Here is a 144,179-nt window from a genome sequence, read left to right as displayed (position 1 = left end):
ACATTCCACCAGGAACATCACTGGAAACAAGAATTTGTGCTTAATGACCTGGTTAAATAAAGGTTCAATGAATGAAACTAAAACTTCACACACACACAGTTATATCAGGATGTTCTGCTTTAGTCCACAGTGAATTCTAATCTTTATAACCACAGCACAAGCACAAAAGCAGGAGTCTGAGAGCAGTTTATTCCCTTTCTTATTCCAACCCACTGATGATGAACGATTGTGTGCAGCTTCTGTAAAGTTCAGACGGGATTTTTGTCATTGTGCTTTTCGTGCTGCACAGTAGTAAACTGCAGTCTGTGCTTGTTGTGCAGCTTTGATGATAAGAGAGACGTTCTCTGCTGTGTTCCCACTCAAATCTCCAGAGATGTTAGATGTTTCATTGAGCATAAGAGCTCAGAGGGAGACTGATGGACCTCAAGACCCTGATAAAAACCTAGACAACAGAAAAAAGGGAAATTGTACTGAATAAACATTTCAACACTTTTTCAAAACATTACCTGGCAGGCAACAGAGGGCAGATGATTTTGTCTTTTAACAACAACAGGCACATATGTCTAAAAGGATTTGAATTACATATTAAATAATATAGAGTTAAACTGATGTTACTTAAGACACTCAGTGTCAATGAGAATAAACAAATGGCTCAACTTAAATGAGTGAAGTCTAAAAAAGAAAAGGAATTGATGAAGAAACTACTAAATATCGCTGTACAGCTAAAAATGAAGCTTACTGGGAGGAGTTTATTGGGGCTCTCTACAGTGTAACAGATAAACAAGATGTTATTGTGTTGTGTAAGGAAGGGAGGATCCGACTTATTTTTGCTCATTTACGTTGCCTTTCTGTTTATATAAGAGAGAGACTTTCTTTTATTGTCATTGCACAAAAAACACAGGTGAGTCTTGACAACTAAATGCCGTTACTTGACTTCCAGTCAACAGCGCTAAAATTTTGAAGCTATACAGTACTATACAATATAAAATCGGTATGGAAGTGCTATGTTCCAGCACTCAGCCTAAGGGAAATTGCACAAACAGAAGTGTGTAAAATACAGATGTGCGAGTGATAGTTAAGTAAGATTCCCCCCCAAAAAAGAAAAAGAAAATCTGATTAATTTATTTTAATATGAATGCTTTCAACTAAAATAGAACCAGAAAAGCAGCTGCATGGGAGCCTGTCTGCAAAGCATTGATGGCAACATGTAACGTTCTCTACGAGCTGTACAGAAGTAACCTGCACTGTGTTTGATCAGAGGAGAGCTGTTCTTTGTATTTACACTCAAATCTCCACAGATGTTAAGATCTGACTGGGATTTGGGATTCTGACTGATCACTTAAGAGGAAACGAGTTGACATGAGCTGACAAGGTCAGATGCTTCAAAGACATTTCGGCTGGCCGGGAGCTGTTTGTTCAAAGTCCAGATTAAATTCCTAAATGCCAGTGAGGTTAGTAGTTTTTCTTTAAACAGCTGGCTGTGCAGTAGAAGGCAGCATTCAGTTCCAAGTTATCCAACTGTGAAAGAGACATTTTCACCCAAAGTAAGGATGTGTAAATATTTATGTGGTGCTTACTTTAAGACAAACTGAGCCACACATTTGATAGCCGGGTTAACAAATGCATATTTGTGAGTAAATGTATTCATAATCTATCATCTGCCACCAGGATTTGTCAATCAGTGTGAAACTATAGGTCAGGTGATTTTCTCTGTTTGCTTCAGACTCTGTCAGTGTCTTTGATTCATCTCCACCAGTCACTATATATTTCATAGTGCTCCATTTTACAAAGTTGAAGCATTCCTTGAACCCCAGTGCCACCTACTGGACAGATGTAAAAGTCCAGATTTGGCTGCAAATTGACATCCATCCCATTTTATCTGCAACCCGTTTGTTCAGCTCTTCCCATTCCTCCTCGGCTTTGAGAGCTCCCTCCATAGTCTGGCTGCCTTCCTGAAGCTGTGAACACAATGAGCGTCATGGCCTCTCCTGGGCGCTGTCTGTACCAGTACATCTGGGGATGAGAAATATCTTTGTTGTGGCTGCAACTGCAGCTGAGGACTCACAGCTCCAGCTGACGGTGGGGTACTGTGTTACATCCTGGCAGTGAACTGTGTGGAGAGAACACAATGCTGACATAAAAAATAAAAAAAAAAGAATTGTGAATACAAAAGTGAACTGAGGCACATTTCGCAAAATCCCACTTGTTCACTTAACCGCAATCTTTACACAATAGTTTTTGCATGAGTGGTGATTTTGAAGGGAGTTTATAGTTGGTCTGCTCTTTATTGAAAACTTGATGTCTATAGATTAGCTTTGTTGCTTTACAGACTTCTGTATGCCCCTGATGGAGGCAATTTCTAAAGTAAATCCTCCCCTTTGAAAGGACAGAAATCTGTTGATTAGAGAGAGTGAATACAGGTGCAAAAGCTTGCAAGCTGTAACACACAGAGAGAAAACACAGATGTCGAGGTTTTTGTATTGAGGAACAGAGATAAGTAGCATTGTGCTAACCTGCAGCACAGAAGTAAACTGCACGGCTGTTTGGGTCCAGAGCTTCAGTTGTTAATGTGCAGGTCTGGCCTTTATCTGCATTCCCATTCGCCTTCACGATCACTCCAGCTTCAGGATTTGTTATGTATTGAAAAAACAGTTCAATATAATACAATATGTTTAGGAAGTACAGCTTTACTTTCAATAGAAAAAACGGCACTACTTTTGTAAATGTGATAAATGTAGTTACAGGTTAATTGCACCTTTGGCGGATTGATATGTATGATTGAATTTGCACTTGAATAGTAAAGAAGTTGTTCACTGTTTATTGGGATTCAAGTCATCATTTATTGCTGTTAATGTATGTGAAGAAACATAACAGGATTCCACAGGTTTATATAGACGTATCCCAGAAACTGTAGCTGTCCATGTCTTATTTGTTTGTGGCAGAGCCTCCGGTTATAGTTCTGAATCCCGTGTGAACAGTTTATGGTGGCAGATTCTCCGGGGTTTTTCAAGATGTGGACGGGAGTCTGGCACATCCTTCTCACAAATCGTCAATGCATTTAAAGAGCAATCTGTGGAAAAGGCAACTTAAGCCCCGTTTCCACTATGCAGTCCGGTCAGGTCGGTTCAGAACGGTTCGCTTATTTCAGTGTTTCAACTACCACGAAAGCGTACCGGTCCCATGGTACCTGTTACCATTTTTGTAACCCTTCTGCTTGGGGTACCTAGCACACAGGACCGGTTCCAGGCTCTGCTCTCCGTTGTTGGTGAGGAAGCTGTGCAGCGGGAGCTCGATGGCGCTGTGCGAAACCAAAAAGTTTTCCAGCTGATTGCCGCAAAAATGGCATTGACTGGTTTCAACCGGACCGCGAGCCAGTGTCGCATTAAGCTGAAGAAGCTTGGAGCGATTGACGTAGTAACGCTTCGGCACGCACTCGGCCCACCCCTGAGGGTCCCCTTTGTACAGTGGGAACGCAAGCTGACCCCAAAGCGACCCGACCCGTACCGTACCGATACGAAGTGACCCGAACCGTACTGACAGTAGAAACGAGGCTAAAGACAATGAATTCTGTAATATATGAGTGAGTGAAAGGCATCATTTTTGACATTTCAGGTGAAGTTTGATGGACTAGCAACAGCGCAGCAGAGAAACTGAAAACAAGTGCTGATAATTAAAACAATAAATGAGATATAATTGAAGGGAATGAATTCACAACCTATGACTACAGAAACGCTTCTGCTCATATGAAATATCCTTTACGAAGAGCATATACTGCAAGAAACATTTTTTTATTTTACCTGAAAAGAGAAAAAGATTAAAGCTGAAGCACAAGAAAAGGATCATTTTGCTGTATTCTCAGACCAAATCTTTGAATCTGGTGTTTTCCTCGCAGAATATGCTCGTGTACAGCTCACTTTCATCGTCTTGCTCTTTGAGAAAACCCATCTGAGCAGAAGGGAAAAAACTCTTTCAGGTGGGTGGTGTCATGCTGTTCCTACCTCTACCGAACAACTAAACGATCCTATTAACAGCAGCCCCACGCACAACATCTTCTGTAAACATATGCTGTGTCCCTTATGAGAAAAAATCTAAACAAAGCTGTAATAAACTCAGCAAAGAATTAAAGAAACCGATTTGTGAAAATTTACATTTAATCAATGATTAAATTATTATTATTGGTTTCATACAGCGTTGATTCTGAATTGTGGTTAAAGAAGTCCCCATGTGCTGACATGATAACTGATATTTCAACTCAGCAGTACTATGAACCTTTGATGAGTTTTTTAGTCAAATCTGAATAATCTTGCAACTCAAACACCCTCCAGTCAGAGGGGACGTTCTGTTAGATTGATTCTTTCAATGGCAGCTCAAGAACAAGCCAGAGGTTAAGCCTCAAGTTAAACAAAGTGTTTATTGGAAGTCACATGTCAAAGCATATCAGTGCTGGGCACAGTGGAACAGAGCTCCCGCAGGAAATCCGTCAGACTGAGCCTCGATTTCCGGGTTTCATTTGCATTTATAGCCTCATAGGTTGGACTCACACTCGACCGAGTCTGATTGGACATGAGTAGGTTCAACATGCTTCGTCATATTCTCTGGATCAGCCAAACAATGTGTGTGTGTGAATCTGTCCTTGCTTTCCCAGGCTTTCCCAATTGTTTTGTCTTCCCATTCCTGCATGGAAAAGTACAGAGTACAGAGACTATTTCATTTATAATGTCTAAGAACAAAGACAATTTTAACAGTTCCCTGTGTGCAAACATTGCAAACCCGAGACTGTTTATGCAGCGCGTTGCACTGAAATCACAGACTTGTCTTATTGTTGTCTTATACAGCAAACCTTGGTTCACTCCTAATCTTAGGAAGCTACGCCAAGCCAAAGAGGAGGCCTACAGGAACCGGTAAAAGTAAAGAGAGTAGAAAAAACACCACCAAGAAGCTAATATGGAGAGCGGGGAGGCCACCGTGTTTATGGTCTGCATGATGGTGATATTAATCATGGACGATCACATCAGGCGCTAATATCGAGGCTGGAAGAGCACACAGACAGAGTGAGGAGACGATACTTTTTCATTTAATGAAGGAAGAAAGGAGAGCAGAGTGCTGCAGACAAAGGAGACAAAGTGTAAGTTTAACTTATTAAACACCCGCCGGTTGTGTGTGTGTCTGAGGAAACATTTCAGCCGCGATAGCATGACATGGGGCGTAGCTATCGACCACCACACACCTCCCTCAGATCGTTCTATAGAACCATGAAAAGACCCGACCTCGGAGAAGGAGCTAAATAGTTATAGGAACTGAGGGAGATAGCCACGAGTTCCTGTATGTCCGAACACGGGAGAAAACGGCCCCGCGGATTAAAAGGTTATTAGAACTACCAAAGGTTCCTACAGTCCGAAAGCGGCTATTATCACACCCATCACGTACAATAGGTTTCCTCTCAACACCCAACTCCCTCCCCCCACCTGCATTGACGATTTGTGAGAAGGATGTGCGCAGTCTCTTTCAGAAACAAAAGATCAAGAAGGCTCCAGGACCTGATGGCGTATCACCCTCTTGTCTGCGCGTCTGTGCTGAACAGCTGGCGCCAATCTTCACGCAGATCTTCAACTGGTCCCTCGAACTATGTGAAGTGCCCTCTTGCTTCAAAAGCCCCACCATCTTCCCAGTCCCCAAAAAATCCTCCATTTCAGGTTTGAATGACTACAGGCCTGTCGCCCTGACGTCTGTGGTCATGAAATCCTTTGAAAGATGCCATCTGATGCTGTGCCATCTGAAGGACATAACAGGACCCATGCTGGACCCCCTGCAGTTTGCCTACAGGGCAAACAGGTCGGCGGATGATGCCGTCAACATGGGACTGCAATTCATCCTGCAACATTTTGACTCCCCAGGGACGTACGCCAGGATCCTGTTTGTGGACTTCAGCTCGGCGTTCAACACCGTCATGCCTGAACTCCTACACCAAGTTATCAGTGCCTGCCTCTACCTGTCAGTGGATCATCAGCTTCCTGTCAGACAGGCAGCAACATGTCAGACTGGGGAGTACCTCATCAAAGACCCGGTCTATCATTACAGGTGCCCCACAGGGGTGTGTCCTCTCCCCACTGCTCTCACAAATGACTGCACCTCAAAGAGCCCATCTGTAAAACTCCTTAAGTTTGTGGATGACACCACTGTCATTGGTTTGATCCAGGATGTTGATGAGTCTGACTACAAACAGGAGGTGGAGCAGCTGGTCCAGTGGTGCAGTCAGAACCACCTGGAGCTTAACCCCAAGAAGACTGTGGAGATGAAAATGGACTTTAGGAGAATTTTGTTCGGACCTGAAAGAAAACGTAAAATACGAAAAGATTGGTGAATGCGCAAATTCTCTTAAATCCCTCGTACGCACGATTTAAGAACAAATCTGTGCGTACGAACGGTTCTTGCATGAGGCCCATTGTTCTATTTCATCCCTACTGACCGCCAGAGGGCGGTGCTGAAAGCACTGAATGTCCCCCATGCGCCGTTCGAGTAGTAATACCAACGGTCACACCTGTGACATATCGGATGATCAATCAGAGGCTATAAAGCTTGACGTCATCCGTCGCTCTGTTCCTTTTTCTTCTCGCTTACGGTTCGCTTTGCATGGCATCAGCCTTTCATGATCTTGTATCATTTCACCACCGAGGAGAAGCTTATTTTTTACAGTGGAACAGCACTCAATGGTGTATTAACCCAAACACCCAACAGGAGGGAGGCCACATGGGCGGCAATCGCCAGAGAAATCGGTGTTTCAAGTGAGTACTGTAAACGTTTATAACTCCATTTGCTAGGCTAACTATAATTTTCCACATGGTCCCCTGTCCCGTATCTATGCTGTTTGAGTATTGCCAGGTAAATTTACCAGACCTCCGCTATTTGTGATTATTTATGTTTTATTATTATGGCAGAATGAACATTGAATGTGTATGTGTGCACAGAGGTGGAACTCAAAATTTTTCACTTCAGTAACACATCATCCCTTCATAACAGTATTTATAACAGTAAAGTAAATTTAAATTAATGTAACAGATATGAATTAACCACCCCAAAATGTACAATTTATCTAAAAAATGTACTCAAGTAAATGAGTAAATGTAAGTTGTTACTATCCACCTCTGTGTATACATGGATTTGACAGTTTATATATGTTGGTTATGGACGAAAAAAAGCAATTCAACAGCACGTTATACTGTGATTTTATGACTAATAAACCATGACAAAAATACAATCACAATTTCAATGCCACAATATAGCCATTAGCCAAATTCATTTCACCTTTAAGGCACCATTTTGTCCTGGTAACCCAGCCTGCCTGCTGCAGAAATAAAGTACTCAGCAAATTTCTCCCTCACTGCCAATCCCCCCTGACCTGCTCGGTTGGGGTAATTTCCAAGTTCCTCCCTCATTCCACCTTGGTTTTCAGCAGCTTCCCCCAACCAGCACTCGCCATCCATTGGATTACTGAGCATGTTGTGCAAAGTGCACGCTGCTATCAACAGGGTGTGCACCCCCTCCGGTTCCATTTGGATGCAGCAGTAGAAAATCCTCCATCTAGAGGAAAGAATACCATTTTTTTTTAAACATCATTATAAAAATTGTCACATTTTTTTAATCAGTACAGTATTGTAAAATACAATTTATAATAATATATCATATTGAAATGTTATTTGCCATGCTTCTCTTTCTGATTGCCTGCCAGTCAAAACATCGTAGACCTGGCGGTTTGCGCCTATTCTGAAGCTGCTCTGCTCCTCAAGCTAGCGTGTAGGTAGCTAGCCAAAATTGACAGATTTGGAAGAGACTGAAAGAACTGGCCGACTAAAATCAGAAAGTATGAGGCAGCATACATTAAGTTTGGCTTTACAGCCATACAGAAAAATGGCCACGATTGCCCGAAATGTGTCCTCTGTCTGGAAACCTTCTCAAATGAGTGTTCAAAACCTTTGAAACTTCAGCGTCATGCAATACAATACAAAAACATCCGGCAGAGTCTGACTTCTTCAGACGTAAAGAAGCCAAGAAGTCAGGCTGCATTCACACGGCAAGCTACTGGCCGTGAATAAAACAAAGAAAATACGTTCTTAAAGTTGATGTTTCTTCACATATTTTTTCTGTGGTTTGCAAAGGGGGTCCCCGACCAGAAGCTAATACTGTTTGGGGGGCCTTGGCATGGAAAAGTTTGGGAACCCCCGGTGTAAGGCATTCTTCCCAAATCCTCCGCACCAGGTAGGAAGGCATCATCTGGGATCTGCAGGGTTTTTTCTGTCATCCCTCTTCCCAGTGCAGAGCTGGCGTAAACCCCACCATTGCTAGCTCTTCCAAAATCACCCACAGTACAGCCGTAAAGCGGTAGTTGGCGTCAACAAAGGCCACAAGCACAATTGAAAAATGCTTCTTGTAGTTAAAGAAGATACTTCCTGATCTTGGAGGTGCATTGATGGCAATGTGCTTCCCATCAATTGATCCTAAGCAGTTAGGGAAATCCCATTTCTCCTTAAACAGCTTGGTGATCGTGTTCCATGTTTCTGGCAGGGATTTGGCAGGTACATAGATGCCATTTGTTGCTCTATTGCGGAACAGGTTTCCACAATGCAGGTGGAGATGGTCTCAAGCCCGAGTCGATAGCTGTAAGCCATGCTGTGCATGGAGTCCCCTGATGCCATGTCTCTGTAAATAAGGAAAAACACTTATTTACAGAGTGTTTTTCCCGACATGGAAGCAGTGAAGGCGAAATGGAAAAATATACGGAACACCTATGTCCGAAAACTCCGTCTCAGGGCATGTGCTCCAAGTGGATCAGGAGGAGAGACCACACCCAAAAAGTACAAGTATCACCAAATACTGGGGTTCCTGCTGCCAGTATTTGTTCCACAAGTAACAGAATTGTATTTCTATATGAGTAGAATAGTTTTTTACTTTTCCATGTTTGCTTTAATTTTTTCATTCATATTTTCTGTAAATGTTTTGTCAATATAAAAGAGTTTTCCATTAACACCACAACACATGCATCACCATCTATAACACCTCCCCTCTGGCTGGAAGAGAACTTCAAGCGCAATAGGCTTGAAGTCTCTCCTAAAAAACAATAACAAAAAAAAACAACTCTTCATACTGTAGATTTGTACATAGCGAATTCACTATTTTTATTTTATTTTATATTTATTTTATTCTATTCTATTTGCTTGTTTTGACTTTAATTGTTTTCATAACTTGAACTGTATGCTGCTGCAACAAAACAATTTCCCAAATTGGGATGAATAAAGTATCTATCTATCTATCTATCTATCTATCTATCTATCTATCTATCTATCTATCTATCTATCTATCTATCTATCGCCAGGTGGAAAAAGGGGACTATACATTTAAGCCACCAGATGGCGCTGTCTCAATTAGGGAGTCACACCTTTGGGTGTGGTGCTTAGTTAGTGGTCCAAGAATAAGAATACCCGGATGTGAGACGCCATATAGCTTACAGCCACACGGACATGTGGGTTTGACTCAGGATAATGTCGACTGTTTAAGGTAAAATGTGTTTCAAAGTGCAATAAGTGGCATGAAATAATAACTGTAAGACTGTTAGAAATAACTCATGACCATGTTTTGTTAAGTAATTTGTACTGATGCCTCTGTATTTTGCTGGTACATAGCAGATTCATGGGACCGAGTCTGTTTCCCGTAATGGCGTAGAGCCTCGTGTCTGCTGTGTCTTGTGTTGTGGACGGATAACCACGTCAGTATATTCACTCATTCCATGAGGGTTTGTTAATGTCTGTGAATGTAAGATGTTTAACTGTGAATTTGTGCGCTGTTCATTTTACAGTGATTAGTCATTGTAGTCATTCTGCACTCTTATTACATTTTGTTTACTTGTATAACTTCTGTTGTCAGAACATGTGTTCTGGGAAACCTTTGCTTTGCCAAAAAGCAAGTGTATAGAGGAGAGCCCTCTGAACGTGGTTTATTTTGTTTTGCATCTTTTGGAAGGATTGTACCAGAGATACTTGTAAACAACTTTGAGTTGTATTTTTATTCTTTCTTTTTCACGTAAACTGAACACCAATTTTTCTGTTCAGAATAAAGACCCCGAAATAAGATTTTTGTGTCCTGAGCCCATTTAGCCAGGCTACATATTTTGGTACCAGGAGTGGGGTTCTGCAAAATTGGTGGTTCTGAATTTTTTTTACATTTTTTTGTTACATAGACAGAAAAAGGTTACCTGAGTGCAGAATAACTATAGTGGCAGGGACTTTTGGTGCCTGGTGTTGGAGGAGATCGACGACGTGGCTTTCCTGGAGGTGCAGGCAGGGACTGCAGACCAGTGAACGAGAGCTCCGTGGGTGGAAGACTGGAAAGGAGGCTATCAGCGCACCCCAACTCGAGAGGCTTCTAAGAGACTTTATGTATCCTGGCTTTGAATAACAACTGCGTAGACATCATGTTGCAGGATAAAGGATGATGAACAGGGCTCAGAGGGAGACCCAGAGATGGATCCTGTAGCAGAGCTTCAAGCCAAATTTACAGAACTGAGCAATAAGCATGAAGAAGCTGTGGCCAAAATAACTGCTCTAAGTGGTGGGGCTAACCGTTCATATGTGTACTTACCAAGGGAACGTCCTATACAACCTTTTAGTGGGGATACTATTGTGGATGGTCGTTCTATTGATGAGTTTCTTGATGAAGTACAGCGGGCGGTCAGAGCTCGGGGTTTGGGAAAAGAGGATCAGGCTGACTTCATTGTTTCTCTCCTTAGAGGCTCAGCACTTGAAGAGGTAAAGTTATGGACAGATGATGAAGTAAAGGAACCTGATGAAATCTTCACAGATCTCAGAGAGGCTTATAGAGAGAAGTGTAGTGTGGCCCAGCTACTACAGACCTTCTACGGTCGTCACCAGCTGGAGGGTGAAGATTTTTTTGAGTACTCACACGCCCTATCTCAGATCCTTCGCTCTGTCCTTAAGCAAAGGCCAGATGCAGTATCTGACTCGAAAATGGCTGTCAGAGACCAGTTTGTGGAGAGGGTGAAAGATCGATTTATGGTCGGAAACCAGGTCGTCTGCGTGTGTGTCGCAGTTAACGCAGACATGGCCCCCCCCCCCCCCCCCCCCCCTTACGCAGACACTCTGGTGCACCTCCCTAAAATTGTAACTCACCGCAGACAGTGCCGCAGACATCGCCGCAGGGAGGAGAGAAAGAAGGCCTCTGATTGGTCAACTCTACATCCGCTCTACACTATGCGTATTTCCGGTTTGCTAACCGGCTAATGGTGACGCTAACCGTGACGATTCTTTCGCCTCTCTGCCAGCTCCAGTAGTAGCAATATTTCTTCTATTTCTAGATCGATCAGCTGCATCTCAATCAAAGTGCACATTCGTCCAGTCGCCATTGTTGTTGAATGACCTCCGTAACCGGAAAAGAAACACGCCACCCACCACACCCACAATCCTAGCTTGTTCGTGATTGTCCCTCTTGCGTTGTGGCGTGGAATTAACATAGCGCAGACCGCACTTCAAAAGTAGGCATGAATCAAAAATAACTGCGTCGTGTCTGCGACAAGCTCACTGCGACACACTGCTGCGAAGTATACACGAGCCTTTAGGAGGGAGCTTCGCAAAATGGTTAGGGAAAATACAGAGTCCTCACTTTTTGATGTGCGTCAGGAGGCAGTTGCTTGGTCTCAGGAAGACGGACCCAATAACATTAAAGTTGTGAAGAGCAGGAACATTTCAAGTGATAGGGATATTAGATGCCAGTCTTCTGGTAGTGCACAAGAGAAGTCATCTGCCACACTAGAAGAAATCCTCAAAGTAGTTTCTGAGCAAGGAAAAGTTATTGGGGAGCTAGTCAGTGTGATGAAGGAAGGAGTGGCTTTCCAGGGAAAGTCATACACAGGTGGGAAACCTAGACCGAAGCTCCAGTTCACAGATGATGGAAAGCCTGTCTGTCATAAGTGCAAAGGAGTTGGACACATTGCGAGGGAATGCAGACAACGCCAACAGGAGGGTGAGTCTGCTGCCTGTAATTCACCTTCTCAGGGAAACTAGCTCCCTCGGTTGCCAAGAGCCGGGCAATCCGAGGTGAGATCAAAGGCTCCCAAACCCTTACACGTGAGAGATTTTTTTTGAGCGAGCGGTAGGTGTGTGTCCGGAAGTTGATATTGAGGTGGGCGGAGTTTTGGCCAGGTCCCTTTTGGATACTGGGAGTCAGGTTAGCACCATCTCTGAGACATTTTTCCGACAGCATTTACTAGGCAGAAATGAAGACATAACCTCTACAGCCAACTGGCTCAAGCTTACTGCGGCTAACTCACTGCCAATACCTTACATAGGTTACATTGAGTTGGACGTGCAAGCAATGGGGTTAACTGTACCTGAGTGGGTTTTTGGTAGTCAAGGATCCTGTTAGAAAACAGAGAGGATCTGAAGATCTAGAGCTAGATTCAAATCAATCTAAAGCCCTATTCGGACGGGACTAGTTCAATGGGGGGACGTATGGTAATGTTGGTTAACCAGACGACGCCAGGGAGAAGAAATGACCAATTCGGACAGGACAAGAAATCCCTGTAATATTCATCTAACATGGGAGGAGTTTTCTTGAATATAAAGCATTCTGCTCCAAAATTATTGTATACAAACGCAGAAGACTTTTTTGTTTGTTTACCTGAATGATAAGTATTACTAAAACGTATTGTACAGTATAACAGAACAGAAGATTTATTCATTTTTGACCTTAATGTAAAGTACTGTTCACCAAAAGTTTTGCTCAGGATACTTATTTTACCTGAATGTAAAGTATAGTTTAAAAAAAGGATTGCACAACGAAACTTAAGTGTCATTTTCTATTTTACACCTAATTGTTTCTCTCTTTAAAAGGATGTGACGACATATTCCGTACTTATTACCGAAGGTCGCATTCGCACGGGATTAGTGTTACCAATGGTAGATACTCTGGACCGTTTCACAGGAGGTAGAATTCTCGGCAAAGTTTTCCGACATACTCCGCTATCTTTACTGACATGGCGCGTTCGGACGGGACTAGATTTCCCGGTTATTATTACTTTACCCCAGGTACCCCCATTAAACTAGTCCCGTCCGAATAGGGCTTAAGACAGAAGTGAAAGAAACAGGACAGCAGAGCAAGGATAACAGTCTTGACCACTGAAGGGTCTCTCCCAGTACTCGTTGGAATGAATGTGATAAAACGATGCAGGGAGTTGGCTATTGCCAGTTATCATTCAACCCTTGGAGAACAGTTAGACACAGCCTGGAGGGAAGCCTTTCAGAGAGTGCAAACATGTGAAGCTTTGGTGAGGACATCTACAGCCAGGATAGCAGGCAGGGACACTGTGCATGTGCCAGCAGCTTCAGTTGCCACAGTGTATGCGAGAGGGCTCAAGCAGCTCCCCCCAGGTGAGACCTTAATGCTAGAGCCTATGAACTCTCCCCTGCCAAATGGCCTTGTTGTGGTCCCCACCCTAGTGGATTCTAGCAAGCATGTTTTTCCAGTTAGAGTGGTGAACTTCTCACAGGAAGATATCTGGCTGGCAGCCAGGACCAGGCTTGGTGTGCTCAGTGAGGTTCAGTGTGTTGAGGAGGCAACAGAGGTGCATTTTAATCGTGTCTCTGCTGACCATGAGGAAGTTTCAGTGAACAGCAAAGAAGCTAAGGCTTCAGACAAAGAACTGCAATCGATGTTGGGACGCCTGAAAATACACTGAAAAAAAAATTCTGTTGGATTTACTTAATAAAATCATGGAAAGTATTTCCACATGATTACCTTTCTTATTTTTAACATAACGCAACTTTGTTGGTTTAACAGGATTACCTTCCGTTCATGTAACCTTACTTAGTTGAGTTGATCCAACATTAAAGAGTCATAGTATCCAAACCTGATTCAATTAAGTTAATCCAACAGGATCTGATCATGTTCATCCAACATGTTTGATTCTGGTTTGATTATCCCAATTCTCTCAAGTTGATCCAACAAGAGCTCATAATGTTGAAAATATGCTATTGATTCATGTGGAAATACTTTCCATGTTTTTATTAGGTAATTTCAAAGCATTTCACTTAAGCTTACACTGAAAATGCTATAAATCTAGGTAAAAAACATCACAAAAACAAGATGTTCGAAATTGAACTTTATTTTCTTTTGAACACATACCCAAAGGCTATTAATTTAAACAAAAAATTGTCTTGAGAGCAATATATAAAATGTTATTTTCTATTTTTTAACACATTCCCAAAGGCCATTCATTTAAACAAAATTGTCTTAAGAGCAATATATAAAATAAAAAGTAATAACTTAAATTAAAAACACAGTATAAAACTATAAAGTATTAGAGTATAAAAGTGCGTTTTAAGGCCAAAAACCCCCCACTTAGTGTGACCAGGGAGATGGTAGTGCCACATACACTCCATCTCTTCTCTCACTCCCCAACTCCAACACTCCAGCTCATCTCTTTCTCTTCCTCTCCCACACTGAACACACACACTCCAACACTCCATCTTCTGTCTCTCTCTCTCTCTCCCACTCCCACACTCGCGCGCACAAATATGGGCACACGCAAACAAGCTAAGAGTGGTGGAGTGGGCTTTACAGCCTCTCATGATCTGCTCAGTGCACTGACTTTGAGTGATGGGGAGAAAAAAATATACATAAACAAATATACATTCCTGCATTATTACTCAAAAGAGAACTTTTGGTAAAACATTAACAGAATGCTTAACACTTAACACATGTATGCATCTCCAACACTCCATTCCCCCCCCACTCCATCTTTTCTCTCTCTTTCCCCCACTCCAACACTCCATCTCTTCTCTCTCTTTCCCCCACTCTTATCTCTCTTTCCAACACTCCATCTCTTCTCTCTCTTTCCCCCACTCCAACACTCTTTCCAACACTCCAGCTCTTCTCTCTCTTTCCCCCACTCCATCTCTTATCTCTCTTTCCCCCACTCCATCTCTTATCTCTCTTTCCAACACTCCATCTCTTATCTCTCTTTCCCGCACTCCATCTCTTCTCTCTCTTTTCCCCACTCCATCTCTTATCTCTCTTTCCAACACTCCATCTCTTCTCTCTCTTTCCCCCACTCCAACACTCTTTCCAACACTCCAGCTCTTCTCTCTCTTTCCCCCACTCCATCTCTTCTCCCCCCCCACTCCAACACTCCATTTCTCTTCTCTCTCACACACACTCTCTCTCTCACACTACAACCCTTCTCTCTCTCCATCTCTCTCTCCATCCCGACTCTCTCTCCCCCACTTTAACACTCCATCTCTTCTCTGTCTCCAAAACAGACATGGGCACACACACACAAGCTAAGAGTGGTGGAGTGGGCTTTACAGCCTCTCAATGATCTGCTCAATGCACTGACTTGGAGTGATGGGGAGAAAAAAATATACATAAACAAATATACATTCCTGCATTATTACTCAAGAGAGAACTTTTGGTAAAACACTTAAACACTGGCAAAACATTTAACACATGTATGCACCTCCAACACTCCCATCTCTTTTCTTTCTCTCCCACACTCCAACAATCCACCACACGTGCAACAAGGACATCGGAATAATTTTCGAAGGAGTGATTGTAATTGACAGCGAGCGTGTGGTAAAACATTACCTGAATGCCTCAACGGGAAAGAATCGTTTTCAGCACCTGCACTTTTCTTCCCATCCTATTCCCATCCAATTCTAGGATAATTTTCTGCAAGGCTGCAAATGTGTTCTTGTGTTCAGGAGGGTAACACATGTTCATTGCGTAAACGAGGCCGAGAAATATGGCCACGGCAAGAGGTATGTTTGGCAAGCCGTCAATAACAGTCACCCCTTCGAAAATGATCCCGATGTCCTCAGGACGGTCACCAGCTTCTGCCCCTTCATGGCGGATCACATAGATGGCATGAACGTTTTCCGCCAAAGCTGCTTCACTGCCAGCATCTTCTGCCTGAAAAGAAAGTAACAAGACAAAATACTGTATGTAAGTATTAAACTGATGTCCATGACATATATTTAACTATTCATTTCACCATCCATTTCAAACATGCTACTGCAATACCAAATACACCAGGTGAAAAGTTCTAGACAAGCTAACATCAATTGTTCCAACTTAATGTTTATACATATCGGCTGTCAACTATTCTAACTTTATCTTTTGAATACTTTGATATGTACAATGCACTTTTTGTCTGTGTGTAAAAAAAAAAAAAGACAAGACATGTTTAACTTTTTGAATCAAATTCTGCATCTCAGATGGTGTACTTGTGCACTTCAGTGTTCATGTTTTAGTCCGTATGGCGTATTAATTACGCACTAAAACATGGTGCCCGAAGTGCACAAGTGCATCATCTGAGACACAGCAAAAGACTTCAATCAGTTCTGGCATGATGTAAAGCAATCTGGAGTTATATCTTTGCATTGTTGGAGATATGACAAATCTGTTGTCACATGACAAAGTGTCACATTACAAGGTATAAATTGACCTTTGGCAATGGTCCGCCCTTAAATGTTAATTCACAGCGTGGCAAGGGTCTGACACAGGGCCATGGAAGTACAAGTTAGGCTAATCCCACTGACCTCTGTAGCCCTTTTTCCATCAACGACATGATTCGCTTTAATTTGATGCGCATCAAGAAGTTAGTGCGATACATGTGATGGAAAAACGGTTAAATCGCTAGAACGCCTGTTTTGTCGCATTAAATCAATTCGCTCGAAATAGGTGGTTCAGGGCTAAGTTGTATCGCTACAGAAGTGATGGAAAAGGTTAATGCGATTCAGACTAGCCACGCATGCGCAGATGGTATTGGTAAAGCGCGAGGATTCGAATGTTGTTGTTGAGCCGCTCATCCGCCCCATTTCACCTATCCTGTCGGTATCAAAACAGCAGCAACAACTAGTAACAACAATGTCCGATGATAAAAGAAACAACTGGTCGAGAGCAGAGACTCTGCTTTTTTTAAACACAATTCGGGAGGTCCTGAAGCGGCGAGAAATAATTATGCTGCGGATCCTGCGGATGAAGAATCCTCCTTAAATTTCTGACGGCTATTATAAGCAGACATAGCAGCACTAGCAGCATGTTTAGTCCTATCCTACGGTCCATAACTCTAAATAAGTAACTAGCCTAATAAATAAAACGAAAGCCGGTGGTGAAAAGGTACGTAGCCTTGAAAGTTATAGCAACTGTTATAACAGGAGGCTGACAATAACAGCGCGAGCAATTAAATTCCCGCTACCGAGCATTCTAATTCGCTACAATTCGCCACTTTTGTAATGGAAAATCATCTGGTCGAGTCAGAATAATGCGCATCAGCACGTTCCGGTGATGTCATTTTATTTCGCTAGAATCGTCCTGTTTGATGGAAAACCAACCGAACGCATCTTATATCGCAACAAAGTAATGCGATATAACTTTTAATTCGCTACAGAATCTGATGGAAAAAGGGCTTGTGTAGCATTTTTAACACAAAGATGCCAACTAATGGAGCCTTTGACAAACAGATCGCCGTTGCGGAGATAACAAGTGCTAAGGGAGGAACCTTTGTCTAATGCTTTGAATATAGGGTTTGAAGCATTCAGAGAACTAGCTATATCAAGGACAGCAGATTTATCTGTTGCAATGCCATGTTTCTGAAACAGTTCTTCAAGGACCTCAGCTGAAAGTGATAATGTACATGAGTGCAAGTAATGTAGCTCTTCTAAGAACTCATCAAGTTTTGTGCCTGCCACGTGTGCAAAATGCTCCAACTTCAGCAATGATCCAGCAAACTTCTGTTTAATTACTTCAGACAAGTTCTTAGGTCCACTCACACAACTATCAGAAAATTCAGAGTTTCCATCAAAATCATCATCATTCTGCAAACAGTCTTCCGTGACGTCACGTCTCTCTTGAAGATTGAGTGGTTCTAACTATGCCAGGCTTGAAATCTTTTAATGTGTGTGGGTTGTGTTTCCGGTTCTTGTGAGAGTGAAATGTTCCATATATGTTGGTTTGAAAACTGCAATCTGAAAACATGCAATTAACAGTCTCATTACCCCTCAGATGAGTCCCAATGTGTACAAAATAATCCCCCTCTGTATGTAGATCACAACAAGCACACACATGACAACTGAAAGTTGACAGCTCACTTGACTCTTGACAGCCGTCTTTGTGATGAAATCTACTCAAATGTATGTGTAAAGCGTTCCATGTTTTAAAAGAACAGGGGCAGTCTGTGTATACAAGCGTAACGTTGCCTGTGATTGTGCTCTAACCTTGTGTTTCAGCAACTCAAATCTAGTGGCTACAGATATACTGCATTCCTTACATCTCCACATAATGACCACATCAATGCTGACTGTTGCAGACCACTAAAAATACTTCGTACCTACTGAAGTAGTCCACGACACTTATTCCGTCTGTGGTCACCGATTCCGTTAGGCCACACACAGCCACTGACAGGAAGATCCCCCTGTTTGAATAACACAACAAAGACACAAAATACAAGACATATTACAGAAGGAAAGACAAGTTAGTCTTCACACTTCACAGCTGAGTAACTATAAACAATTGATTAGATTATCACACATTACTATGTTACATAGTTTTAAGTTCAATATAATGACTCATTTTTAAACATTGTTTAACAGACCACTCCCTTGTTTCCTTGGGCAGGTGAGCCAACATGGAGTGTAAAAGTAAGCTTTGAGCCCCATTCATTTAAATTTACCATAATCATTACTAAGGTGTGCAACTTTCAAAATAGTTGGGGAAAGAGGAGTAATGTGAGACATTTTTTACATGATCCCCCTCTAGCCAAGCTAAAATTATAGATCTGTACAATTTCCGCATTTTCCACCAATTTAGGATGTTACCCAACTATGGAAATGATCAGAATATATTCATGACAAAGGACCATAAAAATATAATGATTCCATCAATAATGTTAAACTTTCATGGTTTATAGATTCATTGCCCACATTTTGAACTATTCCAATCATTAATTTGTTTATTCTTACATATTTTGGCCTTTTAGCTCAACAAAACCATGAATTGAGGTGGTCACAAAATTAGAATATTAAAATGAAATCACCATTTTCTTCAGAAAAAAAGAAAAAAGTTCGGGTCACATCAAAGCAGATGAAATTTGGTACTTCCCAAGTGATATGTCAATGTTCAATACTTGGTTAGGAATCTCTGACGTAATCACCGCCATGATGTGTTTAACATTAAAGTCAATGGCAGGGGCATTGCATGGGAGTCATGGAAGCCCAGATGTCCGTGATACTTTGCTTTCCGCTGTTTTTTCTAATTTGATCTGGTGACCCACACTTCGCTCTTCATTATACCCTGTAGATTTCCATGCCATGTTTTGGTGCTTTCAGAGGGTACCTGTTGGGGTCAAAATTCACTGTGATAACCGATAACAACCCTCTGTGTCATTTGAACTCAGCAAAGCTAGGAGCTATTGAACAACGTTGGGTAGCCCAATTGGCTCCTTTCGATTTTGAAGTCCAGTACAGACCCGGTAGGTGTAACACGGCAGCAGACACCCTGTCTAGGCAGCCGTTAGCAGGGGAGCCCCAGCCTAATGGCGATGAGGAGTTTGATGAGTGTGTATCCATCTGCAATGTGATCTGGAAAGGAACAGCCTTACAACCAGATTTGGTCAGTGCAGGTGTGAAGTGTTGTCAGGTTAGGCAGGTTAGGTGTGTTACTGTGGTGAAGCAGGATACGGAGGTCACTGATTCTCAGGGTAATATACCAACTCTGCATGGTTACTCTAAGGATGAGTTGAGACAGTTTCAGAATACTGATCCTATTCTGAAGTCTTTTTGGCATTTCTGGGATCAGGGGAAGAGACCCACTTTTCAGCAGAGGAAAAGTTTGATCAAGCCTGTAATCTCCCTTCTCAGACAGTGGCCTAGGGTTAAGGAAGTTGATGGATTGCTTTACCGTGTCATTGATGAAGGACACCTGGGGGAGTGCCAGCAGCTCATTTTGCCGGCATGTTTAAAAGAAGCTGTTCTTGAAAGTGTTCATGATCAGATGGGGCATCAGGGCATAGAACGCACACAGAAGTTGTTGAGACAAAGATGCTTCTGGGTTGGGATGCATGAAGATGTCGAACAGTGGGTAAAACAGTGTCAGAGATGTGTACTCACCAAGTTGCCGCAACCCAAGATACGAACCCCTATGAAACCCTTTCTAGCCTCACGGCCTCTTGAAGTAGTTGCAGTTGATTTCACTGTGTTAGAGACCGCCTCTGATGGCAGAGAGAATGTGTTGGTTGTTACAGATGTGTCCACTAAATTTACACAGGCATTTCCAACACGTGACCAAAAAGCTGATGCGACTGCCAAGGTACTTCTCAGGGAGTGGTTTATGAAATATGGTGTGCCAGAGAGATTACATTCTGACCAGGGGAGAAATTTTGAGAGTGAGGTCATTCAGGAGCTGTGCAAGTTGTACGAAGTAAAGAAAACCCGCACCACACCTCATCATCCCCAGGGTAATGCACAGTGCGAGCGGTTTAACCGCACACTTCATGATCTTTTGCACAGCCTGCCAGCAGAGAAGAAACGTCGGTGGCCTGAGTTTTTGCCAGAGTTGGTTTATGCATATAATGTAACTCCGCATGCCACTACAGGTCACTCACCATACTACCTCATGTTTGGGGTGCACACCTTCCTGTGGATGCTTTGCTGGGTCAGGAACAGCTAGTTGATAAGAGACACAACTGGCTTGTGGTTCACCAGGAGCGCTTGAACGAGGCGCACCGCAGAACAAGGCAGTATGTTGAACAAAAAGCTGCGGAGAGACTTGAACTTGAGAAGGACAAAGTGTACTGTCCTCCTGTGGAAGTAGGTCAGCTAGTTTACTTGCGCCACTGGCCCAAGGGAAGAAACAAAATTCAAGATGCTTTTAGTCCTATCATCTAAAGAGTTGTTGAGGTTCAAGGCAGCACACATACAGTAGAACCAGTGGAGGGTGGCCCGACCAAAAGGGTTCACAGAGCTAACCTTAGGCCTTGTATGGGTCCAGTTCCTGCACCCAGGAAACAGAAGGGTAGTGTCCCCCTGGTTGTGGTAGCCCCTTCTACTGAAGTGGAGAAAGAACATGCAGAGGAGGAGCCTGAATACGTGGTACTGGAAGAGACCACATATACAAGCTTGGACCAGAGACAAGGGAGTGAGTGAGGTGAAGTAATTGTCAGAGACAGTGTGGTTTCAGAGCCTGTGGGTATTGATGACGCTGTGCCGCCTGTCAGTGTACCAGAGCCACAGCCAGAGCTGCCTGGCCCTGTGACTCGCAGCAGATCTGCTATGGATGTTCAGGTTCCAGCACCCATCCCAGCTCCTCGTCGGAGCCTGAGAACAAATGTGGGGGTGCATTCAAACCCACAGCACCTACCCAGGTCAGCTTGTAATGCAATCACACTGAGTCCTGATGCACTGTCACAGTTGTTGACTAGTATGGGTGCTGTGTTCTTTAGAGAGGCAGTAAATGAAGTTAAGTGTGGGAATTAAGTCACCGAGGACGGTGCCTTTTTTTTTTTTTTTGCAGGGGAGAATGTAGCCAGGTGGAAAAAGGGGGCTATACGTTTAAGCCACCAGATGGCGCTGTCTCAATTAGGGAGTCACACCTTTGGGTGTGGTGTTTGGTTAGTGGTCCAAGAATAAGAATACCCGGATGTGAGACGCCATATTGTTTACAGCCACACGGACATGTGGGTTTGACTCAGGACAAAGTCAACTGTTTAAGGTAAAATGTGTTTCAAAGTGCAATAAGTGGCATGAAATAATAACTGTAAGACTGTTAGAAATAACTCATGACCATGTTTTGTTAAGTAATTTGTACTGATGCCTCTGTATTTTGCTGATGCATAGCAGATTCATGGGACCGAGTCTGTTTCCCGTAATGTGTTGTGGACGGATAACCACGTCAGTATATTCACACATTCAATGAGGGTTTGTTAATGTCTGTGAATGTAAGATATTTAACTGTGAATTTGTGCGCTGTTCATTTTACAGTGATTAGTCATTGTAGTTATTTTGCACTCTTATTATATTTTGTTTATACTTGTATACTGACTTCTGTTGTCAGAACATGTGTTCTGAGAAACCTTTGCTTTGCCAAAAAGCAAGTGTATAGAGGAGAGCCCTCTGAACGTGGTTTATTATGGAAATTTGGATGACTGTCTCGAGTCCGTCCCACAGCCTCTGTCCCCTGCTGAGTCTGTCACCACACGACCTCCGTCTTCAGGATCGGAAGAGAAGGAAGGAGAGTGCAGTCAGGAGCCAGTAGAAGCATATACAGGCCCCCACGCTAGCACATTCAGGAGGAAGAAGACCACACACACCTCCACCCCCCATGATGAGCTGCTCTCTGTGCTGAGGAGCCCCATGCCAAAGGATGACGAAGATGAGAGCTACACCCTGAGTCTAGTTCCTGAGCTGAAGAAGGTTGTCACCAATAAAGGACTTAAACTCAAGGTGTTGTCAATTATTGTCAACTGGGAGCAGCAACTACAAGGGGCTCCATCCACTCCACGGCCCCCTTCCTGGACCAGATTTCCACCCTCCACCTGCTTCCTTCCACCCTACCTCACCCTCTCTCTATTCTATGCCACATGACCTCCCTCATGGTGCATCAGCCTCATCTACCTCTGCAGCACAGAGTGAGGGTGCTTGGTTTTCTTCCTTCTCACAATCTTCACCCAGATCCCTTGAATAGAACAAGTTTTTCAAGCTGCTTTTTTTTTTTTTTGCCAGTGCAATAATGTTCTCGTTTCAAAGCACTACATTCCAATATACTTGAAAAAGAATCTGAAAGTGTCACGTACTAAGTGTCTAATGTTTACATTTCTATGTGAATAAAAAAACTGCATTTCACATGAGTATTTGTGTTCCTTAAAGGCCTACAGAAAGGGGATTTTTTTTTTTTTTTTTTTTTTTTTTTTTTTTTTTTTTTTTTTTTTTTTTGCACAAAACTGAAATAGCAGATCGATTCCTTATATACCATGGAATTTTTTTATGATTTTAAAATAATTTTAGGCCCCTGGATAGTCCTGATTAGGCCCAATAAACTATCACCACATTTGACTCGAATTTGGCAAACTGGAACGACAGTTGCGTGACGTCGCGAGTGCCAGCTGCTGGAACAACCCCCAGTAGTTCTAGTAGCGAAGCCAGCAGTTTGCCAGACCTGGACAGCTTCTTCACGGCAAATTTCGATGTGTGCCGTGGGACGTCGCTTGGAAATATAAAACGTTGGGTTCAGTGCAATTTTTATTGCGAGTAGATGTACGAAGTGCTGTGGGTGCGTGTGTTGCCCTCAGCAGCTCACACCACCGGGGACAGAGGAAGCAGAGAGACCCGCAGTCTTGTGTCTGTGTCTCCCTGTCCGCCTGCCTCCTCTCTGGTGAAATCAGCCGGAGCCATCCCGCCGTGTTCAGCTCCCTGCGGTGCGGACACTCAGGGGGAATGCACCTGGCGGAGCGCAGACACACTCTCCGCCAGGTGGAGAATGGAAATCTCGGCAGAGCGATCATCAAGAGCCCCGACGTGGACACACGTCTGATTTCAGGGCAACCATCCCGCGGTGTTTCCGTAGCGGCCCGGGAGCTGAGCGGAAGTACTTCGACTTGCTTTCACAAGTGGCACACCTACCGCAAAAACAAATAGACCCCTCTCACGCTCCCAGGTACATTTGATTACTCTTACCTTCTCGGTCGACATAGCTTGCACCTTCTGACTCCTCGCCGGTTCGTCAACAAACATGAAACGTGAAAGCGAAAGGGTGTTGTATTCACGACAGTGTAACCGTACATTACCTCCAAGCCTGTAGGGGGAGCTCCAGAGTGGGCTTTTTGAGAAGTTACATTGTATTGCTTTAACCGACAAACGGGCTCGTGACAAACGGGGCAGGAGACTGTGTGTTCGTGACTGAACACCATGCCAGAGAATGACTGTAGCCTAGTAGGCAACTTAAGGGCCGTGTATACTCTCGCAGCAGTGTGTCGCAGTGAGCTTGTCGCAGACATGACGCAGTTATTTTTGATTTAAGCCCACTTTTGAAGCGCGGTCTGCGCTATGTTAATTCCACGCCACAACGCAAGAGGGACAATCACGAACAAGCTAGGATTGTGGGTGTGGTGGGTGGCGTGTTTCTTTTCCGGTGATGGAGGTCATTCAACAACAATGGCGACTGGACGAATGCGCACTTTGATTGAGATGCAGCTGATCGATCTAGAAATAGAAGAAATATTGCTACTACTGGAGCTGGCAGAGAGGCGAAAGAATCGTCACGGTTAGCACGGTTAGCGTCACCATTAGCCGGTTAGCAAACCGGAAATACGCATAGTGTAGAGCGGAATTAGAGTTGACCAATCAGAGGCCTCCTTTCTCTCCTCCCTGCGGCGATATCTACGGCACTGTCCGCGGTGAGTTACAATTTTGGGGAGGTGCACCAGAGTGTCTGCGTAAGGGGGGGGGGGCATGTCTGCGTTAACTGCGACACACACGCAGACAACCTGGTTTCCGACCATAACCCGCCCTTAAAGAGGGATATATATTCCGGTTTCATCATTTCTCTCACGACTAAGGTGCAAGAGCGCTGTAACTGCCATTTGTTGACATAATGAAATGCCGTCTGGCTCGACTTGGGCGGATCATTTTATTTTTTCTTTTTTTTTTCTTTTTTAAGGCGGATCAAATGCATGCCACCATCCGGTCTGCCCGGGTGACGTATTTATCCGGGTTGAAAACCGGATAACCCGGATTTTACAGCTCTAAACTGCAGTCCAGTCCTCGCTCCGACCGAGCTTCCAACCGAGCAAAAAACCTGACCAAAACCGGGGTTGCTAGGGTTGTATCGGTTTCCTCGTCAGTTCCCGAACCGGTAAGCATCGTTTTATGGGTTTTAAATCAACTCTTTCACTGTTTATATTGCTAATTAGCTGCTGCTCGCTTTCTATGATCTCTCCTCTGCTCTCTCCCTCAGGTATCTGCTGCAGCGTCACTGAGGCGCTGCGTAGCATACTGGTTCTTAAAGGGACAGCGACATGACTTTTCTGTCACCATGTTTTTAGTTTTTTAACATTAAATGATTCTTTTATTGATATTTTAACTTTGATTTTTAACTCTGATGGATGAATTGACAATAAATTAAACATTTTTAACTTTTTAACCTATCTATGCATTTTTAAATTGTTTTATTCATACTTATGTCACATTTTAACATGGGTTACACGAAGCAGCCGGTGTCAGCCCCTCTGTTGCTGTATTTTATTGTAATTGGTGACGGTAGTGTCCCTACCCCCTCTCCCGATCTTAGCCTGTTCTTTCTGCCTGCGATTGGACCCAGGTCAGTTTCGAACATGGATGGCTCCCACTGTTGTGCGGATTGTGGGGCCGTGCTTCAGGCAGATGATGGCCACAACCTGTGCCCTGCCTGCCTTGGGCATGATCACCTGGTGGAGGCCCTGTCAGAGAATTCCTGCATGAACTGCAGTTACATGCCCCGTGCTGTGAGGGTGACTCGGCTGGCCCAATTGCCCACTGAGGGTGGCAATGACCTTCCACCTTCTGGGCAGGTGGTCTTCCCTAGGCGCTCGAAGCGCCAGAAGGAGGCCAGAGTCTCTGTGGCTCCTCCTAAGAAGAGACGAGCCAAGTGTGATCAGGGCCTTTCCACGAGAGTTGAGCATTTGTCTGCAGAATTGGCAAAAATGAAATCCCTTTTTCAAGGCACACCAGCTGGATCCTTCGTTGGTTGGATTCTCTTCTCCACCCATGCCTGAGTTGGCTTCGGTGGAGGACGTGTTTTCTTCGGTTGCCTCTGCCTCTCACTTTAGGAGTGAGGAGGAGGCGCAGCCCTCTCGTGCAGAGACTAGCTCACTCTCTTCATCTCAGAGTGCAGCTAGTGGGTCGAGTGACAGCACTATTTGGGACATCATGCATATGGCATTCCGCTCCTGGAAGCGCCTTTTTCAGGTGCGGACGGGCCCCTTCTTCCTTCTCTGTCCCTCCATCAGAGGAGTACCTGAGCCTAGAGCCTTTTCACGCATCTCCACAGATGGTCACGCGTTGGCAGCTTTGCATGAGTCAGTTAAAGCAGGCTTGGATTGTATGCCTGCGGTTGAACCTGCTGTGGCCTCACTCATTGTGTCACCAGATGAGGCTCTGCGTCGTGATGTTTGGTGCCCGCGGGCTCAATGCCGTGTTACAGATGACTTCCTCTGTAAAGCTTATAACGCCGGGGCGCGTGCTGGCCGACTTGGCAATTCTTTGGCGCACCTCATGTTTGCCCTCTCTTCATCCCTACAGGACACTAGTGGGGCCACTACAGCAATTGGCTTTAGTGATGCAGCGCTTTTGGCTTTTGCGCTGATGACCAGGGAGCTTGGGTGCGTAATGTCTTTTCTGGTTCAGGCTTGTAGACAGGTCTGGCTGGCACAGTCTACGTTGGCTGAAACATGTCGTCGGACCCTCCATAGTGTTCCTGTGGTACCAGGGGAGTTGTTTGGTCCGGCTGGCTTGGAAGCGTTGGAACGGACTGTTCAGACACGGAACACTAGGCAGCAGCTTTCAGGACTTAGCAGGGGTATGCCCCCTCTTCCACCTCAGCATCCAAGGCGCCCGCCGGCTGGCCACAGTATTCGGCCGCCACCTCAGGGTTGTGATCGGCCTTGTGGGTTTAATCCTCTGGTTGCACAGCAGAGGCCCACCAGGGACTTTCTTGAGTCAGTCCACCAACCAGCCAGGTAGGCCCGTGCCACAAACTCTGGCCGGGCAGGACGCATTGGCTCATCCTTGGCCAAGGGTGCTCCTGTACGCTTTTCCACCCCTGTCTCTGATTTGGCCTACTCTTCGGAGAGTTGCCAAGGAGGGCCACAAGATGTTGCTGGTGACTTCTTGTTGGCCAGCACGGTCATGGTTCCCACTCCTACAGAGTCACCGTATCCCGTGGCGTCTTCTGACCAGGAGGGATTTGCTGTCTCAGTTGGGGGGACTGTTATGGCACCCCAATCCTCATCGCCTCCGATTGTGGGTGTGGCCGCTGGACGGCTTGAGCAGCTGCTGACTGGATATTCGGATCCCGTCAGATGCACCCTTTTGAGTGCCAGGGCACCCTCTACTCGCCAGCAATATGAAAACAGGTGGCAGCTGTTTTCCCAGTGGTGTTCTGCCCGCAATGATGATCCAGTCACTTGTGCAGTGTCCACTATCCTCAAGTTTCTCCAGTCTCTTCTTGATAAAGGCCGCTCTCCTTCAACACTTAAGGTGTGTGTAGCAGCAATATCATCTAATCATGCTGGCTTTGAGGGCTGTACCGTGGGGAGCCATAATCTAGTTTTTTGCTTGGCACTCGTAGGTTGCACCCGCCGATGGTTCCACAGGCACCAGTTTGGGATCTGCCCTTGGTTCTTGAAGCTCTGTGCCACTCTCCAGTCGAGCTTTTGGGGCAGGCATACCTCAAGTGGCTCTCATGTAAGACTGCCTTTTTGTTGGCTTTTGTCTAAGCTAAGAGGGTCTGCGAGCTACATGCTCTTTCTGTCAGCCCTTCATGTCTCAGATGGGGTACTGATGGCTCTGGTGTTACCTTGTGGCCAAACACTGCATTCCTGCCTAAGGTGTTATCTCGTTCTCATTGCGACTGGCACGATTTCAGCCTATGTCAGAGGGAACTGCCGATGGGTCTCGTTGTTGTGCCCAGTGAGGGCACTGGAGGCATACATTACAGCCACTGCTGCTATACGACGCTCAGACCAACTGTTCTTGTGTTATGGAGGCCCTAGGTTAGGTTGTCCTCTTTCCAAGCAACGCCTCTCCCATTGGATCGTGGATATCATCTGCCACGCCTACGCTGCGGGACGCTGCTCCCCACTCGTCGGTGTGAAGACGCACTCTACCAGGAGCGTCTCCGCTTCCTTGGCAGCCTTGAGAGGGGTTGCGATGGAAGCAATATGTGCTGCTGCATCATAGGCTTCACGAGCACGTTCACCAGATTTTACAGGGTTAATGTGGCTTCCCCTCATCCTCTGGACCAGGTTCTGCTGCAAGGGTCCTCTGGGCCTTTTCAGTGAGGTATTTGCTCTGGATTCCTCGTGACATTGCTGGTATTAGTCATTCAGTGCTTTCAGCACCGCCTTCTGGCGGTCAGTAGGGATGAAATAGAACGAAAATTCTGATGTAACTACGGTTCTATGAATACTGGATGACCGCCAGAGATTCTGTCACTCAGAATCCTTGTATTCCGCGAGAAGATTCTGTAGGAACAGAGCGTCTGATGACGTCAGGCTATAAAGCCTCTGATTGATCATCCGATATGTCACAGGTGTGCCTCTGTTGGTATTACTACTCAAATGGCGCATGCGCGAAGGGAACATTCAGTGCTTTCAGCACCGCCCTCTGGCGGTCATCCGGGATTCATAGAACCGGAGTTACATACGTAACTTTCGTTTCTCCCTTTGTGCATTTGTGTTAGTTTTGCTTCCAGTGATGGCATTTGTGTTCAGAGTTGTGTTGATTACTCTCACCTTCCTTCTGTCCCTGCTTTCACCAGCCATCATTCACCCGGTGTATGTATTGCTTTTCTTGTCCTTCTCTTCCACTTTGTTCCTGTTTTTGTGCTGCCCTGCTCGATCGCTGGCTATGTATAACCTGCCCTGCTGTTTCTTTAGTTTGTTCATCTTTTTAAAAAACAGATTCTATCTTTATTTCAGTTCGTGCTTGGGTCCTTCTCACATGCCCCATGACAGGACATGATCTGATTAAAACCTCCACTGATACATTTAGCAGGAAGAAAGTTTAAGTGATATTAGAATCTAAATCCAGCCTTTTGTGTGAACTTTAAGTATTACGACTGTTTACTTATTTTGAAACTGTGAGCCAGATGAAACCCTAAAAGGGATGATCTGCAGAAATACCACAGGTTTGAAAGTCCTTGTATCTAACTCATGATGCCTAAAGTGAATGTTGCATATCTGTAGCCTGATAAACCAGCCTAAATGGATTGGATGTCTAATTTAGTCTGGCTCCGATCAATGGATACAACGGAACATTGTTGATGAGCACAACCCGTTGTCTTTCAAACCGTGTCTGTGCCTATAGGCCAACGCTCTGACCAATCAGCGCAACTGACTGTGACGTAGTAAGCGCGACAGAAAGCTTTGGTGGGAGGGGACTCTTCCAAAACTGATGCCAAGGCTGAATCAAACGAGCGCTGTTCCATTGCCGCCGCCATCTTTCTTGTTGTGCTTTCGCTTCCATAGACATCATATAGAATACTAGACTGAGCAACGAACGTAACCGCTCTTGGGCCGAACGTAACGCAGGGCCGCCATATTGGAGTGGTGATTCGCTCCATTCAGTATAACCGGGTTGATAGGAGCAATGAACAGTCAGCGCATTTAATTAATAATATATCGCTGAATAACACTCGTGTTTATGCGTTTTAAATGTCATCCGTGAAGCACTGATAAAAAAAAAACATGGTTTGGCGGGATTTATTGTTCATACTTGGCATAACGTAACACAATATAGGCCTACATGAGTCATTAATAGTTCATGGTTCACCTTTGAAAAACAAACAATGAGATAACGAGTCATTTTTTCATTTTATTTTTATTTTTAGTTCTTAAGTGAATCATACACGGACCTTCAACATTACAATATTGGTTTTTTTCACACTTCTTTTTTTCCCCACAATTATATACATATATATATATATATATAGGGAAGATATCCACTGGCCATTAATATACAAAAAAGAGCACTACAATTTTGGATGCACCTCAAAACAAGTCCCTCAGACACACTGCACTTTATTGCAGCAAAAACAATGTGTATAAATTAATCATTACATGTTCATTATATTTTATGCTTTGGCAATACATTTACTTTTTCTGGTTCTCTGAACCTGGAGCAGTTCGGGAATCATCAGCATCAGTGTGTCAATGTTTATAACAAACCCCATGACTGACAGGTACCTGCAATTGGAAAAACAAAAACATTCATTATTCTGATCATAGCAAAACAAGACTCCTCTTGAAAGCACCATGTGATGTCATTAGTGACAGGTTGAAAACTTGTATGTCCATTTTTTTTCCTTTTTTAAGCGTTTAAATATAAATCGAAATAGTTTTCCTTGATTGTAGGTCACTTTTGATAAAGGTGTTTGCCAAGTATAATGCAGTGTGATAATGTAAAAGATACGAGGTTTCTGCCCGTCACCAATGATGTGCAATTTTTGTAGACAACGGAACCCATGGAAAAAAGTGTGAAATCAAGTCACAAATGTAATGCACGCACCCCACCACCCATATCAACAGTGATACGACTCAGTAACCTTAGCATACGTTCGCCTAAAATGAAGTTCATAAAATGCTGTACAGTTTTTTATTGTTTATCTTTATTTTAAACTTTGTTGTTAAAGTATGTCATGTTTTCATTTCCTTAATTTCAAGCCATTTATATAATAGGATGCTATGGTTGATGCCGAGCTGTCAGCTCTCGGCTGTCATCTGTCAGCTGTCAGCTGATCGGTCATTCATTTACGATGTGGTCGCATAGTGTTAATACGCCAATATTACTCTGCCGTTGCCCTCCGCTATTACTTTGTTGTTCAAGTAGCCTATGTCATGTTTTCATTTTCATTAATTTCATTATCATATCATCAAGCCATTCATACTCATCTTGTGAGCTAATCTAGCTAGCCACGGCCTCAGGAGCATCTATTTATACTACAACACTCTGGTAAAACAAATAGATTCAATAGTGCGGTAATGTTAAATCTTACTTGTGAAAAGTAATCCCACGACTTCTGTTTTCCTTGGTTCGCTCGTTTGAGCAGTTGTATGCTGAACACCAGCCAGGCATCTTGACAAGTCTCTAATTGCAAATTCAATGACAAACGTTATCGTGAGCTTGACGTTCACCACTCCAAGATGGCGGCCGTTTTTCTCGCGTCTCAGCAGCCAATGCTCAGTCTAGTGTTCTATATGATGTCTATGTTCGCTTCCACTGCCCAACGTCGCACTGCTCTGTCGTCACTCCCTCAAAACCCCGCACCAGAACCCTCTGCCCCGCCCGCGTTGATTCAAAACACATCTCTGCGTTGTGATTGGTTTAGTTGCCATCTGCCAGATTCAGGGCAGTATTTTCAAAATGAAAAGTGGTTCGAGGCCAGACCCAACCGCAGGCAAAACATTTTGCCGTCCAGCAGTTGGCGCTGGTTTTCCAGGCTAGCATATCTGCACATAATGAATCTCACATTATAATATCTGATCTGGATTAGAAAAAGACCAACATTAGCAGGAGAGGGTGATACAGGTGCACAGAGCTGTGAGCTGAAAAACTCAGCAGTGACTGTGGTGACTAGCTGCACAGAAGTAAACTGCACTGCTACTCGCAGTCAGCTCCTCAGTTGTTAATGTGCAGCTTTTGCGCTTAGTTGCACCCCCGTTTATCTCCACTTTCCCTCCCTTCTCTGGACATCCATTCATGTATCCCAGGAGCTGCATCCGACTCTGCTTTGATTGTTTGTACCAGAAGATTTGGGTGTAGTCCTGAATATTGTGTACACAGCTGATATTAGCCTTTTCTCCAGGTGTGCAGTACATTTCAGCTGGAGTCTGGTGGACTTGATCGCTGAGAGAAGAACCTGTTGAAAAGATTCTTCTAAAAAAAAAAAGAATGCTTACAAAGAAGAGAAAGAATAATTCCAAATCTGTTAGAATATTGTGGAGAAGATTTAATCATTTGATTAGAATCAATTCAAACAATTTACTGCAAAATATCAATAAATACAGTAAATACAATAAAGTTTCTAAAAGAACAAATAAAAGATTTACCTTTAGAGGTTATACAGAAAATAATAACCATGATGCTGAGTCTACTGAATGCATTTAGAGCCTGTGAGAGAACAGCATACTGTGTTTTTATGGTAGTCTAAACTGGCATGCTGACTGAATAGTCTCCAAATTTGAGAAAAACCCTCCCATCAGAGAAACAAAACCTGTTTAGGTGGGTTGACTCTTTTTGCTTCTTCCTCCTGCTGTGTTTACCAGAGGCTGAGTGTGTATTGTTGGTTGATTAACAGCATGTAATAAAATGCCTTTAAAGCAGAAACAGCAGGACTTTATAATGTTAGCTCAACACACAATAAGATTATGAACAGATGTTGTTCTAAACTGTTTTAAAATGAAGTCAATTGAAATAGAGTAACTAAATGTATTGGTTGACAGAAATGGGAAATGTTTGGCGATTACACTCAGATGACATTATATTGTCAGTGTTTCAGTTGCTGAAAGCAGGGAGAGGACAGGATCCCCAGGATTTGGACACTGGTGGTGGATGAACTTCAGAAGAAGAGGGAGGTGGGCGAAACACGGCAAGAGAGCGATTTAAAGATCAAGGAACTTACTGATTGACTTAAAAAAAAAACAGTAGGCAAGAACATCATCGGGCCACAGCAGTGACCTCAATTTCTGATTGAGGCAAGCAGCAACAGCATATGAAAGTGGAAGTGACAAAAGTAAAGGAGACATTCCCATATCCCAAGGAGTAAGGGCAGGTGAGAGGAAAGAACTTTTCCAAAGCTGCAATGAAATAATTCTGACTTCACCTGAAAGCAGAAAACTGTTGAAATAGTTACTCAGATATAGAACAATCATTCTGTCTTTACTGTCCGGTAAAAGTTGTACGGTTGAAATATATTGTCAGTGTATCAGAGGAGGTACTGACTATATCAAAACTACTTTTTCAGTGAACCAGACTCTCATTAAACCATCCATATGCTGGTGGAGTTGTATGTTATGCTCAACAGCGACTAAGTCTGTGTGAGGATATACTGTCACCTTATGGAATGAAGAATTTCAGATGCAAGGGTCTGAGATGTAAGACGGAGGTCATAAAACCTGGAATGGGAGGTTTTTGTACTGAAGAACAACAACACGAACCAATGTGGTACTTTGCAGCACACTATTACACTGTGCTGCTACTCGACTGTAAATGTGCACTTCTGACTTGTTGTTGCTCTTCCATCCATCTTCACACCCGGTCCAGCCTCAGGATAACATTCTTTATAGTGCATGTATCCCAGGAGGAGCAGCTGTCTCTCTGACTGCTTGTACCAAAGGATTTGGTTATAGTTTGTGACGCTGTGTGAGCAGTAGATCTTGGCTCTTCCTCCTGATGTGCCGTAGATGTTAGCCGGAGTCTGGTAGACTCGTTCACTGAAAGAAGAACCTGGTGGCCAAACATAAACCAGAAATATGACGCAGTGTACAGGATTAACATGGGTGAATTCAGCTGTCGGAGGAAATGACTCGAATGGAATCCAACTAGAGGGAAAAAGCAGAATTGTACAATACTTTCTGAACACACAGCATCACTAACAGATATTGATTAATACATACTAAAAATATTCATGACATTCCCTGAAAGCAGAATGCTGTTCAGATAAATGCTCAGATGTAGAACAATCATAATGTCAATTAAATTGTCTGGTAAAAGTTGGATGGTTGAAATACATTTTCAATGTCTCAGAGGATGAACTGTCTATATCAAAATTCTTTTCTGAGTAAACGGTTCTCTTAATAAACTTTCTCTATGTGGGTGGAGCTTTAGATTACCTGCACCAGTAAGTCTATGTATATATGTCTATATATTAGGGCTCGGCAACGATTAAAATGTTTAATCTAATTAATCACATGATTTCCCTGATTAATCACGATTAATCGCATTTGTACGCAAAATCCAAAAATGAATTCAAAAGTAGTGTATAGCTTTTAGCATTTAGTTTTATTTGAAATGTGCTGCCATATGAATGAAAGTGCCATAACATTTGTTGTGCAAACACACTTTTAACATCAGCATCTTTATGTTGTTTTTATGTAGAAGCCTCGCTCCACTGTCTGTTTCCTTGAATGACTTGCTGCTATCAGTTGTGTGTTCTGCCTTTAAGTGATATTTTAGACTGGAACTATTACGGTGAGAAGACAATTCATCTTGGCAGTGTTTACAGATGACTTTGGTTCTGTCGACTCCGCCGTCTGGAAGAACTTTAAAGTGAAAATGGCCGAGTACAAGTTCCGCACCCTTCTCCATGTTTGGTGGATCCGCCGATTACTTTCTTTCCCGGTTCTGCAGCAGACAGCAACAGATTTTTACAAAATAAAAGCCTGTGAGCAACAGACTTTTACAATAATAAAATAAATAATAGAACATGGGTGGTCTGTGGCGTAGTGGGTTGAGCAGACGCCCCATGTACAAGAGGCTATAGTCCTCGCTGCAGCTGGCCCCGGTACGAGTCTTGAATCGGACGGCCCTGTGCTGCGTGTTGTTTCCTGTCTCTCTGAACTCTCCTATCCATTAAAGGCACATATTTTTTAATAAAAAAAACGTTTTGAATAAATAAATAAAACCTGCATTAATGCATGATAAAATATTTATCGGCGTTAAATAATTAACAAGTTTACCCGATAATATCGAGTAAACTCGCCCAGCCCTAATATAAATATATATATAGGCAAGGCAAGGCAAGGCAATTTTATTTATAGAGCACAATTCATACACAGGGCAATTCAAAGTGCTTTACAGCTACATAAAATCACAAGAAGGCAATAAAACCATTAAAAAGGAATAAAAAAAATAAAAGAAAGAAATTAAAAAAGAAAGAAATTTAAAACCCATTAAAATAATCATTAATTAATTAAAAAGTGAAGAGTGCAGATAAAATACTTTCATGTGTCATATGCACAGCTAAATAGAACTGTTTTCAGCCTGGATTTAAACATTGTCAGAGTTGAGGCCTGTCTCACATCTTCTGGAAGGCTGTTCCAGATTTTAGGAGCATCAAACTGAAACGCAGCCTCACCTTGTTTAGTCCTGACTCTGGGCCCCAGCAGGAGACCCCTCCCTGAGGTTCTCAGAGCCCGAGTTGGTTCATATGGCTCTAACATGTCAGAGATGTACTTTGGCGCTTGACCATGAAGAGACTTGTACACAAGCAGAGCTGTTTTAAAGTCTATTCTCTGAGCGACAGGAAGCCAGTGCACAGACCTGAGCACTGGACTAATATGGTCGTATTTCCTGGTTCTAGTCAGGACTCGAGCAGCAGCGTTCTGGATGTACTGCAGCTGTCTTACAGCCCGTTTAGAGAGCCCAGTGAGGAGGCCGTTACAGTAGTCTAACCTGCTGGAGAAAAACACATGGATTAGTCTTTCTAAGTCTGGTTTAGACACTATTCCTACTATACATACACATATATATAAAGTCATGTTGTGAAAGAGTCATACAGGTGCAAGCGGCTGTTGGATGGAAGGCAGATGAAAAAGAGTGATATGAGGGTTTTTGTACTGAGCAGCAGTGATATGAAGCACTGTGGTACGTTGCAGCACAGAAGTAAACTGCACTGCTGCTCAGACTGAGTTCCTCCACTGTTAACGTGCAGGTTTCTCCTTTCTTCGCACTCCCATTTATCTTCACATTCACTCCTGTCTCTGGAACCCCATATTTGAGATTCATGTATCCCAGAAGCTGCATCTGGTTGCTTGATTGCTTGTACCAGAGGATTTTATCATAGGTGTCAATGGTGTGTGAACAGTTGATGATGGCTGTGCCTCCGGGCTCGTAGTGCACCTCGGCTGGAGTCTGATGGACCTGGTTGCTGAGAGAGGAGCCTGTTGAAAAGGTTTCCGCACAGAATATGAAACAATATGCAGCAAATAAATATCAAGTGACTGAGCAGTGGGGGATAGTTTAAGAGAATAACCTAATCAAACATCTGAGGTGAAACACAAGCTGGTGGCACATCAACAAATTTTCAGCTGCTAAAGTATGAAGTGAAATGAGAAAAGAAGACATTGTTACCTGAAACCAGCATGATGTTTAATGTTGTACAGAAGAAGATGAGTTTTCTGACTGATAGTAGAGTCTGAAGAGTTGATTGTGTGTTACCACAACAGTGCATGCCGGTATGCTGCATACTTCTGCCTCTCTGTCAAATGAAACATGCCCATGAGAGAAACAAACACAACCTTTTAGGGTAGGCTTTGACTTTGTTTTTCTTCCTCTTTGAAACATTAAAGCCAATCAACTGCCACCACACACGACTGGTTGTGTAACAATATACTGCCATCTAATGGAAGAAAAAAGTATTCCATCTGGATTATCTAATGGAATTATTACATGAATGACTACTATTTTTTTTTTAATGGGGATTTTTTATTTGTGTTACCAGGTTACAGTCATAGCATTAAATACGTAAACATCACACATTAGATAGACCTAGCAGGTCAGATCTATAGGTTTTTGTACTGAGCAGCAGGGATATGAAGCACTGTGGTAGCCAGCAGCTCAGAAATAAACTGCACTGCTGCTCAGACTGAGTCCTTGGATTGCTAAAGTGCACGTCTGGTCTCTGTTTGCACTTCCACACAGTAAAATGGGCAGTGTTAATTTAACACTTAAAGAGTCAATTTCAACACTGAGCCAGTGAACATATGGTCCCGCCCTGTACAGTGTTAAAGTTACACTGCTCTCAGTGTTAAGTTTTCAGAGTTGATTTTACACTGATTAGAGTTAAATTGAGTTATAGAGTAAAATTGATTTAACACTCACAGTTGTTAATATACTTTTACTCCGTGAGATAAACAACACTCACAGTGTTATTTAAATATGACACTGCTACTTTTTAAGTGTTATTCTAAATCATCTCCTACAAGTGTAAAACCTATGTAACACTCACTGTTAATTAAATTTAACTCTAAACAATGTTAATTTGTAACTAATCCAGTGTCAAAAAATTTAGTCAATTATATATGGTTTTATTATAAACCTATTGTTAATATTTTTTTACCAATATACAGCCAAAAATTTGCTAAAATATATGTAGGTGGACAAAAAAAAAAACATTATCTTCCTCGTCTAATCAATTTAAGTTTCATACAAAAATAAAAGGCACTTAGGCTTCTCAGCATTTTAGCATTTTATTACTTTGAAGAACATGCCAACATTAGTGCCATTTTTAACAAAGCAAGCATCTTTTTGTGTTAGTTCAGATAAGATATTTGTCCTTTGAACCCAAACATTCAATCATCAACTGCAACCACCAATCTTTGAGTTAACACATTTTACAGTCATAACATTACATAACAACCTCCTTGAGCACATTTTAAGCGAAGGGACTTACCAGGACAGAAACCATGACTCAATCGCATGTGCCTAATGAGCATGTTGGTACTGACAAAATGTCCTTGACACACAAAACAAATCATTCCCATATTAAAATATACTGAGTGATAGATTAATATAAAAAATGGTATCAAAAAAGAAAGTGAAAAAATATTCCACCAAAAAAAACTGCAGTAGCCTCACATTGATGGGCAATCTTGTTGCCAATTCATTCACTGGTTAGTTAAGTAGCCTAGCCCGTATCTCTGAAACACGTGGAGTCTCCTGAACTTTGCCAACATCTATGTTGTAGACGGTTGTTTGTATGAAAACATACATGTTGTGGAGCATTTGATTATAAACAGTTCCAAATACAAAATGAGCTTTAAAAAGTTCATCAAACGCTCCAAGTGAAGTAAAAAAGGAAAATAAGTAGGATTACAAAAATTCTGTCAAAACTAACTGCTAGAAGCTTTCCCCATTAAAGTTCAAATCAAGATCTAACCAACACTCTCTGCCCCCCAAACATAAGAATACATAGCAATAAAAGGTATCAAATTGGTGTCATATTTTTTAAAACAGAATCCATTTAATATATACAAAGTATCATAGAAGAAGAGGAGAAAGGGAACAGATGATAGTTGTTGCAAAAATTAACATACAGAACAAACCTTTTGGAAGACCACAAGGTGCTTCTCAGCCTGAGACGCAGAAACTTTGCCAGGTCTTTTACGGCCCTGACAGGAAGGAGGAATCAGGTGGAGCAGGAGAATGATGGAAGCAAGATCACTGTCCCAGCCTATGGGAACAGAAATAACACAGAACATGAAAATAAAGAAAAAAACTTGTATCAATAATTTTTAAAGAGAAAGGTTTAAGTCCCACAGGACACAATTTAAACTACCAGATGTAAGGGTCTCCTCCAGTTCCTCCTCACTTGGAGCTCCTTCAGCACAGTAGATTAGTTCTTCAAGGTCAGTTGAGGTAGGGAGACTCTTGCTCTGCTGGATAACTTTCTGCTTGAAAACAGTCGGCCACCTAAAGTAAAAAAGGCATTCTATTAACGTAGCACAAAAGTATTCCAATATAAAGCAAATGTTTGTAGTTTATGCAACAAATGGAAAAAATAATAAATGGGCAAATTTGATTAAGTTTTTTGCTACTAACCTCTCCAAAAACTTGGAAGCTACATCTTCTCCAAATTCCAGAACGAAGTCTTGATTAATCTAAACATATGGAAAAAGAGCTTATTGCAACATAAAACCCAAATGATCTCCAGGCCTTTATTTCAGGGACAGGTTTGTTAAGACTCTTCAACATCCAAAGGCTATTTGTGTAAAATGCTGAATTACCAAGCCTTTGACATCTCTGAAGCGAGGAAATTCAGTCAAGACATCGGATGATCTGTTTTCGTCCAGGACCATCTTGCGACGGTCATCAAACGTCATCTTCATTTTGTTTTTGATAGCGGCCTCATCAGAAGAATATTTCATGAAGGAAATGGCCTCCTTGCATTGCTCTTCGCTTAGGGTCACCTCAGGGTTAAATGAAGCATCTCGTCTGGCTGTTGGTCCACCCCCAGTCAGTTGACATGATGATCTTCTGCCCTCTGATAAGGTGCTCTTCCTCTGGATGGTTTTAAGCCTCCATGCTAAGTAGCCACTGCCACTTTCACCATCATAAAAATGTTCCTTTAAAATAGGTTAACAAGTTATTTTAGTTTTAGAAAGATAGCATGCGAGTCAAAAGATAAAATAATTTAAAACAACTAGTATGGTTCAAATTGGAAAGAATACTTACATATCCATTTTTGGAATATGGATCACGCAGGTTTGGGAACATTTCAATTATGCCTTGAGCATACATTTCTCTCACATGTCTTGGTGGTGCTGTCCTGAAAGGAGCCAAGTAAATATATTTAATGTCTAAAAATAACTTTCAAAACATTATTTCTCAAGTAGTACAGCGCTTCAAGAAAAATAAACTTACCCATGAATTTCACTCATGTCTGCAGCAAGGATGTTAACTAGCTTTCGACGTGAGCCGTCTGTCAGGCTTTTTGTCCGCATATATTCCTTAAGAATCTGATCTCCACCTGGTTTCTTGATCAGTGCCGATTCAACCAACTGTTGACAGACAAAAAATATGTGTTTTTTGCATATTAAGGATGACACCAAAGCATATTTATTATTTTTCATCATTTTATCATCATGGCAGAAAAAAAAGACCTCTTTTGAAGTTGTATCCATCCATTTTATTTTCTGCCGTTTACTGGGAGGTCTGTCGTTCTCATTGTGAATGGGATTAACAGAGCTGCAAGCTGCAAGTTCAAGGATGATTGTATCATCAGAGTCACAACGAGGAAGTTCTGGTGCTGAATCTGTTGCAGTTTGATGCACTGAGGTGGGAGAAAATGATGTTTCCAGGGTCCAGTGAGATGATGTTGACCCCTGAGAACAGCTGGACAAAGTTCTCTCCTGAGAAGCTAGAGGTCACAAGAAAAAAGTATAAAAAATGAATAAGTAAAATACTTTGCACTGGTTGTCACCCCAAAGTTCAATAGTACTTTGGTAATAGTCAAAATGCAAAGGAACATTCAGAAGGAACTTGGAATCAAGAAAAATCAAGCTTACCATTGCCAAATGTGATGGTCAAGATGCCAGTACTGGGCTGATGCACTAGTTCCTCAAATATTTCTTCATCCACCTCAGTTCCTGTGTCATCAAAAACTTTGATGCCCTCAACAACAGGTGGAATCGAGAACTTTGTGAAAGCTACGGAGAAAACAAAACATTTAAATTATCACTGAAATATTTCAACTGTAGGATTTACACGATCAGTTACCAAAACAAGAAAGAGGTGAATAGAACCCAGAATGGTTAGTGAAGAATCAACATTCAAATCAACCATTTCAATTTTCATTATAAAACAGTTTCTGCGCAGAAATATGAAAAATGGTTCTTTGTGTTTATGACAAATTCATTGTTCACTTCTATTTGGGATCACTCAAAATGCAGACTGTAAAGAGCAGAACTGGCATACATCTAAACATCTTCAACCAATATATTCTTCTTTTATTTTTCCAACAGTGGGTCAATCATTGCTTACCAGCATTCAAGAATTCTTCCAGGCTTGGTTCACTGATCTTCACATACTTCTGTTCTGTATCAATTTTTGTTTTAATAAGCATGATGGTATCTACAACAAAAAAACAAATGGGCATTTTGAGTTGCATAAACAAATGTAAATTATTATTTTGGTCTTTAACCTAACAGTCTAAAATAAAACCTATAATCGTTATACCACAAGAGACAAGGCAAAGATAAAAACCTATTCTTATTCTACAAAAATGTGGTTTTTACATCAATTTTGGAGCAAATTACCAAATTACCAGCAGATTGCAACAGCTTTCCTGCTTGTTGATGCGTTTAGCAGTGACAGGGCAGAAAATGTTGGGTAATTAATAGTGAAAACAAACCTAACCAGATATTATTTTTCCTAAATTACTTTAATGGAACCGCCAATCATATACTTGCTTATTTGGCAATCGCTTGAGGATTATTTCACGTTCATTGAAAAACGTCCGGTAGTAACAAGCATAACTTTTATAAAATACCATTAAAAGGTGAAATAGCTAAGATTTAATGAAGCAACACCGACGATACATTCTATGCGGTTTCAGAGGAACCGCGTATGTCGCGCTCTGCTCCCGCTGAAGGGTAAAAACGTAATCGGGGTTTTAGCATTACAACTTGGTTTGGAGCTCCAGGCAGGTGCATTAAGTCAATCCCCCAAATCAGTCCCCAAGTATTTTATAGATTCCTATCAATGTTTAGAAGCGTAGTGACCAGTTAATGCAATATTATGTCTAAAATGCAATTTTTATTTAATGCTAAATAGGACAACATTTTGCAGGTTTAAGCTAGCTAACAACTCCTTACATTTGTCACGTGAAAAGCACATTTTTTCACAGAAAAAAAGTTTCTTCTGAAGCACCATGTTATTTCATTATGTTGCTTTAACTCCAAGGACAGTGAAAATTTGGGAAATAATTGAAAATTGAGAAAAACTTACTGTGATTTTTCAGCGAAGCGGAGAAGGTCAAAATGGCGCTGAGAAAATTCTGATCAGTCTGGTATGAGGTAGAAGGAGGCGGAGCTTTTAAGAGTACTTTTTAACACTCAGTTTCAAGAATTTCCATTAACACTGAATTGTGGTGTTATATTAACTCTGACAGAGTGCATTTTCTTTGACACTTGATACTGACACCGTAAAGAGTTATTTTTACAAAACCTATTTTAACTCTGAATATTTTCACCAACACTGCAGAACATAAGGAGGCATTTTACACTCACTGTTGTTAAATTGACTCTTACAGAGTTAACATGCTCTGACACTGCTTATTTGACACGCGGGATTTTACTGTGCATCCAATGTCACATTAAGTCTGGTCTCCGGAAATCCAACGTCCTAAAATATGTATCCCAGGAGCTCCATCTGATGGTTTGTAGCAGAGGATTTGATCAAAGCTTTTAATACTGTGAGAACAGCTGTTTCTCCTGGATTTTTGAAGGTGTGGCCTGGAGACAGGATCATTTGGTCACTTTGAGAGTGAACAGGAGGATGAGTTTTCCATCTGTGTTAGTGAGAGACACGAGTTCCACTCATTAACATATTGGGAAGGAAGATACTTTCACTACATAAAAAAACTTTTCTTACTCACCTGAGACCACTATGACGTGCAAGCTCAGCAGACAGTGAACATGATCATTTTGTGTTCCACTCCGATTGTTTCTGGTCCTGTTCAAGGTGGATGGTGTCACCATGTCCCCACCCCCCACTCAACAGCCTGAGGAAGGCTGATGTGAAAGCGGGCGCGGGATGGACGTGGGCGTGGCGTGACGTGAGGAGTTTAAAAGACAGAATGGACAGCTGATTCAGAACAACAGCGACAGGTGAGGACAAGTTTCACTTCAAGTTTTACTCTGCAAGTTCGAGACATTTTTCAAGATGGCCAACTGGGGAGACAAGGAGGTCCGCGAGCTCCTCAGCCTCCAAGCAGAGGACGTTACCGCCACGGTGAAAGATGGACCTCTGCTGGAAGGGCTGGCGAGGAAGATGGGAGAGCGCGGTTTCCCACGCAGCAAGGCGCAGGTGACCAACAAACTGAAAGTCATGAGGAAAAAGTTCCGTGCGGTTAATGACCACAGCGGCAGGAGTGGCAGAGGGCGATGGACTGGCCATATTTCGACATGTGCCACGCCATCTGGGGACGAAGCCACTCTGCCATTCAGGGCAGCATGGAGCTCGCACCCGCTCCTCTTCCCACACCACCGTCTCCTGTCCCCAGCGCAGCATCTGTCAGCTCCGCTGACGAAACAGCCAGCGGGACCAGTAAAAACTGCTCGGACAATCAGCTCGGTAGGTCTACATTGTTACTTTAGTACAGTGTTGTATAAACTACTGAAATCTCACACTCAAGTAAAAGTAGGCCTATAGGTACCCCTCCAAAATATGACTTTGGTAAAAGTCCAAGTCACTGACTGAAATGTTACTTGAGTTAAAGTCTTAAAGTATCCGAAACGTCTTGTACTTAAGTATGAGAATTACTGTAAAAATAGATGTACTTAAGTAATGTAATGAAAAGTATAAGTAAAAAGTAAACAAGGTTGCAGTTTGAATGACATTTTTTATATTTTGGTAAACTTTGAAGGTCAAATACATTTAAAATCTACACACAACCAAGTGCAGGCAAAATTTAGACAGAAAATACAAACTTTGTGAACCTTCAAGTAAGGTCAGTACTGAAAATGAGGCGTACATTACACCATTAAGAAAAAAATTAAACAAAAGAGGCTGCTACTGTTATTGCCATCATTATAAGCAAAATTTAAAGAAAAAAATAGGAGAAAATTGAAGCTTATCTGGCATCTGAAGAGGGAGTCCAGTTTGAAACCCCTTTTGTAAACCTTTCTAAAAAAATTATTAAAATAACTCAGTACAGAAAATGCGGCCAACATCACCAAGAAAAAAAGCTGTTACGATTACTGTACTTCACAAGCTATAGGAGGTGCACACACAACCGGTCATTATACAAAAGAAAAAAAGAATTGGGAGGGAACTGCAGCTTATCTGGCATCTGAAGAGGAAGACCTTTTTTGTAAAAGTACCTTAAAACCTAAAAAAGGGGAGTTTCTGTAAGATAGAATTTCCACGTCTTTTGGGCAGGCATAACATGCATGGGGTCAAAACACTGTTGCGTTTTTTTTCTCTCTCGCTCTCTCTTTTTTTTGTAACGAGTAACTAAACCGAACAATGGAAATGTATTGGAGTAAAAGTATGCAATTAAGTTCGGAAATATAGTGAAGTAAAAGTGAAAGTTGTCAAAAAATTTTAAACTCGAGGAAAGTACAAAGTATTCCAAAATATACTTAAGTACAGTAGTGAAGTATTTTTACTTTGTTACTATACAACACTGCTTTAGTATTTGCTTGTGTATGAAATATACATATAAATATATATTATATTGACCGCTCCATTGCCAGGACAAACATGACTAATTTGAATTCCTTTCTTTTTTAAAACAAGCGCCACCACCAAAGAGGCGAAAGACAAAGCAGCAGATGATGGCTGACGAGACCCGTGAGCTGATCCAGATGATGAGTCGTGAGGACGATGAGAGGGAAATGATGCGTTGGGAGGCGAGGATGGCACGCGAAGATGAGATTCGGAGAAAGAGAGACGAAGCGCAGACAGCAGCGCAGGAGGCCTACAGACGGGAGCGGGCAGAACAGATGTCTGTGTTCACCGACATGTTTCAGGACATGCGTCGGGAAATGCAGTCCCACTGCTATTCTGCGGGACATAATGGGCCGTGCTAATGCGCTACATCACAGCACTCCACACCACTATTCTCCGCCGCCACCTTTCCCCAGCCTCCTCGCAGAGGACGAGTCGCACGGACAGACATCTTCCTTCTTGCAACAGCTGGACTGAACTCACACTTTTACAGTATTTTTCTAATTTTTGTTACTTTGTGTGTGAGTGTTGCTTTTAAATAAAAAAAAAAAACAATATTTGAATCTGGAGTGCTTTATTAATTCAGATTGTTATTTACCTCAGTTAGCGGGCAAGCTTACAAACTGCTTTGGTACACAGGTGTTAACATCCTTGAATGAGGGCCTTAAGTACTGTAGAGGAATGCAGGTGCCTCCTTTATTATGATAAGTTTATTTCCTCACTTCCAACTGAAATTTGACCACAACACACTTGTCGATTTATCCTTTAGTTGACTTTATTATAAAAAAACAGGAAACATGTAGCCACAGTTGCACACTTCAAATCATTGACATGATGGCGTCCCGGATAGCCTGGCAATTGGCATGTGCCCCCACACCCTGCAACCTGGCCAGGATGAGGGTGGACGCAGTCTTGCACAATGGTCCACTCTGGTAGGAAATGGTCTTTCTTGAGCTCACAAATGTTATGGAGAACACAACAGGCAAGCACAACGTCAGAAACAGAAGCAGTAGCAATGTCAAGACGCTTACCTAGGCACCTCCAACGGCCTTTGAGGCGCCCAAAGGTATTCTCTACTACCATCCGCGCAGAACTCAGACAGTAGTTGTAGTTTGCGCTGCTGTGGGGTCAGTGCATGGTGGTGCGTGAACCCCTTCATCAGCCATTTTCTAAGGGGGTATGCAGGGTCTCCACATCATTGACAGTAATGGATGTCTGGGAGAGGAGAGAATATTCAATTAAAAAACGGCTCAAGTTTAAACAACACACACCACTTCGGCCAATTTCATGTCATATAAACTCCAATTACATCTAGAACACAAGAAGGCTACTTAGAGCAAATTGATTGAATTGAAATGTTGATGTTTATGTGGCTTACTTCACGTGGGAAGAGGTAGCCGCCTTGTTGTTGTTCTACCCCTTTAAAGATGTAGGAGTTAGTAAAAATCCGGGCATCATGCGTGCGTCCAGGCCAACCCACATACAAGTCTGTGAAGCTGAAAATACAGAGAGAGAAATCAGTAAACTGTTCAAGAATCACGTCGGTATAAAAATTATACCATTTAAGATAACACAACATATTTGACTTAAGTGAAGTTAGTTTTAAGTTGGATATTCGACAGACATTAGCAAAACACTTCAACATTTCAAGTGCACTCGTATTGCAGACTTTACAGTAAACACATGGAGAGGACGACTGCAGCATGTGCCAACTTCCTGTTTTAAAAATAAAATAAAATTTAAAAAATGGGATATTTAAAGCAGAGATGAGCTACTGTTGTATAAAGTTATTGAAAATTATGAACAGATATAAAATGTAAAAATAAAAGGTGTATCTCATGCAGCCAGTGTAGTTACATGATCCCACACTGATTTCGAATCAATTGATCACGTTATCTGGAAGCTATTGAGCTAAAATGCTAATATTTACATTTAAATATTAATAAAAATTATGAACAGATATAAAATGTAAAAATAAAAGGTGTATCTCATGCAGCCAGTGTAGTTACATGATCCCACACTGATTTGGAGTCAATTGATCACATGACCTGGCTCTGACTGAGCGAGTTCCTGGTTTTCCTTTCCAAATGAAAGCTGCCATTGTGGCCCTTTGTAGCCGAAATAGCTCAGTTGGAAGAGCGTCAGACTGAAGTTCTGAAGATCCCGGGTTTCGGCAAAGACTAATATGAAGTGTGGATGTTTATCAAAAGGGAACAACAGTCCATTTTAGGAAAGTGAACTGGTATAAAGAAATTATCTCAAAAAAGCTGCATTAATGAAAACACAGGAGGCTTCTTCCTCAGCTACAACAGTCAATTATTGCATTTTTGTGGCCTTTATCTGGCTCCCCAGGTTTGTCGTCTACGCTCCACGGAGCGAGTTCCTGGTTTTACTTTCCAAATGAAAGCTGCCATTGTAGCCCTTTGTAGCCGAAATAGCTCAGTTGGGAGAGTGTCAGACTGAAGATCTGAAGGTCCCTGGTTCATCCCGGGTTTCGGCAAAGTCTACTGTGCATTGTGGATGTTTGTCAAGAGGGAAACACAGCCAATGGTAGGAAAGTGAACTGGTAAAAAGGAATTACAGTGAACCCTCGCTATAACGCGGTTCACCTTTCACGGTCTCGCTGCTTCAGGGATTTGCCTTGCATTCTGATTGGCTAAACAGTCTCTCCGCTTCTTCTCTACCTCTGTGTCAATAACATTACGGTTTAATATGTACACGTACGTAAAACAGCTTGCCAAATTTAAGTTTGCAATTTCAAGTTTCTCTCTCGAAAAAACACACCTGCACCGCAGGCTTTAGTAGAAAAAAACTTTACAGAGCGGAGTCAGGATGCAGCGGCTCAGTCAGAAGAGCAGTGAAATACACGTGAGTCACTATTTGTCCTACTGTACTTTGTATTTTTTTTCATAATCATTTTTTATTTTTTCCCGTTCTAATCCAATGACTCGGTTCGCGGTGGGGCGCTGCTGATTTCCGCAATTTTGAAGCCTTCAGTTCGTATTGATGATTAAAATGATTATTTTACAGTGTTCTACAACGAAGAAAGTCGAAAAGAAAACAATGCCACTGTCAAGACCAGGAACACTGTCATCAATGATGCTGCTGCAGTATCTGGAAGATGAAATGCTTCATGTATTTCTGTGTTTCACGAAGTTCGTGAGCCAAGACAATTCAGTCAATAGAGTGAAGGTCTGAAGCCCCCGGCATCACCTCTTGGAGTCTCTGCCCTCTTCTTTGCCTTCACGTATCTGTCCCATAGCTTCTTCCACACATTCTTACAGAACTCTCCCTCTTTCCCCAAAGTTCTGCCAATCTCTGTCCACCAGTTTTTTGAGGTTACGCAGTCCCTGTGCTCTTTCACTGCAGTTTCGTACAGGTGCCTGTACAAACGCACCTCTTGACTGAGCCTGGTCTCAGATTGATCCATCCGGCGGTTTGTCGTTCTCGGCACAGCCAAGTTACAAATATCGACTGGTGCATGACAACGCGCTGCGCCGTCTTTTCAAGGCAAGCGCAAGGCCTGAAACGTCATTTTGACGTCACGACTCGTGAACTGTAAATCCAGCTTTACGAAGCAGCGGTTGTGACGCTGGATTGTGGAGCATATATCCTTGGCCTATGAGAGCAAGGGGCTTCAACCCCCCTCAGGGTTGCGTGCTTATTCCACTCGTGGGATGGCCACGTCATGGGCATTGTTCCAAGGCATTTCTATTGGGGAGATATGTGCGGCTGCTAGCTGGACTACGCCTCACACCATCTCCAGATTTTACAGATTGGATGTTACGGTACCCACGTTGGCTCACACAGTTCTGCGCGTGGGTTCTGCGACAGATATAGGGCTACCTATGTGACTGTGGTTGTCATGATAACTGGTCCTCGAGGTATGATTGTCTGGCAATACGGGAGTCTCTATATCCCATAGTGAGATACCGAAACGAATGTTGAAAGAGAACTATAGGTTAAGAAATTAACCCCGGTTCTCTGAAACATGAGTGAGGTATCTCACCAGATCATTCTCCTTGCCTGGAGCGAGGAAGAGGTGTACTTTGCTCAGATTGAATAGACAACATGATGCCCCGGTCTTATAAGGAGGAGGAAGTCATTCCTCCAAGACACGTCTGTCTGCCAGTCAGGACTGGCGTAGTGGAAAATTGCTTCTGGGGAGAAGCGCAGGGGCCATGTCCCATAGTGAGATACCTCACTTGTGTTTCAGAGAACCGGGGTTAATTTCTTAACCTATAGTTCATGCACGATATTAGTATGGGATGTCATACAGCTTCATGTCAAAAGAGGCAAACTATCCCTTTAAAGCAGCTCCGAGAAAGCCGAAGTTTTTGTGTTTTTTGCCTGTTTTTTATCATGCTTTGTCCGTGTGTCCTTTGCTATGTTATTTTCCGTGGGTTTACCTTTTTATTTTATTTATTTTATTTCTACGTTTTTACATTTTACATCTGTTCATAATTTTCATTCATTTTTATTTGTAAATATTAGCATTTTAGCTCAATAGCTGCCAGGTTATGTGATCAATTGACTCCAAATCAGCTTGGGATCATGTAACTACACTGGCTGCATGAGATACACCTTTTATTTTTACATTTTAGATCTGTTCATAGTTTTTATTAATATTTATATGTAAACATTAGCATTTTTGCTCAATAGCTTCCAGGTCATGTGATGAATTGACTCCAAATCAGTTTGGGATCATGTAACTACACTGGCTGCATGAGATACACCTTTTATTTTTACAATTTAGTTCTGTTCATAATATCTATTAATATTTATGTGTAAATATTAGCATTGCTCAATAGCTTCCAGGTCATGTGATGAATTGACTCCAAATCAGTTTGGGATCATGTATCTACACTGGCTGCATGAGATACACCTTTTATTTTTACAATTTAGATCTGTTCATAGTTTTTATTAATATTTATATGTAAATATTAGCATTTTAGCTCAATAGCTTCCAGGTCATGTGATCAATTGATTCCAAATCAGTGTGGGATCATGTAACTACACTGGCTGCATGAGATACACCTTTTATTTTTACATTTTATATCTGTTCATAATTTTCAATAACTTTATACACAGTAGCTCATCTCTGCTTTAAATATCCCATTTTTTAAATTTTATTTTGTTTTTAAAACAGGAAGTTGGTACATGCTGCAGTCGTCCTCTCCATGTGTTTACTGTAAAGTCTGCAATACGAGTGCACTTGAAATGTTGGAGTGTTTTGCGAATGTCTGTCGAATATCCAACTTAAAACTAACTTCACTGAAGTACATATTTGCTATGTAAGCCTTACCAGAAGTTGTGGTCAACAACAGCCTGTAGAACGATGGAGTGCCAGCCCTTGCGGTTGTAGTAGGCCGATGGGTCGTTGGGTGCCATGATGGGGATATGTGTGCCATCTATAGCACCTGCACACATTGGATAACCCTGTGCCGCAAATCCATCGATAGCTTCCCAAAGACGTACATCACTCGGCATGCAACTGGCTTCAGGCGGCACGGATCACCTAATACGCCAAGCTTTTACATTGCTCGACGCGGGATGAAGTGACAATTTGGACCCGCGATGGTAGCGGATCTCAGTGTGAAAACAGCTACAGTCAGTTTCACATGTCCTCCTAATGAAAGACTTCACTTACTAACAGTGAGATTATGTGGTGTGATATTGAATACATGTTGGTTTAGTGGGCTGATGTCATCATTCATGCACTAGAAATACACAAATAAAAAATAAATAGTCTGGTTTTAAAGATGCACACAGCAATTTGTAAAAGGATAGAAAAACAAACAGGTTTAAGATCCAAAGAGGAGTAATTTCCATTTTACATATCCTGCCACATGTGGCTGCATTAAGCTCTTAACTACTACTATTCAAATATTCATAAAGCTCTTCTCTATCACAAAGATATTGACAGGTGATAAAATATTTTCTTGATGACATTTTGTAAAAATCCTTCCTCTTACAGACACGTTGAACTTCTAGATTCTTTCTCAAAATCCTTTGCAAAAGCTGCTTATCCTAAAAGTGTATGCACTGAGTTCAGGAAACACACTAAACTGTTCATCATATTAAAAACAAAGACAAACACAACAGTTTTCAGTAATTGAATACAAATTGAATTAATTGTGGAAAATGTTAAACATTGAAAATTACAAAAACTTGTGTGTCAGAGTGTTGTTTTTTTGTCAGTTTAGACATGCTTTTCATTATGCGTAGCATTGCTTTTTCAGGCAAAGTGACTAAAAAAAGATAAATACTACAGGATGTGTTGGGGAACACTGCCCCCCACTGGATGAAATGAGCTCTCTGATCAGTCGTTCAGTGGTGGTTTACTTGTTGCTCATGTTGTTATCAGCAGGGGAATGATTGTTTCTGTCTGCAGCAGAGGAGGTTTCTGTTGTAGCTGGAGGCTTCATGCAGCACTGTGCATCGCTGGCAGCACAGAAATATACTGCGCTGTCCACAGACTGTCTCAGCTTTGGAATAACAAGAGATGACAGACTGCGGCCATCACCGGTCACATTATAGGAGGTTTTGAATGAATCTTCAACAGCTAGAGAAGAATAGCGAGCATAAGCAATAAGAGCCATATCAGTTTCCCCAGGAGACTGTTTGTACCACTGCATCATCTCAAAATTGGTGTTTGAATGGCTGCAGTTTATCTGGATCTCTTCTCCATGTCCTCTGACCACAGCAGTGGGAGTCTGTTGAACGCTGTTTGGTGAGAGTTCTACAGGATGAAAAAGAGAGCAAACAGGTTTAGAGCAGAGAATAACTTTTACTTTTGCATCATCATGTGCATAAAGTACCTGCAATACAGAGCAGAGCTGCAGATTCTTTACGGTGAATGTTCCTCTCTCAGCTTCAGTCTTGGTGGCTGAGGATTTATCTTTGCTGAATTCTCCAAAGTCGTGATCTATTAAGCCTGTAGTTGTGAACACGATAAGTTTCATAGTTTCTCCAGGCAGCTGTCTGAACCAGTACATCTGGTAATAGCCTCCACCCTTTGTGTGGTTACAGTGTATTGTTGCATTTTCACCCTGCTGCTCCCACAGTATGGGAGTCTGGTAGACATCACTTCCATCAACGTGACCTGTGTGTGCATGGCAGTACAGGATGCAGTTTTAACATTTGTTGTTGTTTGTTCATTGTTCACATCCTCTAATATATATATATATATATATATATATATATATATATATATATATATATATATATATATATATATATATATATATATATATAGTTACTCTAGATGGTATTTCCTTGGCTTCTAGTTCTACAGTGAGGAACCTTGGAGTTATTTTTGACCAGAATTGATCATTTGACTCGCATATAAAACAGGTTTCTAGGACTGCCTTCTTTCATCTTCGTAATATTGTTAAAATCAGGAACATCTTGTCTCAGAGTGATGCAGAAAAACTAGTCCATGCATTTGTTACTTCAAGATTTAACTACTGTAATTCTTTAGTAATGGGCTGTCCCACATATTCTCTGAAAAGCCTTCAGTTGATCCAAAATGCTGCAGCCAGAGTTTTGATGAGAACTAACAGGAGAGATCATATTTCTCCAGTTTTAGCTTCTCTTCATTGGCTCCCTGTTAAATTCAGAATAGAATTTAAGATTCTTCTCCTCACATATAAAGCTCTTAATGACCGAGCTCCATCATATCTTAAAGATCTCATTGTAAGATATTTTCCTAACAGAGCACTTGGTTCCCAAACTGCAGGTTTACTTGAGGTTCCCAGAGTTTCTAAAAGTAGAATGGGGAGGGCAGAGCCTTCAGTTATCAGGCCCCTCTCTTGTGGAATAAGCTGCCAGTAAATGTCCGGGAAGCAGACACCCTTTCCACTTTTAAGACCAGGCTTAAAACTTTCCTTTTTGATAAAGCTTATAGTTAGGGATGGCTCAGGTGATCCTGAAACATCCCATAGTTAAGCTGCTATAGGCCTAGACTGCTGGGGGGCCTCATCTGTCACACCTTTCCTCACTTTACTCTCTTTATGTACATGTGACATTATTGTGGTCATTAACTCGTGTCTCCCTGTTCCAACAGGTATCCTTTGAATGGTGTTACAGTGCCCCCCCCCTTTCTGTCTTCTCTAACCCCAGCTGGTCGAGGCGGATGGCCACCCTTCCTGATTCTGGTTCTGCCAGAGGTTTCTTCGTGTTAAAAGGGAGTCGTTCCTTTCCACAGTCGCCTCAGGCACGCTCAGGACGGGAGATTGGACCTAAAAAAAAAAAAAAAAAAAAAAAAAAAAGTGTAATCTGTTGGTTTCCTTAGCTCGGAAATTGTTTTTGAATCGGCTCTATATGAATGAATTGGATTATTTTATGAATAATTATGATTACAATTAATTGAATTCCAATTGGCTTGAATTGCACTTTATTATCTAAGTGCCTTGAGATGACATTTGTTGTATTTAGTGCTATATAAATAAAAATTAATTGAATTGAATTGAATTGAATATGAAGAGACCTTGTTTAAAGATGATGACGAAAAAAGATGATGGAAAAAAAAAAAAGATGATGACGTCCATGTTTCATCAGCCTCCATCAGTGCAGTCCAGTTCTGTTGAGCTGCAGGTGGATGTGCCACATGGCATTCATGGTGTAGCATTGTGTGATGTGATCTTATGAGCTGTTCTGGATCTTCAGTGTTGTTTATCATGTGGCGCTGCTGGGGCTCTTAAGTTCTATTCCTTTTTGCAGCCGTGTACTTTAAAGTCTAGTTTGTTTGAGTTCAGCAGTGATACACAGCTTTAAACGGTAACTGTCGAGGCTTGATTTATTTATTATTTATTATTTTTTCTCTGCAATGCTATCTGAACGAGTAAACACTTGAAACTGAAAAGTGAAATTGCTACAGTTTCCTAAAGCAAAGGTGTTCAGTAAGCTGAACGAAGTTTTTTGTGCTCTCAGAGGAATCTGCAGCTCTGAGCAGATGAATGAATACACAGCACTGTTATAATGCCAAATACTGGAAATGTCCTCTGTCTCTGTTAGCCCTGTGATGAATTAACAACCCCTGCCCTGAAGGCAGCTGGGATATCTACCAAATCCCCCCAGTATTGGCTTATTTCGTTTGTACCAATCCAATGTTGAAATGCTGGACTGGGAATTCTTAACCATGACCTTTATGGCGAGCCATTTTAACATTTAAAAGCTACGTTTGACGATCCAGAATTAACATTGTAGATATCAACAAGGTCTTTCTGATTATTGCTTTTGTGTAAGGCAAAACTGAATGACAGATATCTGCAACCCATATCCAGTCTGGCTTTAAATGGTAAAATGGCTTGCCATGTGACCTTACGTTTGTGATTCACTGTTGTTGTTATTATATATATTATATATAATTATATATATCTAATTCAGAGACTTTGCATTTTGAGAGCGAGGTTCAGAGGTTTGCAGCTCTGACTGATGTGTTGCAGGTTCATCCAGCAGATGGCACCCTGACATCTGGAGTCTGGGAACATGAGGATGCTGACGTGTACTTCAGCAGAAAACAACATCCGAGTCTTGTATGGAGACAGAGAATGAGGTGAAGATTGCTGCTTGTGCAAACTGTTTTCTAAAATTGACAAAATTCCGTCGATTTTCATCCGTCCAACAAACATCACAACAACTGTGGCTCTCTTCAACTCTCTTAAAGTCTTTTCTTTAACACAAGCAGAGATCAGGGGCACTGGCCACCGCACACATGTTGCACGGCATAAAGCTGATAAAGCAGCAACGCAGTGTGTGTCTGTAATGAGATCTGTCTTGTGAGCAACCTTGACTGGTACTGTGATGTCCCAGTTTTCACTAAAGATTCACAACAGTTGGAATGATCGACCAGTTTTATGTAGGATTCCTTCACCTGTTTGAGAGATAGTTGAGTTTAAGCTTTAAGGTTTCATTTCCTCACCATGAATTATCTCGCGTGAGCTCAGAGTAACTGTTTTAAACCTGAAAAGCCGTATAAAGTCAACACAGGTTGACTTTATATTGATTGTAAATGTGAAATAGCTGAATAGCTCTGTGTTTTTTTTAAAGAATTCCACTGAAACACAGCCTCACTGCTGATTCTGTCTGTGACTTTATTTGATTGTAAAGACATGCTGATTAAAACCTGTCAGTTCAAAATGCTGCACTTGAATCACATGACGTGATGCTCACTTTTCACCACATGGTGTCGTTCAGCATGACAAAGTGAGCACGCGAGTGGGACTCTTTCTGTCTTGTTGCTGGAGTGTGTTAACCTGCGACATCATATCTGCTGTTTGATGCTGTCTGTGAAGTTCAGCCAACATCATCTGCTCAAACAAAGATCAGTCAAACAAACATCCTCCAGCCTGCTATTTCAGTTCTCTTTACTGCTCCGCTGTGGTTGCTGCAAACAATGGTGGCACGTTTTTCTAAGTTTACAGTCTTTTAAAGTCATGGTTTATTCAATCTATATTCTAGGTGTGACAAATGACGTCTGTTTAGGAGTCACACGTGAGAAATTGAACATGTCGATGTGTAAACTTACAGATTATTAAACATCAACCTTTATCACATGACCGTGATATGAACTGAAATACAACGGACTGAAACTAAAACATTGCTTTTCTGTGCACATTTCTTAGTTTATGTCCAAAGCAAAATCTCATCGTGAAAATGTCCAACTGATGCAGGAGTTAACGTATCTGAGAGTGCTTATTTCTTACGTCATTTACATCTTCAAATATTGTTGATTTGGAAAAGGAATAATCATGTTTACAATGTTTTAACGAGGATCTTTTGCAATGAACCCACGAGGTGACGGTATTTGGACATAAAATGGAGATTTTAAAAAGATTAAGCTTTGCAGGAGGAGATATGATGTGAGGCACACTATGTTTCTGCTGTAGCTTCACAGATGCTGTTTCCTGTTAAAATGTGAGTACCAACAAACATGCTTGTTCAAAGAAACAAATGGGAGAACAAGAAAATAAATGCCCTCTCTAGTTTTAGTACCACTAAGGGCGTGAAAAATCAAAATAACGTGTTGTGGGATACCTTAAAGGCAAGTATTTGGTAAAATGTTGAGCTAAGGTTTCTACATTTTGTGAGATTTATGAACATGACTGAGGAGGGAAATGCTAAGAAAACTGTCTCTTTTTTATGCTTTAATACGGGCAGCTGTGTTTAAACTGCAACAGAATTCATTTCATGTTTGTTCTCTGCATCAGCATGAAACATTTAGTAACAAACTCCTGCCCCAGATCTCAGTAAACAGCTGCTGTTTGTCATAGAACTCAGACACATGTTCGCTTTTTAGCTTCGGTTGTCACGGAAACGGAAGTTTTTCCAACTGTTAGCTCAGAGATGTGCAGTGTGTGTGTGTGTGTGTGTGTGTGTGTGTGTGTGTGTGTGTGTGTGTGGGTGGGTGCTGGTGCACACATGCAGGTGCACGCAGACAGCCGGAGGTTGTGGTGAAGTGGAAGGTTTCACCTCCGTGCTTTCTCAGCACAGAGAAGGAGCTGCAGGCTGCTCTGTGACCACATCCTGTCCTCTGCTGTCGCTCTCTGCTCCTCTGCAGCTTTCACGCCCCACTTAATCTTCCTCTTCAACAACAGCTCTGACCTTCTTCTCCAAACACACGAGGACCCTAAACGTCTGTTGTTATGTTACAGTAAAAGAAATGAACTTATCTTTTTAGAGAAAAGTTGAACATTTAAATGAACCTGCTTTAATTAGGTTAAAAACACATTTCAGGATCCAAAGCATGTGGGTAGAACATTACTCACAAGTAAGAAGAACAAGAATAAATTCCAATTTCTGTGAGTTTATTGGAAAGCCTGGCTAATGACTCACTTAAACCGACATGAAGAACTTTCCTGAGCTGAGATGTTTCCATATTGTGTTCTGAAAACGAAACAGATTTCTCAGAATAAGAGTCAGATAAGCCTGCAGCTAAAAATATCTGACTCTATCTCTGGAACACGTCATGTTCAGTGTAGGATGATAGACTGTTGATGCCAGAGTCAAAAAGATTAACTTGCAGGTGTTTATTTAGAAGGAGCATTCATTGGAAATAGTTGAAGAAATACACAAAACAAAAGCTTTTATACTGTAAGAAGAATGTGCACATAGTTCCTCTGTATTAGCAGGATTTGAGCAACTCTCACATGAATGCAAAGCCACAGCAACACACTAACAGTGTGTTCTGTGTTGTACAGATTTGATTTACAGACAGCAGAATAATCCATCTCCTGCTGAGTGTAGATCCAGGCCTCAGTTCAGTTTTCACTTCTTCTGTTTTCCTGCTGAACTCTGCAACACAAAGACGAGACATATCGTCCTTTCAGTCATCAGATTTCATTCATTCACACATTTAAGTCCTTTAATCTCAAAGCAGGTTTTATGTAGAAGACAGTGAATGCTAAAATAAGCAGGGTGTAAGCTGGATAACTGATGTAAGCTGCGGTTCATGTTTAACCAACCTGAAGCTTCCACACCAAAAAGCTAACAAAGGCTCCGTAGATGCAGCTCTTCACCATAAAAACACCGTAGGAGAGTTTGGCGCTCTGTGTGACCCTCAGATATTTCTCTGCAGGGAGGTCAAAGAGGAAACATCAGTTAGTGGAGACTGATGATCAGTGCAGCAAACAGTTTAAACTGTTAACATCGCACTCAGTGGACAAAGGAAAACATTTACCTCTTGACATGCCTTCATCTGAACCACCTGATGAAGAATAAAACCAATTCAGTCAATGAGAGATATTTTCTCATGGCATAAAGATTCAGATTAGCTCATACCTGTAGGTATCATACCTGTTTCACCATTAATTGAATCAGAATGTTCATTGGTGTGTGTTCCATTGAAGAAGTGGACGTTGCAGGTGAATTGATTGTCAGGTTGAAACCAGACATCAGCAGGGACCCTCAGCCTGCTGGTGATTCTGTAGAACTTTCCTTCTCGCACGGCGGCGCTGTCCGTCGCCACACCTTCATTTTGTCCAACTCCACTGACTGTCCAGGACACGTTGACATGGTCTGGGTAGAAACCAGTGGCCACACAGACCAGGGTCTTCTTCCTTTTCTGGTCTTTTTTGTTTCTGCACTCTTTGTGTGAAGGTGGAAGAACTTTCACTGATGGGGGTGTGACACTATGTCCTGATTCTGAAAGTCAGAGAAAAGAATTCATTCAGATTCCAGTCAGAGCTGCATTGTTAAAAGCTTCAAGCCGACAAAGCAGTTTTATAGCTAGAGACGAGAAGCCAGTGTGCTCATAACCCTTCTGTATGTTAGAACCAGTGAACATCAGTTGTTTTCATCATAGAAATGTTTCTTTGAGTTAATTACTGTAATGATCTGACCCAGAACTGTTCGCTTGGTTCCTTCTCCACAAGCAGCTGCCAGAGCACACTGCTGACTCACATAGAAAAGCTGACCCCTACCTCCTATTTAATCTGGCTGCCAGAATATTTTCTGTCCTATCAAACAATCAGCATTTATTAGACATTTATTCTTTGTAAAGTTCTATTTAGGAAGTGAAATAATGCTATTTTGCAAAGACACACCGTTGCATCTTGTGAGCACTTTTAGTCTTCATTGCAAACTTCCTTCTTTAAGTTAATGGATTAAGCAACACAATAGTTGAACTAGTATAACAAAGTCTGGGGCCTGAGCCAAATGTTGCCTTTTTCCACTGAACTGAGGGATTTACACATCTGTACAGACTTTAACGCTTTTTATAACTTTTAGAGGCATCTTTCTTTTTTTTTCAGGTTTTTAAGATTTTCTTCTTCTGACAACATACCAGCATAACAATCCCAAAATAGTACAGCAAAATATTATTTACCCGACAATCCTTTAGCAGATTTAGGTTGCAGAAAGAGCTGAAGAAGCTTGAGATTTGATCCTTTTCTTACCCAGTACAGTCAGTTTGGTGCCTCTGCCAAAGTAAGCAGGCTCGTAGTTGTTCACACTGATAAACAGCTGCATAAAAAACTGCTGAAGTTTCAGCGCTGAGAGCTGCAGACTGTCTTTGTGCTCTTTTACAGACACTCCATAAACCTTTTTCCCAACAAAACATGTTCTAAATCCATGCTTTTACAAAGCCTGATCAGTTTGCAGCCATTTTAAAGAGTGATCGAAGTTCAGTTTAAGTCAGAATAAATGATTTTCCATTATTTCTGCCAGTGCATTACATTAGCAGATACTGAAAATCTTTCTGTCTTACCTGAAACGGTGAGTTTAGTTCCAGCTCCAAAGTGAGCTTCTGACTGTGAATTCACAGTGTTTCACAGAGCTGATAAGAACTGACTGAGAGAGGAAGAATCTGGGCGTAGAGCCAAATGTTTTAGAGCTGCAGCACTTTTCCTGAAGAACTCTCATTTTTACTGAACAAATAAACATGTGCATTTTTGCTGACTGCCATCGTATCAAAGGTCTATTAATTCTGTTGTGAATGTGGCTGACAGCTCTGACACACAGAGAGCCAAAGAGTGGAGCTCAGCTCAGTTTGTTGGTTGGAAGTTTTCTTACCTAAAACAGTGAGTTTAGTTCCAGCTCCAAAGAAAGCCTCGTTGTAGGAGCACAGAGACTCTCGACTGGAACAAAAACTCTTCCTGCTGCCTCTCTGACACTTTAAACCAGCTTTTTCACCATTTCACATCTCACCAGTTTGACTTCATCTACTTCAGAAGTTGTGATGTATTCAAAGTTTCAGAGGCATCGAATTGTTCCTCCAGAAAATTTAATAAATGTCAAAGTGTTTTCTTACCTAAAACAGTTAATCTGGTTCCTCCACCAAAGTAAGCCTCTGCAGCACCAGAGTCACAGTGCACATGATCTGTGCTGAAAACAGCTCATCAGCTGATCTGACTTTACTTCTTTGCTTTCTGCTTTTAGAATAAACAGAACTTCCATCTGAATGAAAAATAATCCACCAGCTGCTGATCTATATTCATATTTTACAAGCTGTTTATGACCCACACAACATCTCTCTCAATGAGAAACCTGCTCGGTTTTGACATATTCTATTTGTCTTGTTATTTGTATGATAAGAAATTTGGAGGTTTTACTTACCAAGAACGGTCAGTTTTGTTCCCTGACCGAAATAAGCTTCGTACTGACACAGCGTCTACGCTTCAGAACAAAAAGCACTGAAGTGAAACTCCAATGAGCTTAAATGTCCCTTCAATAGAACATTCTACCACTTCACTTTTTACAGACTTAATACACAACGTGCATCTTACCTAAAACAGTCAACTTTGTTCCTGCACCGAAGAAAGCTTCATTAACACCAGAGTCACAGTGAACATGATCTGTGCTGAAAACATCCCAAGGCCAAGATGCTGCTTTTCTTCATCTCCTGTTTAGTTTAGTAATAAATCCAACTTTCACTTAAAACAGTCAGCTGCGTCCTGTATTTACAAGAGCTGAAAACATCTGAATCTGCAGTGTGTTAATCTTTGTTTTAGCTCACAAAGAACTGCTTTGTGCTAAGACAGAGTTTAGGCATCAGGGCAAAAAGCATTGAGCAGCACCTTCAATATTCTTGATTGAAGGCTTATATATTTACAAAACATTCCTAAAAGCAGTTCTGATTTTAACTGGATTCGGTTTCTTACCTAAAACAGTCAACTTTGTTCCTGCACCGAAGAAAGCTTCATAACCACCAGAGTCACAGTGCACATGATCTGTGCTGAAAACAGCCCAAGATGCTGCTTTTACTTTGCTTCTTTGCGTTTCGGCTGCCTTTTAGTGGTTTTCATTTGGACCATCATTGTCATTTGACAATTTTCTAAATCTAGGACCAACATTTGTTTCATTACAGTCTGCTTTTTGCAACTTTGGTGGTTTTCTCCTCTTCAAACCAGCTGCTGTAACTTATTTATTACATGTGAGTTCATGAGAAGACTTTCAGATGTCTTACTTACCCAGAACAGTCAGTTTTGTTCCCTGTCCGAAATAAGCTTCATAGTTGGCACAGAGCTGCAGCTTAATATCAAAAAGCCCTGAGCTGGGCTCAAACTATAGATACCAATGGATGTGATGGCTGTTTCTGCACTGATTCAGTTTAAGATCTTGTTTCATTAGTTTTGTTTGAATCGTCCTTCACTCACCTAAAACAGTGAGTTTTGTTCCTTTTCCAAAGTAAGCTTCGTTGTTGTTGTCACAGTGCAGCAATACTGAGCAAGAACCTCTTTCTCTCCCTGATTTATCTCTGAAAAGTCTTTACTGATGCTTCTGTTTATACTAAGGCTAACTAACCAAAGTGTAATCCATCAAAACACAGTATTAAAGTGAAATATTTACCTAAAACCGTCAGTTTGGTTCCTTGGCCAAAGTAAGCAGGATCAGTGTTGGTCACAGTGCTCTGAGTTCAGCTCAATAATGCAGATTCTTTTAACACAACAGCTTTTTCCTTCCCTTTCATTCCAACATTTCCACCAGTTTAAGTCTAATACAGTGAACATAACTTGTAAGAGCTCCAACTTACCCAAAACAGTGAGTTTTGTTCCTTTTCCAAAGTAAGCTTCTGCTCCAGTGTCACACTGAAAGTCTCTTCCAGCAAAAAGTCCCCAAACTGTCCAGAATCCTCCTGTTCAGACACACTCTGATAATCCAGAGGATAAAGAGGGTTTAAACATTCAGGCTGAACTTCATCATTAGGGCTGGGTATCACCGCCAAGTTCCTGGATCGATTCGATTTCGATTCTTAGGGCTTTAAATCGATTAATCACGATTCGATTCGATTCGATTCGATTCGATCCGAATCGGTTCCATCTGCTTCTCTTGGCGCCAGGATTTAACCTCAAAATGTTGCATTTTGACATCAATATTTCAAAGGGCTGTGGCTTGACAGTGTTAACAGATTGTTACATTATATTAGTAACACCTGAAGCCACCCAGTGGAAAGAAGTATTAGCAAGATTTTACACTATATTCAACGTGACAGCCTACTTAATTAAATACATTTGTAGGAGCCATTTTAGTCTCACCTATAGGTAGGTTTTAGTGTAGTTTTAGATTTAGCCACTTGGGGGAGCACTTCTTTTATGGTAGCTAACTTAGTTCTAGGTATAATTACAGGTGCCCAGAATTAGTGGGTTGATGACTGCTTGGACTGGGGAACACATGGTTCTTACCGTAGCCGTGTGGATTGGAACCAGTAACTTCATGAAAAAAAATCATTCATGAAAAAAAAAAAAAAAAAAAATTAAAAAAAAAAAAAAAAAAAAAAAAAAAAAAAAAATCAATCTCATGCCCTACAAATCGATTATGCAAATTTTAAATGAAATCGATCCAAAATCGATTTAATCGATTTTTTTACCCAGCCCTATTCATCATGTCAACATTTGTTTTGTCTTTGTCAAGATGAGCAAAGCAAACTTCCAAATGTTCCACATATGAACTGCAAGATCTTCAAAAACTTCCTTCTGATCAAATATCTCCATCTAAAGTGACTAATCAATGGCCAACTGTTCCACCATCCTACGCACCTTCAGATGAACCATGTTTCTGCTCTGTTAAGCCTCCTAAGTTGCATGTAGCCGTCTACACAATGGAAGTTAATGGAAGGAGGTTTTTGTACGGCGGCTCTATGGGATTGTATCACCGTGCCCCCTGTCCCCCACGGTGAAAAAGCATCATACAAAAACCTTGTGTCTCTTCGGCTCTCTCCTCTCTGCCTCCCCCACCCAGCTTCTCCTTATCTCAGCCTCCATCTGTGTGTGTGTAGGTGTGTGTGTCAGAGCAGCTGTGCAGGTCGGGCCGACTGATGTCTGAACGCGCTCCAACCTGACTGCTGCTATTTCTGTGACAGCTAAGAAAAGAAGAGAGAACAGAGGAAGGGAAAGGGAAGCTGCTTTTTGTTGCTGTTTGTTTAGCTGCTCAGAGGAAGTGACATCTCTGCTGGTCACAGCTCTTCATCCAATCAGTTGTCAGGGTGGGACAGTCGCTCACACATGTGACAGAAACTGTAGATGGTCTTTTAAAGGCCTCTGTCAGTCAGATGTATAAATCTTTCTAAATTTAAAGCAGAAAATGCTGTCCTGAGTAAAAATCTTGCCTTTCTTTCTGGCTAAATGACAAAGTGTAAAATGTAAGGTAGCCTCTCTTTGACAGTGATGAGGAAACACACATTTTTCTTTTCTTATTCTGCTGTCAAACTTCAGCTAACATTGGACTGTTTTTGTCTTTACACCCTTTGTTTAGGTGCACATAGGTCCAATCCCAGTTCTTCCCAGATTTGATATGATTCCCATAATATTAGAATGAATTGTATTCTAACTGGCTTCAGTTGGACTGAATCTTTGACGTTCCTTTGAGATGACATTGTTATGATTTGGCGCTATATGAATAAACTGAAATGAAATGTGCTATTACATTTAACAGTGTTGCCACTGTGCATAATTTCTTCACTTTGTGCTGAATCCATTAATAACTAATATGTGCTCATGTCAAAGTTCATATTTTCTCTAATTGAAGAACCTGACAGGTCACCAAAGTTGAATGGTTTTAGTTTTTCATAAAAACTGACTAAAAGTACAGCTTTACTACAATAAAGCTTTGATCAATATTGAAAATGAGTTTGTATCTCATGAAATAATCTGTGAGTTGGAAGAATATCTGAAGCTAAAGTTTAACCGTACAATAATGATAAAAGTTTATGTCCCTTAACTGTTACTGAAGTAAAGTAACTCTGCTGTGAGCTCATTAAACACGACATTATTTATTTATCTTCAGAACATTTAGCAGATTTGATCTACATGGTTCCTCCTTTTTGCATGCTGACATTATTTTCCTTTCACCAACAGTACCCAGTGTGATCCTGTAGAGGTCAGCGTATGATAACTTCTTACAGTTGATCCACTTTTACCTTGTCGGGCTGCACAGAGAATCAAATTATTCATGAAGCTGCAGATTTTATTTAGTGACAAAAATGAAACACTGTGCAGAGCAGTAATGTCACATGGGATGCAGAAACCTAACCCATTAACACCTGCTCTTTTATCTGAACACATCAGCTTTATGGGCTTTCAGAAACCACACCAAACCATGGAGAGACAGCTCTCCTGCTTTTAATGAATGTGCTCTTCTACATGGAGTTATATCATGGTGTGTGTTTTAACATCACTAAAGTTAGTAGCCAACATGTTTCTTATGTCAACATAATCCTGCACAGAGCACTTCTTCTCCTCATTTCTTCTTCTTTGCTTTCTCCTGAGGTTGTTGTTTAGCTGCAGAGGCTCTTTGAAGCACTGTGCTCTACTGGAGGCACAGTAAAACACAGCGGAGTCTCCAACCTCAGGAGGGTGTATCTGCAGAGTGGAACTCAGCAATGCAGGTCTGGACACGGTGTACTTGGATTTGTTGAAAGGTGCTTCAACATCCCATGAGTCTTTGCCAAGAGAGTATGTTAGCAGCTCCAGTCTCCCGCTCCTTTGTCTGTACCAGTACATGTAGTAATACTGATCATCATCTTGTTCACACTGAAAAGTCACAGCGCTGTCGCTTTCTCTGCTGACTGCAAAGGGCAGCTGGTGGATCTTTACACAGAGGGAGAAATCTGAAAAAGAAGAAAAAGACGAGTAAATAAACAACAGGTCATCATAACTAATAAGTGTGAAAAGGTTTGTTGAAAGCACTGAAAGGAAATGTTCTTACTGGAGAAGATTAGTAGTGCAACACAAAGGATGTTCATCATCACACTGGTTGTGATGAAATCCTCACTGTGCTCAGTCCCACTGAGGAGCTTCAGCTTTAACCTACAGCAGCCTGTGAAATACGTTCAGATCCTCCCCGTACTTCTCTGTTTGAAGCAGGGAAACTTCCCACCGGCTTTCACATGCAGCTCTCTCTTTACGGCAGCTTAAGATTCCTCCACTGCAGCTCCTCAAAGTCATATCTGGACGGACGATTTGAAAAGAGAATTTGGACTAATTATTGAAATATTTAGAATAGAAATAAAACTTTGTAACTGCATGTGATGCGTGTGGATCATTGCTGCAGATTTTGGTTCATTTTCAAAACGGACCAAACTTCACTTTTCTTCTTTTGAAGTTGACAGAGACATTATTCTTGTCATTCGTACTGCTCAGTTTTTCTTGCCAGGATATACAACAATAAAGAACATGCTGGTTGAACATTATAAGCTTTATAAGTTTTTTCATCATTGCAGGTAACTATATACCTAAGAATGAGATTTGATGCTGATAGCAAAGCAAAAAGCAGGAGCAACCTTGGAAGTTTTTAAAATGATCTAAGTTTATTCCTGAAAATCTCATTGAATGACAGATTTTCAAATATTGGGGCCCAAACATGAATGCCAAAGTTGTGTCAGATTCAGATATTTTGAGTTGTTAGTGACTCCAGACACCCAAATATATGCTCTCCCAGAAAAAAAGGGGATTTTGTTCCCCACAATAAGTAAGTGCGTCCCTGAAGCTTCTGTTGGTCAAGGCAAACATCTGAAGCAGCAGTTACACTGTGACTGCCAATGTAAAATGTAAGAAATCCTCCCAGTAACATCCACATGGGTCAACTGTTCACCCAGGAAATGACTACCTATAATCATATAAATTCTCTTAGAAAAAAGAAATAAAAAAGAAAAAGACTTTACTTATTTAATTTTAGATCCAACTTTAATGCAAATAGTTCTTTTCTGATTTATTTTTTTAGTATTAAACACTTTTTATGAGCACTCCTAATTGGCTTGTCTGAGGAACTTGCTTATTGATGATGATGATGATGATGAGAGCTAGGAATCAGTTGGATGTGCTCGGTTAAGCAGAAAATTCAAAACATCCCCAGCTACCTGCTAAATTATCTCATCTGTCCAACTCCATATCCTCTTTGGGACCAATTTATTGTGACAAACCTTGTGTAAACTGACCATTTGTAAGCGACTGCATTCCTTTAATTGTTCAGTCTGAGCAGAACTGCATAAACAACTGTCTTTTCCTGTTCAGTTCATGCTGTATTTCAATGTATTTTCCTGGACTCCTCATCTGTGAAACTTGGGCCTGAGCTTTCTGTGCTGCTGCAGAAGGCTTACTCCACTGAAATACTTTCCCCGTTTACAAATGTTACAATTTACTAAATTAAGCTAATAAACTCAGGTCAATTTAGCTAAAAAGTATTGGGATTTGGTGGGAGGAGTTTGCTTAGCTGAGCTAATTGTTGCTGCCCTCTGACAAATGATGTAAAGTGAACCAGGGGTTCTTACAACAGGTTTCATTCAGTTTTGATAGATTTTTCACCCTCTTGCAAGGCTTACATGGAGACATTTCAAATGTTAGAGCTTAAAAACGACTGAAGAAACAAGATCCATCTTAACATAAGCCTTTAGTCCTGAGATGTCAACAAATTGTTTTGTTTGAAGAAGAAACGGGACCAGATATTGGGATCCATTTGTTGAGCATATTTAGGGGTTTTGTAAAGGTGCAGTTTGTAGAAATGTGCATCTTCATCATTAGGCGTATGGGAACAGATGAAATAATCAAGCATAACATTAAAAGCACTGTCTGTAGCAGATACCCCAGCACACCTGTAGATGTTTCTTTTTTATGCCCTGACTGGTCAGAGCTGTTCTGATGGATAAGGGAACCTACTCAGTATCAGGCTGGACTGATTGGTGGGCCTTCTTTTTGTCAGCCACTCAAACATAAAAAAAAAGGTCTTTCTCTTCAAAATAGTAAACATCTACTCCTCAGGATGAACAAGAAACTTATAACTAATGTAAATGTCAAATGTTTGCATATTTAAAAAAATAGAAAATCGAATATGAGACACATGGTGGAGCAAAAATGTGGAAGAAGTTTCAGAAACAACATAATCAGGTGGAGAAACATCATAACATCTGTCAGAATCTTGCTTATCCACTGTTTGATAACAAAATGAGCAGCATGTCTTTTTTTTACTTTAATTACTTATTCTAGCTTTGTGAAAATTCTTGGTATATGTGTATTGAGGACATAGGCACTTGCTCGCATGATGCAACCTCCGCTTAAGATGTTGAAAACAGCAGAAAAAGGAGCAGGTTTTAGTGATGGTTTCTCATTAGACCACATCACTGTGTGCTGGCAGCGCAGAAATACACAGCAGTCTGACAGGTTTGCACTGCTAATAATCAGGCCTCCTGTTAGGAAAGACTTCCTTGTAATCTTAAAATGAGTTGCAAAGTGCTTCTCATACACTGGGTCAGAGCCAGTATAGCTGTATCCAACTAAATCAATCAGACCGCTGTCCTTTTGCTGGTACCAGAACATTACAGAGAGAGCATTATCATCGTGACTGCATTTGAAATCCACGGTTTCCTTGTCGTGGACTATTATCGGATGGGATGGCTGGAATTTCACACTCTCTGCTTGATCTGCAGATAAAACACAGATTAAAAAACAATTCTTTGAAGTCCTTGCTCAGTGGATTAAGTAATTGATGAAAAATTGAATAAAACAATTAGCTAGTTTTGTTTTGTTTTTGTTGATTTCAAGGCATGATAACATTACATGGAAGTGTGACCCACCGGGTGTGTGTTTCACCAATCCTGCAGGTATATCTATAATCTAATCTCCAAGAGGAGACTGGCATTAAAATGAAGCAGTAGAATACTTGAAATCCTTTGATCCTTTCCGTAATGACTCACACCACAAGAAATATGGCAACTCAATTTATCAGAATATGAAAGGAAATATCGCTGAGCAAATATGTTAAATCTCAGTATACTCAATGACATAAATGAAAATAAAAAAAAATAAAAATAAAATGTACACGTTCAGTCTTTTTTTTATCTTGAGTGCACTCAAGTTTCAAGTTACCACCCTTTATGGGAAAGACTGTCCATCCTGGATAACAGGTGAAGAAGGCTGTAGACTGAGTTGGAGTGACGGGGACTGAAGATGGTGGAGATGATGACTGAAGATCCAGTAAGCAGGGATGAAGGGGAATGATGAAGTGGAATCCAGGAAGTAGCAAGATGGAGGCAGATGGTGCAACTCAATCCACATCTATATATCAGCTCAACAAAAAAACCCAGCCTGCACAAAAAGTGCAGGAAATCATTAATTGTCCACATTCAGTGCATGTTTTTTCTTCCTCTCAACCGAGTTACATGCAGTACCACACAACAATTCCTCATATGACACATAATAAAATTTAACTCACAAATGCTTAACTTTGCATCATATACCAAACTTAATAAACTTGCAAAGAATATACTCACACAGTGCATTGACACATAACATTAACCGTGTCTGCTCAGGTTAGCTGAATTAGCAGACCATTACTTAGCATTTCCTTCTACAGTAGTCACACATTTTCTCAAATAACATAACATTTGCAATATCACCAAATAATGAGTTTATCCCAACTGTTTTTTTAACATGAAAAAATCCACTGTCTCAAGTTGTAAACACATTTCAAAATTATCAACAACCAGAGTGCAAATTCACCACGTGTGCTAACGGCTAAAGGCCTTAGCATGGTTGCCGGCCCGCGTCTGCTAGCGCGAGCGGTGTTGATGACGTCATGATTTCGTGCCCGCAATATATAGTGGCGCAAATCGATGCGCCAGTCGTTGCAATTTTCTCCGTCACAGAGGTGGCGCTGCTACGTGAAGGTTACCGCTACTCTACAACCACGAAAGTGGAGAAGAAAACAATGAACAGCAGGAACACTGTCATCAATGATACTGCTGCAGTATTCGGATAATTTTAATTTTTTAATTCAGTTAAAAGAGGTGAATGTCTGAAGCCCCTGGCATCACCACTTTTTGAGTCTCTGCCCTCTTCTTTGCCTTCACGTATCTGTCCCGTAGCTTCTTCCACACATTCTTACAGAACTCTCCCTCTTTCCCCAAAGTTCTGCCAATCTCAATCTCAAAGTTTTGGGAGTTTACGTTGGCCGTGACAGACGCGTCAACTGCAAATCCAGCTTAACTCACCAGGATATCCATGAGCCACGTTGTTTAGACGGGTCAGTAACTCTGTAGCGGTCGGATGACTTCTCCTTCAACGTCAAAAAACTCTTCTAACGTAGCCTTGCTAACGTTTTACTTTTCAACATGTGGTTAACTGTTGTCACCAAATAACAGCTGTCTGCTGAGGCTTCTAAGCTCAACCGTCTCTATCCCGGTTCGAGTCCCGCACCGGACGGCCCTTCGCTGCGTGTCTTTCCACTCTCTCTGCCCCCTGCTTCCTGTCTCTCTCCAACTGTCATATCCATTAAAGGCATAAAAAAGCCCACAAAAAATATATATAAAAAAAAAAAATGTCTGTCTCTATCGAACTAGAAAAAAACTCGTCAGTGTAGTACAACTTCTATCTCTGTTCCACCACTAGGTGGCAGCAGCAAAACTGAGAACATAGATATTTCGATACAAGAATGAGTGTTCAGACCACCTGGTTACAGAAGCAAGATGAGAAAAGATAGGATGATGGTGGGATGCATCCTGCTGGTTTGAGCTGCTGCTCCAGTGCCAGTCTGTAAAAAGACACATCTTTATGTGCAAACACACACACACATCACATGTACAAGACAAGCTGAGGGTTTTGAGTGAGGGAGCAGCATTAAACCACATCACTGTGTACTGGCAGCGCAGTAGTAAACAGCCGAGTGGGACAGATCCGCCTTCCGTATAGTCAGAGCTCCTTCCACTGCGTTTCTTCGTGTCAGCTTGTACTGTTTTTCAAACTGACCTTCGTAGGTCTGAGAGCTTTCATACCCGTACCCGATGAGCGTCATTGAGTTGTTGTCCCAGTTATGCTGATACCAGAGCATCACTGTGAGGGCGCTATCGTCATGGCTGCAGTTAATGTGGACCTCACTGCTCTCCCTCACTATGTGAGGAGAAGACTGGTGAAATGTCACAGCACTCACCTGACCTGTGGAGAAATCAGCAGCAAACAGTGGCTCAGTGCCAAATGTGCATTAAACAGGAAAGTTCAGAGGAACATTTGAGATCTTACATGAGATCCAGATGAAGAGGAAACCAAATGTTGGCATAGATGAGAGCATTGTCATGCAGTTATGTTGGGGAAGGGTTGATCGGGGTAAAGACGGAGGGCGTTGTGTTTGTTGGCTGAGATATCAACCCACGCTCATGATGAAGGCTGCATGCCATGTGCTGTGCCTCCACCTATTGGTTGAATATATTCAGTGTGTTATTTCTTGCCATTTTCTTACATCCTGTCTTTAGGAGTTAGTAACAAAGAATATATAGTAAGAGTTTCAGTTCCAGTCTTTTCCACAGTGTGGTTTTCTTTCTTCCTTGGTTTGACTATGAATGAGAGTCAGGTGTCAGAACAATGAACAGCCTCTCCACAGTATGTTCTTGTCACCGTCCTGAGGTCTTCCACAGCACTGTGTGGCCTGGCAGCACACAGATAAACACCTTCATCTGCCTCCTGGATGCTGGATATTGTCAGAGACCACTGCTTCTCATTCAGTTTTGCTGCCTGAAAGCCGGATTTGAATCCTTCTTCAAAGGTTGCAGTGCCAGCTAGTACTATCACCATCAGCTGAAAAGCTTTTCCCCTCAGTTGTCTGTACCAGTACAGGTATTCATAATCAGAGTCATTTTGGTAGCAGTGCATCTCTGCCGGACCACCGGGACGGCTGGCGATGTATTGCGGCCACTGGGTGATCCACACAGACCCTGACCCTAACCCTGACACAACAAAAGGAGAAAGAAAATATCATTAAGAATCAAATCCACTGCCTGAATGCTTTGAAGAAATAGTTTTCTTCAGGGTTAAAATGATGTAAATATGGAGCAACTGAAATTTCTCTATCACAGACCGACTAAGAGTAAAGTGGGATGTGTTTTTTCTTTGTATCAGTTTTACCTGCAGCCCAGAATACATTGGATGCCAAGGTGGTAAAGCTTGGAGCCATCAGGACTTTAGAAGAGGGAACCAAATGAATGGAAAGTCAGAGGGCCAACACCTGACATCTGTAGGGAGGAAATGACATCAGCACATTTGCAACGATAAATACATCAAAGAGAACAAAGTGAGCTCATTTTTCATTTGGTGGTCACAGGTGCTGTTTGGTTTCCAGTTTTGAGGTCAATCATTTGTAATAATACTAATTATTTTTCTCCACATAGGAGTCTTTCATTCATCTGCCACATTTCTCTTTTGGCTTTGCAGCACAGAGAAAGAAGCCAAAGTCTCAGTTCTTCTGCAGCGAGCAGCTTGATGCAGGAGCACGTGTGTCGCTATGAGCCACCAGCTTTTTGTAAAGGAGCCAGACGAGCTGAAACACTGTGCTGACTCGCTGCACAGAAATACTCTGCAGTGTCTGACAGGCTGGCGTTGGAGATTACAAGCTGCGCTTTGGCCTTTGAATGGCCGGTTATGGTAAAGCGGTTATCAAATGTGTTCTCAAGATTCGGGTTTTCATTATAAAGGTTTCCAATCAGGTCCATGGCCCGTTGGCCTCCTGCTGCTGACTTATACCAAAACATGTAGTAATAGTTACTATCTCCATGGTAACATTCAAGACTGGCCTCTTGTCCAGGCTTAATCAGAAGAGCCACAGGTGATTGCTGGATGACAAGTGATGATAGAACAATGTCTGTAAAATAAAAACAGAATCAGAATGTAGACACACAGCAAAGGTCTGCCGGAGCAATGAGAAGGTACACACATCTCATGATTCTTACCTGGAAGTAAGAACAAAGAAAAAAGCAGCGTGAACATTTCTGACCAGATAGACTAAAATAAACATGGATAGAATTGATATAATCTGTGGCTTCTGAGCGAAAACACACTGAACTGGAGATCTTCTTTTCCTCTACATTTGTAATGAGAAGGGAGGAGCTTCCAGCTACTGTATCCATGTCAGTGTGTTATCACTGCTCTCTGCTGTTCAGTGTGTTGATGCTGATTTACACAGAGCAGACACTGGTGTGGCTAATCTGACAGAATGTACAACACCTCTACATATATACCATGTAAACGTACAATTACCACTGCAAATTCTCTGAAGTGCCCTTCTGAATTTATCCGTGAAATAGAAAGTCACAAAAGGTCATTTGTAAAATATTCGGCTCTGTTGGGAGTCTTTTTATTTTATTTTAATTATCCATAATTTGATATTTTAATTTGATTTATTAGACAAAATGATAATAACAATGACACAGCATTATTCTGTAACATCTGAACATTCTGGTTTCATAAAGCACAGCTGACATTAAAATGCATTCAATTAAAATAACATCTCAGTTCCTCTGGCTTTTATAACTGCTATTATTATTTGACGAATAAATGATAAACTAAACAAATTCCGGCATCACCTCCTCGCCAAACGCAGATTCAGGATTCATCCCTTAATATCTCTTTCATCCAGTCATCCACACTCCATCACTGCTTCTCTCCAGCCCACAGCAGCCTTGTTTTCTGCTGTTTAGGCGTTTATGATGGTTTACGTTTGGCTTTTAGATTCTCACAGTTCAGACTTAAATATTGACTTTTATTTGTATTTCATTTCTGTTGTTGTGAATTTTCTGTTCTAACAGCGTGTTTTTTTAAATGACTTTTTTATGATATATTGCTCTTTTGTTTTCTGTCCCAATGATGTCTTCCTCGGTCAACCTGTGTGTTTCCCTTTTGCAACCTTCCCATTTAGTTTGTATTTGCTTCAGATTGTGGACCCAGCTGAGTGGGAACAACCAACATCTTTTGTCAGACACTGAGCTGAATTACCTTCTTGAAGGAGTTTTATGATCCTTTACAGTGTTTTCACTAATGACTTTCTGGTTGAAGCATTTTTTCCCATCATTAATCTCTGGAAGCACGGGGGACACGGGCTGCTTCGGGCAGCTGTCGTTGAGGTGGATTGTTCGCTCAGTGCTCTGGGGCCTCTGGGGTGTCCGCTGTGTGGGTGGCAGGGTGGGGTGGGGTTCTTTACCATTGGGGGGCTGCTCCGGTGTGCTCAGGGGCCCTGAGGTAATGTATACTATGTTGGGAATGGAACAACACAGCAACACAATTCGACTAAAAACTGTGGGAACGCTCACACATTTGCGTGTCATCCTTTTGCAGGGGCCATGCTAATCGTCTCCGTTTCCAATTTATATCGTACGTGACCTGAACTCTCGACTTCGATTTTAGATTTGTTTGACAAATGCAATTTAAGAAGTGCTTCCTTATTTCTTCTCGTATGATTGAGCGACATTTTCTCCTCTTGATCTGTTGAAAATGTCGTCAACGATGACACTTTGAATGACGACACTGTTTTGTATTATTTTATATTTTCAGTTTTCATTTCTACAAAGAATAAAAACTGAATGAATGTCCTCCCAGAGCATTTGTTCCATATGTTTTGCCAAGGATTGTGTAACACTATGGGTTGTTTCGCTGTAAATGACCATGAACTATCTCCTGCATCCTTGTGACTTTGTCTGTAGAGCTGGAAGTTGAACCATGGAAGGTAACATTATTGTAAGGCACTCTAAAATGTGAAACATAGTATGTCCGAGGGAGGAAAACTGCTTAATTACACCAAGTTTCACATGGAAGCATTTGATCCAGATTTTCCTGATCATTTCCAGAAGTTTCTTTTACATCCATACTTGCAACAGTTCATCATGGATGTTTTGCTGTTGATTTTTAGATTTTACCACAGAGTCACATGGATTTAGAGGTTTCCTGTTGGTGTCCCATTATCTGCCAGATCATAACGCAGGTTTTTGTATGAGAGAATCACTATCTTCCTCACTGTGCATACTTGCTGCTCCAAAATATTCTCCAGTGTGTTCAGAGGGTGTGAGTTTCAGAATGTGAAGATGAGCCACTTTCTCTCCATCGCCACTCACTGCAAAGCGGCCCTGAAATTGTGCCTCAACTGTAAGTGTTTTGTAGCTCACGTAGGCAATCAGCTTCAAGGAGGTGTCTCCCGGTGAGCGCTGATACCAGAGAATCGTGTCATAGGTGGAGATGTTGTGTGAGAGGGTCAGGTTGACTTCGCTGTTGGCTTTCCCCAAGACATGAGCCGGACTCTGAAAAACTTGATTTTCTTTACTGGTGTAAATTCCTGTCATAAAAAAAAAAAAAAAGTTATTCAGTGAAGATTACATTTGTTTCCACAATCCTCAAAGTTTTCTTGTTCGACTGCCTAAAAAACAGTTATCAAATCAAAATCAAATCAAATCAAATTTATTTATATAGCACATTTCATGTACAAACAATTCAAAGTGCTTTCCATAAAATAAAAGCATTGAGTTAAGTCATACCTTTAATCCAGCATACAGTGATGATGCTTATGATGAGAAGAGATGGCTCCATGTTGCATGTCAGGAACTAACTGGAGTCTCTGCTGTAGTCTGTAAATCAGAAGGAGGAGCAGGAAATGGTGTGTATAACTGAGAGCTCTTTTACATCAGCAACTTGTTTTTTGTGTATTTTTCTTCAGGACTAAAGGATGATGTACGTACTGATTTAGAGGAATATCTGTATGATTTAATATTAGTATTTATTGTTCATAAGAGTCCTTCATTTACGTGTTTATATGTTGTGTCTCCCTGATATTATACAGACACTGTATTGGCTTTTAAGATAAAGAGCAGTGTCACCTAGTGGTGAAGTTGGAGATGTCAAACATCTCAGGTGGCAACTCTTAACCCCCCACCATCTCGTAATAAATTGTACATGGTAACTTACAGTATATCAGTTGGCTAAATAATCTGCTGAAGAGAGAACAAGCAACTTCAACATCAACAGATTAGATGGACAAGAAAAAATGCAAGATTAAATTACATTTCATGTTACCTGCTGAGTCATAAACTGATCTGCGTTCACTTCTTTGTCGCTGGTTCTTGTGTTGTTGTAAGCATCAGTTTTGTCTGTTTAGGCTGGTTAATCACCACTACCTGTCATATCAGATTTAGGCCAGTGTGTGTCACTACTGGTATTTATTTGAACTCTTTCCATTGTTATAAATCAGAGGGAGAAATTAACCCTAAAGATGATTCCAGTTTGTGTGGAGAGTCTTTATTGATCCCTTTGGGAGGTTCCCTCAGGGAAATTAAAATTATTTATATACAGAAATGTACAGGAGAGACAGAAGTGGAAAACACCCAAAACCAGCAACTGTATAAAGATAAAAAAGATCATAATAATAATGATAATAATATAATATAATAGTAGTATACTAGTAATATTAATGAAAATAGTAATACTACTAATAATAATAACAATAACAATGATGCAAATAAATAATAATACGTATATAAATCTAAGTATAAAGTAAGATTAAAATAATAAAAGTAAGATTATTGCACACCACAGAGATTATTGCACGTTGGTTGGACAGACTGACTGACTGCCACTTGTCCTATAGTCCCTCTGTCCTGCTGTTACTTCTGTTGTAGCAGAAGTCTGCGGTGTACAGAGTGAAGAGGATGGGGGACAGTACAGTCCCCTGTGGAGCTCCAGTGCTGCGGACCACAGTGTTGGATGTGATGTCCTTCAGCCTGACGTACTGTGGTCTGTCGGTGAGGTAGCTGGAAATCCAAGCAACCAGGCAGGGGTCCACTCGCATTCTGGTCAGTTTTTCCTGGAGTTCAAGGGGCTGGATTGTGTTGAAGGCACTGGAAAAGTCCAGGAAGAGAATCCTGACAGTGCCGCTCCCCTGGTCCAGACATCATTTAGTGGCTAGAATTGTACCAAAAACACACTTGAAGTTCTCTAAGTGATTGTGAAGTAGTTTTGGCAAAATGTCTAGAACAGCTTGCAAAAAGAAAACTTACTACACTGGTTTTGTGAGAGAACTTGTTACAATTTCTTAAGTGATTCTTTTTTTCTCGATGTCACTGAGGTAATTATTTGTGATATATTATGTAATAATAAAGATTTGTGTTCGATTTGGAATGGCATCAGAGGAAGATTGATGGACCTCAAGACCCAGACTAACTCGTGGAGCAAGAGCAAAAGAGAACTTTGGATCAGGATGCATTTGGATGCATGTCCACATTCAAAAGATGAAATACTTTTTCAAATAATTACCTGGCACGCAACAAAAAAGAAGGCAGAACGTTTTCTTTGATCAACACAGAGCATTCATTAAAAGCTTTTAAAGAACATATTATTTATGTTTCACAGGTTTGCAGATGTTAGTTGATACAGTCAGAACAGTCTCAGCTTCTGTATTCATGATGAGGATCAAATCATGGCTCAAATGAGTGATGATGTGATGAAGAAACCAAGTGGAAGGAGGGAGTGGCTTCACATATTCTTGCTACTGTAGATTGCCTTCCTGGATGTATAAATCGTGCTAAAGTGAGACACCAAGTTAAAGTGTACAGGAACAGTGTTACTGAAGTGTGCTACGAATGCATCAAACTGAAAGGCAACCACATAGCAGCTGCTTTGGGAGCCCCTCTAAAAAAAACACCTGCAGAAAAAGACTTGTGTGCAGTTTTTGTAGAGTTCAGAGGGGATTTCTGTCATTGTGCTTCTCGTGCTGCACAGTAGTAAACTGCACTGTAATTCACTCCTGCATGTGGGATGTGCAGAGATCCATTCTTTGCTGCGTCTCCACCCAAATCTCCAGCGAGACTGAAACCATCTTTATATTTGTCTTCCATTGTGACAGTTTTGAAGTTCAAATATCCAATGAGTTTCATTGCTGTGTCTCCAGGTGACTGCTGGTACCAGAGCATCACTCTGTAGTCAGTTTTATTGTGGCTGCAGAAAATCTGCATTTTGTCACCAGGATTTCTGATGAGATCAGAGGGAGACTGACGGACCTCAAGACCCAGACTAACAGCTGGAAACAGAAAGACAATAGAACATTTTAGATAATGATAAATGGTAAATGTCATGAATTTAGTGATTTCAGACGAATGATTACCAGACAAGCAGCAGAGAAAGAGCAAACGGATCATGTTGACTGTCCCAACATAAAGGTTACTCAAAAGTCAAAAAGGTAAATCAAACAATGTGTCACAGAGTTTAATCTCATCAACACAGTGAGTGACCCAAATCCAACTGATGCTTTACTGATCTGACTAAAAACAAGGGAAGTCAACTCAGTGGCAGCTGCTGACATCACACCAAGAGCTGGGAGGAGCTTGTTCAAGTTCTAATTTAAACCCACTGATTCAGAAAATAAGTTAACTGTGAGTTTTTGTATGAGGGAGTGTTGGTTTGCAGGTGATGTGCATAGCTAGCTGCACAGTAGTACCCTGCAGTGTGTTCAGCCTTCAGGTCCACGATGAACAGAGAGCCGTTCTTTGCCGTCTCCCCACTCAGATCTCCAGTTATATTAAAATCTTTTTCAAAAGACTTCTCAACCTCTGGGGTGCTGTGGTACACATGACCAATGCCCTGCAGAGCTTGGTCTGCAGGGCATTTCTGGAACCAGTACATTAGTCTGTAGTCAGTCTTTTCATGGCTGCAGAGCAGCTGGATTTTGTCTCCAGGATTTCTTAAAGCAGCTGGAGGTGTTTGGTCGACTTCAACTCCCAGACAAACACCTAGAAATAGAAAAAAAGAATTCCTGTAAATCTCCTGAAGGTATTGAAAAAGTGAGATATTTTATCAGTGAGAGAGGCAAAGTAAAAGAGAAAGAGTCAGCCTGATAAAGGTGTGTCTTAGTGGACACACAAACAAGACTGGCTTTAACTTGTCGCTGCGCACTTATTCTTACAAACGCCCCGCCCCCTTTTCAAACCTGACAGTTAAAACTGAAGAAGTATTCCTGGAGCTCCAGCACCATCTACTGGAAAGACATAAAAGTGAAACAGATTCCTAAGTGCATCCTGATGAACTGGCAACCGGTCTTTGTTCAGCTGCTCACACTCATTTTTGTCTCTTCCCTGTGAAGAAATACACACCGCTGTTGTGAGGCTGCAGCTTTTTCACAGTCACAGCCCCGGTCTCAATGCTGTCTTTGATGGCTGAATATTTGTCTTCAGATTCCCAACTGAAAGCTGTGCACAGAATGAGGGTTCGGGTCCTGGACGCTGCCTGTACCAGTACATCTGGCTGTGACCTTTACCTCTGGTGTGGCTGCACTTCATCTCCACTGAGTGGGAAACATAACTCCAGCTGATTTCAGGGTTCTGACTCACATCCTGACTGTGACCCATGAGAGGAAAACAAAGAACTTCAATTACTTTTGCTCTGTTCCAAAAAGTTGCTTTGGGGATTGCATGCAAACATTTTAAATGTAAAAATCTAACAATTATGATTAAAAATTATCATTTGAACAGATAATTGTGACAAATAATAAATAAATATAAACATAAAATAACAAATGTAAACTATGAAGCCTACACATCCCTTTTATCATGTGAACCTGAGCCGAGCTATAAAGATAGGACTACAAATCGAAATATGTGAGCTATTATAGAGTTTTAATATTCAACAATGATATGCAGCCACCTCTGATCAAACATACTTGAGCTTACTGCAGTTTATAAAGAGAGGTGGGGGTTAAAGTCACTCCTCTACAGTAAGAACCTCCCATTTTAATCTGTGAGTATAATCAGAGGAGACCAACACTGGTTAGAATGCAGGTGCAAGGAGCTGAGAGCTATAAGAGAGATGAGAACAGAGAAATGTGGGATCAGGAGGTTTTTGTATTGAGCAGCAGTGATATGTTACACTGTGGTAACTAGCAGCACAGAAGTAAACTGCACTGCTGTTCATGCTGAGTCCTTCAATTGTTATTGTGCAGATTTCTCCTTTTTTTGCACCTCCTTTAATCTGGACATTCACTCCTTTTTCTACATTTTCAGAGCCTACATAGAAGTATCCAAGGAGCTGCAGGTGTGTGTTGGATTGCTTGTACCAGAGGATTTGGTTGTAGCTATCAATTTGGTGTGAGCAGTTCATTTCGACTGTTTGCTTTTCTTCTTTGTACAGATCAGGTGGAGTCTGGCTGACTCTGTCACTGAGAGAGGAACCTGTGGAAAAGCACAAAGGAAAAAACACACAACATTATACGATGAAGGAGTTTTTAGAAACTAAGAAAAGGATCAATTTGCATTTAAAAAAACACAATTGAAGTAGATTTGGTTCATTACCTGAGACCCACATAAGATGAAAGGTTATGCAGATGCCTGTGATGATCATGTGGTGTTTCATGGCTGAATCTAAGGACATCCTTGTTACTGCTGCCTTGTTTGCAGTTCAGCTGATTATTCAGCTTTCATGTCAGGGCTCTTATCCATCAGGAAATGTGTTTTCAGGTGGGCGGGGCCTTCGAGCATTGTTCTCCTTTCAAAGTAACACAATACACTACAGACATACTGCCACCTTACTGTATGAATATTACTGAAATAACAAAGAGCTGAACTGAAGCCCAAACCCTGGTGTTTGTCCAGTCTGAAACTTACATTTTTCCATCAACTTCCTGGATCACCTGTTTGGATTAAACTAACACACTGATATGCTGCAAACTAAAAACAGCTGAATGAGGACATAATGTAAATGTTGGTCATCATTCCTAAACCTCACAGGCTGCAATGCTCTGAAAACTTTGGCTACTTGATCATTAAAGCAGATATCTGATAATAACAGGGTTTCTTTTTCAGTCTGAAATTCACTGATGCTGAACATACTGAAATATTGTGATTCCATGTTTATGGGCCTGTTTCTTTTTCAAACTACAATTTGTTGTTTTTAAACTTTCCTCAAAATTTGCAAAGAAACTAAAAGCCCTTGTATTTGAGCTTTATTTAGGTCTTTAGTGGTATTTTGTGTATTAAATGGGGATATTTCATGTCAAGCCAACCCGGTGATTCCACAGGAACTACAAATATCTGAGCCATTATAGAGTTTTAATATTCAACAATGATATGCAGCCACCTCTGATCAAACATACTTGAGCTTACTGCAGTTTATAAAGAGAGGTGGGGGTTAAAGTCACTCCTCTACAGTAAGAACCTCCCATTTTAATCTGTGAGTATAATCAGAAGAGACCAACACTGGTTAGAATGCAGGTGCAAGGAGCTGAGAGCTATAAGAGAGATGAGAACAGAGAAATGTGGGATCAGGAAGTTTTTGTATTGAGCAGCAGTGATATGTTACACTGTGGTAACTAGCAGCACAGAAGTAAACTGCACTGCTGTTCAGGCTGAGTCCTTCAATTGTTAATGTGCAGGTTTCTCCTTTATTTGCACCTCCTTTAATCTGCACATTCACTCCTTTCTCTACATTTCCAGTGCCTGCATACAAGTATCCAAGGAGCTGCAGGTGTGTGTTGGATTGCTTGTACCAAAGGATTTTGTCGTAGCTATCACTGTTGTGTGAACAGATAATTTGGGGTTTTTCTTCAAGTGTTTTGTACATTTCTGCTGGATCCTGTTGGACTTTGTCACTGAGAGAGGAACCTGTTGAAAAAAGATCAGCAAAAAGCATTATCAGCACTGATGAAACCAGAAAAGTGAAAGAGTGATTTATTTATTTACTAAAATCCTGATGCAGCATTAACCTTAAACAGAAATGTCTGAATTATTTTGAGGTTGTTACCTGAAAGCAGCATGGTGATAAAAGCAATGCAAAGAAGAAAGATTAGCATTTTCTGTTCTCCAGATGTTTGGTTATGTTGAAGAATTTAGTTTATTTCCCTTAATGCATCAGCAGTTATACTGATTATTTCCAGCTTCTTTCTGAGTCAACCCTCCAACAGCATCACCAAACATACATGAAATCATCAGATGGGTGGTGTCACAGCTGTTCCTCCTCTTAGTTTTTATATTAGCATGAAGGTCTGATGCTGCCACCTAATGGATATAAGTTACATATGTGGAGGCATCTGAGTTGTAATACACACATGGAAAATGCACATGAGGTTTTTGTATTGAGCAGCAGTGATATGTTACACTGTGGTAACTAGCAGCACAGAAGTAAACTGCACTGCTGTTCAGGCTGAGTCCTTCAATTGTTAATGTGCAGGTTTCTCCTTTATTTGCACCTCCTTTAATCTGCACATTCATTCCTTTCTCTACATTTCCAGCACCATAGCGAAAGTATCCAAGGAGCTGCAGGTGTGTGTTGGATTGCTTGTACCAGAGGATTTGGTTGTAGCTATCAACTTGGTGTGAGCAGTTCATTTCGACTGTTTGCTTCTCTTCTTTGTACAGATCAGGTGGAGTCTGGCTGACTGTCACTGAGAGAGGAACCTGTGGAAAAGCACAAAGAAAAAAACACACAACATTATACGATGAAGGAGTTCTTAGAAACTAAGAATAGGATCAATTTGCATTTTAACAAACACAATTGAAGTAGATTTGGTTCATTACCTGAGACCCACATAAGATGAAAGGTTATGCAGAAGCCTGTGATGATCATGTGGTGTTTCATGGCTGAATCTAAGGACATCCTTGTTACTGCTGCCTTGTTTGCAGTTCAGCTGATTATTCAGCTTTCATGTCAGGGCTCTTATCCATCAGGAAATGTGTTTTCAGGTGGGCGGGGCCTTCGAGCATTGTTCTCCTTTCAAAGTAACACAATACACTACAGACATACTGCCACCTTACTGTATGAATATTACTGAAATAACAAAGAGCTGAACTGAAGCCCAAACCCTGGTGTTTGTCCAGTCTGAAACTCGCATATTTCCATCAACTTCCTGGATCACCTGTTTGGATTAAACTAACACACTGATGTGCTGCAAACTAAAAACAGCTGAATGAGGACATAATGTAAATGTTGGTCATCATTCCTAAACCTCACAGGCTGCAATGCTCTGAAAACTTTGGCTACTTGATCATTAAAGCAGATATCTGATAATAACAGGGTTTCTTTTTCAGTCTGAAATGAACTTATATTGAACAGACTGAACCACAGTAATTCCTTTATTATGTGCCAAGATAAAATCAGTGATGATTTCCTCTTCAAACTACAATCTTTCTATCCTAAACTTTCATGATATCGAAAAGAAAAACAACAACTAAAAGCTCTTGTATTTGAGCTTTCTTTAGGGCTTTAGTGGTCTTGTTTGTTCTAAATGGGGATATCTAATGTCAAGCCAACCAGACAGGCAACAGGAAAAGGAGAAAATGAATCATTTTGATTCTTCTCATGTAAAGGTTTTTCAGAGGTCCTTTGATAAATATGTTTTTAGCATGTTTAGCTTGTATACTTGAAATCTCAAAGATAGGACTGCACAAAACATGTGAGTCATAGAGTAGAAATAATCAACAACCAGAAGCAGCAACTACTGACTATCAATGGTTGAGCTTGCTGCAGTTTATAAAGAGAGGTGGGGGTTAAAGTCACTCCTCTACAGTAAGAACCTCCCATTTTAATCTCTGAGTATAATCAGAGGAGACCAACACTGGTTAGAATGCAGGTGCAAGGAGCTGAGAGCTATAAGAGAGATGAGAACAGAGAAATGTGGGATCAGGAGGTTTTTGTATTGAGCAGCAGTGATATGTTACACTGTGGTAACTAGCAGCACAGTAGTAAACTGCACTGTAATTCACTCCTGCATCTGGGATGTGCAGAGATCCATTCTTTGCTGCGTCTCCACCCAAATCTCCAGCGAGACTGAAACCATCTTTATATTTGTCTTCCATTGTGACAGCTTTGTAGTTCAAATATCCAATGAGTTTCATTGCTGTGTCTCCAGGTGACTGCTGGTACCAGAGCATCACTCTGTAGTCAGTTTTATTGTGGCTGCAGAAAATCTGCATTTTGTCACCAGGATTTCTGATGAGATCAGAGGGAGACTGACGGACCTCAAGACCCAGACTAACAGCTGGAAACAGAAAGACAATAGAACATTTTAGATAATGATAAATGGTAAATGTCATGAATTTAGTGATTTCAGACAAATGATTACCAGACAAGCAGCAGAGAAAGAGCAAACGGATCATGTTAACTGTCCCAACATAAAGGTTACTCAAAAGTCAAAAAGGTAAATCAAACAATGTGTCACAGAGTTTAATCTGATCAACACAGTGAGTGACCCAAATCCAACTGATGCTTTACTGATCTGACTAAAAACAAGGGAAGTCAACTCAGTGGCAGCTGCTGACATCACACCAAGAGTTGGGAGGAGCTTGTTCAAGTTCTAATTTAAACCCACTGATTCAGAAAATAAGTTAACCAGAGTTTTTGTATGAGGGAGTGTTGGTTTGCAGGTGATGTGCATAGCAAGCTGCACAGTAGTACCCTGCAGTGTGTTCAGCCTTCAGGTCCACGATGAACAGAGAGCCGCTCTTTGCCGTCTCCCCACTCAGATCTCCAGTTATATTAAAATGTTTTTCAAAAGACTTCTCAACCTCTGTGGTGCTGTGGTACACATGACCAATGCGCTGCAGAGCTTGGTCTACAGGGCATTTCTGGAACCAGGACATTAGTCTGTAGTCAGTCTTTTCATGGCTGCAGACCAGTTGGATTTTTTTCTCCAGGATTTCTTAAAGCAGCTGGAGGTGTTTGGTCGACTTCAACTTCCAGATGAACACCTAGAAATAGAAAAAAAATAATTCCTGTAAATCTGCTGAAGGTATTGAAAAAGTGAGATTTTTTATCAGTAACAAAGATTACCTATGAGACAAAGTAAAAGTGAAAGAGTCCGCCTGATAAAGGTGTGTCTTAGTGGACACACAAACAAGACTGGCTTTAACTTGTCGCTGCGCACTTATTCTTACAAACGCCCCGCCCCCTTTTTTATTATTCCTGGAGTATTCCTGGAGCTCCAGCACCATCTACTGGAAAGACATAAAAGTGAAACAGATTCCTAAGTGCATCCTGATGAACTGGCAACCGGTCTTTGTTCAGCTGCTCTCACTCATTTTCGTCTCTTCCCTGTGAAGAAATACACACCGCTGTTGTGAGGCTGCAGCTTTTTCACAGTCACAGCCCCGGTCTCAATGCTGTCTTTGATGGCTGAATATTTGTCTTCAGATTCCCCACTGAAAGCTGTGCACAGAATGAGGGTTCTGGTCCTGGACGCTGCCTGTGCCAGTACATCTGGCTGTGACCTTTACCTCTGGTGTGGCTGCACTTCGTATCCACTGAGTGGGAAACATAACTCCAGCTGATTTCAGGGTTCTGACTCACATCCTGACTGTGACCCGTGAGAGGAAAACAAAGAACTTCAATTACTTTTGCTCTGTTCCAAAAAGTTGCTTTGGGGATTGCATGCAAACATTTTAAATGTAAAAATCTAACAATTATGATTAAAAATGATCATTTGAACAGATAATTGTGACAAATAAGAAATAAATATACATAAACATAAAATAACAAATGTAAACTATGAAGCCTACACATCCCTTTTATCATGTGAACCTGAGCCGAGCTATAAAGATAGAACTACAAATCGAAATATATGAGGTATTATAGAGTTTTAATATTCAACAATATTTGCAGCCTCTACTGACTATCAATGGTTGAGCTTGCTGCAGTTTCTAAAGAGAGGCGGGGGTTAAAGTTACTCCTCTACATTAAGAACCTCCCATTTTAATCTCTGAGTATAATCAGAGGAGACCAACACTGGTTAGAATGCAGGTGCAAGGAGCTGAGAGCTATAAGAGAGATGAGAACAGAGAAATGTGGGATCAGGAGGTTTTTGTATTGAGCAGCAGTGATATGTTACACTGTGGTAACTAGCAGCACAGAAGTAAACTGCACTGCTGTTCATGCTGAGTCCTTCAATTGTTAATGTGCAGGTTTCTCCTTTATTTGCACCTCCTTTAATCTGCACGTTCACTCCTTTCTCTACATTTTCAGAGCCTAAATAGAAGTATCCAAGGAGCTGCAGGTGTGTGTTGGATTGCTTGTACCAGAGGATTTGGTTGTAGCTATCAACTTGGTGTGAGCAGTTCATTTCGACTGTTTGCTTCTCTTCTTTGTACAGATCAGGTGGAGTCTGGCTGACTCTGTCACTGAGTGAGGAACCTGTTGAAAAATGATCAGCAAAAAGCATTATCAGCACTGATGAAACCAGAAAAGTGAAAGAGAGATTTATTTCTTTTCTAAAATCCTGATGCAGCATTAACCTTAAACAGAAATGTCTGAATTATTTTGAGGTCGTTACCTGAAAGCAGCATGGTGATAAAAGCAATGCAAAGAAGAAAGATGAGCATTTTCAGTTCTCCTGATGTTTGGTTATGTTGAAGAATTTAGTTTATTTCCCTAAATGCATCAGCAGTTATACTGATTATTTCCAGCTTCTTTCTGAGTCAACCCTCCAACAGCATCACCAAACATACATGAAATCATCAGATGGGTGGTGTCACAGCTGTTCCTCCTCTCAGTTTGTAGATTAGCATGAAGATCTGATGCTGCCACCTAATGGATGGAAATTGTACTGATGTTTGGGCCTCTCAGATGTAATCCACACATGGGAAATGCTCATGACATTTTGTATTGAGTGATATCAGTAACAGTGATATGTTCCACTGTGGCAACGAGCAGCACAGAAGTAAACTGCACTGCTGTCTTTCAATAGTTAATGTAAACTGCATTTTTCCATAATCTTCCTGATCATCTACAACCCTTAAGCAACTGAATGATTTAAGGCTTCAGATATTTGCATTACTTCTGGTATGTGGTCGTCTGAGCAGATAACTGATAAATAACAGCTTTACTTTAACTTTTCAGTCCAAAATTCATTCATGCTGACCAGACTGAACTACTATAATTTCATGTTTTTATGCCTACAGACAAACACAATTCAGTTATATTAACTAATTCAAAACAATGGTGCACAGTCGTGATTTTATATTATTACAATATCTAAATTTTGTTGACGTGAAACTGCAAAGATACCCACAAATGTTCATTATAAGATGATCGAATAATAATTGTCTGGATATCTTTAATCCTTTTGATAAATTAATGTAAGTATTTTGGGAAGGAAAAAAAACCAATGCATTTAAACTTTGTGTTTTGTTTTTCCCATCTTTGGCCTCCTCACAACACTGCCAAGAATTGGGGGAGAAAAAAAATCATGAAGTGGGATTCTGTGGCATGGTAGGGGGGTCAAATTGGTGTCAAAATAGCAACATAACAATAACAACATAACATTGTCAGATTCCAGGGTTCCATGGTGCGCTGCAGGTGTTCAGATCTTTATCTGGATGCTGAGTTTTTGTATTGATTCAGGGGAAGTTGTTGCACTGTGCTGACTGGCAGCACAGAAATACACTGCACTGTCATTTACTGAAACATTTGAAATAGTCAGGTTTGAAAATGCTCTGCCATCTCCATCAAAGCTGATCTTTCCTTTTACGTCGTCCTCTGGATAGGGGAACTTCAGATTCAGATATCCCAGGAACCTCAGAGCTCTGTTTTTGTCTTGTTTGTACCAAAGGATGCGCTCAAAGCCAGACACATCGTGCGAACAGTGGATCTCACTGTCCACAGATTCATCAGCTTTCTTAATCATGAAAGGAGGTGTTTGGAGGACATTGTAGGCTTTAGAAGCACCTGTTAAGGAAAAAAAAGAACAGATGGGATTTTTTCTTATTTATAGAGCAAGAAATTAGAAACTCTTTGAGGTCTTTTCATGGTGTAGCTACTCACCATTATTCACAGGCAGGTGAAGTAAGTGCAATATGAAGACCAGGAAGAACATGTTTATGGTATTTAGAGGTGCTTTCTCTTTCTCTCCCTCTCTTTCTGAGATATGACCTTTTAGTTTACACTTTATAGGCAGAGGACGGGATTTTGTCAAAAGTGTAAGTGTTGGGCGTGAACATGTGTTTGTTTTCTCACTTTATTTGACCAGATTTGTCTCCCCCTGCTGGTGTTTGCGCCATGTTCAGGGACAATATACCCACCCACAAGTTGTCATTTGGGGTTTTGTCATCATTTAAGTATGTGTCATTCAAAATGGAGATAAAACAATCTTCCATACTTTATATCACCATTTATAAACCACCACAGAATTGTTTTATTGATGATTTTACTGAACTACTTTCAATTGTGTGCACTGCTTTTGACTGTTTAGTCATAACAGGGGACTTGAATGTGCATGTGGATGTGAAACTGCAGTAACAACTCTCGTGTCCTGTTTGCTACAGTAAACAGATTAACAAACCCTCCAGTTTCACTGCCTTTAGAACTCATTTCTACATCCAAGTGTAATGAGTTTGCAATATACTTTAATGACAAAGTTCAAGGCATTAAAAATGCCATAATTTCCACAACACAAATAACTACTCTGCAGCCAACTAGACACCTAGAGCTGACACATTTCACACCTGTTACTGACAAAACAGTCGAAGAGATCATCTGCTGTCTGAGTTCATCAACGTGCTGCCTTGATGAGTTGCCCACTAGATTCCTAAAGTCTGTGCTGAGCAGTTTGTTACCACAACTCGTTCATCTAGTCAACATCTCACTCCAGACTGGAACATTTCCAAAAGCCTTAAAAACCGCTGTCATTAAGCCTCTTCTAAAGAAGAGCAATCTTGATGCCACAGTAGATACATTCTGTCACTGCATCGAACAGATCAGTGTGTGGATGCAAAACAATTTTCTCCAGCTAAACTCAGACAAAACTGAAATCATTGTCTGTGGCCCACATAAACAAAGAGAAAGTGTTATCAGTTACCTTGAGACTCTCTCTCTAAAACCTAACTATCAAGTTAGAAATCTCGGGGTCATATTGGACTCAGACCTGAAATTTAACAGCCATATTAAATCAGTAACATCAGCAGCTTTTTACCATCTAAAAAACATTGCCAGAATCAAAGAAATAGTGTCTAAACCAGACTTAGAGAGACTGATCCATGCGTTTGTCTCCAGCAGGTTAGACTACTGTAACGGCCTGCTCACTGGGCTCTCTAAACGGGCTGTAAGACAGCTGCAGTACATCCAGAACGCTGCTGCTCGAGTCCTGACTAGAACCAGGAAATACGACCATATTAGTCCAGTGCTCAGGTCTCTGCACTGGCTTCCTGTTGCTCAGAGAATAGACTTTAAAACAGCTCTGCTTGTGTACAAGTCTCTTCATGGTCAAGCGCCAAAGTACATCTCTGACATGTTAGAGCCATATGAACCAACTCGGGCTCTGAGAACCTCAGGGAGGGGTCTCCTGCTGGGGCCCAGAGTCAGGACTAAACAAGGTGAGGCTGCGTTTCAGTTTGATGCTCCTAAAATCTGGAACAGTCTTCCAGAAGATGTGAGACAGGCCTCAACTCTGACAATGTTTAAATCCAGGCTGAAAACAGTTCTATTTAGCTGTGCATATGACACCTGAAAGTATTTTATCTGCACTCTTCACTTTTAAAATAATTAATTAATGATTATTTTCTATGTTTTTCTTTTCTTATTCTTGTCTTTTATTGCCTTCTTGTGATTTTATATAGCTGTAAGGCGCTTTGAATTACCTTGTGTACGAATTGTGCTCTATAAATAAAATTGCCTTGCCTTGCCTTGCCTTAATAATAATGAGCGTTTATCAGTTGAATGTTCCTTGTTTCGGTGTGTTAGTAATACCATGACTTTTGGATTTCATGTTCATTCATTTCTTTTTCTCTCTTTCCCTCCACATTTGCTCCTGTTTTTGTGCTCTTCTGCTTGATCAGTGTGTGTCCTGAGTTCTGTTTGTGGATGTACTTTGATAACCTTCCCTGCCGTGTCTTTGCTTTCTTTGTCTTTCTCTCAGATAAATCCGATCCCTAGTTTAGTCTACGTCTGAGTCCGACACATTCCTTAACAGGACCTTGCTCGATTAGAGAAAAGGTGGGTGTTCATATCTCCACATTTAAATTTCTGATCGGGTTAGATGAAAGACCAATATCAGCTGGAGAGGGTGATACAGGTGCACGGAGCTGGGAGCTGAACAGAAGAAGATGAAAGAATTCTGTTGTTGAGAGGTTTTTGTACCGAGAAGCAGTGACACGTAGCACTGTGGTGACTAGCTGCACAGAAGTAAACTGCACTGCTGCTCGCAGTCAGCTCCTCAGTTGTTAATGTGCAGCTTTGGCCTTTAGTTGCACCCCCGTTTATCTCCACTTTCACTCCCGTCTCTGGATATCCATCATTTACATTCATGTATCCCAGGAGCTGCATCCGACTCTGCTTTGATTGTTTGTACCAGAGGATACGTGTGTAGTCCTGAATATTGTGTAAACAGCTGATATTGGCCTTTTCTCCAGGTGTGCAGTACATCTCAGCTGGAGTCTGGTGGACTTGATCGCTGAGAGAAGAACCTGTTGAAAAGAAATATTAAAAAAAAAAAAATGAAAGTACATGGAAACACTTTAAGATAGAGACAGACAGGATTGCAAATGAAAAGAGAGACCTGTTACATATTGTGGGGGATAACTGATGTGATCCTTTGATTGAAATGAACAATTCTCTGCAGCCCAATTTCCAGCTAAAGAACCATAAACACAGCTTCTGGAAGAGCAAATAAAACTACATTACCTGAAACTAGCATGAGGTTAAAAGTTATGCAGAAGAAAAGGATCATGATGTTGAGTTTACTGAAGAATTTTAGCATCAGAACGTGTGATGCCCTGTGTCTATAACAGCATAAACTGCGATGCTGATCTATCTCTGAATCTGAAGAAAGCTCAGACAAACAGAACCCTTTTTTGGGTGGGTTGAGTAAATGTGCCTCCGCCCCTTCCGAACATTAACACCAATCAACCAGCACCACACTGCTCCTTCTGTGGTTAGCTGTGGCTGTTGATCTGAGTGTGGTAGCTTTGTTGTCTTAGAGACAAAGAGGAGGGGGGACGATGAATGTTTAAGGCTTTAAAGTCCTTCGGAGGCAGAATTTACAGAGAAGAACTTAAACTCTAGAAGATGATGGGTTTTTGCTTGAGCTCATTTAGTCAAAGAGTACTTCTGTCTCAGGGATGGAAATTTAAATGCTAGAAGAAAATACAAATAAAACAGTGAGAATGATGCATTGTGGTACGTTTGTTTGCTTGGCAGTGAATAAACTGAGCTGATGATGTCACATGCAGCCTTGGCAGGTAACAGAGGTGAACTCTCTCTGCAGACAGCATGGCTGGAAACTCATCGCTCACAGTTCCATATCTGGGGTAAAGATATAATAAAATGTCCAGGATCTACCTTCTGTTGTTAAAAAGCTCTGCAATGCCTCCACCTTCACCCTAACCTCTCTGCCTGTAATCTCTTTCTGCTCAGATAGTCTGGCAATTATTTGGGCTTTGTTAAGGTCAATCATGCATTTCTATTTTTTATTCTTTTATGTTATGTTGTTGTTGTTGTTGTTGTTGTTGTTTTTATGTTTTTGTTGAGTGTTGTACTTTGTGAGTGAAGTTGTACCAGAGTCAAATTCCTTGTTTGTTTAGTCAAACCTGGCCAATAAAGCTGATTCTGATTCTGATTCTGATCAGCGTCTTCCACATGTGAACAACTTTCCCAGTGGCACAGTAACTCATCACAATAATCTTTCTGCAACACTTTTTAAACCAGCACTGAAGAAAAAAAATGTCAGTGTTTTCATAGAAAAGAGCTCATGAAAACATTCAATAAGATAAGAGGAAAAATATGACCAGAGCAATAAGTTCTATTTCTATTTCAGTTCTATTTGTAACACACTGTGCATTTAATGAACCTGTCTATTTACATCATCAGTTCCACAAAGTTCAAATATTGTGTATTCAAACTATTTTACAGCATTTCAGTGAAAAATTAAACCTCAGCTGTTTCATTTAAGCAAGAATTTTATTAATTATGTTGAAATTAGACACAACTTAACATAATAAAACTCGTGTTAAAATATCTTCTCTTTATAAGACAAAGGAGCAGCATTGGTTAGAATGATTGTTGCAGGTGTGGGGGGGCTGTGAGCTGCAGTGATGCCATTGTTTGAAGAGGAGGTTTTTGCACTGAGGATCAGTCCCATGTGATGGAGAAGAGAATGATCACATGTTGAGCTTTGCGTTTCCATGACTGTATCTGGTATGGTTATGTCCTCTTCTCTGTCTGAGGAAAGGCTTTGATGTGGAAAACAAACACAACACACAAGCTTAGCCTGTCATTCACCAGTACACACCAGTGAGTGTGTGAGGACATACTGCCATCTAACAAAATAAAATAAGTTGCATTCCTGCAGCTGTTTACAGTCTTTTATTTCCTATGCTGCATTTAACTCCTCCGTGCATATGGAAGCAGTACCAGATGCCACCTTACAGGGATTATCTCTGATATCATTACATCAGTAACATGTATGCTTCTAACAGGACACACTTGCTTTTGTTTGCAAGTTAAAGTCACATCAGTTGATGCATTAACTTGAGGAAGACGTAGTTATTTTTCCAATCTTAGTCCTCTTGTTCAAAAACACACAGATTTTGAATCAATACAAAGTTCCTGTGATATAGTTGGAACTCTCTTTGTCACCATCCTGCTAGATTCTGCTGCAGCAGATATTAAATCCAGAAGAAAGTGGAATTAGAAAAGGTGTGTGGTAGAAAGAGCTAACACAGCTGCGGCAGCTATGATACAGAGATAAAAGAATAGCGCTGAGGAGGTTTCTGTATGAGGAGCAGGCATATGAAGCACTGTGGTAGCGAGCAGCACAGAAGTAAACTGCACTGCTGCTCAGATTCAGTCCTTCAATGGTTAAAGTGCAGTTCTGGCCTGTTCTTGCGCCTCCTTCCATCTTCACCTTCAGTCCAGCTTCAGGATAACTGCTGTCTGTGTACATGTATCCCAGGAGTTGCAGCTGTCTGTTTTCTGATCTCTTATACCAGAGGATTTGATCGTAGCTCTGAATACTGTGAGAGCAGCTGATTCTGGCTGCTTCTCCTGGATTTGCCAGAATATGAAATGGAGTCTGGTGGACTTGATCACTGAGAGAGGATCCTGAGGAAAAAAAACAAAAGGGAATGTATTTCAATGGGAATGAAGTCATTCATGTAATAAGATCAAATGGAGGGAAAAAAGAAGCAAAATGACTATAGTTTTGAAATTTTTGTCATAAAAATTCTGATGTTATTACCTGAAACCAGAGCAGTCGTGAAAGCAAATAGTAATAGTACGGCATTCATGCTGTTGTGGTTGTTGTTTGGTTTGGTGATAGATTTCCTGTTGCTATGAGAAATATTCTCAGTGTCCCAGCAGCTGAACTGATCTCTCCTTTGAGGAAAGCCTCCTGTCAGCAAAATGAAGGTGTGCTCTGTGAGTGGGCGGGGTCACAGCAGCTACAGAACTCATCATCATATTCATCATGGAAGCCTCTGCTGCACCTCATCAAAGAACAGAATACAGGTGCAAGGAGCTGGGAGCCGTAGGAGATGCAGAACAATGATGAGGAGGTTTGGTCCTGAGGAGCAGGGATATGAAGCACTGTGGTACCCAGCAGCACAGAAGGAAACTGCACTGCTGCTCAGACTGAGGCCTTTAACTGTTAAAGCGCACGTCTGCTCTCTGTTTGCACTTCCATCCAGCGTCACATTCAGTCCGCTCTCTGGAACTCCGCTGTCTCCTGTCATGCATCCCAGAAGCTGCATCTGATTGTTCTTTGACTGTTTGTACCAGCGGATACGATTAGAGCTTTCAATTCTGTGTGAACAGCTGAATTCTGCTGCTTCTCCTGGATTTTTGAAGGTGTGAGTTGGAGCCTGGGTAATTTGGTCACTTAGAGATGAACCTGTGGAAAAGACAAGAAAAACAGGCCACAATATATTAATGATGAGTCTTCATAAGTGAGAGAGCCAGGTTTAACTCTGGATTCAACTGGAACTGTTCTGTGAACGTTTTTCTTGGAAAAGTGTGGTTGTAGAAGTCTAAAAAGCCTTTTCTTTACTTTACCTTAAACCAGGATGAGATGCAAGGACATGAAGCAGACAATGAGGACCATCATTCTGTGTTCACCTCAGTTTGTTCCTACTTCTGTATCAATGAGTGCTTCTGCAGAAAACCACAGTGGGTGGTGTTACTGCGCCCCCTCCTCTCCTGTCAGCTAAAACAAGGGTCCTGATTGTTGGTGAGACCGTTCTGTGTGATGTGTGGCAGCACCACACACCTCTGAGTCAGAGTCAGGGCTCAAAGACATGCTGTCAGCTCATCAGAAGGAGGAGTGACTTGCAATATTAATGGTAACACATAAAGAAGAGTGGATTTAATCTGACAGGATCAAACACGAAACAGCAAATCTCTATAAACTTGAGCTCACTGGTGTAATAAAGAGGGTAAATTCCCACCTGGTTAAACATGAAGTGTTTCTTCTGCATGTGTATCCTCAGTAATACAGAGGTTTGCTGTGAGGTTGGTTTTTGTGGAGCTGTACAGCTGTGCTCTCTGAGAAACTTTCTTGTGATGTGACATTAAATTCATGACTAATGCCAGCAGCAGGAAGCTGACTGTCCCTCCGCGGTGAGCTTTCTGTTGAGTCCTGCAGACTTTTATTCAAACATGCACTAAGGTCTTAACGTGTGTCATAACGTTTGACACGCAGGTATCCAGAACCCATATTTCTACTGAATAAATAATCAGATATTTAATCAATTTTCTGAGAGAATGAAAATAAGATAATAATATGTAAAAGTCATGTTAGTGAAAACTTTTGAAAATAAATGCTGATCATAAAATGAACCAAATCAAGAACTTACACAGAGTACATTTCAGTCAGGCAGAGAGAAGACCATCATATCTACTGTTTGTGATTCCTTCACTCCCAATTAAACTCATTTCTGCAAAAGCAAAACATCAGTTTAAACAGCTCTATGTATCCACATGTTTGTAAAGCCAACACAATTATTCATGATGAACTTAAATCCTTTTTCATTTTGTGTCGCATAAAAAGAAATGCAACACTACAGGATGTGTTGGGGAACACTGCCCCCTACTGGATGAAATGAGCTCTCTGATCAGTCATTCAGTGGTGGTTTACTTGTTGCTCATGTTGTTATCAGCAGGGGAATGATTGTTACTGTCTGCAGCAGAGGAGGTTTCTGTTGTAGCTGGAGGCTTCATGCAGCACTGTGCATCGCTGGCAGCACAGAAATATACTGCGCTGTCCACAGACTGTCTCAGCTTTGGAATAACAAGAGATGACAGACTGCGGCCATCACCGGTCACATTATAGGAGGTTTTGAATGAATCTTCAACAGCTAGAGAAGAATAGCGAGCATAACCAATCAGAGCCATATCAGTTTCCCCAGGAGACTGTTTGTACCACTGCATCATATTAAAATTGGTGTTTGAATGGCTGCAGTTTATCTGGATCTCTTCTCCATGTCCTCTGATCACAGCAGTGGGAGTCTGTTGAACACTGTTTGGTGAGAGTTCTACAGGATGAAAAAGAGAGCAAACAGGTTTAGAGCAGAGAATAACTTTTACTGAGGATGATTTGATTTAATGTTACCTGTTAAACAGAACGGCAGAGCTGCTAAATGTACGAGGAGCCTGATCATGATCCCAGAGCAGAGAAAAACAAAAGGATACTGAGAAGTTCAAACTGAACAGAGCTGAAGGGATGGAAAGGAGGAGGAGGGATCAACACACGGGCGTCACATGTGATCAGTGGATCTGTACAGCATCCTGCTGTGTGGGTTAACACAGGAAGAGGAGGCTTTAATGATGAGATCTTTATTTATGTGCTGCCATTAACTGTGCTTAGATGCAGGTGTCCTCTTCTTCTGTGTGTTTATGTGCTGAATTCAATTTACTGGATGATCTCTTTCACATTAAAACATTTAGAATGCTCTTTTCAGGAAATGTGTTTGACATAAAGAACGTGTTTATTTGACTCTTTAAACGTGATGTTGTGCATGCTTTCTGCCCTCCTATGCATTCATTGATAAGAACAGAAAACTAAACATTTTGGAAGAGAATTTTCTCCATTTCATCATTGGGGTGTTTAAAATAAAGATGAATACAGGAACTCAGCGAGTACCTGGTCACTGTTGATACCGGCTCCTCTGAAAGTTACTGCCACTAATATCATGTATTTGGAGACCACCTGAACAGACTGACCCCTCCAGCAGCAACCAGGAGGTCCGATGGGACCCATAACTCCAACATGGAGCCGAAGCATCAGACAAACTGTTTCAGAAGCTTTACAGCTTTTTGTTGAAAAGATTAATAGTTTTTGAAAAGTGTAGTTTTACACCATCAGGAACACAGAGCAGAAAAATGTTATTTGGATCTGTTCAGCAGACATATCACTGTTCCACTGAGGAGTCATAAACAGCCACTTGTCTCTCATATGTTTTTAATTGCTGTCACAAAGCATGAAGCAGCTGCGAAAAGAACATTGGATTTGGTGCTTGGATGTTCATACTATTGTCATTTCCAGTATGCAGTACAGAAAACGTCAATCAATACGAGGTCAATCAGAAATGAGAGTGATGAAAAGAAGTAGAAATAATGACATATTTGATCTATAGAATTCAATGAGAGACTGAGCTCTGTGTTAAAAAGACATGGTGTTTGAAATAGATCAAAATATATATGTGGAAAATATCCTGGACATGTCGTGTGCTCCCCCTTCAGGAACTGAAGACGTGATGTCTTTGGTTCACTGTGACACCAACAGCTGGGTTTTTGTGCAGCTCTTTGAGTCACCTGCATCACTGTGTTGGCTCACAGCACAGAAATACACTCCGCTGTCCTGAGGCTGCAGCTTCTTTACTGTCAGAGATCCAGTCTGAGCATCCTTCTTCTCTGCTGGAAATTTGTCCTCACTGAAGCCGCTTTCATATTTATGTGGAGGAGATGTAGTGGTGAAAACTATCTGTCTCATTCCCTCCCCTGGCAGCTGTTGGTACCAGTACATCTGGAAGTAAGTAGCATCCTTAGTGTGGCTGCAGTTCATCGTGGCAGACTGACCCTCGTTCTTCCACAGCAGAAGAGTCTGGGTCACATCACTCCCGTCAGTTAGACCTGCAGGAGTCAAAGTCACATTGTGTTACAGAAGCTCCAACAACTCTTCTGTATGCAGTTTAAAAAGAACAAGATGAAAATATGATTATGAATTAAAAGAGAAGAGAACTTCTTCTCCTTTCAGTCCTCAGCATCATCATGTGCATAAAGTACCTGCAATACAGAGCAGAGCTGCAGAGAGTTTGATCAGAGCAGCTGGGATCATTATTGTGTTGGGAGAAGACTGAACTTGGAGACCACAGTCACTGTCAGTGTGTGTGATGGCAGCTCTGACATCACAGCACAGATATGAAGACTTGCATATGGGAGTGTCACATGACTGTGAGACATTGTGAGCTTGTACTTGAGCTCCCCCTACAGGAGAGCAGATAAATACAGATGGGAACAGTGTGCAGAGGTTTTTGTTCAGTGTTCATGTGTTTGGATCACTGTGTTGACTCACAGCACAGAAATACCAGCCTTTATCTTCTGGCTGCAGATTCTTTACTGTGAATGTTCCTCTCTCAGCTTCAGTCTTGGTGGCTGAGAATTTGTCTTTGCTGAATTCTACAAAGTTGTGATCTATTTTAACTGTAGTTGTGAACACGATAAGTTTCATAGTTTCTGTACCAGTACATCTGGAAATAGCCTCCACCCTTTGTGTGGTTACAGTGTATTGTTGCATTTTCACCCTGCTGCTCCCACAGTATGGGAGTCTGGTAGACATCACTTCCATCAACATGACCTGTGAGTACAACAGTGAGAGTTTCCAGAGGTGAACATCTTAATAGTTGACAGTTCCAGAAATATTTTCCTCTTCTAACTGCTGAATACAATCTGCTGATGTCACTGTACTTTACCTTGTATCCAGAGTACAAGCACCAACAAGCTGAGGAGACCCTGTCTGATAGAGGTCATGTTCTAAAGACGAGAGTCTCAGTTATCTTTCAGTGCAGTCACACAGATATGAAGAGATGCAGGATGGTGTGTCACTGCAGCAGTGACGTCTAATTGTGTCATCTGAGCAGGAGGCTATATTTCTCATCTGTGATGGGTTGAGCTGTTGAATTGTGAGGGATGAGGATGAACATGAAACATCAGTCAGCTCCTTAAAAGATTTGGCTAAGTGATTATTTCTGAGCACATTTTTTGGCATGTATCAAGGCTCCGTACTCGGACCTATTTTATTTGATTTTTTTGCAACATTGTAATTCAGACCACATCCCTGCACCAAGTTAGCCACTTACATGGCTTCTGGTATCCCTGATATGCATATGATATCCAACTGTCACACTCAATCTTGACCCATAACAACACGATTACAGCACAAACCTCAGCTTGTCTCTCTGACATCACCACATTGATGAAGGAACTCCACCTTCAACTAAGACTCTCTGACACTGATCTGTTGGTCATAGGCCAGATAATCATTTGTCCAGTGGAACATCTGATAAAAAACTCCAATTCAACTATTTTCCAACAAACATGGTGAGAAACCCTTAAAAAACTAGGCTGTGCTTGATTTAGTGGTACGGCCCATGGTCATCTCTCACCTCGACTGTTGCAGTTCTACTCCAGCAGGCGTCTCAGCATGCACAGGGAAACACCTACAAATGGTACAGAACCTGGTGAACATCAAAATAACAAATGCCACTCCACTACTCACTGAATTCCACTGGCTACCCATGGCAGCCCACATCACATTCAGGTTATTAATGCTTCCTACAGTGTTCCTAGACTCAATGTTTCCCCAATCCCTTGGTTTTGTAATCTGACTCACAGATTGTCTGATTTTGACTCCTGCCTTGAGCACAAAGAGGTCTAGAGCTCCCCCTACAGATAGATAAAGACGGTGATTTCCTCAGTTTGCCATGTGACACCAACAGCTGGGTTTTTGTGCAGCTCTTTGAGTCACCTGCATCACTGTGTTGACTCACAGCACAGAAATACACTCCGCTGTCCTGAGGCTGCAGCTTCTTTACTGTCAGAGATCCAGTCTGAGCATCCTTCTTCTCTGCTGGAAATTTGTCCTCACTGAAGCCGCTTTCATATCCATGTGGAGGAGATGTAGTGGTGAAAACTATCGGCCTCATTCCCTCCCCTGGCAGCTGTTGGTACCAGTACATCTGGAAGTAAGCAGCACCCTTTGAGTGGTTACAGTGTATTGATGCATTTTCACCCTGCTGCTCCCACAGTATGGGAGTCTGGTAGACATCACTTCCATCAACATGACCTGTGAGTACAACAGTGAAAGTTACCACAAATGAGCATTTTACCAGTTAACTGTTTCACCGGTGCAGACACCATCTAACTGCTGAAATGAATCTGCTAATAACATACTACTTTACCTTTGATCCAGTGAGCAAGCACCAATAAGCTGAGGAGCCGATGTCTGATAGAGGTCATGCTGTAAAACTCAGGGATATGAAGAGATGCAGGGAGGTGTGTCACTTCAAGGTGTGACCTTCTCTGATCCTGTGAACCAACAGGAGGCCACGTTTGTTATGTGGGAGGAGCTTAACTGAAGTGAACACAGCTGTGAAACCAGGAAGATTAGACTGTGTGAAGTATGAATCAGCTGATGGAGAAGTTCTGTTATTGACGTGCACACTTGTAACACTTTGAAATATTGGAATGAGCATTTTTCTGTCCTTAACAAATATTCAAACAAGTTAAACGGAGGCGGGTTTGTGTGTGGTCGGTACAGGAGTTCGTCAGTGTCTTTGGACATGTTGACGGAGCTGATGGTGCTTTAAAGACAGAGGCAGATGTACTATTTGATATACTACAGATATAGATATACTATTTGGGGTTTGTCACAGAACTTCTGAGCTTTTTGTCTATTTTGTTTGTTTCACTGTCTGCACATTCACCAGTTTTCTTCACCGTGAAGTTAAGTTTGTGAATGACTCACCGTTGGTGTAGAAGACATCTTATTTCACAATGAAACAATCGGTACCTGTGAGGAAATGATAAATAAGAAATATGATGATCCTGTAGAAGTCTGACATGAGTGCAGTCACTCTGACGTCAGCAATGAAACACAGGAGTTAAATCATGACAGGGTTTCTCCTTTTAACTGAACTGAGAGTGATTTCATGAGCCAACCAATGTGATGTCAAGAGAGGAGTGGCTTCCTGTGGCTGTAAACCAGACTGATGGCTCCCATTGCTGCTGCAGTTATCCATCATTTACCTGCATTCTTAAACTTTTGCTTTTTCAGAAAACATGAAAAAGGCTCATTACATGAAATGACATGAAACCTAAGATTTAATCCCCCTTTTCTTTTTCTTGGCAAACTTCATTACATTAGAAATTCTGTTTGTCTTAAGGATCTAGCATTTATACCCTCACACCCCATTATAATAAAACCACTCTTTTTTTGCTGCTGTTACGGTGGGACGTGTTCACAAATGAACATAAATGTATGTTTTAAATAAACCAACAAACCAACAATAGGCACACACATATGAACATTATGTTACATAGTGTCCAGTAGTAATCACTATAGGTCAAGGCTGAACCTCTTCAGTGGATGCTCTGAACAATTGGATCTTTTCTTAACCAGATGTGCATAATGAACTTTGTGGTATGTTATGATCATCTGACTGATCTGTTTCCTCCTCATTGTTATCTTTGCTACCATGATCACCGCTTTACATTTATATTTAGTCTTTTTACGATCAGTCAACCTGCTCTCTTTGCAGTTGTGATTCGGGATGTTTGTCCAGTGAACATCAATGACTATTGTAAGTCAAACACTCATATTCCCATATTGCAAGTGCTCGTGTCCGTGGCACCTTCTGCTATTATAGCAGGCAGTGTTGTCATTGCAAATTTCACTTGTATATTAGTAGTGGAAGCACTACTGATGGATGTCCATAAAAAAAAACAATATCAGAGACACCACCTTTACCATAATACTTATAGTGTGCTTGACCTTTTCTGTCCTTTTCTGTCCCATTAGGACAAAAAGGAACCTAAAAGAAGCCAATAAACACACAACTACTGAAAGGAATAGCTAGGATCCAGGAATCATTGATTTTTTTTTGTTAATGAACATCTCTGTTTTTCTGGCTATATGTTCCAGACAGGAACAGCATTACCTAACCTTTACATGCCAGCCATTTTGTTATGCCCTTACCAGAACTTACAATCCAGTAACTAGTCATTTTGTAGGATATGTTAAAACGTGTGCTAACTTCTTTTTATTGGTTGGAATAAAGAAGGTAAGCAGTTTCTTTAAAAGCAGTCTCAGAAAGACCCAACACAGAATACGACACCAGAAACAAGCAAATTACCTTGTGCTTATCTTTCAAATTGTTCCATTCTTTTCTGCCTGTTTGGGGGTAATGTGCAGCCCACTGCAATTTGTGATTGTCTCTTGGTCAAATTCACCTCACCACCTCTGTAGACATATAATAGACATACAATACATATATAGTAGACATATAAGACCAGCATTCAAAGCTAATACTAGTATATGCTTGTGGACGAATTGTGCCAGCCAGTAAAAGGTTTTAACGGGCTACTTGCCTCTCAGTCAAATCCTGGGTTTCCTATGAGCACCCTTAATTAAAATGTAGTGTACATTTTAATTCCATTTTAACAAGTGCATATAATAGGAAACAATTGCAAGCAAACAACCCATTTTTATTGATACAGGCAGCTCAGCTCAGGTCAGCAACATCTGAATAAAAAAAATGTAAATACCTCTACAAAGCCCTGAACTTATTGATCAATGGATCAATAATATGCCATTGATCGATTAACAGTAGAGAGCCCTGATGAAGACATAAGACAAATATGTTTTATGAATTCTTCTGATATTTAAAAATAAGAATTGAAAGAGATGCGCTTTCTGTCTCGCACAATGTTGTTTTGAGACAAGACCCCGATTAACCGCCTCTGAAAACAGTTCTAAGTTTAAAATAGGTCATGTCTGCAAATAAATGGCAACAAGTGCACAAATGCCAATAAAAGCTGTGATACAAATCCCCATCAGATCGGCTCCTGACATTTGGACCACATCTGGCCCACACCACACTTGCCAATGCCGTAACTGGAAGTGCCAAAAGTAGCCCAGATTGGGCCCTAACGTATCTGTTAACTGGGCTCTACTGTGAGTCAACCATCTTGTGGTGGCGTTCAGAATTTCAACTGAAACTTCTCATTCACGACATAGTGCATAACATACAGAGGGGAGATATGTTCACTACATGGGTTCAAAGAGGATATCATGCATTGCACCCTGAAGCCAGGAGCTGATTGAGAGCGCAATAGTTAACACTAGCTGGAGCCAAAATCTACGGCTCAATGCAATTGTTTTCTTACCCATTGCAAATGCCTGGTGAGAAATAATACCCCTCAAACGTTTCAACCATGTAGAGGCTCATCTCTTTTGCCTGACACCTGGTATTTATTTGTAAAATATGCACATGAACCATTCTTAAAACTGAGTAAGTTGTCATGAAACCCATTTAATAAGTAATAATAAATGCATCTGAGCTACAACATTGTGGACACTGAGACTGGAAAGAAACAAAAAAAGGAAATTCAAACCGATATTATATGTTGAAACATTTTTATTTTAATTGTTGGATATACACACACACACACACACACACATATAAAACACTGAGATCAAACAGCTAAATGTGTTCAGCAAAAGGCTTCTTTGGTTTCCCTGCAGTATGGACTGGTACATGAGGCATTCCTGCCCACATCAACAGTTTCATACAATGAATCTCAACATAACCTTCAGTTCTTTTTTGCATTTCAAGTTTGATTGTTTTTTTGGGAGGCAATAATGTATTTTTTAACAGCATAATTTCACTTTGGGATCATTCTATTGAATGGTATATTGATATTCTGAACAAAACAATACCTTTCAGATCATCATGACTGATTCTTTTTATTTATTTATTCATGTGAATCACTGATCATTCACTATTTTCCTGCAATAGCTGTCACCCTAATGAAGGAATGTTCTATTCTATTCTGTTCTATTCTATTCTATTCTATTCTATTCTATTCTATTCTCTAGAATTCTAAGTCCTCTGATTGCTTGATGACTTTTTACTCTGACAGAACATTTCACCCAGGCTTATACATACACTTACATTTACTTTTATAGAAGTAACATCTTAGACACCATAATGACAAAACAAAGTGAAGACTTGATTCTTAGAATTTTTTGTTTTTAATTGTTGTATTTTTATTGTTGTTGTCATAAATAATGACTTTGTTTTTTATCTTTTTGCTGAAAAGGAAATCATTTTCAAATTTCGTTAGATTAGATGAAGGCCTGATATGCTGCATAAGAAATTTAAGAATGAAAAAAAAATTAAAAGTTAGTTTAAAAAAATATATGAAAAGAAAGGAAAAGAAAAAGAAGAAAAAAAAAGAAAAAAAAGAAAAGAAAAGGAACTTTATGAACCAGTCATCTTTATGTTCTTCCTCAAAAACATGACGGCTCTTTCCAAAGATGTTCCAATCCTGGAGAAAAACCTCTCTATCTTGGTCTTCTTTTTGGGCAGTAATGTCAGAGGGCCCCTGTTTTATCATTGTGACCAGTCTTTGCTGTGTGGTCACAGCGGATTTTTCGGGTTCGGGAGAGTCTGGTATGCACCCCGGTAAAATGAAGTCGGACGGTACGTTGGATGTTGACTCATGCTCTAACTTTAAAATAAATTTTTTGTCCGGTCTCTCGAATGACTTTTTCAGATCCTTCTCCATGCTGTCAAAGTGCTTCTTGAAGATAATTTACTCTCTCTTCTATCTCTTCCTCTGTGAGTTTGGTCAAATGTCGGGCATCTTCACAACTGTCTTGTGGTGCATTGAGACAGCTGGAGATACTTTTAGGCAAGGAATCTCCAAGGTCTGCTCTTATTGGTGTCGACCTAGAATCTGCCCCATCTGTATTTTCTTGAGAGCCCTGCTGAATTTTGGGAAGCAAGACTCTCAAGAGGACTGTTGACACCGTCTGTACGATGTCTGCTAACATCCCTGCAAGAATGGCTTGCATTTCCAAATTGAAGTTCCACTTACCAGCACGGCCCACTGGGCTGCTGTAACTTTTTCCAGATGTCTTTTAACAATTGGTAGGAGATTTTCCTCTGTAATTGGTACGGTGTCCATTTGCGTCCTAGTTTGTTCCATTTTTGTGATCTTTCCTCTTCTCTTTCGGTGTGAAATAAAATTCTCTTAAGCTGTCCGTGCAATAGGTCTGAAATATAGTTACATGTGTAACAGGGCCTGTTACTTTCGTCTGCGGCACAGTGCGTCATTCAATGTGCGTCAGAACGGCGCTCTCTGATGTTCTTTGTGACGTCATTGACGTCGATGTGCTTCAGAGCTTAATCATTTTTAGATTAGATGGAAGGCGTGATATGCTGCATAAGAAATTTAAGAATGAAAAAAAATTTAAAGTTAGCTTGAAACAAAATGTGAAAAAGAAAAGGAACTTTATGAATCAGTCGTCCTTAAGTTCTTCCTCAAAAACACGACGGCTCTTTCCAAAGATTTTCCAATCATGGAGAAAAACTTCTCTATCTTGGTCTTCTTTTTGGGCAGTGTTATCACGTTTAGCTGGTATTTGAGGGTTATAATCAGAATTTTGTCAAAATACGCACTGTCTGGTGCCATTGCTTTATCCAGTAGATTTAGCGGTGAGCCAAATCTTTTGATAAGTTCTTTAACTACAGTCTTGGTTATGTCGTTCAGATTTTCTTCGTTTAAGGGGATGTCTTTGGAGTCGACTTCACCCTTTACCAGGTATAAAAGCCTTTCTTTGATTACTACAATATCGGGAATTAGGTGTTTGTTTCTGTCTTCGACTTTTGACAGAAGCCTCAAAATCAGTCCAAGGACAAGGCTGTTTACAAGACTGTCTGACGAGCTGTCAATTACCTCCACTGGAGCTTTTGGCGATTCTTCCTCATACTGTCCAGAAGATGAGTGTTCAAAACTCTCAACATTGGTAACTTCAGCTGCAGTCAAATTCTGTTCATTGATGTTTGTTATTTTTAAGTTCTCGTCCAAATCTTCTTTAAATTTTCTGATTTCACAGAGATCGTGAGGTAAAGGGGAGGGTGATGCCGGGACTTTAGGGGACTCTGATCTATCTTCTGGTGACTGCGACCCTTTTTTAAGAAGGTTTTCAATATCCGTGAGTGCTCCTGAAACCTTCTCTTCTGCGTTGTCTGATTGTTCTGTCACCAGCCAAAGAAAAACTTGCCGAAGGAACTTTCCAACAGCATCTTCTGTGATGGAATACAGAACCTCAGGAGAAACGGCCCTCTGTGTTCCATCCATTGTCTTTTTGATTTGAGATATTACCGAGTCGGATAGACATTTACCTCGTGGTACGATAGGGAGATGATAAACTTGTTCTGCCATGAGATGAGTGTACATCTTATCAGTTAATTCCTTTGAAAACTTCTGTACTTCATAGCAGTGTGAGACGTTTTCCAGTTTCTGCTGTAGGTTTTCATCTGAACAATTCAGTTCCGTGATAAAGTTATCCAGATTAGCTTTAAAGGTGCCAAAAGTAATGTCGGAGGGCCCCTGTTTTATCATTGTGACCAGTCTTTGCTGTGTGTTCACAGCGGATTTTTTGGGTTCGGGAGAGTCTGGTATACACCCCGGTAAAATAAAGTCGGACGGTACGTTGGATGTTGACTCGTGCTCTAGCTTTAAAATAAATTTTTCGTCCGGTCTCTCGAATGACTTTTTCAGATCCTTCTCCATGCTGTCAAAGTGCTTCTTGACAAAACTGGAGAAGAAAGATCGCTTGTTTACTTCTGGCTCTGTTGCGGTATCCGTGGGTCCAGGGCTTGAGGCAAAAAAACTTCTTGCTTTATCAATGATCAGCTCCATGTCAAAGTGAGGTCCACGTGGAACACTGCTTCCAATGGATTCAGCGGACCTCACAGGTTCTGGAGTTTGAACGTTTTCCATTATAATGTCTACTATCTCAGCTGCTGCGTGAGTGGGGCTGATGGGCGAAACATGTCCACTTTCCTGATTTAGACCTGTTTCAGATCCTGACCACTTCAACAGGATGTCACTCACACCTTTGGTGGTTGATTCCGTGAGAATGTATGATGTATTGCTTTCGTTTGACTTACAGGAGTCACTATCACTTATTTCAATGCATTGTTTAGGCCAACAACATTTCTGTTTCAGCGTCAACAAGCATCCCCTTAGCCATTCGGCAGCATGACAAACCATGTGGCTAAGACGATTAATATTTGACATGAGCCCACTAACAAAAATGGCAGGCTTCGGGGGTAAAACTTTTGTCTCTGTTGCTTCATTGAGAAGAGAATTTACTCTCTCTTCTATCTCTTCCTCTGTGAGTTTAGTCAAATGTCGGGCATCTTCACAACTGTCTTGTGGTGCATTGAGACAGCTGGAGATACTTTTAGGCAAGGAATCTCCAAGGTCTGCTCTTATTGGTGTCAACCTAGAATCTGCCCCATCTGTATTTTCTTGAAAGCCCTGCTGAATTTTGGGAAGCAAGAATCTCAAGAGGACTGTTGACACCGTCTGTACGATGTCTGCTAACATCCCTGCAAGAATGGCTTGCATTTCCAAATCGAAGGTTCCACTTACCAGCACGGCCCACTGGGCTGCTGTAACTTTTTCCAGATGTCTTTTAACAATTGGTAGGAGATTTTCCTCTGTAATTGGTACGGTGTCCATTTGCGTCCTAGTTTGTTCCATTTTTGTGATCTTTCCTCTTCTCTTTCGGTGTGAAATAAAATTCTCTTAAGCTGTCCTTGCAATAGGTCTGAAATATAGTTACATGTGTAACAGGGCCTGTTACTTTCGTCTGCGGCACAGTGCGTCATTCAATGTGCGTCAGAACGGCGCTCTCTGATGTTCTTTGTGACGTCATTGACGTCGATGTGCTTCAGAGCTTAATCATTTTTGCCCTCGTGCAGAACTTTCACACACGTGATAGATGGGTAGCCTCGGGTTAAAAAAAAGAAAGAAACAAAGAAAAAAAAATAGATGATAAAGGGTCGATAAGATTGTCACGTGATCCAAATGCTGGAGTTGTACCAGGAGGTTATGGAGGATTCTCAGTGGGTCAATTACAAGTTGGATTGTTGTCTGTGGTTATACAGATCAGAGAAAAACGTCCCGTGTCTACCAAGACATATTATTTTTATTATCATTATTAGTAGCAGTGTAATTTCTGAGCGCCGGCGTCTTTTCTCATTTTCTTACCCACGAGCAATAAGTGTAAGCGACACCTACAGAGAATAACTGCACCCAGCCCTTTCTGTTGAAGCAACTTTTCAGACAGCTGCTGTTGTTAACAGCTGGAACTAATGATCACAACAAGCGAAGAAACGTCCGTTGGTAGGACTCGCAGATCTGCTGGTAATGGTGTGTTGTGCTCTTATCACTGTACAGGTAAAGCTTGTAGCCGTTATGCTCCGCCATGCTCTGCCGTCGCTTTCCAGCAAAACCAAACCAAACTTATTGAGGACACGAGCAGAAATGAGCTTTTAATGAGGCAAATAAATCTGCTCTCCGTTTACACGTTCCACTTTCCACGCAAGGGGACTGATCACTGTAGTTTTTCCCCCAAATGCTTATACACAACTCTGGAAACAACGTGTCTGCTTCGAAACAAAGTCAATATTGCACAAAATATTGCGCTCAATGTGCACCACCATCAAAAACACATGCTCCAGAACTGTATTTTCACGTCAAAATTTGCACACATTTTATGGGTCGCCACAACAATCCATGTGTTTCAGACTGCACTAAAAAGATTTGACACACAATTGTCATGTGCTAAAATGTGTTTGATGCAGCACAATGAACAGAGCACAGTGTTTATTCATTGAAAAAAAGAATAGGCCACATTTAGAAACACATAGCATGTTAAAAACAAGACAGAGCTATACAGATTAGTTCAATGCCATACAGGAAGTACAAAGAAGATGTGTACAATTATAACTATAAAGGAAAGCTGAGGCAAAAGATTTTCATTAACTTCACAGCAAAATTTTGTCTTTTGCCAAACAGTGCTGGAAAAAACTTCCTGGAGCAGCTTATCCAGCCCCGATAATCCTCAACCCGAATGTCTTCACAGGCATCTTCCGTTGCTTCAAGGGCCGACATTCGCTCACATGGATGTAGATCAGAAACTTTCCAAAGCCACGGGGAAAAGAATTCCTCAAATGGGTTCAAAAAGGGGAAAATGAGGTTGAAGGGCTAAAGCAGAAAAGGTTGGGTGGTCCCCGAAAACATGCTTGAATGTCTGCTGACCGATGAGAATTGACCCAGACCACTTTTTAATGTCTTCCTTGTTGGGGGAAGAAGAAGAAAGTCATTAAAATGGTCCAGAAAACTGAGGAGATGGGCAAGTATTTAATGGTCCAAGCATGATGATGGAGTACGTAAGTGATTACGAAAGTGTTCTGAGTAATGTTCTTTCCACAAACTGTAATGCTCTGCGCATGCGTTTGTAATGCAGAACGATGCTTGCCACCGTAAAGCGTGAGAGAGTGAGCCATGATTGTGCCAAGTGTGGCTCATATCTCGTTTGAATTTGTCTGTCTCTTTGGACGAGCCCTTCCTCTTGCTCTACCCTTCTGTTGACCTCTCCCTCTTCCTCCTGCCGGATGCTCCATGGCTGATGTTTCTCCACACCTACAGTTTCTCTCAGCAGCCAAAACACTTTATTTATAGGAGTTATTTTTCACCAGACTTTATCATTTGACTCGCATATAAAACAGGTTTCTAGGACTGTTTTCTTTCATCTTCGTAATATTGTTAAAATCAGGAACATCTTGTCTCAGAGTGATGCAGAAAAACTAGTCCATGCATTTGTTACTTCAAGATTGGACTACTGTAATTCTTTATTATTGGGCTGTCCCACATATTCTCTAAAAAGCCTTCAGTTGATCCAAAATGCTGCAGCCAGAGTTTTGATGAGAACTAACAGGAGAGATCATATTTCTCCAGTTTTAGCTTCTCTTCATTGGCTCCCTGTTAAATTCAGAATAGAATTTAAGATTCTTCTCCTCACATATAAAGCTCTTAATGACTGAGCTCCATCATATCTTAAAGATCTCATTATAATATATTTTCCTAACAGAGTACTTTGCTCCCAAACTGCAGGTTTACTTGAGGTTCCCAGAGTTTCTAAAAGTAGAATGGGAGGCAGAGCCTTCAGTTATCAGGCCCCTCTCTGTGGAATAAGCTGCCAGTAAATGTCCGGGAACCAGACACCCTTTCCACTTTTAAGACCAGGCTTAAAACTTTCCTTTCTGATAAAGCTTATAGTTAGGGATGGCTCAGGTGATCCTGAAACATCCCATAGTTAAGCTGCTATAGGCCTAGACTGCTGGGGGGCCTCATCTGTCACACCTTTCCTCACTTTACTCTCTTTATGTATATGTGACATTATTGTGGTCATTAACTCGTGTTTCCCTGTTCCAACAGGTATCCTTTGAATGGTGTTACAGTGCCCCCCCCCCTTTTGTCTTCTCAAACCCCAGCTGGTCGAGGCGGATGGCCACCCTTCCTGAGTCTGGTTCTGCCAGAGGTTTCTTCCTGTTAAAAGGGAGTCGTTTCTCTCCACAGTCGCCTCAGGCACGCTCAGGACGGGAGATTGGACTGAAGACAAGTTTCGGTGCAATCTGTTGATTTCCTTAGCTAGGAAATTGTTTTTGAAATGGCTCTATATGAACGAATTGGATTATTTTATGAATAATTATGATTACAATCAATTGAATTCCAATTGGCTTGAATTTGACTTTATTATCTAAGTGCCTTGAGATGACATTTGTTGTATTTGGCGCTATATAAATAAAAATGAATTGAATTGAATATGAAGAGACCTTGTTTAAAGATGATGACGTCCATGTTTCATCAGCCTCCATCAGTGCAGTCCAGTTCTGTTGAGCTGCAGGTGGATGTGCCACATGGCATTCATGGTGTAGCATTGTGTGATGTGATCTTATGAGCTGTTCTGGATCTTCAGTTTTGTTTATCATGTGGCGCTGCTGGGGCTCTTAAGTTCTATTCCTTTTTGCAGCCGTGTACTTTAAAGTCTAGTTTGTTTGAGTTCAGCAGTGATACACAGCTTTAAACGGTAACTGTCGAGGCTTGATTTATTTATTATATTTTTTCTCTGCAATGCCATCTGAACGAGTAAACACTTGAAACTGAAGAGTGAAATTGCTACAGTTTCCTAAAGCAAAGGTGTTCAGTAAGCTGAACGAAGTTTTTTGTGCTCTCAGAGGAATCTGCAGCTCTGAGCAGATGAATGAATACACAGCACTGTTATAATGCCAAATACTGGAAATGTCCTCTGTCTCTGTTAGCCCTGTGATGAATTAACAACCCCTGCCCTGAAGGCAGCTGGGATATCTACCAAATCCCCCCCAGTATTGGCTTATTTCGTTTGTACCAATCCAATGTTGAAATGCTGGACTGGGAATTCTCAACCATGACCTTTATGGCGAGCCATTTTAACATTTAAAAGCTACGTTTGACGATCCAGAATTGACATTGTAGATATCAACAAGGTCTTTCTGATTATTGCTTTTGTGTAAGGCAAAACTGAATGACAGATATCTGCAACCCATATCCAGTCTGGCTTTAAATGGTAGAATGGCTTGCCATGTGACCTTACGTTTGTGATTCACTGTTGTTATTATATATATTATATATAATTATATATATCTAATTCAGAGACTTTGCATTTTGAGATCGAGGTTCAGAGGTTTGCAGCTCTGACTGATGTGTTGCAGGTTCATCCAGCAGATGGCACCCTGACATCTGGAGTCTGGGAACATGAGGATGCTGACGTGTACTTCAGCAGAAAACAACATCCGAGTCTTGTATGGAGACAGAAAATGAGGTGAAGATTGCTGCTTGTGCTAACTGTTTTCTAAAATTGACAAAATTCCGTCGATTTTCATCCGTCCAACAAACATCACAACAACTGTGGCTCTCTTCAACTCTCTTAAAGTCTTTTCTTTAACACAAGCAGAGATCAGGGGCACTGGCCACCGCACACATGTTGCACGGCATAAAGCTGATAAAGCAGCAACGCAGTGTGTGTCTGTAATGAGATCTGTCTTGTGAGCAACCTTGACTGGTACTGTGATGTCCCAGTTTTCACTAAAGATTCACAACAGTTGGAATGATCGACCAGTTTTATGTAGGATTCCTTCACTTGTTTGAGAGATAGTTGAGTTTAAGCTTTAAGGTTTCATTTCCTCACCATGAATTATCCCGTGTGAGCTCAGAGTAACTGTTTTAAACCTGAAAAGCCGTATAAAGTCAACACAGGTTGACTTTATATTGATTGTAAATGTGAAATAGCTGAATAGCTCTGTGTTTTTTTTAAAGGAATCCACTGAAACACAGCCTCACTGCTGATTCTGTCTGTGACTTTATTTGATTGTAAAGACATGCTGATTAAAACCTGTCAGTTCAAAATGCTGCACATGAATCACATGACGTGATGCTCACTTTTCACCACAAGGTGTCGTTCAGCATGACAAAGTGAGCACGCGAGTGGGACTCTTTCTGTCTTGTTGCTGGAGTGTGTTAACCTGCGACATCATATCTGCTGTTTGATGCTGTCTGTGAAGTTCAGCCAACATCATCTGCTCAAACAAAGATCAGTCAAACAAACATCCTCCAGCCTGCTATTTCAGTTCTCTTTACTGCTCCGCTGTGGTTGCTGCAAACAATGGTGGCACGTTTTTCTAAGTTTACAGTCTTTTAAAGTCATGGTTTATTCAATCTATATTCTAGGTGTGACGAATGACGTCTGTTTAGGAGTCACACGTGAGAAATTGAACATGTCGATGTGTAAACTTACAGATTATTAACCATCAACCTTTATCAGGGGAAGTTTTTTTATCTGTTAAAGAAAAAGAAAGCGTGTCTCCTTTAAAGTATGATGTCCAATTTTTATTCTTTATTTAAATCTATTGGTTCAGTTTAGGAACCAAGTAAACATGACCGTGATATTAACTCAAATACAACGGACTGAAACTGAAACATTGCTTTTCTGTGCACATTTCTTAGTTTATGTCCAAAGCAAAATCTCATCGTGAAAATGTCCAACTGATGCAGGAGTTAACGTATCTGAGAGCGCTTATTTCTTACGTCATTTACATCTTCAAATATTGTTGATTTGGAAAAGGAATAATCATGTTTACAATGTTTTAACGAGGATCTTTTGCAATGAACCCACGAGGTGACGGTATTTGGACATAAAATGGAGATTTTAAAAAGATTAAGCTTTGCAGGAGGAGATATGATGTGAGACACACTATGTTTCTGCTGTAGCTTCACAGATGCTGTTTCCTGTTAAAATCTGAGTACCAACAAACATGTTTGTTCAAAGAAACAAATGGGAGAACAAGAAAATAAATGCCCTCTCTAGTTTTAGTACCACTAAGGGCGTGAAAAATCAAAATAACGTGTTGTGGGACACCTTAAAGGCAAGTATTTGGTAAAATGTTGAGCTAAGGTTTCTACATTTTGTGAGATTTATGAACATGACTGAGGAGGGAAATGCTAAGAAAACTGTCTCTTTTTTATGCTTTAATACGGGCAGCTGTGTTTAAACTGCAACAGAATTCATTTAATGTTTGTTCTCTGCATCAGCATGAAACATTTAGTAACAAACTCCTGCCCCAGATCTCAGTAAACAGCTGCTGTTTGTCATGGAACTCAGACACATGTTCGCTTTTTAGCTTCGGTTGTCACGTAAACGGAAGTTTTTCCAACTGTTAGCTCAGAGATGTGCAGTGTGTGTGTGTGTGTGGGTGGGTGCTGGTGCACACATGCAGGTGCACGCAGACAGCCGGAGGTTGTGGTGAAGTGGAAGGTTTCACCTCCGTGCTTTCTCAGCACAGAGAAGGAGCTGCAGGCTGCTCTGTGACCACATCCTGTCCTCTGCTGTCGCTCTCTGCTCCTCTGCAGCTTTCACGCCCCACTTAATCTTCCTCTTCAACAACAGCTCTGACCTTCTTCTCCAAACACACGAGGACCCTAAACGTCTGTTGTTATGTTACAGTAAAAGAAATGAACTTATCTTTTTAGAGAAAAGTTGAACATTTAAATGAACCTGCTTTAATTAGGTTAAAAACACATTTCAGGATCCAAAGCATGTGGGTAGAACATTACTCACAAGTAAGAAGTACAAGAATAAATTCCAATTTCTGTGAGTTTATTGGAAAGCCTGGCTAATGACTCACTTAAACCGACATGAAGAACTTTCCTGAGCTGAGATGTTTCCACATTGTGTTCTGAAAACGAAACAGATTTCTCAGAATAAGAGTCAGATAAGCCTGCAGCTAAAAATATCTGACTCTATCTCTGGAACACGTCATGTTCAGTGTAGGATGATAGACTGTTGATGCCAGAGTCAAAAAGATTAACTTGCAGGTGTTTATTTAGAAGGAGCATTCATTGGAAATAGTTGAAGGAAAACACAAAACAAAAGCTTTTATACTGTAAGAAGAATGTGCACATAGTTCCTCTGTATTAGCAGGATTTGAGCAACTCTCACATGAATGCAAAGCCACAGCAACACACTAACAGTGTGTTCTGTGTTGTACAGATTTGATTTACAGACAGCAGAATAATCCATCTCCTGCTGAGTGTAGATCCAGGCCTCAGTTCAGTTTTCACTTCTTCTGTTTTCCTGCTGAACTCTGCAACACAAAGACGAGACATATCGTCCTTTCAGTCATCAGATTTCATTTATTCACACATTTAAGTCCTTTAATCTCAAAGCGGATTTTATGTAGAAGACAGTGAATGCTAAAATAAGCAGGGTGTAAGCTGGATAACTGATGTAAGCTGCGGTTCATGTTTAACCAACCTGAAGTTTCCACACCAAAAAGCTAACAAAGGCTCCGTAGATGCAGCTCTTCACCATAAAAACACCGTAGGAGAGTTTGGCGCTCTGTGTGACCCTCAGATATTTCTCTGCAGGGAGGTCAAAGAGGAAACATCAGTTAGTGGAGACTGATGATCAGTGCAGCAAACAGTTTAAACTGTTAACATCGCACTCAGTGGACAAAGGAAAACATTTACCTCTTGACATGCCTCCATCTGAACCACCTGATGAAGAATAAAACCAATTTAGTCAATGAGAGATATTTTCTCATGGCATAAAGATTCAGATTAGCTCATACCTGTAGGTATCATACCTGTTTCACCATTAATTGAATCAGAATATGGCGTGGTGGCTGTTCCATTGAAGAAGTGGACGTTGCAGGTGAATTGATTGTCAGGTTGAAACCAGACATCAGCAGGGACCCTCAGCCTGCTGGTGATTCTGTAGAACTTTTCTTCTCGCACGGCGGCGCTGTCCGTCGCCACACCTTCATTTTGTCCAACTCCACTGACTGTCCAGGACACGTTGACATGGTCTGGGTAGAAACCAGTGGCCACACAGACCAGGGTCTTCTTCCTTTTCTGGTCTTTTTTGTTTCTGCACTCTTTCTGTGAAGGTGGAAGGACTTTCACTGATGGGGGTGTGACACTACGTCCTGATTCTGAAAGTCAGAGAAAAGAATTCATTCAGATTCCAGTCAGAGCTGCATTGTTAAAAGCTTCAAGCCGACAAAGCAGTTTTATAGCTAGAGACGAGAAGCCAGTGTGCTCATAACCCTTCTTTATGTTAGAACCAGTGAACATCAGTTGTTTTCATCATAGAAATGTTTCTTTGAGTTAATTACTGTAATGATCTCACCCAGAACTGTTCGCTTGGTTCCTTCTCCACAAGCAGCTGCCAGAGCACACTGCTGACTCACATGGAAAAGCTGACCCCTACCTTCTATTTAATCTGGCTGCCAGAATATTTTCTGTCCTATCAAACAATCAGCATTTATCAGACATTTATTCTTTGTAAAGTTCTATTTAGGAAGTGAAATAATGCTATTTTGCAATTGACACACCGTTGGATCTTGTGAGCACTTTTAGTCTTCATTGCAAACTTCCTTCTTTAAGTTAATGGATTAAGCAACACAATAGTTGAACAAGTATAACAAAGTCTGGGGCCTGAGCCAAATGTTGCCTTTTTCCACTGAACTGAGGGATTTACACGTCTGTACAGACTTTAACACTTTTTATAACTTTTAGAGGCATTTTTCTTTTTTCTTTCAGGTTTTTAAGATTTTCTTCTTCTGACAACATACCAGCATAACAATCCCAAAATAGTACAGCAAAATATTATTTACCCATCAATCCTTTAGCAGATTTAGGTTGCAGAAAGAGCTGAAGAAGCGTGAGATTTGATCCTTTTCTTACCCAGTACAGTCAGTTTGGTGCCTCTGCCAAAGTAAGCAGGCTCGTAGTTGTTCACACTGATAAACAGCTGCATAAAAAACTGCTGAAGTTTCAGCGCTGAGAGCTGCAGACTGTCTTTGTGCTCTTTTACAGACACTCCATAAACCTTTTTCCCAACAAAACATGTTCTAAATCAATGCTTTTCCAAAGCCTGATCAGTTTACAGCCATTTTAAAGAGTGATCGAAGTTCAGTTTAAGTCAGAATAAATGATTTTCCATTATTTCTGCCAGTGCATTACATTAGCAGATACTGAAAATCTTTCTGTCTTACCTGAAACGGTGAGTTTAGTTCCAGCTCCAAAGTGAGCTTCTGACTGTGAATTCACAGTGTTTCACAGAGCTGATAAGAACTGACTGAGAGAGGAAGAATCTGGGCGTAGAGCCAAATGTTTTAGAGCTGCAGCACTTTTCCTGAAGAACTCTCATTTTTACTGAACAAATAAACATGTGCATTTTTGCTGACTGCCATCGTATCAAAGGTCTATTAATTCTGTTGTGAATGTGGCTGACAGCTCTGACACACAGAGAGCCAAAGAGGGGAGCTCAGATCAGTTTGTTTGTTGGAAGTTTTCTTACCTAAAACAGTGAGTTTAGTTCCAGCTCCAAAGAAAGCCTCGTTGTAGGAGCACAGAGACTCTCGACTGGAACAAAAACTCTTCCTGCTGCCTCTCTGACACTTTAAACCAGCTTTTTCACCATTTCACATCTCACCAGTTTGACTTCATCTACTTCAGAAGTTGTGATGTATTCAAAGTTTCAGAGGCATTGAATTGTTCCTCCAGAAAATTTAATAAACGTCAAAGTGTTTTCTTACCTAAAACAGTTAATCTGGTTCCTCCACCAAAGTAAGCCTCTGCAGCACCAGAGTCACAGTGCACATGATCTGTGCTGAAAACAGCTCATCAGCTGATTTGACTTTACTTCTTTGCTTTCTGCTTTTAGAATAAACAGAACTTCCATCTGAATGAAAAATAACCCACCAGCTGCTGATCTATATTCATATTTTACAAGCTGTTTATGACCCACACAACATCTCTCTCAATGAGAAACCTGCTCGGTTTTGACATATTCTATTTGTCTTGTTATTTGTATGATAAGAAATTTGGAGGTTTTACTTACCTAGAACGGTCAGTTTTGTTCCCTGACCGAAATAAGCTTCGTACTGACACAGCGTCTACGCTTCAGAACAAAAAGCACTGAAGTGAAACTCCAATGAGCTTAAATGTCCCTTCAATAGAACATTCTACCACTTCACTTTTTACAGACTTAATACACAACGTGCATCTTACCTAAAACAGTCAACTTTGTTCCTGCACCGAAGAAAGCTTCATTAACACCAGAGTCACAGTGCACATGATCTGTGCTGAAAACATCCCAAGATGCTGCTTTTCTTCATCTCCTGTTTAGTTTAGTAATAAATCCAACTTTCACTTAAAACAGTCAGCTGCGTCCTGTATTTACAAGAGCTGAAAACATCTGAATCTGCAGTGTGTTAATCTTTGTTTTAGCTCACAAAGAACTGCTTTGTGCTAAGACAGAGTTTAGGCATCAGGGCAAAAAGCATTGAGCAGCACCTTCAATATTCTTGATTGAAGGCTTATATATTTACAAAACATTCCTAAAAGCAGTTCTGATTTTAACTGGATTCGGTTTCTTACCTAAAACAGTCAACTTTGTTCCTGCACCGAAGAAAGCTTCATAACCACCAGAGTCACAGTGCACATGATCTGTGCTGAAAACAGCCCAAGATGCTGCTTTTACTTTGCTTCTTTGCGTTTCGGCTGCCTTTTAGTGGTTTTCATTTGGACCATCATTGTCATTTGACAATTTTCTAAATCTAGGACCAACATTTGTTTCATTACAGTCTGCTTTTTGCAACTTTGGTGGTTTTCTCCTCTTCAAACCAGCTGCTGTAACTTATTTATTACATGTGAGTTCATGAGAAGACTTTCAGATGTCTTACTTACCCAGAACAGTCAGTTTTGTTCCCTGTCCGAAATAAGCTTCATAGTTGGCACAGAGCTGCAGCTTAATATCAAAAAGCCCTGAGCTGGGCTCAAACTATAGATACCAATGGATGTGATGGCTGTTTCTGCACTGATTCAGTTTAAGATCTTGTTTCATTAGTTTTGTTTGAATCGTCCTTCACTCACCTAAAACAGTGAGTTTTGTTCCTTTTCCAAAGTAAGCTTCGTTGTTGTTGTCACAGTGCAGCAATACTGAGCAAGAACCTCTTTCTCTCCCTGATTTATCTCTGAAAAGTCTTTACTGATGCTTCTGTTTATACTAAGGCTAACTAACCAAAGTGTAATCCATCAAAACACAGTATTAAAGTGAAATATTTACCTAAAACCGTCAGTTTGGTTCCTTGGCCAAAGTAAGCAGGATCAGTGTTGGTCACAGTGCTCTGAGTTCAGCTCAATAATGCAGATTCTTTTAACACAACAGCTTTTTCCTTCCCTTTCATTCCAACATTTCCACCAGTTTAAGTCTAATACAGTGAACATAACTTGTAAGAGCTCCAACTTACCCAAAACAGTGAGTTTTGTTCCTTTTCCAAAGTAAGCTTCTGCTCCAGTGTCACACTGAAAGTCTCTTCCAGCAAAAAGTCCCCAAACTGTCCAGAATCCTCCTGTTCAGACACACTCTGATAATCCAGAGGATAAAGAGGGTTTAAACATTCAGGCTGAACTTCATCATGTCAACATTTGTTTTGTCTTTGTCAAGATGAGCAAAGCAAACTTCCAAATGTTCCACATATGAACTGCAAGATCTTCAAAAACTTCCTTCTGATCAAATATCTCCATCTAAAGTGACTAATGAATGGCCAACTGTTCCACCATCCTACGCACCTTCAGATGAACCATGTTTCTGCTCTGTTAAGCCTCCTAAGTTGCATGTAGCCGTCTACACAATGGAAGTTAATGGAAGGAGGTTTTTGTACGGCGGCTCTATGGGATTGTATCACCGTGCCCCCTGTCCCCCACGGTGAAAAAGCATCATACAAAAACCTTGTGTCTCTTCGGCTCTCTCCTCTCTGCCTCCCCCACCCAGCTTCTCCTTATCTCAGCCTCCATCTGTGTGTGTGTAGGTGTGTGTGTCAGAGCAGCTGTGCAGGTCGGGCCGACTGATGTCTGAACGCGCTCCAACCTGACTGCTGCTATTTCTGTGACAGCTAAGAAAAGAAGAGAGAACAGAGGAAGGGAAAGGGAAGCTGCTTTTTGTTGCTGTTTGTTTAGCTGCTCAGAGGAAGTGACATCTCTGCTGGTCACAGCTCTTCATCCAATCAGTTGTCAGGGTGGGACAGTCGCTCACACATGTGACAGAAACTGTAGATGGTCTTTTAAAGGCCTCTGTCAGTCAGATGTATAAATCTTTCTAAATTTAAAGCAGAAAATGCTGTCCTGAGTAAAAATCTTGCCTTTCTTTCTGGCTAAATGACAAAGTGTAAAATGTAAGGTAGCCTCTCTTTGACAGTGATGAGGAAACACACATTTTTCTTTTCTTATTCTGCTGTCAAACTTCAGCTAACATTGGACTGTTTTTGTCTTTACACCCTTTGTTTAGGTGCACATAGGTCCAATCCCAGTTCTTCCCAGATTTGATATGATTCCCATAATATTAGAATGAATTGTATTCTAACTGGCTTCAGTTGGACTGAATCTTTGACGTTCCTTTGAGATGACATTGTTATGATTTGGCGCTATATGAATAAACTGAAATGAAATGTGCTATTACATTTAACAGTGTTGCCACTGTGCATAATTTCTTCACTTTGTGCTGAATCCATTAATAACTAATATGTGCTCATGTCAAAGTTCATATTTTCTCTAATTGAAGAACCTGACAGGTCACCAAAGTTGAATGGTTTTAGTTTTTCATAAAAACTGACTAAAAGTACAGCTTTACTACAATAAAGCTTTGATCAATATTGAAAATGAGTTTGTATCTCATGAAATAATCTGTGAGTTGGAAGAATATCTGAAGCTAAAGTTTAACCGTACAATAATGATAAAAGTTTATGTCCCTTAACTGTTACTGAAGTAAAGTAACTCTGCTGTGAGCTCATTAAACACGACATTATTTATTTATCTTCAGAACATTTAGCAGATTTGATCTACATGGTTCCTCCTTTTTGCATGCTGACATTATTTTCCTTTCACCAACAGTACCCAGTGTGATCCTGTAGAGGTCAGCGTATGATAACTTCTTACAGTTGATCCACTTTTACCTTGTCGGGCTGCACAGAGAATCAAATTATTCATGAAGCTGCAGATTTTATTTAGTGACAAAAATGAAACACTGTGCAGAGCAGTAATGTCACATGGGATGCAGAAACCTAACCCATTAACACCTGCTCTTTTATCTGAACACATCAGCTTTATGGGCTTTCAGAAACCACACCGAACCATGGAGAGACAGCTCTCCTGCTTTTAATGAATGTGCTCTTTTACATGGAGTTATATCATGGTGTGTGTTTTAACATCACTAAAGATAGTAGCCAACATGTTTCTTATGTCAACATAATCCTGCACAGAGCACTTCTTCTCCTCATTTCTTCTTCTTTGCTTTCTCCTGAGGTTGTTGTTTAGCTGCAGAGGCTCTTTGAAGCACTGTGCTCTACTGGAGGCACAGTAAAACACAGCGGAGTCTCCAACCTCAGGAGGGTGTATCTGCAGAGTGGAACTCAGCAATGCAGGTCTGGACACGGTGTACTTGGATTTGTTGAAAGGTGCTTCAACATCTCATGAGTCTTTGCCAAGAGAGTATGCTAGCAGCTCCAGTCTCCCGCTCCTTTGTCTGTACCAGTACATGTAGTAATACTGATCATCATCTTGTTCACACTGAAAAGTCACAGCGCTGTCGCTTTCTCTGCTGACTGCAAAGGGCAGCTGGTGGATCTTTACACAGAGGGAGAAATCTGAAAAAGAAGAAAAAGACGAGTAAATAAACAACAGGTCATCATAACTAATAAGTGTGAAAAGGTTTGTTGAAAGCACTGAAAGGAAATGTTCTTACTGGAGAAGATTAGTAGTGCAACACAAAGGATGTTCATCATCACACTGGTTGTGATGAAATCCTCACTGTGCTCAGTCCCACTGAGGAGCTTCAGCTTTAACCTACAGCAGCCTGTGAAATACGCTCAGATCCTCCCCGTACTTCTCTGTTTGAAGCAGGGAAACTTCCCACCGGCTTTCACATGCAGCTCTCTCTTTACGGCAGCTTAAGATTCTTCCACTGCAGCTCCTCAAAGTCATATCTGGACGGATGATTTGAAAAGAGAATTTGGACTAATTGTTGAAATATTTAGAATAGAAATAAAACTTTGTAACTGCATGTGATGCTTGTGGATCATTGCTGCAGATTTTGGTTCATTTTCAAAACGGACCAAACTTCACTTTTCTTCTTTTGAAGTTGACAGAGACATTATTCTTGTCATTCGTGCTGCTCAGTTTTTCTTGCCAGGATATACAACAATAAAGAACATGCTTGTTGAATATTATAAGGTTTATAAGTTTTTTCATCATTGCAGGTAAGAATGAGATTTGATGCTGATAGCAAAGCAAAAAGCAGGAGCAACCTTGGAAGTGGAAAGAAATTCATGAAAAGATTCATCTGAAGTTTAGGTTGGGTGCAGATAATGAGATAATGGACTGGATAACCTTTTAAAATGATCTAAGTTTTTTCCTGAAAGTCTCATTGAATGACAGATTTTCAAATATTGGGGGCCAAACATAAATGCCAAAGTTGTGTCAGATTCAGATGTTTTGAGTTGTTAGTGACTCCAGACACCCAAATATATGCTCTCCCAGAAAAAAAGGGGATTTTGTTCCCCATAATAAGTAAGTGCGTCCCTGCAGCTTCTGTTGGTCAAGGCAAACATCTGAAGCAGCAGTTACACTGTGACTGCCAATATAAAATGTAAGAAATCCTCCCAGTAACATCCACATGGGTCAACTGTTCACCCAGGAAATGACTACCTATAATCATATAAATTCTCTTAGAAAAAAGAAATAAAAAAGAAAAAGACATTACTTATTTAATTTTTAGATCCAACTTTAATGCAAATAGTTCTTTTCTGATTTTTTTTTTTTGGTATTAAACACTTTTTATGAGCACTCCTAATTGGCTTGTCTGAGGAACTTGCTTATTGATGATGATGATGATGATGATGAGAGCTAGGAATCAGTTGGATATGCTCGGTTAACGCAGAAAATTCAAAACATCCCCAGCTACCTACTGAACTATCTCATCTGTCCAACTCCATATCCTCTTTAGGACCAATTTATTGTGACAAACCTCGTGTAAACTGACCATTTGTAAGCGACTGCATTCCTTTAATTGTTCAGTCTGAGCAGAACTGCATGAACAACTGTCTTTTCCTGTTCAGTTCATACTGTATTTCAATGTATTTTCCTGGACTCCTCATCTGTGAAACTTGGGCCTGAGCTTTCTGTGCTGCTGCAGAAGGCTTACTCCACTGAAATACTTTCCCCGTCTACAAATGTTACAATTTACTAAATTAAGCTAATAAACTCAGGTCAATTTAGCTAAAAAGTATTGAGATTTGGTGGGAGGAGTTTGCTTAGCTGAGCTAATTGTTGCTGCCCTCTGACAAATGATGTAAAGTGAACCAGGGGTTCTTACAACAGGTTTCATTCAGTTTTGATAGATTTTTCACCCTCTTGCAAGGCTTACATGGAGACATTTCAAATGTTAGAGCTTAAAAATGACTGAAGAAACAAGATCCATCTTAACATAAGCCTTTAGTCCTGAGATGTCAACAAATTGTTTTGTTTGAAGAAGAAATGGGACCAGATATTGGGATCCATTTGTTGAGCATATTTAGGGGTTTTGTAAAGGTGCAGTTTGTAGAAATGTGCATCTTCATCATTAGGCGTATGGGAACAGATGAAATAATCAAGCATAACATTAAAAGCACTGTCTGTAGCAGATACCCCAGCACACCTGTAGATGTTTCTTGTTTATGCCCTGACTGGTCAGAGCTGTTCTGATGGATAAGGGAACCTACTCAGTATCAGGCTGGACTGATTGGTGGGCCTTCTTTGTGTCAGCCACTCAAACATATTTTTTTTTTTTTTGCTTTTTTTTCAAAATAGTAAACATCTACTCCTCAGAATGAACAAGAAACTCATAGCTAATGTAAATGTCAAATGTTTGCATATTTAAAAAAATAGAAATTCCAATATGAGACACATGGTGGAGCAAAAATGTGGAAGAAGTTTCCAGAAACAACATAATCAGGTGGAGAAACATCATAACATCTGTCAGTATCTTGCTTATCCACTGTTTGATAACAAAATGAGCAGCATGTCTTTTTTTTACTTTGATTACTTATTCTAGCTTTGTGAAAATTCTTGGTATATGTGTATTGAGGACTTAGGCACTTGCTCGCATGATGCAACCTCCGCTTAAGATGTTGAAAACAGCAGAAAAAGCAGCAGGTTTTAGTGATGTTTTCTCATTAGACCACATCACTGTGTGCTGGCAGCGCAGAAATACACAGCAGTCTGACAGGTTTGCACTGCTAATAATCAGACCTCCTGTTTGGATGTCTTTCCTTGTAATCTTAAAATGAGTTGCAAAGTGCTTCTCATACACTGGGTCAGAGCCAGTATAGCTGTATCCAATTAAATTAATCAGACCGCTGTCCTTTTGCTGGTACCAGAACATTACAGAGAGAGCATTATCATCGTGACTGCATTTGAAATCCACGGTTTCCTTGTCTTGGACTATTATCGGATGGGATGGCTGGAATTTCACACTCTCTGCTTGATCTGCAGATAACACAGAGATTAAAAAACAATTCTTTGAAGTCCTTGCACAGTGGATTAAGTAATTGATGAAAAATTGAATAAAACAATTAGCCAGTTTTGTTTTGTTTTTGTTAATTTCAAGGCATGATAACATTACATGGAAGTGTGACCCACCTGGTGTGTGTTTCACCAATCCTGCAGGTATATCTATAATCTAATCTCCAAGAGGAGACTGGCATTAAAATGAAGCAGCAGAATACTTGAAATCCTTTGATCCTTTCCGTAATGACTCACACCACAAGAAATATGGCAACTCAATTTATCAGAATATGAAAGGAAATATCGCTGAGCAAATATGTTAAATCTCAGTATACTCAATTACATAAATGAAAATAAAAAAAATAAAAATAAAATGTACACGTTCAGTCTTTTTTTATCTTGAGTGCACTCAAGTTTCAAGTTACCACCCTTTATGGGAGAGACTGTCCATCCTGGATAACAGGTGAAGAAGGCTGTAGACTGAGTTGGAGTGATGGGGACTGAAGATGGTGGAGATGATGACTGAAAATCCAGCAAGCAGGGATGAAGGCAGGGGCGGATTGGCCGTCTGGACTTCCGGGACTTATCCCGCCGGGCCGGCCGGCCTAAACATAATGTCAACGGCCCTTGTAAGCCGACTGGCAGCCCGTGGTACTTAGTACTTGTGCACTGAAGTGTTCATATTTTAGTGCGTATGGCATATTAATTACGCACTAAAACATAGTGCCCGAAGTGCACAAGTGCGCCATCTGAGATTCAGCCCTAGTCTACTCAAGTGATGGCAAGCATCTAGGTCTGTTTCTGGCAAGTCCTTCTCCTGCAGTTCTGGAGTCAAGTGCAACATGGAAGGCAAACGAAAAGAAAAAGGAGGTGCTGAAAAAGCCAGGATTAAAAAGAAGAAAAAGTTGGAGGAGGAGGTATCTAAGTGCTCAAAAATTACGGATTTATTCCACAATCCACACCGGCAAAGTACAGGTAAATGACATTGTTGCATTGACGTTGGTGTGTGCTAGTCAGGTTAGCACACAAGCTAATTGTGTGTATTTAACATGATGTGTTAGGACCTAAATACTCAATGACATACTCAATGGATTTGCGCATTTGTTTGTTGGTATGAATTAGCTATGTTCAATTTCCTCTATAATGTTAGCATTGCCACTACTACCAGAAAGTCAAATAAGCAAAGTTATGAAAACACCGTCGTGTCACCAGAGGAAGAAAATTGGCTAGCAAATGAAGGCAAGCAAGCAAGGTTCATGCAGGCTAATGGTTTAATTTTTTTTTTTTTTTTCAAAAATGCATGTTCACTTGTTATATCCGAATTGAGCTATTTGAATATTGAATGGTTTCAGGAGAGTTGTTTTGATCTAAATGGGCCACATATGGAACGAAAATGTATTAATTATTATTATTATTAATTAATCATTCCAATAAATGGGAACTACTGTGGTATCCTGAGTTAATATTTCTTACATGCAGTACTATACCCATCCCCACACCAGTGTACCCATGTCACATGAGATATATGTGCAGACAATAGAGTAATTAGTTAGACTATATTGAAGAAAATAAACACGGAATAAAACAATACATCGCAGGCAGAGTAAGTACGTGGCTGGCAGCAGCAGTATTCACTTCTTCTCCTCCCAGGTTCCCGTACCGCCCATATGCCCCCAGTATGCCACCTAGTGGCGCCGCACAGAATACAACAAATGCTTTTATACGCTTTTAAATCTGCACTAGCATTAGGAGGTGTAGGCCACCAAAACAATTACAATAGATTTTTTTTTTGGTATGAGGCCGGCAAGGGAAAAATTGTCCCGGTGGAAAAATACTTCCCAATCTGCCCCTGGATGAAGGGGAATGATGAAGTGGAATCCAGGAAGTAGCAAGATGGAGGCAGATGGTGCAACTCAATCCACATCTATATATCAGCTCAACAAAAAAAACAAAAACAGCCTGCACAAAAAGTGCAGGAAATCATTAATTGTCCACATTGAGTGCATGTTTTTTCTTCCTCTCAACCGAGTTACATGCAGTACCACACAACAATTCCTCATATCACACATAATAAAAACATAAAGGTTACCGCTACTCTACAACCACGAAAGTGGAGAAGAAAACAATGAAGAGCAGGAACACTGTCATCAATGATACTGCTGCAGTATTCGGATAATTTTAATGTTTTAATTCAGTTAAAAGAGGTGAATGTCTGAAGCCCCTGGCATCACCACTTTTTGAGTCTCTGCCCTCTTCTTTGCCTTCACGTATCTGTCCCGTAGCTTCTTCCACACATTCTTACAGAACTCTCCCTCTTTCCCCAAAGTTCTGGCAATCTCAATCTCAAAGTTTTGGGAGTTTACGTTGGTCCCTGTGCTGTTTCACTGCAGTTTCGTACAGGTGCTGTAAAAACATACCTCCTGACTGCCTGGTCTCACATTGGTCCATCCGGTTTGTCATTCTCGGCGCAGCCAAGTTACAAAAATCGACTGGTGCACGACAACGCGATGCGCCGTCTTGTCAAGGCAAGCGCCAGGCCTGAAACGTCATTTTGACGTCACAGTCGGCCACCGCCGTGACAGACGCGTCAACTGTAAATCCAGCTTAACTCACCAGGATATCCATGAGCCACGTCGTTTAGACGGGTCAGTAACTCTGTAGCGGTCGGATGACTTCTCCTTCAACGTCAAAAAACTCTTCTAACGTAGCCTTGCTAACGTTTTACTTTTCAACATGTGGTTAACTGTTGTCACCAAATAACAGCTGTCTGCTGAGGCTTCTAAGCTCAACTGTCTCTATCCAGGTTCGAGTCCCGCACCGGACTGCCCTTTGCTGCGTGTCTTTCCCCTCTCTCTGCCCCCTGCTTCCTGTCTCTCTCCAACTGTCCTATCCATTAAAGGCATAAAAAAGCCCCAAAAAATATATAAAAAAAAAAAAATGTCCGTCTCTATCGAACTAGAAAAAAACTCATCAGTGTAGTACAACTTCTATCTCTGTTCCACCACTAGGTGGCAGCAGCAAAACTGAGAACATAGATATTTCGATACAAGAATGAGTGTTCAGACCACCTGGTTACAGAAGCAAGATGAGAAGAGATAGGATGATGGTGGGATGCATCCTGCTGGTTTGAGCTGCTGCTCCAGTGCCAGTCTGTAAAAAGACACGTCTTTATGTGCAAACACACACACACATCACATGTACAAGACAAGCTGAGGGTTTTGAGTGAGGGAGCAGCATTAAACCACATCACTGTGTACTGGCAGCGCAGTAGTAAACAGCCGAGTGGGACAGATCCGCCTTCCGTATAGTCAGAGCTCCTTCCACTGCGTTTCTTCGTGTCAGCTTGTACTGCTTTTCAAACTGACCTTCGTAGGTCTGAGAGCTTTCATACCCGTACCCGATGAGCGTCATTGAGTTGTTGTCCCAGTTATGCTGATACCAGAGCATCACTGTGAGGGCGTTATCGTCATGGCTGCAGTTAATGTGGACCTCACTGCTCTGCCTCACTATGTGAGGAGAAGACTGGTGAAATGTCACAGCACTCACCTGACCTGTGGAGAAATCAGCAGCAAACAGTGGCTCAGTGCCAAATCTGCATTAAACAGGAAAGTTCAGAGGAACATTTGAGATCTTACATGAGATCCAGATGAAGAGGAAACCAAATGTTGGCATAGATGAGAGCATTGTCATGTAGTTATGTTGGGGAAGGGTTGATCGGGGTAAAGACGGAGGGCGTTGTGTTTTTTTTGGCTGAGATATCAACCCATGCTCATGATGAAGGCTGCATGCCATGTGCTGTGCCTCCACCTATTGGTTGAATATATTCAGCGTGTTATTTCTTGCCATTTTCTTACATCCTGTCTTTAGGAGTTAGTAACAAAGAATAGATAGTAAGAGTTTCAGTTCCAGTCTTTTCCACAGTGTGGTTTACTTTCTTCCTTGGTTTGACTATGAATGAGAGTCAGGTGTCAAAACAATGAACAGCCTCTCCACAGTATGTTCTTGTCACCGTCCTGAGGTCTTCCACAGCACTGTGTGGCCTGGCAGCACACAGATAAACAGCTTCATCTGCCTCCTGGAGGCTGGATATTGTCAGAGACCACTGCTTCTCCTTCAGTTTTGCTGCCTGAAAGCCGGATTTGAATCCTTCTTCAAAGGTTGCAGTGCCAGCTAGTACTATCACCATCAGCTGAAAAGCTTTTCCCCTCAGTTGTCTGTACCAGTACAGGTATTCATAATCAGAGTCATTTTGGTAGCAGTGCATCTCTGCCGGACCACCGGGACGGCTGGCGATGTATTGCGGCCACTGGGTGATCCACACAGACCCTGACCCTAACCCTGACACAACGAAAGGAGAAAGAAAGAATCATGAAGAATCAAATCCACTGCCTGAATGCTTTGAAGAAATAGTTTTCTTCAGGGTTAAAATGATGTAAATATGGAGCAACTGAAATTTCTCTATCACAGACCGACTAAGAGTAAAGTGGGATGTGTTTTTTCTTTGTATCAGTTTTACCTGCAGCCCAGAATACAATGAATGCCAAGGTGGTAAAGCTTGGAGCCATCAGGACTTTAGAAGAGGGAACCAAATGAATGGAAAGTCAGAGGGCCAACACCTGACATCTGTAGGGAGGAAATGACATCAGCACATTTGCAACGATAAATACATCAAAGAGAACAAAGTGAGCTCATTTTTCATTTGGTGGCCACAGGTGCTGTTTGGTTTCCAGTTTTGAGGTCAATCATTTGTAATAATACTAATTATTTTTCTCCACATAGGAGTCTTTCATTCATCTGCCACATTTCTCTTTTGGCTTTGCAGCACAGAGAAAGAAGCCAAAGTCTCAGTTCTTCTGCAGCGAGCAGCTTGAAGCAGGGGCACGTGTGTCGCTATGAGCCACCAGCTTTTTGTAAAGGAGCCAGACGAGCTGAAACACTGTGCTGACTCGCTGCACAGAAATACTCTGCAGTGTCTGACAGGCTGGCGTTGGAGATTACAAGCTGCGCTTTGGCCTTTGAATGGCCGGTTATGGTAAAGCGGTTATCAAATGTCTTCTCAAGATTCGGGTTTTCATTATAAAGGTTTCCAATCAGGTCCATGGCCCGTTGGCCTCCTGCTGCTGACTTATACCAAAACATGTAGTTATAGTTACTATCTCCATGGTAACATTCAAGACTGGCCTCTTGTCCAGGCTTAATCAGAAGAACCACAGATGATTGCTGGATGACAAGTGATGATAGAACAATGTCTGTAAAAGAAAAACAGAATCAGAATGTAGACACACAGCAAAGGTCTGCCGGAGCAATGTGAAGGTACACACATCTCATGATTCTTACCTGGAAGTAAGAACAAAGAAAAAAGCAGCGTGAACATTTCTGACCAGATAGATTAAAATAAACATGGATAGAATTGATAGAATCTGTGGCTTCTGAGCGAAAACACACTGAACTGGAGATCTTCTTTTCCTCTACATTTGTAATGAGAAGGGAGGAGCTTCCAGCTACTGTATCCATGTCAGTGTGTTATCACTGCTCTCTGCTGTTCAGTGTGTTGATGCTGATTTACACAGAGCAGACACTGGTGTGGCTAATCTGACAGAATGTACAACACCTCTACATATTTACCATGTAAACGTACAATTACCACTGCAAATTCTCTGAAGTGCCCTTCTGAATTTATCCGTGGAATAGAAAGGCTGACCACAAAAGGTCATTTGTAAAATATTCGGCCCTGTTGGGAGTCTTTTTATTTTATTTTAATTATCCATAATTTGATATTTTAATTTGATTTATTAGACCAAATGATAATAACAATGACACAGCATTATTCTGTAACATCTGAACATTCTGGTTTCATAAAGCACAGCTGACATTAAAATGCATTCAATTAAAATAACATCTCAGTTCCTCTGGCTTTTATAACTGCTATTATTATTTGACGTATAAATGATAAACTAAACAAATTCCGGCATCACCTCCTTGCCAAACGCAGATTCAGGATTTATCCCTTAATATCTCTTTCATCCAGTCATCCACACTCCATCACTGCTTCTCTCCAGCCCACAGCAGCCTTGTTTTCTGCTGTTTAGGCGTTTATGATGGTTTAACGTTTGGCTTTTAGATTCTCACAGTTCAGACTTAAATATTGACTTTTATTTGTATTTCATTTCTGTTGTTGTGAATTTTCTGTTCTAACAGCGTGTTTTTTTTAAATGAGCTGAATTACCTTCTTGAAGGAGTTTTATGATCCTTTACAGTGTTTTCACTAATGACTTTCTGGTTGAAGCAATTTTTCCCATCATTAATCTCTGGAAGCACGGGGGACACGGGCTGCTTCGGGCAGCTGTCGTTGAGGTGGATTGTTCGCTCAGTGCTCTGGGGCCTCTGGGGTGTCCGCTGCGTGGGTGGCAGGGTGGGGTGGGGTTCTTTACCATTGGGGGGCTGCTCCGGTGTGCTCAGGGGCCCTGAGGTAATGTATACTATGTTGGGAATGGAACAACACAGCAACACAATTCGACTAAAAACTGTGGGAACGCTCACACAACTGTGCGAGTACTCTCTTTTAACTGGAGACTAATTTAATTTTCTACTTTAGATTTTAGATTTGTTTGAGAAATCTAATTTAAGAAGTGCTTCCTTATTTCTTCTCGTATGATTGAGCGACATTTTCTCCTCTTGATCTGTTGAAAATGTCGTCAACGATGACACTTTGAATGACGACACTGTTTTGTATTATTTTATATTTTCAGTTTTCATTTCTACAAAGAATAAAAACTGAATGAATGTCCTCCCAGAGCATTTGTTCCATATGTTTTTTCCAAGGATTGTGTAACACTATGGGTTGTTTCGCTGTAAATGACCATGAACTATCTCCTGCATCCTTGTGACTTTGTCTGTAGAGCTGGAAGTTGAACCATGGAAGGTAACATTATTGTAAGGCACTCTATAATGTGAAACATAGTATGTCCAAGGGAGGAAAACTGCTTAAATACACCAAGTTTCACATGGAAGCATTTGATCCAGATTTTCCTGATCATTTCCATAAGTTTCTTTTACATCCATACTTGCAACAGTTCATCATGGATGTTTTGCTGTTGTTTTTTAGATTTTTACCACAGAGTCACATGGATTTAGAGGTTTCCTGTTGGTGTCCCATTATCTGCCAGATCATAATGCAGGTTTTTGTATGAGAGAATCACTATCTTCCTCACTGTGCATACTTGCTGCTCCAAAATATTCTCCAGTGTGTTCAGAGGGTGTGAGTTTCAGAATGTGAAGATGAGCCATTTTCTCTCCATCGCCACTCACTGCAAAGCGGCCCTGAAATTGTGCCTCAACTGTAGGTGTTTTGTAGCTCACGTAGGCAATCAGCTTCAAGGAGGTGTCTCCCGGTGAGCGCTGATACCAGAGAATCGTGTCATAGCTGGAGATGTTGTGTGAGAGGGTCAGGTTGACTTCGCTGTTGGCTTTCCCCAAGACATAAGCCGGACTCTGAAAAACTTGATTTTCTTTACTGGGGTAAATTCCTGTCATAAAAAAAAAAAAAAGTTATTCAGTGAAGATTACATTTGTTTCCACAATCCTCAAAGTTTTCTTGTTCGACTGCCTAAAAAACAGTTATCAAATCAAAATCAAATCGAATCAAATTTATTTATATAGCACATTTCATGTACAAACAATTCAAAGTGCTTTCCATAAAATAAAAGCATTGAGTTAAGTCATACCTTTAATCCAGCATACAGTGATGATGCTTATGATGAGAAGAGATGGCTCCATGTTGCATGTCAGGAACGAACTGGAGTCTCTGCAGTACTCTGTAAATCAGAAGGAGGAGCAGGAAATGGTGTGTATAACTGAGAGCTCTTTTACATCAGCAACTTGTTTTTTGTGTATTTTTCTCCAGGACTAAAGGATGATGTACGTACTGATTTAGAGGAATATCTGTATGATTTAATATTAGTATTTATTGTTCATAAGAGTGCTTCATTTACGTGTGTAGTGTCTCCCTGATATTATACAGACACTGTATTGGCTTTTAAGATAAAGAGCAGTGTCACCTAGTGGTGAAGTTGGAGATGTCAAACATCTCAGGTGGCAACTCTTAACCCCCCACCATCTCGTAATAAATTGTACATGGTAACTTACAGTATATCAGTTGGCTAAATAATCTGCTGAAGAGAGAACAAGCAACTTCAACGTCAACAGATTAGATGGACAAGAAAAAATGCAAGATTAAATTACATTTCATGTTACCTGCTGAGTCATAAACTGATCTGCGTTCACTTCTTTGTCCCTGGTTCTTGTGTTGCTGTAAGCATCAGTTTTGTCTGTTTAGGATGGTTAATCACCACTACCTGTCATATCAGATTTAGGCCAGTGTGTGTCACTACTGGTATTTATTTGAACTCTTTCCATTGTTATAAATCAGAGGGAGAAATTAACCCTAAAGATGATTCCAGTTTGTGTGGAGAGTCATCTTGGAAAAAAAGATGAAATGATACATATAGAAAGATAGACGTCTTTATTAATCCCTTTGGGAGGTTCCCTCGGGGAAATTAAAATTATTTATATACAGAAATGTACAGGAGAGACAGAAGTGGAAAACACCCAAAACCAGTAACTGTATAAAGATAAAAAAGATCATAATAATAATGATAATAATATAATCTAATAGTAGTATACTAGTAATAGTAATGAAAATAGTAATAATAATAATAATAACAATAATAATGATGCAAATAAATAATAATACATATATAAATCTAAGTATAAAGTAAGATTAAAATTATAAAAGTAAGATTATTGCACACCACAGAGATTATTGCACGTTGGTTGGACAGACTGACTGACTGCCACTTGTCCTATAGTCCCTCTGTCCTGCTGTTACTTCTGTTGTAGCAGAAGTCTGCGGTGTACAGAGTGAAGAGGATGGGGGACAGTACAGTCCCCTGTGGAGCTCCAGTGCTGCGGACCACAGTGTTGGATGTGATGTCCTTCAGCCTGACGTACTGTGGTCTGTCGGTGAGGTAGCTGGAAATCCAAGCAACCAGGCAGGGGTCCACTCGCATTCTGGTCAGTTTTTCCTGGAGTTCAAGGGGCTGGATTGTGTTGAAGGCAATGGAAAAGTCCAGGAAGAGAATCCTGACAGTGCCGCTCCCCTGGTCCAGACATCATTTAGTGGCTAGAATTGTACCAAAAACACACTTGAAGTTCTCTAAGTGATTGTGAAGTAGTTTTGGCAAAATGTCTAGAACAGCTTGCAAAAAGAAAACTTTCTACACTGGTTTTGTGAGAGAACTTTTTACAATTTCTTAAGTGATTCTTTTTTTCTAGATGTCACTGAGGTAATTATTTGTGATATATTATGTAATAATAAAGATTTGTGTTCGATTTGGAATGGCATCAGAGGAAGATTGATGGACCTCAAGACCCAGACTAACTCGTGGAGCAAGAGCAAAAGAGAACTTTGGATCAGGATGCATTTGGATGCATGTCCACATTCAAAAGATGAAATACTTTTTCAAATAATTACCTGGCACGCAACAAAAAAGAAGGCAGAACGTTTTCTTTGATCAACACAGAGCATTCATTAAAAGCTTTTAAAGAACATATTATTTATGTTTCACAGGTTTGCAGATGTTAGTTGATACAGTCAGAACAGTCTCAGCTTCTGTATTCATGATGAGGATCAGATCATGGCTCGAATGAATGATGATGTGATGAAGAAACCAAGTGGAAGGAGGGAGTGGCTTCACATATTCTTGCTACTGTAGATTGCCTTCCTGGATGTATAAATCGTGCTAAACTGAGACACGAAGTTAAAATGTACAGAAACAGTGTCACTGAAGTGAGCTACGAATGCATCAAACTGAAAGGCAACCACATAGCAGCTGCTTTGGGAGCCCCTCTAAAAAAACACCTGCAGAAGAAGACTTGTGTGCAGTTTTTGTAGAGTTCAGAGGGGATTTCTGTCATTGTGCTTCTCGTGCTGCACAGTAGTAAACTGCACTGTAATTCACTCCTGCATCTGAGATGGTCAGAGATCCATTCTTTGCTGCGTCTCCACCCAAATCTCCAGTGAGACTGAAACCATCTTTATATTTGTCTTCCATTGTGACAGCTTTGTAGTTCAAATATCCAATGAGTTTCATAGCTGTGTCTCCAGGTGACTGCTGGTAGCAGAGCATCACTCTGTAGTCAGTTTTATTGTGGCTGCAGAAAATCTGCATTTTGTCACCAGGATTTCTGATGAGATCAGAGGGAGACTGACGGACCTCAAGACCCAGACTAACAGCTGGAAACAGAAAGACAATAGAACATTTTAGATAATGATAAATGGTAAATGTCATGAATTTAGTGATTTCAGACGAATGATTACCAGACAAGCAGCAGAGAAAGAGCAAACGGAACATGTTGACTGTCCCAACATAAAGGTTACTCAAAAGTCAAAAAGGTAAATCAAACACTGTGTCACAGAGTTTAATCTGATCAACACAGTGAGTGACCCAAATCCAACTGATGCTTTACTGATCTGACTAAAAACAAGGGAAGTCAACTCAGTATCAGCTGCTGACATCACACCAAGAGCTGGGAGGAGCTTGATCAAGTTCTAATTTAAACCCACTGATTCAGAAAATAAGTTAACTGTGAGTTTTTGTATGAGGGAGTGTTGGTTTGCAGGTGATGTGCACAGCTAGCTGCACAGTAGTACCCTGCAGTGTGTTCAGCCTTCAGGTCCACGATGAACAGAGAGCCGTTCTTTGCCGTCTCCCCACTCAGATCTCCAGTTATATTAAAATCTTTTTCAAAACACTTCTCAACTTCTGTGGTGCTGTGGTACACATGACCAATGCGCTGCAGAGCTTGGTCTGCAGGGCATTTCTGGAACCAGTACATTAGTCTGTAGTCAGTCTTTTCATGGCTGCAGACCAGCTGGATTTTGTCTCCAGGATTTCTTAAAGCAGTTGGGGTGTTTGGTCGACTTCAACTTCCAGATGAACACCTAGAAATAGAAAAAAAGAATTCCTGTAAATCTGCTGAAGGTATTAAAAAGTGAGATTTTTTATCAGTGAGAGAGGCAAAGTAAAAGAGAAAGAGTCAGTCTGATAAAGGTGTGTCTTAGTGGACACACAAACAAGACTGGCTTTAACTTGTCGCTGCACACTTATTCTTACAAACGCCCCGCCCCCTTTTCAAACCTGACAGTTAAAACTGAAGAAGGATTCCTGGAGCTCCAGCACCATCTACTGGAAAGACATAAAAGTCAAACAGATTCCTAAGTGCATCCTGATGAACTGGCAACCGGTCTTTGTTCAGCTGCTCTCACTCATTTTCGTCTCTTCCCTGTGAAGAAATACACACCGCTGTTGTGAGGCTGCAGCTTTTTCACAGTCACAGCCCCGGTCTCAATGCTGTCTTTGATGGCTGAATATTTGTCTTCAGATTCCCCACTGAAAGCTGTGCACAGAATGAGGGTTCTGGTCCTGGACGCTGCCTGTACCAGTACATCTGGCTGTGACCTTTACCTCTGGTGTGGCTGCACTTCATCTCCACTGAGTGGGAAACATAACTCCAGCTGATTTCAGGGTTCTGACTCACATCCTGACTGTGACCCGTCAGAGGAAAACAAAGAACTTCAATTACTTTTGCTCTGTTCAAAAAGTTGTTTTGGGGATTGCATGCAAACATTTTAAATGTAAAAATCTAACAATTATGATTAAAAATTATCATTTGAAAAGATAATTGTGACAAATAATAAATAAATATAAACATAAAATAACAAATGTAAACTATGAAGCCTACACATCCCTTTTATCATGTGAACCTGAGCCGAGCTATAAAGATAGGACTACAAATCGAAATATGTGAGCTATTATAGAGTTTTAATATTCAACAATGATATGCAGCCACCTCTGATCAAACATACTTGAGCTTACTGCAGTTTATAAAGAGAGGTGGGGGTTAAAGTCACTCCTCTACAGTAAGAACCTCCCATTTTAATCTGTGAGTATAATCAGAGGAGACCAACACTGGTTAGAATGCAGGTGCAAGGAGCTGAGAGCTATAAGAGAGATGAGAACAGAGAAATGTGGGATCAGGAGGTTTTTGTATTGAGCAGCAGTGATATGTTACACTGTGGTAACTAGCAGCACAGAAGTAAACTGCACTGCTGTTCATGCTGAGTCCTTCAATTGTTATTGTGCAGATTTCTCCTTTTTTTGCACCTCCTTTAATCTGGACATTCACTCCTTTTTCTACATTTTCAGCGCTTACATACAAGTATCCAAGGAGCTGCAGGTGTGTGTTGGATTGCTTGTACCAGAGGATTTGGTTGTAGCTATCAATTTGGTGTGAGCAGTTCATTTCGACTGTTTGCTTTTCTTCTTTGTACAGATCAGGTGGAGTCTGGCTGACTCTGTCACTGAGAGAGGAACCTGTGGAAAAGCACAAAGGAAAAAACACACAACATTATACGATGAAGGAGTTTTTAGAAACTAAGAAAAGGATCAATTTGCATTTAAAAAAACACAATTGAAGTAGATTTGGTTCATTACCTGAGACCCACATAAGATGAAAGGTTATGCAGATGCCTGTGATGATCATGTGGTGTTTCATGGCTGAATCTAAGGACATCCTTGTTACTGCTGCCTTGTTTGCAGTTCAGCTGATTATTCAGCTTTCATGTCAGGGCTCTTATCCATCAGGAAATGTGTTTTCAGGTGGGCGGGGCCTTCGAGCATTGTTCTCCTTTCAAAGTAACACAATACACTACAGACATACTGCCACCTTACTGTATGAATATTACTGAAATAACAAAGAGCTGAACTGAAGCCCAAACCCTGGTGTTTGTCCAGTCTGAAAGTCACATTTTTCCATCAACTTCCTGGATCACCTGTTTGGATTAAACTAACACACTGATGTGCTGCAAACTAAAAACAGCTGAATGAGGATATAATGTAAATGTTGGTCATCATTCCTAAACCTCACAGGCTGCAATGCTCTGAAAACTTTGGCTACTTGATCATTAAAGCAGATATCTGATAATAACAGGGTTTCTTTTTCAGTCTGAAATTCACTGATGCTGAACATACTGAAATATTGTGATTCCATGTTTATGGGCCTGTTTCTTTTTCAAACTACAATTTGTTGTTTTTAAACTTTCCTCAAAATTTGCAAAGAAACTAAAAGCCCTTGTATTTGAGCTTTATTTAGGTCTTTAGTGGTATTTTGTGTATTAAATGGGGATATTTCATGTCAAGCCAACCCGGTGATTCCACAGGAACTACAAATATCTGAGCCATTATAGAGTTTTAATATTCAACAATGATATGCAGCCACCTCTGATCAAACATACTTGAGCTTACTGCAGTTTATAAAGAGAGGTGGGGGTTAAAGTCACTCCTCTACAGTAAGAACCTCCCATTTTAATCTGTGAGTATAATCAGAAGAGACCAACACTGGTTAGAATGCAGGTGCAAGGAGCTGAGAGCTATAAGAGAGATGAGAACAGAGAAATGTGGGATCAGGAAGTTTTTGTATTGAGCAGCAGTGATATGTTACACTGTGGTAACTAGCAGCACAGAAGTAAACTGCACTGCTGTTCAGGCTGAGTCCTTCAATTGTTAATGTGCAGGTTTCTCCTTTATTTGCACCTCCTTTAATCTGCACATTCACTCCTTTCTCTACATTTCCAGTGCCTGCTAGCAAGTATCCAAGGAGCTGCAGGTGTGTGTTGGATTGCTTGTACCAAAGGATTTTGTCGTAGCTATCACTGTTGTGTGAACAGATAATTTGGGGTTTTTCTTCAAGTGTTTTGTACATTTCTGCTGGATCCTGTTGGACTTTGTCACTGAGAGAGGAACCTGTTGAAAAAAGATCAGCAAAAAGCATTATCAGCACTGATGAAACCAGAAAAGTGAAAGAGTGATTTATTTATTTACTAAAATCCTGATACAGCATTAACCTTAAACAGAAATGTCTGAATTATTTTGAGGTTGTTACCTGAAAGCAGCATGGTGATAAAAGCAATGCAAAGAAGAAAGATTAGCATTTTCTGTTCTCCAGATGTTTGGTTATGTTGAAGAATTTAGTTTATTTCCCTTAATGCATCAGCAGTTATACTGATTATTTCCAGCTTCTTTCTGAGTCAACCCTCCAACAGCATCACCAAACATACATGAAATCATCAGATGGGTGGTGTCACAGCTGTTCCTCCTCTCAGTTTGTAGATTAGCATGAAAGTCTGATGCTGCCACCTAATGGATATAAATTACATATGTGGAGGCATCTGAGTTGTAATACACACATGGAAAATGCACATGAGGTTTTTGTATTGAGCAGCAGTGATATGTTACACTGTGGTAACTAGCAGCACAGAAGTAAACTGCACTGCTGTTCAGGCTGAGTCCTTCAATTGTTAATGTGCAGGTTTCTCCTTTATTTGCACCTCCTTTAATCTGCACATTCATTCCTTTCTCTACATTTCCAGCACCATAGCGAAAGTATCCAAGGAGCTGCAGGTGTGTGTTGGATTGCTTGTACCAGAGGATTTGGTTGTAGCTATCAACTTGGTGTGAGCAGTTCATTTCGACTGTTTGCTTCTCTTCTTTGTACAGATCAGGTGGAGTCTGGCTGACTGTCACTGAGAGAGGAACCTGTGGAAAAGCACAAAGAAAAAAACACACAACATTATACGATGAAGGAGTTCTTAGAAACTAAGAATAGGATCAATTTGCATTTTAACAAACACAATTGAAGTAGATTTGGTTCATTACCTGAGACCCACATAAGATGAAAGGTTATGCAGATGCCTGTGATGATCATGTGGTGTTTCATGGCTGAATCTAAGGACATCCTTGTTACTGCTGCCTTGTTTGCAGTTCAGCTGATTATTCAGCTTTCATGTCAGGGCTCTTATCCATCAGGAAATGTGTTTTCAGGTGGGCGGGGCCTTCGAGCATTGTTCTCCTTTCAAAGTAACACAATACACTACAGACATACTGCCACCTTACTGTATGAATATTACTGAAATAACAAAGAGCTGAACTGAAGCCCAAACCCTGGTGTTTGTCCAGTCTGAAACTCGCATATTTCCATCAACTTCCTGGATCACCTGTTTGGATTAAACTAACACACTGATGTGCTGCAAACTAAAAACAGCTGAATGAGGACATAATGTAAATGTTGGTCATCATTCCTAAACCTCACAGGCTGCATTGCTCTGAAAACTTTGGCTACTTGATCATTAAAGCAGATATCTGATAATAACAGGGTTTCTTTTTCAGTCTGAAATGAACTTATATTGAACAGACTGAACCACAGTAATTCCTTTATTATGTGCCAAGATAAAATCAGTGATGATTTCCTCTTCAAACTACAATCTTTCTATCCTAAACTTTCATGATATCGAAAAGAAAAACAACAACTAAAAGCTCTTGTACTTGAGCTTTCTTTAGGGCTTTAGTGGTCTTGTTTGTTCTAAATGGGGATATCTAATGTCAAGCCAACCAGGCAGGCAACAGGAAAAGGAGAAAATGAATCATTTTGATTCTTCTCATGTAAAGGTTTTTCAGAGGTCCTTTGATAAATATGTTTTTAGCATGTTTAGCTTGTATACTTGAAATCTCAAAGATAGGACTGCACAAAACATGTGAGTCATAGAGTAGAAATAATCAACAACCAGAAGCAGCAACTACTGACTATCAATGGTTGAGCTTGCTGCAGTTTATAAAGAGAGGTGGGGGCTAAAGTCACTCCTCTACAGTAAGAACCTCCCATTTTAATCTCTGAGTATAATCAGAGGAGACCAACACTGGTTAGAATGCAGGTGCAAGGAGCTGAGAGCTATAAGAGAGATGAGAACAGAGAAATGTGGGATCAGGAGGTTTTTGTATTGAGCAGCAGTGATATGTTACACTGTGGTAACTAGCAGCACAGTAGTAAACTGCACTGTAATTCACTCCTGCATCTGGGATGTGCAGAGATCCATTCTTTGCTGCGTCTCCACCCAAATCTCCAGCGAGACTGAAACCATCTTTATATTTGTCTTCCATTGTGACAGCTTTGTAGTTCAAATATCCAATGAGTTTCATAGCTGTGTCTCCAGGTGACTGCTGGTACCAGAGCATCACTCTGTAGTCAGTTTTATTGTGGCTGCAGAAAATCTGCATTTTGTCACCAGGATTTCTGATGAGATCAGAGGGAGACTGACGGACCTCAAGACCCAGACTAACAGCTGGAAACAGAAAGACAATAGAACATTTTAGATAATGATAAATGGTAAATGTCATGAATTTAGTGATTTCAGACAAATGATTACCAGACAAGCAGCAGAGAAAGAGCAAACGGATCATGTTAACTGTCCCAACATAAAGGTTACTCAAAAGTCAAAAAGGTAAATCAAACAATGTGTCACAGAGTTTAATCTGATCAACACAGTGAGTGACCCAAATCCAACTGATGCTTTACTGATCTGACTAAAAACAAGGGAAGTCAACTCAGTGGCAGCTGCTGACATCACACCAAGAGCTGGGAGGAGCTTGTTCAAGTTCTAATTTAAACCCACTGATTCAGAAAATAAGTTAACCAGAGTTTTTGTATGAGGGAGTGTTGGTTTGCAGGTGATGTGCATAGCAAGCTGCACAGTAGTACCCTGCAGTGTGTTCAGCCTTCAGGTCCACGATGAACAGAGAGCCGCTCTTTGCCGTCTCCCCACTCAGATCTCCAGTTATATTAAAATGTTTTTCAAAAGACTTCTCAACCTCTGTGGTGCTGTGGTACACATGACCAATGCGCTGCAGAGCTTGGTCTACAGGGCATTTCTGGAACCAGGACATTAGTCTGTAGTCAGTCTTTTCATGGCTGCAGACCAGTTGGATTTTTTTCTCCAGGATTTCTTAAAGCAGCTGGAGGTGTTTGGTCGACTTCAACTTCCAGATGAACACCTAGAAATAGAAAAAAAATAATTCCTGTAAATCTGCTGAAGGTATTGAAAAAGTGAGATTTTTTATCAGTAACAAAGATTACCTATGAGACAAAGTAAAAGTGAAAGAGTCCGCCTGATAAAGGTGTGTCTTAGTGGACACACAAACAAGACTGGCTTTAACTTGTCGCGGCGCACTTATTCTTACAAACGCCCCGCCCCCTTTTTTATTATTCCTGGAGTATTCCTGGAGCTCCAGCACCATCTACTGGAAAGACATAAAAGTGAAACAGATTCCTAAGTGCATCCTGATGAACTGGCAACCGGTCTTTGTTCAGCTGCTCTCACTCATTTTCGTCTCTTCCCTGTGAAGAAATACACACCGCTGTTGTGAGGCTGCAGCTTTTTCACAGTCACAGCCCCGGTCTCAATGCTGTCTTTGATGGCTGAATATTTGTCTTCAGATTCCCCACTGAAAGCTGTGCACAGAATGAGGGTTCTGGTCCTGGACGCTGCCTGTACCAGTACATCTGGCTGTGACCTTTACCTCTGGTGTGGCTGCACTTCGTATCCACTGAGTGGGAAACATAACTCCAGCTGATTTCAGGGTTCTGACTCACATCCTGACTGTGACCCATGAGAGGAAAACAAAGAACTTCAATTACTTTTGCTCTGTTCCAAAAAGTTGCTTTGGGGATTGCATGCAAACATTTTAAATGTAAAAATCTAACAATTATGATTAAAAATGATCATTTGAACAGATAATTGTGACAAATAAGAAATAAATATACATAAACATAAAATAACAAATGTAAACTATGAAGCCTACACATCCCTTTTATCATGTGAACCTGAGCCGAGCTATAAAGATAGAACTACAAATCGAAATATATGAGGTATTATAGAGTTTTAATATTCAACAATATTTGCAGCCTCTACTGACTATCAATGGTTGAGCTTGCTGCAGTTTCTAAAGAGAGGCGGGGGTTAAAGTTACTCCTCTACAGTAAGAACCTCCCATTTTAATCTCTGAGTATAATCAGAGGAGACCAACACTGGTTAGAATGCAGGTGCAAGGAGCTGAGAGCTATAAGAGAGATGAGAACAGAGAAATGTGGGATCAGGAGGTTTTTGTATTGAGCAGCAGTGATATGTTACACTGTGGTAACTAGCAGCACAGAAGTAAACTGCACTGCTGTTCATGCTGAGTCCTTCAATTGTTAATGTGCAGGTTTCTCCTTTATTTGCACCTCCTTTAATCTGCACGTTCACTCCTTTCTCTACATTTTCAGAGCCTAAATAGAAGTATCCAAGTAGCTGCAGGTGTGTGTTGGATTGCTTGTACCAGAGGATTTGGTTGTAGCTATCAACTTGGTGTGAGCAGTTCATTTCGACTGTTTGCTTCTCTTCTTTGTACAGATCAGGTGGAGTCTGGCTGACTCTGTCACTGAGTGAGGAACCTGTTGAAAAATGATCAGCAAAAAGCATAATCAGCACTGATGAAACCAGAAAAGTGAAAGAGAGATTTATTTCTTTTCTAAAATCCTGATGCGGCATTAACCTTAAACAGAAATGTCTGAATTATTTTGAGGTCGTTACCTGAAAGCAGCATGGTGATAAAAGCAATGCAAAGAAGAAAGATGAGCATTTTCAGTTCTCCTGATGTTTGGTTATGTTGAAGAATTTAGTTTATTTCCCTAAATGCATCAGCAGTTATACTGATTATTTCCAGCTTCTTTCTGAGTCAACCCTCCAACAGCATCACCAAACATACATGAAATCATCAGATGGGTGGTGTCACAGCTGTTCCTCCTCTCAGTTTGTAGATTAGCATGAAGGTCTGATGCTGCCACCTAATGGATGGAAATTGTACTGATGTTTGGGCCTCTCAGATGTAATCCACACATGGGAAATGCTCATGACATTTTGTATTGAGTGATATCAGTAACAGTGATATGTTCCACTGTGGCAACGAGCAGCACAGAAGTAAACTGCACTGCTGTCTTTCAATAGTTCATGTAAACTGCATTTTTCCATAATCTTCCTGATCATCTACAACCCTTAAGCAACTGAATGATTTAAGGCTTCAGATATTTGCATTACTTCTGGTATGTGGTCGTCTGAGCAGATAACTGATAAATAACAGCTTTACTTTAACTTTTCAGTCCAAAATTCATTCATGCTGACCAGACTGAACTACTATAATTTCATGTTTTTATGCCTACAGACAAACACAATTCAGTTATATTAACTAATTCAAAACAATGGTGCACAGTCGTGATTTTATATTATTACAATATCTAAATTTTGTTGACGTGAAACTGCAAAGATACCCACAAATGTTCATTATAAGATGATCGAATAATAATTGTCTGGATATCTTTAATCCTTTTGATAAATTAATGTAAGTATTTTGGGAAGGAAAAAAAACCAATGCATTTAAACTTTGTGTTTTGTTTTTCCCATCTTTGGCCTCCTCACAACACTGCCAAGAATTGGGGGAGAAAAAAAATCATGAAGTGGGATTCTGTGGCATGGTAGGGGGGTCAAATTGGTGTCAAAATAGCAACATAACAATAACAACATAACATTGTCAGATTCCAGGGTTCCATGGTGCGCTGCAGGTGTTCAGATCTTTATCTGGATGCTGAGTTTTTGTATTGATTCAGGGGAAGTTGTTGCACTGTGCTGACTGGCAGCACAGAAATACACTGCACTGTCATTTACTGAAACATTTGAAATAGTCAGGTTTGAAAATGCTCTGCCATCTCCATCAAAGCTGATCTTTCCTTTTACGTCGTCCTCTGGATAGGGGAACTTCAGATTCAGATATCCCAGGAACCTCAGAGCTCTGTTTTTGTCTTGTTTGTACCAAAGGATGCGCTCAAAGCCAGACACATCGTGCGAACAGTGGATCTCACTGTCCACAGATTCATCAGCTTTCTTAATCATGAAAGGAGGTGTTTGGAGGACATTGTAGGCTTTAGAAGCACCTGTTAAGGAAAAAAAAGAACAGTTGGGATTTTTTCTTATTTATAGAGCAAGAAATTAGAAACTCTTTGAGGTCTTTTCATGGTGTAGCTACTCACCATTATTCACAGGCAGGTGAAGTAAGTGCAATATGAAGACCAGGAAGAACATGTTTATGGTATTTAGAGGTGCTTTCTCTTTCTCTCCCTCTCTTTCTGAGATATGACCTTTTAGTTTACACTTTATAGGCAGAGGACGGGATTTTGTCAAAAGTCCAAGTGTTGGGCGTGAACATGTGTTTGTTTTCTCACTTTATTTGACCAGATTTGTCTCCCCCTGCTGGTGTTTGCGCCATGTTCAGGGACAATATACCCACCCACAAGTTGTCATTTGGGGTTTTGTCATCATTTAAGTATGTGTCATTCAAAATGGAGATAAAACAATCTTCCATACTTTATATCACCATTTATAAACCACCACAGAATTGTTTTATTGATGATTTTACTGAACTACTTTCAATTGTGTGCACTGCTTTTGACTGTTTAGTCATAACAGGGGACTTGAATGTGCATGTGGATGTGAAACTGCAGTAACAACTCTCGTGTCCTGTTTGCTACAGTAAACAGATTAACAAACCCTCCAGTTTCACTGCCTTTAGAACTCATTTCTACATCCAAGTGTAATGAGTTTGCAATATACTTTAATGACAAAGTTCAAGGCATTAAAAATGCCATAATTTCCACAACACAAATAACTACTCTGCAGCCAACTAGACACCTAGAGCTGACACATTTCACACCTGTTACTGACAAAACAGTCGAAGAGATCATCTGCTGTCTGAGTTCATCAACGTGCTGCCTTGATGAGTTGCCCACTAGATTCCTAAAGTCTGTGCTGAGCAGTTTGTTACCACAACTCGTTCATCTAGTCAACATCTCACTCCAGACTGGAACATTTCCAAAAGCCTTAAAAACCGATGTCATTAAGCCTCTTCTAAAGAAGAGCAATCTTGATGCCACAGTAGATACATTCTGTCACTGCATCGAACAGATCAGTGTGTGGATGCAAAACAATTTTCTCCAGCTAAACTCAGACAAAACTGAAATCATTGTCTGTGGCCCACATAAACAAAGAGAAAGTGTTATCAGTTACCTTGAGACTCTCTCTCTAAAACCTAACTATCAAGTTAGAAATCTCGGGGTCATATTGGACTCAGACCTGAAATTTAACAGCCATATTAAATCAGTAACATCAGCAGCTTTTTACCATCTAAAAAACATTGCCAGAATCAAAGAAATAGTGTCTAAACCAGACTTAGAGAGACTGATCCATGCGTTTGTCTCCAGCAGGTTAGACTACTGTAACGGCCTGCTCACTGGGCTCTCTAAACGGGCTGTAAGACAGCTGCAGTACATCCAGAACGCTGCTGCTCGAGTCCTGACTAGAACCAGGAAATACGACCATATTAGTCCAGTGCTCAGGTCTCTGCACTGGCTTCCTGTTGCTCAGAGAATAGACTTTAAAACAGCTCTGCTTGTGTACAAGTCTCTTCATGGTCAAGCGCCAAAGTACATCTCTGACATGTTAGAGCCATATGAACCAACTCGGGCTCTGAGAACCTCAGGGAGGGGTCGCCTGCTGGTGCCCAGAGTCAGGACTAAACAAGGTGAGGCTGCGTTTCAGTTTTATGCTCCTAAAATCTGGAACAGTCTTCCAGAAGATGTGAGACAGGCCTCAACTCTGTCAATGTTTAAATCCTGGCTGAAAACAGTTCTATTTAGCTGTGCATATGACACCTGAAAGTATTTTATCTGCACTCTTCACTTTTAAATTAATTAATTAATGATTATTTTCTATGTTTTTCTTTTCTTATTCTTTTATTTTATTGCCTTCTTGTGATTTTATGTAGCTGTAAGGCGCTTTGAATTACCTTGTGTACGAATTGTGCTCTATAAATAAAATTGCCTTGCCTTGCCTTGCCTTAATAATAATGAGCGTTTATCAGTTGAATGTTCCTTGTTTCGGTGTGTTAGTAATACCATGACTTTTGGATTTCATGTTCATTCATTTCTTTTTCTCTCTTTCCCTCCACATTTGCTCCTGTTTTTGTGCTCTTCTGCTTGATCAGTGTGTGTCCTGAGTTCTGTTTGTGGATGTACTTTGATAACCTTCCCTGCCGTGTCTTTGCTTTCTTTGTCTTTCTCTCAGATAAATCCGATCCCTAGTTTAGTCTACGTCTGAGTCCGACACATTCCTTAACAGGACCTTGCTCGATTAGAGAAAAGGTGGGTGTTCATATCTCCACATTTAAATTTCTGATCGGGTTAGATGAAAGACCAATATCAGCTGGAGAGGGTGATACAGGTGCACGGAGCTGGGAGCTGAACAGAAGAAGATGAAAGAATTCTGTTGTTGAGAGGTTTTTGTACCGAGAAGCAGTGACACGTAGCACTGTGGTGACTAGCTGCACAGAAGTAAACTGCACTGCTGCTCGCAGTCAGCTCCTCAGTTGTTAATGTGCAGCTTTGGCCTTTAGTTGCACCCCCGTTTATCTCCACTTTCACTCCCGTCTCTGGATATCCATCATTTACATTCATGTATCCCAGGAGCTGCATCCGACTCTGCTTTGATTGTTTGTACCAGAGGATACGTGTGTAGTCCTGAATATTGTGTAAACAGCTGATATTGGCCTTTTCTCCAGGTGTGCAGTACATCTCAGCTGGAGTCTGGTGGACTTGATCGCTGAGAGAAGAACCTGTTGAAAAGAAATATTAAAAAAAAAAAAATGAAACTACATGGAAACACTTTAAGATAGAGACAGACAGGATTGCAAATGAAAAGAGAGACCTGTTACATATTGTGGGGGATAACTGATGTGATCCTTTGATTGAAATGAACAATTCTCTGCAGCCCAATTTCCAGCTAAAGAACCATAAACACAGCTTCTGGAAGAGCAAATAAAACTACATTACCTGAAACTAGCATGAGGTTAAAAGTTATGCAGAAGAAAAGGATCATGATGTTGAGTTTACTGAAGAATTTTAGCATCAGAACGTGTGATGCCCTGTGTCTATAACAGCATAAACTGCGATGCTGATCTATCTCTGAATCTGAAGAAAGCTCAGACAAACAGAACCCTTTTTTGGGTGGGTTGAGTAAATGTGCCTCCGCCCCTTCCGAACATTAACACCAATCAACCAGCACCACACTGCTCCTTCTGTGGTTAGCTGTGGCTGTTGATCTGAGTGTGGTAGCTTTGTTGTCTTAGAGACAAAGAGGAGGGGGGACGATGAATGTTTAAGGCTTTAAAGTCCTTCGGAGGCAGAATTTACAGAGAAGAACTTAAACTCTAGAAGATGAAGGGTTTTTGCTTGAGCTCATTTAGTCAAAGAGTATTTCTGTCTCAGCGATAGAAATTTAAATGCTAGAAGAAAATACAAATGAAACAGTGAGAATGATGCATTGTGGTACGTTTGTTTGCTTGGCAGTGAATAAACTGAGCTGATGATATCACATGCAGCCCTGGCAGGTAACAGAGGTGAACTCTCTCTGCAGACAGCATGGCTGAAACTCATCGCTCACAGTTCCATATCTGGGGTAAAGATATAATAAAATGTCCAGGATCTACCTTCTGTTGTTAAAAAGCTCTGCAATGCCTCCACCTTCACCCTAACC

General features: G+C 41.0%; 2 protein-coding genes, 1 long non-coding RNA gene, 1 other non-coding gene and 1 gene segment (V, D, J or C); all 5 read right to left on the bottom strand.

The window, feature by feature from the left end:
* Positions 1 to 5,661, bottom strand: part of LOC142402512 (M1-specific T cell receptor beta chain-like) — a 16,000-nt gene extending 10,339 nt beyond the window's left edge. Inside the window, exon 1 of the mRNA XM_075488045.1 lies at positions 5,553 to 5,661. Within this exon, the coding sequence (XP_075344160.1) occupies positions 5,553 to 5,661 (109 nt within the window). The remainder of the gene's footprint in view (positions 1 to 5,552) is intronic.
* Positions 5,662 to 38,548: 32,887 nt separating this feature from the next.
* On the bottom strand, positions 38,549 to 39,555 carry LOC142366178 (uncharacterized). The gene is made up of 4 exons (XR_012766734.1): positions 39,410 to 39,555; positions 39,171 to 39,307; positions 38,982 to 39,075; positions 38,549 to 38,872 (listed from the first exon to the last, which is right to left on the bottom strand). It is a non-coding gene; the product is annotated as an uncharacterized LOC142366178 (long non-coding RNA).
* Positions 39,556 to 55,717: 16,162 nt separating this feature from the next.
* On the bottom strand, positions 55,718 to 95,374 carry LOC142366817 (T-cell receptor beta-1 chain C region-like). The segment is given in 7 exon segments: positions 55,718 to 55,997; positions 56,168 to 56,274; positions 56,383 to 56,409; positions 56,499 to 56,846; positions 59,991 to 60,051; positions 94,905 to 95,186; positions 95,302 to 95,374. Coding segments are annotated over 7 exon segments (910 nt in total).
* LOC142366965 (U6 spliceosomal RNA) lies at positions 71,681 to 71,781 on the bottom strand. Its single transcript, XR_012766945.1, has one exon. It is a non-coding gene; the product is annotated as a U6 spliceosomal RNA (small nuclear RNA).
* A 15,499-nt stretch (positions 95,375 to 110,873) lies between the features above and the next one.
* LOC142366889 (M1-specific T cell receptor beta chain-like) lies at positions 110,874 to 125,191 on the bottom strand. Its single transcript, XM_075448899.1, has 6 exons — positions 125,130 to 125,191; positions 124,641 to 124,951; positions 113,916 to 113,970; positions 111,640 to 112,002; positions 111,324 to 111,430; positions 110,874 to 111,153 (listed from the first exon to the last, which is right to left on the bottom strand). The coding sequence occupies exons 1-6, from the start codon at positions 125,176 to 125,178 to the stop codon at positions 111,127 to 111,129; spliced, it is 912 nt and encodes a 303-aa protein (XP_075305014.1). The 5' UTR covers positions 125,179 to 125,191; the 3' UTR covers positions 110,874 to 111,126.
* Between the last annotated feature and the right edge of the window lie 18,988 nt (positions 125,192 to 144,179).

The sequence above is a fragment of the Odontesthes bonariensis genome, chromosome 17 (genome assembly GCF_027942865.1).
Source record: "Odontesthes bonariensis isolate fOdoBon6 chromosome 17, fOdoBon6.hap1, whole genome shotgun sequence".
NCBI classification, from domain to species: domain Eukaryota; kingdom Metazoa; phylum Chordata; class Actinopteri; order Atheriniformes; family Atherinopsidae; genus Odontesthes; species Odontesthes bonariensis.
The sequence above is the reverse complement of the archived record's forward strand: the minus strand, read 5'-3'. Positions and strand labels throughout refer to the sequence as shown.

Bases quoted from the DNA above. Each gene is read 5' to 3' on its own strand.
- LOC142366889 (XM_075448899.1), bottom strand. From the start codon at position 125,178: ATGGCTCCAAGCTTTACCACCTTGGCATTCATTGTATTCTGGGCTGCA. The intron at 113,971-124,640 runs GTGGAAGACCTC...TCTGAAGCGTAG, and splicing joins CTGCCAGGCCACACAGTGCT to ACGCTGTGTCAGTACGAAGC. The intron at 111,154-111,323 runs GTTGGTTAAACA...TTTGTGTTGCAG, and splicing joins TTTTGGTGTGGAAACTTCAG to AGTTCAGCAGGAAAACAGAA.